This window comes from Brienomyrus brachyistius, chromosome 9 (assembly GCF_023856365.1).
Source record: "Brienomyrus brachyistius isolate T26 chromosome 9, BBRACH_0.4, whole genome shotgun sequence".
Lineage (NCBI taxonomy): Eukaryota > Metazoa > Chordata > Actinopteri > Osteoglossiformes > Mormyridae > Brienomyrus > Brienomyrus brachyistius.
The window spans coordinates 4,648,406-4,792,584 of NC_064541.1; the positions used below are offsets into that span (position 1 = coordinate 4,648,406).

General features: G+C 42.0%; 5 protein-coding genes and 2 long non-coding RNA genes across 9 annotated transcripts; 5 read left to right on the forward strand and 2 right to left on the reverse strand.

The window, feature by feature from the left end:
* Nucleotides 1-7,676: 7,676 nt before the first annotated feature.
* On the reverse strand, nt 7,677-10,109 carry LOC125748322 (uncharacterized). The gene is made up of 2 exons (XM_049024339.1): nt 8,396-10,109; nt 7,677-7,820 (listed from the first exon to the last, which is right to left on the reverse strand). Exon 1 carries the CDS (start codon nt 9,870-9,872, stop codon nt 8,715-8,717), a length of 1,158 nt encoding a protein of 385 aa, XP_048880296.1. The 5' UTR covers nt 9,873-10,109; the 3' UTR covers nt 7,677-7,820; nt 8,396-8,714.
* Nucleotides 10,110-11,593: 1,484 nt separating this feature from the next.
* LOC125748845 (uncharacterized) lies at nt 11,594-15,063 on the reverse strand. Its single transcript, XM_049025500.1, has 3 exons — nt 14,935-15,063; nt 12,120-14,349; nt 11,594-11,695 (listed from the first exon to the last, which is right to left on the reverse strand). Exons 2-3 carry the CDS (start codon nt 14,055-14,057, stop codon nt 11,594-11,596), a joined length of 2,040 nt encoding a protein of 679 aa, XP_048881457.1. The 5' UTR covers nt 14,058-14,349; nt 14,935-15,063.
* A 1,342-nt stretch (nt 15,064-16,405) lies between these two features.
* Nucleotides 16,406-81,570, forward strand: LOC125748328 (immunoglobulin superfamily member 3-like). Of its 2 annotated transcripts, none has more exons than XM_049024349.1 (6): nt 16,406-16,457; nt 16,631-16,978; nt 18,791-19,141; nt 20,662-20,781; nt 21,253-21,299; nt 81,337-81,570. In XM_049024349.1, exons 1-6 carry the CDS (start codon nt 16,424-16,426, stop codon nt 81,460-81,462), a joined length of 1,026 nt encoding a protein of 341 aa, XP_048880306.1. In that variant the 5' UTR covers nt 16,406-16,423; the 3' UTR covers nt 81,463-81,570. The 2 variants fall into 2 exon arrangements, with proteins under 2 accessions (XP_048880306.1, XP_048880305.1); XM_049024348.1 differs by lacking the exon at nt 81,337-81,570 and adding an exon at nt 21,456-22,384.
* On the forward strand, nt 70,852-72,953 carry LOC125748376 (uncharacterized). The gene is made up of 3 exons (XR_007399536.1): nt 70,852-70,890; nt 72,422-72,554; nt 72,927-72,953. It is a non-coding gene; the product is annotated as an uncharacterized LOC125748376 (long non-coding RNA).
* A 1,209-nt stretch (nt 81,571-82,779) lies between the features above and the next one.
* Nucleotides 82,780-84,205, forward strand: LOC125748366 (uncharacterized). Of its 2 annotated transcripts, none has more exons than XR_007399523.1 (3): nt 82,780-83,010; nt 83,263-83,919; nt 84,040-84,205. It is a non-coding gene; the product is annotated as an uncharacterized LOC125748366 (long non-coding RNA). The 2 variants fall into 2 exon arrangements; XR_007399522.1 differs by lacking the exon at nt 82,780-83,010 and having other exon boundaries at nt 83,066-83,515; nt 83,637-83,919.
* Nucleotides 84,206-98,293: 14,088 nt separating this feature from the next.
* LOC125748846 (uncharacterized) lies at nt 98,294-104,646 on the forward strand. The gene is made up of 12 exons (XM_049025501.1): nt 98,294-98,379; nt 98,515-98,629; nt 99,060-99,176; nt 99,484-99,564; nt 99,994-100,110; nt 100,418-100,498; nt 100,929-101,045; nt 101,464-101,580; nt 102,556-102,687; nt 102,767-102,835; nt 103,967-104,592; nt 104,628-104,646. The coding sequence occupies exons 1-12, from the start codon at nt 98,348-98,350 to the stop codon at nt 104,644-104,646; spliced, it is 1,623 nt and encodes a 540-aa protein (XP_048881458.1). The 5' UTR covers nt 98,294-98,347.
* Nucleotides 104,619-107,566, forward strand: LOC125748307 (uncharacterized). The gene is made up of 2 exons (XM_049024295.1): nt 104,619-105,944; nt 106,219-107,566. Exons 1-2 carry the CDS (start codon nt 104,672-104,674, stop codon nt 106,602-106,604), a joined length of 1,659 nt encoding a protein of 552 aa, XP_048880252.1. The 5' UTR covers nt 104,619-104,671; the 3' UTR covers nt 106,605-107,566.
* The last annotated feature ends 36,613 nt before the right edge of the window (nt 107,567-144,179 follow it).

Here is a 144,179-nt window from a genome sequence, read left to right on the forward strand (position 1 = left end):
GTCTTCATTAATCCCATGCAAGCGTACTCCCATCTGGAACAACCCTGATGTACTACTAAACAATAATTGATAAACTTCCCAGATTGGAGTTGTAAAGGTATTAAATACTTGGAACATACATTCCAAGGAAAAGACCTTATTCCCTTTGACATATTAAACAATATGGGATTAGCAAGAATAGATTTTTAGAATATCAACAAGTTAAATCTATAGTAAAAAAAAAAAAAAAAAAAAATTAGGGCCTAATCAAATCAAATTACAAATACCGCAAAGTGTGGCAGAATTCCTTAATCTGAAACCCCCCAAATTACTGTCTAAAATATACAGGACACTTTCTAAAATGGATGACTCATTGCAACATGGGTGGAAGATCTATAAGTCAGCTGGGACCACAATTTCTGGTCTAAGATACGTTTAAAAACCTGATTAGAAATTCCAGTTTACAGTTAATATAATACAAAATCCTGCATAGAGTGTGTAATATTTGTGCAGAATATATTGCATAATTTGTTAGACGCAGAATTGATTATTTAAATGATGTGTACGTTTAAATAGAAGCTTTATGTTGATTGGTTAATGCACACGTGATCTGTTTATGCATACTCGCTGAGAGTCAGTCGGAGTAGTTCTACCTGCCTGTACGGAGTACAACATAAACTCCGTGTCATTCAATAAAGATTCTGCACAGCTATCCTGCCGTAATTCTTTATAAACAAGACAAAATATGGTGTCAGAGTAAAAGTGAATCACACGGACACAATGGACGTCGCTGGTGTTCCGTCGCCCCGCATGGACAAAACAGACAAACAAGACAAAACAGCATAAACGTCAAATTCTCAAAACGAATACTGGAAGAAATAATCAAGCTTAAATTGAGTATTAAATTTGTGACCTTGAGCGAGTACCCCCCTAATCAAGCGGTATCCAAAGCGAGCACACAGGAGAGATTAAGGCTGGATCATATAAGTATTTATTGGTTTTATCAACAATCACAACAAAAAGGGGAGGGTTCAATAACTCCCGGTGACCTGGTTGATGTTTCCACTGGTGAAGTATATCCCCCAGTAGGTAGTTTAAAACCCCGGCCCGCGCCACTGGGCAGCCAGAGATATCCTCACAGCAGGCTGGGACCCTATTGCTCGATTAGCACCCCTGGTTTAAACAAATCAAAATACCATATACTCAAAACAACAAAATAGTCCTCACTACAAAACAAAATAAAAACCAATACCGACAGCGCACAGCAAATCCACTCCAATACGCACACTGGGGTCGTCAGAGCACTGGTCCCAGGCTCCAACTAATAAGCCCAGGGACAGCCTGCTAGAGGGTACGGACAGAGTCACCCGAGAACGTCCACGGTCTCAGCGGAGTTATACATGTGTATCGTTCGCAGATAATTTTACAAAGGCAGTATATACGTTGCACCCTAAAAGAGGGGAAGAGAAACAGTGGGTACAACTTTCCCCAAAGGTTTCGGTTTCCTGCAAATGCCAAAACAGAAATTATAAAACCCACACTCCATTCCTCATAATAAACATAAAACCAACATGTATCCCACACAGCAAAAGCGTTTATCTACCTCCAGAGGACCCGCACTCACACCAGCCGATCAGGTTTTCACCTCCGGTCGCTCTTTTATATATTACCATCGCGTCAGTCAATAATTAAAACTATGTCCGACTCAATAGCAATTAACTATGTTAGGAAAAAGATAAAACCCATACCTTGTCTTTGCAAACAATCTTATTCTGGATACACGACTTCACCCCCTTGTGCCTTTGGGCAAATGCGTTCGTCCCTCACCATCAATGCCCAAAAACTTCACGAAGAGTGGTCCGCCTTATCCAGAGGAAGACTAGGCTACTTGCCGCACTCCCTCTTCCCAAGAAACCTCCAAGACCAAACAGTACTTCGATTCGAATCGCGAGATTATGCGGGTATAAATCTGATGGAATACCGCGCCCCATATCATCATAAAAATCCCCTCGGGGTATCAAAATAAAGGTCCCCTTTTCAGCTATATGGTCGCTACTCGTACCGGTTACATATTAATTGTTGTTTGTATTATGATATAAAATTTAATCAAGAAATTGACTAAAACAACACCTGATGCACTGACAAATATAACACATTTTCATACCCGTAGTATCATATGATACACACATTTTCAGCACGTTTTTCTATAAAATATTTCATGATATATTAAGTTATTATTAGTTAGTTCACACTAATAAAGACTCATTTTGAAATATAATTAATTTTCGCTACATTGCGCTTACTGTAACTGTCCCCAAAATAGGACTTCTTATCCCATGAATATCCTGCCGGCTACAACGTGTTTGCAGCCGTCAGTGATTCTTGAAAAAAAAAATAAGACGTTTTCCATCTGAACTACATAGGTCATCCACCAGAGGGCAGAATACAGGTATATGACTATATACAACAGGTTTTTGAGGAAAGGGATAATCGTATTACTGACGTAGAGGTCTTAAATATGATACATGTGGCGTTATAGGGAGTTAATGTAATTTTCTATTCACTCATGCAAATAAATAATTGTTTGATAACAAAAAAATACATTTGTTTTAATTCTTTTTTCCTGCAAACATATCACTTGTCCCCCTGTGCTCCCACATTCAAAAATGAAACTTTGTCTTGCATCGCACTTTATTGCCATCGGTTCCACGGGAATGCAGACCTCTATTCTTTTCTTCTGCCTGGCAAATCCACCATTATAATAGCAATCTACCAAGGTGCAAGCGCATGTAGCTCTTAAAGAAATTGTTTGAAAAAATTAGTTTATAGCATGTTTACACCCTAAATACACCAGTGACTGAGTACAACCCTTGTGGACCAGGCGCCTGGCTTTGACTATTTTTCTGCCATTAAACTAGCAAACGTGGGTTGGCCATGACGTAAAATAACTTGTGCCTTTAAATTGTTAAAAAAAATCCTGTGTGTTGTAAAGTGAGGTATGAAACAGATACCAGGCCGCTTCAGTGAGGGTCAGCGTAAGTTTTATTCATGTGATTTTGCGGTTTCAACTGTTTCATTGGAATCAATCCAAGCAGCAGCATGAAGACTGTAAACCAAAGAAGTGGGATGATGCCTGAGAAGAACAACTCAGTCAATCCTCACGTCTCCTCTCTCCTCAGGCGATTGATGGACTCTGAGCATGAGACATGTACAAAAGATGAGGACTCTTCTCCACTATTCGAATGGAAATTGTTCTTAATCTTTTATTTATACCGTTTGCTTATACCGTAAGATTTAGGAACACACTGAAAAAGATCAACTTTAATACATTTGAAGGTTGAAGTTATTGGAATTTGTTACGGCTGATTTGGTGGAATATGTTTTTGGATCGAACTGTCAAAAAATGTGGAATGAAAATGCAGTTTAATGGTTGAATCTGTAGCTTGCCTAACTTGTTATAAATTGCACACACATGCAGGATTAAAGTAACAGGGAGTTGTTGTATTACATTAACACAGACCAGCAAAAAATATCATAACATTATTCTAACATTAATGTCATGTTGTTCTTAATAGATTTCTGTCTCAGGTCCTGATTTCAAATTGAGCCTTTAATCTAGAATATGGTCAGTTTTAAAAACACTTGACTTTGTTGCAACTCATTTTCATGTTAATGTCATCTTTCCTGTTAATGTGAGTTTGTTCTGTGTGGGTCTCTGTCTCAGGCTGTCATTTTATTCTCATTTAAACCATTTAACAATATGCATAGATTGCATAGTTGCTAATGTAAAAAATAAAAATTAACTTGTAAAGAATTCTACAACAACATACAGTATTGTGAAGTATTAATAGTATTTATTGCCAATTCCAGTTGAAAAGGTAACTTCTGTAATTTGAGTAAAATGCAAGATAATATTTTAAACCAGATTACAGTTAATTTTTATTTTTCTGTTTAAAAAGATAGTTGCTGTAATTTACATAGGACAAAACCTGTAAAAGACATTTTGTAATTATTTTCTAAATGAAATGAAGATGCTTTGTTACTCCCCTTGGGGAAATTCTCTTTTCACCTACCCCATCTTGCTCTACTTGACACACGGGCACAGACAAAGGTAACAGCAAACCTGGCAGCAAAGGGCAGCCACCTGTAGGGACACCCATGGAGCTGGGGGTTCTACAGTGATTAACAGCAATTTTGCAATAGCTTTCTGGCAGCTTTTTTTTGCTAGGTATTTACAGTAAATTCCACAGTCAATTCTACACTAAAACAGACGTCATTCCTAAGCGCAGCATGGACTGCTTCCAGACACAGTATCAAAATACAATTTCCAGAGTCACTTGAGTAAGCTGGAGATGCCTCATCCCCGGGTAAGAGAGCCTGCAGTAGGCAGCCTACCAAAAGAGGGCCTTTCCTGTTCCCTTCATGAATTATAAAACCAGTGGAGAGAGCTCTCCTGTTGCAGTTTCAAAGAGAAGACCAACATGGTGAATTTTGGACTGAGGTTTTGCAGTAAGAGGGTGCTGAAGGAAAAAGGAGTTTCAAAGACATTGGTCTGCTTGTACTGCCGATTTTGTCTCTGTCAATTTCAGATGTTCATGTAGAACGTGAATTTACTAATGTGACATTCCTTAAATCTGACCACCAAACAGAATGGTTGTAAATTTTCTGTCCAGTTTGGTAGACGTACAATTTGGACTGTAAAGAGATGGACTGATGCAGAGGCGGAGCTATAGATAGGCCTGGGTGAGCTCTGCTGGGCCCACCCATTCAGATTAATGAAATTACATTTTTTATATGTATTACCGGCTTCTAACTCTGTTCCTGCACATCACTGCTGTTACTGTGGCACGACAGAATGTGTGAGCTCCCTCTAGTGGTGCTCTTTAGGTAGAACACCACAGTCATGGCTGTATTATTGTTGCAGTCACCATGTTGTAAATATTTAAACCTATTTAAGAAAATGTAGGGTAATGAGCTTCACTCAAGCCCACCCAAATTTAATACAGGTCTATCCATCAGCCACTTTTCCATATTTAAATGCTGCAGGAGGATGCTCACATGAAAAAATAAAGTAAGACTAATTCACTTCTTTATCCAAAACTATTTCTTTCCTCATTCATTACAAAGAAAAGAGCTTTAACTTGTGCGTGCATTGCTTAATTTTAAGCAGCATTATGGAGTACTTTTGGAGATAGAAAAGTTTATGAAGGGTCTGATTTTGGGTATCTTTTACTTGTGGTTTGGGCTATAAAATTGGAAGGAGTTGCCAACCTTCACTGTGCAGGGTCTGCGCTGTTCTCATCCGTGGACAGTGTGTGGGTTTGTGGGTCAGGCATAAATGGGGGGGGGGGGGGGGCTGTATTTATTCAAAATAATACAGATAAAATTAATATATCTCATCAATTAATTTAAAGTTATTTTTCACCCCAAGCACACCTACCCTTCCTGAAAATGGTTTAGTCTACAGTCCTGCTCTGGGGTACGTTTCCTGTACCATGATGCATGTTAGCAAAACACAAAAATATGCCAGGAAAATAGCAAGAGATCAAAGAAAAAGATACATTCTGTGGGCCATGGCTGCTGCCGCATGGCAGAGGGTGTGAGCGGGAAGTGCAGGGACGATGTCAGCATCACCAAAAGGAGGGCTGCAGCTCTCTGGAGGGAGCAGGAGAGGAGGGCTGGGGGAGCACCAGTTTACCTCCTCTCACTCCTGGGGAGGACCGAGTATTGGCCATCCTAGATCTGAGAGGCACTTGAGGGAATCCCGGGGTGCACAAATCTCTGTAGTCTACCCACCTCCAAGACATCTATGCTTTCTACTCCCAAGCCACTTCCTCTTGGCCCACTAACATTTGGCCCCCTGTAGTGTGATCACCAGGGTTCCTCAATATGTGGCACCTCCACACCTGGCTCCTCTATACCAGCCATCCCTTGTCCGGGCCCCTCTACATCAGGCCCCCTCTGACATGGCCCTCAGTCCCTCAGGGCGACACTGTCCCCTGAGTCCCCAGAATCCCTTTCAGTCTGGGAGATCACCTAACCCACCCATCCTGCTGCCTAATGCCGGTGTCATGCTGTAAACTGTCCCCCTGCCACGGAATGTAATCTCTCATTTTAAAGGCAATGTCGCTTCGCTTCTCCTGCGCGGCAGCAGTGTCCGCTCGCTGTAACATCGGTTGTCTTGTTTAAGCAGACTAAAAACTCACATTACAAATCACAAAGTTAAGATAAACATCCTCCTGTAAAATATCGCAAATGTGACACTTACTACTATTTCATTTAAACACGACAGTAATGCATTTCTTTTTGACGAGGCTCGTTTGTGCAAATACAGGCGCCTATAGTCTCAAGAGGTGATTCATTTTCTTGAATAATATTTTTGATACTTCGTTGAATTAATTCTGCCCCAATATTTTTGCTATTCTGTCTTCTTTTCATACCTATAATGCGGCGATTAGCTTCATACTGGGCACCGACACACCTGGAAATGACGTAACATCGAACCAAATGCCAAAAGTAATCAGAAGTTAGCAGCCTGCCCAGAACGCACAGATAACAAGCTACACTGCAAGTCGTCCAGCCACGACGTCACCCAGCCCATCGTCTACCATCTAAAATACAGATAAATTACAAGTGCTCCGTATTTCTGCAGATGACATTATTTTGAATTGGGCCATAAAGAAAAAAACATTCTTGGCCTGGAGGGAGGGGGGCTTGAACAGGCTATTCTTATTTAATAACCCAATTTTTAATTCAGAATAATAAGATTAATAGGATGTTGGTGACTGTCAGTCAATTACAAGTTGTGGTCGAGACTAAGTAAAAGATAAAAATTAGTGATAATATAGCAAAGCAGTGGCAATACTACATTGCCAAAGCAGGTTATATGCACTAAAATACAACTGCAGCTTCACTAAGCACATCACAGTGCAGTCTGACCAGACACACAGTTCTCAGTCAATTATTTTCATTGTGGGAAGATATGAAAGGATTTACAAACTACCATTGCTAGTTACCACACTGCAAAATGCTGCTTTACGTGGAGTTATATTACGAAAGGCCGTCAAGGCCACGATGTCTTAAACTCTTTGCTTAGAGGCGGCATTATTTCATGCCTACAGTTATATTTTTACCTCAATAGACAGCCGTGTAACTTACAGGCAGCATTTTGCAACGTGTCTTGATGTCAACAAATTATCTTTCAGAATAAAAGCACCATTAATATTGAATCACAAACACCATAACAAAACCAAATTCTGCACAGTTTGCTAATTATTCTGGGTGCGGGCTGCTAACATCCTGCCTTACGGTTTGGTATGCGGGCTGCTGGTGGCCTCCTACTGCTCTGCCATAGAGAGCATCCTAACATACGGCCTTACGGTGTGGTATGCGGGCTGCTGGTGGCCTCCTACTGCTCTGCCATAGAGAGCATCCTAACATACGGCCTTACGGTGTGGTATGCGGGCTGCTGGTGGCCTCCTACTGCTCTGCCATAGAGAGCATCCTAACATACGGCCTTACGGTGTGGTATGCGGGCTGCTGGTGGCCTCCTACTGCTCTGCCATAGAGAGCATCCTAACATACGGCCTTACGGTGTGGTATGCGGGCTGCTGGTGGCCTCCTACTGCTCTGCCATAGAGAGCATCCTAACATACGGCCTTACGGTGTGTGTCAAGTGATCACAATTCTTACTGTGCTTTACCCCTCACTTGATAGGGATGTACCAAAACTGAACATATAACTGGATTTCACTCAGAATAACCAGGCCTTCTTTTTGGACTCTTTATCCCTTTTTATTTTATCTTCGCTTTCCTCAAGCCAGGCATTTACAGGTGAAAAACCTTAAACCACAAAACACCAACTTTCACCAATCTATCTTATGAGCAAACACAAAATTTTACTTTAAATGCACATATATATATATATATATACACACATACCCACAAAATATACAATAAATGACCAATCTCAGCTTCAAATTTCCACACAATTATACATAACTTGTTCTGAATAAAATTCCTCCAAACATCAAAGTTTAAGATCAAACCACTGGGGAAACACATAAATGAGTTACTCAACGCAATAAATTGCAATGAAAAGCTAACCAATTAGACAATCGAACAATAGGTTTAACACTTCTGCCCATATGAATTATTAAAAGGAAAGTTCACCCTTAATACTTTTTTTTTCTTTTTAGCAATTTAATATTTAACTTTTAGATAAACTAAAAATAGAAACCCCCCTTTTAAACCGCATTAATGCAAACATCTGAATCAATAAAACAGCATTCCACATATTGTCATTGAGACACTTACAGCACACCCTATTAAGAAATAAACCCCACTCGCAACAGGTAGTGCTTGCTACAAATAACATTTGCAACAAAATCTCCAACACGCATGGTTCATGGTCTTACCGGCTGTCCGTTCAGAGTCTACTTTTCAGTACACAATCACAGCACAGTTCCAGAAGCACTTGGTGTAGATTTGACCCTTTGCTTGTCGCGCTGCCAATGCGTTTTGCCGACTTTATCCAAAATAAAGAGCAGGTGCGTCCGTTAATGCCTTCCCCTCGGGTGCACACAGGTGAGTAAACTTTGGTTCCGCATGACCACTTGCGTGAACGACGTAACCACTTGCTGGAATGACGTTCATCGCAACACCTCCCACTCAACCTTTTTGTTCTTGAACAGAAAGGTTGGAGAACTTCAAGGCGAATATAGACCCTAAAGAGTTTTAATTTTCCTGCTCCTCCACAGGCAACAGGACTACAAGTCGCCGGACATCCCTGCGCAATACCACTCCAATAGGCTTTTCCTTCCCGTCGCCAGAGGCTAAGTGCTGGATTTCAGGCTTCTGAGGCTGGACCAACACACAGCCCCCAGGCACAACAAGAATTTCAACATCTCTCACGATGCCCTTTGAATCTGGTGCCACAGAGACGACTCGGCCAAGTCTAAATTGTCCTCGCAGGGAGTTTTGATCACAAAGCCACACGACATCCCCTACAGCAACATTTCTCTCTGTGGTATGCCATTTAGCTCTAATGAAGAGGTTTGGCCCAGCAAGCTGACACCATGCTTTCCAAAAGTCACTAACTTGGCTCTGGATCTCCCTGAGCCGCTTGTAGGGGTAGTCGTTAAAATTGAAGGACCTGGAGTCCCCACTGTGGGATGCTCGACCTAGGAGAAGCGTATTTGGTGTTACATACTGAATGCGACCCTCTCGACTTTGGACTCTTGCATCGATAGGCCTCTCATTAGCCAGGTTTGCCGCCAAATGGAGGGCCGTAAGGAACTCATTGAAGGTAAGATTTGCTGACTTGCCCAGTCCTTGAAGAGCTCTCTTGGTAATTCTTACAGCCGCTTCAGCAGCCCCATTTCGATGTGGCGAGTCAGCAGGGAGCACTCTCCAGATCCAGCTTGTCACATTCTTTACAGCGTACTCCTCCAAGCTCAATGTATCTTGGCTCTGCAAGAAGGCATACAGATCCACCAGCAAGGCTCTTGCACCAATAAAATTGGTCCCAGGATCTGACCAGACCTTAAGGGGATGGCCCCTGATGGCTGTGAATCTTTGATAGGTCATTAAGAAGCTCTCTGTAGACAAACTGCTGGCCAGATCTACATATAAAGCACGGCTTGCCATGCAGCAGAAGATAACCCCCCAGACCTTCATGGACACTCTTCTTTTCACATCATCTTTCACCAGGTACGGGCCAAACAAATCAATAGTCGTAAACTGGAAAGGAGCGGCAGGTCTTGACCTCTCTACTGGAAGATCACCCATCACTTGCTGGCACATTCGAGCTCTTACTTTCCTGCAAAGGACACACTGGTTGACGACCTTTTGGGCCAACCTTCTCCCTTGAACAACCCAAGCCTTCCGCCGCATCCTAAGCAGTGTCCCAGCGACCCCCTCATGTCCCTGCTGATGACTTTGACGTGCTAGTAGCGTCCCTAGCCAAGTATCAAAAGGCAGCAGTGGGACAGCCGAATAGTCTTCTCTAAAATGCTGAATTCTTCCCCCACACAGCAACAGTCCACTAGTTTCATTCCTATACACCACCAACCGATCCGTTGTAGTGGTAGGGAAAGTAACTCCTTCTTGAGCTGACAGACAGAGGTCTCGAAAGGCATCTTTTACAGCATCCCCTTTATGATCTAACAGCGTCAACCTTGCCTTGGACTCAACAAGCCGTACAATGACATCTCGTGGCAATTTCCACCGCAAGTACAGCACAGCCCCATACGAGCACTCACTCCCGTCAGAGAACGTAATACCACAGGGCTCGCCACATGGTGCAGGAGGTGTCAAGGCTCTGATGAATCTTAACTGGCTAAGCTCGGTATAATCTTCAAAGAGGTGAACAGCGTCTTCCCATAGACCCTCCGACAAAGGAGCATCCCATGTATTTTCTGATGGGCTGTATTTGCCCCTTACTTCCTGAAATGCTTTTCTCACCAAAATGGCTCCCTTTTGCTTGACAGGTGTCACAAGACCAAGGGGGTCATACAGCCCAGAAACTTGACTCAGGAGCTCTCTACGAGTGAGCGGGTTTGGCACCTGCGCCCTGACTTCATCTTTAGACAAGTTCTCTCCCAATCTCATCCTCTTTTTCCTTTTGGAGAAGTTTACCGCTGTCATCAAATGAAGTTTATCACTCTCCGGATCATAGCCTAGGCCCAAAGCTTTACTGTTCTCATCAGGGAGTTGATTCGGAAGGACCATCACCACAGGTTTCTTTTCCTCAGGGTCCTTGGATTCTGGTCTCCCACTTTGGCCGGAGTAAACCCATGGTTTCATATAAAATCCACCAGTCTCCAAGATTTGTTCGATATTGGCCGTTATTTGCTTGAGCTGGTTCAAATCACTATGGGATGTAAGCACATCATCTACGTAAGCGTCTTGCTCCAGCACGCGACGCTCTTCAACAAGATGATTAAACATGGGCAAATTTGCTGTCTCACGCATGGCAACTTGTGCGATACAGCCTGCTGGCTTATCACCGATATTGACTCTTGTAATTGCATACTCCTGAATATCCTCATCCTCAGAGTCTCTCCACAAAAAGCGATGAAGATGTACCTCTTGGTCCTCGAGCCATACAGAATTATACATTTTCTTTATGTCTCCAAGCGCAGCAAACACCCCTTGCCGAAACCGAATTAGAACAGCACGTATACTGTTGAGGACATCTGGACCTTTAATGAGCAAGTCATTTAGGCTTTGACCCCTGAATTTCTGGCTACTATTCCACACAAGACGGACTGGTGTAGTAACAGAGTGAGGGTTCGGTGCAATTAGGTGACTGATATACCATACTGGTCCGGTCCAGTTTTCCAACTCTTCCTTTGAAAGCTTAATAACAGCCCTCCGCTCGACCATGTCATGGACCTGTGCTTTATAGGCCATTTTCCATTCAATCTCCCTTGTCAGTTGCTTCTCGGTTCTCAGGAACGTTGCTTCAACAGCTCCCCTATTGTTAGGCAGCGTTCCCAAGTCCTCAATCCAGGGATACCTTGCATGCCAGTGTGGCTTTATGCTATGGTGATCTTCAGTCACATAAGTAAGTCCATCCTTTATTTTCTCCAGCTCTCGTTCCTCGGAAATAGTCATCTCCTTTCCCCCAGGTTGGCAATTTCCACATCTACAGCCACCACACCGAGGCTCACAAGCAGCCCCAATGCTGTCCCACCTCCACCAATCCATAAAATCTCGGTTGACAGAGGACATAGTAGCCCGAGTGAGTCGAAGAAGTTTACCTGAGTAGTCACTGGTGATCTCTTTATATCCAGCAGCCGCTGTCCGCATGGAGCGTGCAAAATGAGTTTTAGAATCGTGGACAGTGACTGTAACGTCTTCTAACAGATCTGGATGAGAACCGCCCACTGTTTTACCCAGAGGCCCATCCCACAGGACAAGGTCCCCAACAGAGCACACCTTCTGAGGGACAAGCTGCCCTTCCTTATGGCTTATGAGGAGTTTAATCTTAGTAGGGCGGACCAGTTGATGAAAGGGAACATGAGGAAATATTTTTTGCAGTCTTTCTGCTGACACATGACGGTTAACCTCTGCAATGCTATCAAGCCCATAACACACAAGCTGATGAGACTTCAGGGCTCCCATTGAGGTTTTGACCCGTATCTTCAGCAGGTAACGCTTGGTCTGAACTGTTACTTGCATTCCGCCAACTCCATGGACTATAAGGGTCACATCCTCACTCCTTAAGTCCAGCTCACCAGCAGCCTCATGGGTAATATAATTGGTATCAGATGCCAGGTCTATCAAAGTTCCAATCTTTTGCCCAGCATTGGCAGTGACCTCAAGGATCATCATTATAACTGGAAACTCCTTGAGGTCATTCTCCGCTAGCAACCCCTGCTCTGGAACGGTTAAGCTAAATGTCTTTGAGACAGAGTTGCAGAACACATTCCGACACCGCTGAGCTAAATCAGGGGGCAAGCTCGTTAGGAACTCTTCCTGGCTTTCAGTATACCTCTTCCCTTCAGCTCTTGCTGGACTGGGCCTCAACCGCCTTGGGTCTCCTTCCTTGCTTCCAACCTTGGGACAGAGGTAGTAGTGATGACCTAGGCCTTGAGCGTCCTTGCACCCCTCATTTTTACACAGGAAGGTGGTCTTACACTCTGCGTTACCATCGTGAATCTCAAGACACCTCACACAAGCGCCGAACTTCTTAACGGCCTCCCTCTTTTCCCCCACTCGAAGCGTTTTAAATTTCTTGCAGTAGTACAACTTCTTCCTGTGACCCCTCTCTCCACAGACAATGCAAGATGCTTGAAAGCCTAACGAGTTAGTGGCTTTGGTCCGGGCATGCTTTTGTGGGATTTTTCTCTCTCTCTTACTGGAATCATCGTCCCTTAATTGGTCCAACTGCTCATAAATCTTTTCCTGACTTCTCAGGAACTTAAGGAGCATGTCAAATCTACCTTCAGGTGATGCAACCTCCTCCTCTCCTGCCGAACAGACCAACCATTCCTTTTTCAAGTTTTCAGGCAGTTTACTTTCTAAGGATTTCGTGACAAGAGGATTCCTCAAAGCACCCGTATTTCCCAACTCACTAAGGTCATACAAGGCCTTTTCAACAACCTGTATCATGTCCACAACCCTCCGTGGCTGATGGCCTCTCACTGGAGGCAGAGCCTGCAGTTCCTCTACAATCTCCAAGGCAATTGCTGATTTATTTCCAAACCGATTTCCAAGAACCCGAAATATTTCATCAGCTGTTCCATAGGTTGGCAGGCGGAGTTCTCTTGCCACCCTTTCCTCGAGACTATCCAAAAGCTGAAACTTCCTCACCTCCTTGGACCCAGTGGGTTCTCCTTGCTTTTGCAATGCTTCCCATTCCTTTTTCCAGAGGTAGAAGTTCCGCCTATTTCCATCAAACCGAGGAAGTGCTGTTGGCCTCAGCTTAATAGCTGGAGACGGGGGCAGGGTTGCATCTGAGGACCCATTATGTTCCAACTTCGCCTGTAATAGGTCAGCCTTCCCCGAAATCAACTCAGGCAACAAACTCTCTATGTTCCTCATACGCTGCTGAAAGTCAGGCCGCTCTGCATCTGAGATCCAACGACTCCATCGAAAAACAGCCTCTTTCGCTGCCTTTACCAGCCCCTCAAGGTGATTAAGCATCAACTCATACACCTCCAACTTCAGGCCAGGCTGACTCATCAAAAGGCGCTTACACTCCTTTTCAGCAGCCTCCAGGGCCACAGTCAATTCAGAGTTGCCGAAATTTCCCCATAGGACCTTCTGAACGAAGTGCTCCACATCGTCAAGTTTCTGTTCACGCTCCTCCACTGTCCTTTTGATGTCATCTCTCATGCTCTCTTTCGGGGTCGACACATGCTCCAACTCCTCCAACCAGGCAATTTCCACCTCCTCATTCGCCTCCAAGACCTTATCAGCATCCAGCACAACCTTATTGAAGGCTTCCATCAATTCATCGGCCGACATTTTCTTGCAAGACTTCATTACGGAGTTTGCTAGTCGGGAAAACCGCTGTTTGGCAGTCATTCGCTCTCTCTTTAATTGCTTCAGAGACTTTGACTCGGCCATTCTAAACCTTGGTGAACTCTAAATGGGAGGTACTGGGCTTGCCTTGGCAGCTATTAGACAGGAGCTTAAGTGGGCAGGCTTAGTTGAAGCTTCATAAACCAACTTACAGCGGTTTTTCACTGTCAAGTGATCACAATTCTTACTGTGCTTTACCCCTCACTTGATAGGGATGTACCAAAACTGAACATATAACTGGATTTCACTCAGAATAACCAGGCCTTCTTTTTGGACTCTTTATCCCTTTTTATTTTATCTTCGCTTTCCTCAAGCCAGGCATTTACAGGTGAAAAACCTTAAACCACAAAACACCAACTTTCACCAATCTATCTTATGAGCAAACACAAAATTTTACTTTAAATGCACATATATATATATATATATATATATATATACACACATACCCACAAAATATACAATAAATGACCAATCTCAGCTTCAAATTTCCACACAATTATACATAACTTGTTCTGAATAAAATTCCTCCAAACATCAAAGTTTAAGATCAAACCACTGGGGAAACACATAAATGAGTTACTCAACGCAATAAATTGCAATGAAAAGCTAACCAATTAGACAATCGAACAATAGGTTTAACACTTCTGCCCATATGAATTATTAAAAGGAAAGTTCACCCTTAATACTTTTTTTTTCTTTTTAGCAATTTAATATTTAACTTTTAGATAAACTAAAAATAGAAACCCCCCTTTTAAACCGCATTAATGCAAACATCTGAATCAATAAAACAGCATTCCACATATTGTCATTGAGACACTTACAGCACACCCTATTAAGAAATAAACCCCACTCGCAACAGGTAGTGCTTGCTACAAATAACATTTGCAACAAAATCTCCAACACGCATGGTTCATGGTCTTACCGGCTGTCCGTTCAGAGTCTACTTTTCAGTACACAATCACAGCACAGTTCCAGAAGCACTTGGTGTAGATTTGACCCTTTGCTTGTCGCGCTGCCAATGCGTTTTGCCGACTTTATCCAAAATAAAGAGCAGGTGCGTCCGTTAATGCCTTCCCCTCGGGTGCACACAGGTGAGTAAACTTTGGTTCCGCATGACCACTTGCGTGAACGACGTAACCACTTGCTGGAATGACGTTCATCGCAACAGTGTGGTATGCGGGCTGCTGGTGACCTCCTACCGCTCTGCCATAGAGAGCATCCTAACATACGGCCTTACGGTGTGGTATGCGGGCTGCTGGTGGCCTCCTACCGCTCTGCCATAGAGAGCATCCTAACATACGGCCTTACGGTGTGGTATGCGGGCTGCTGGTGGCCTCCTACTGCTCTGCCATAGAGAGCATCCTAACATACGGCCTTACGGTGTGGTATGCGGGCTGCTGGTGGCCTCCTACTGCTCTGCCATAGAGAGCATCCTAACATACGGCCTTACGGTGTGGTATGCGGGCTGCTGGTGGCCTCTATTACTTTTTTGTAGACAGTCCATCTGTGTGGTGCTGTTTGCACGAATTGTTTTTGGAAATGCACTTACAGTTTTGCAGATGTTAAGGGTGATTGCAGAAAACCATCATAGCAACTGATTAACTGCAATGTTGCTGTACAGTTCCTTATAATGGGCGCCAATGTAATGTCTAGAGTGGCAAATAAACTGATTCACCATTTACTGTCATGTACACCACTTAAAATGCTTGTTCTAAATGCAAATGTGTGAATGTAAATGTAAGCAGTAAAGCTACAATTTACGTTCAGTTTGCATGGTGGAAAGAACATTTAATCTGCCTTTTAAGTGTGATTAGAAGATCTAATGCCTGTGTGCTTGTAGTCAGATGGTCGCTGGTTCAAACCCAACCACAGCACATCTCTGGGTCCTTGAGCGAGGCCCTTAACCCCCAGCTCACTGGGCATCACTACGGGTGGCTGCCCTTCGCAGACAACTTACTCTGTTTACTCTAAAAAAAAGAGCAAGTTGAGGGAGAAATTAAGACAATTTCTCCACAGGGACCAGTAAAGTATCAATTATTATTACTGTATGAGAGACTGTCTAATATCAGATTGATAACAGACTCATACTGTGCTGAGCTTGTCTAAGAGAGATGAGTAGCAAATTCTCTCCCACAGTGTCTCAGCAATCTGTACAAAGAACTTTATATGCTCAGTATCTGCTCCTGTTTATCTAATTGTTCTCATTTTAACTGGATGTTAAGGAGTAAATTAATAAACATCATGTAATCTCAATTAGGACGCTTTTTCACTGTTACTTAAGTTCCCATGTGAACAGCCAATCAGATCAGCCTGATGTGTGTCTCTCTGTTTCCTGCCCTTTCATCCCGACCACGACCATGATCTCTCACTTAGCAGCAGAGCAGTTTATTCTAAACAGTGGAACCGCAAAGATGTTCAGACTCTTTGGTCTTCTCCTTTTCATTAGTAAGGCCCTAAAATATAAATTATAAATTATTTTTGGATTTTAATATTTTCATTTCTGGTATGATGTGATCATTGGAATTTGGCCATTTAATCTTCATCACAGTTAATAGTTATTTAGATTACTATTATATGTCTTATTTGATTATGATTTTTTTGTTTTTCTGTTTTTGCAGACACTGCACTGACTACAGATGTTGTTCAGCCCAGTCACCTGATGAGGGTTCAGCTTGGAGACAGTGTGACCCTGACATGCTTCTATCCAGAAGAAACAACTTCTGTTGCTTGGTTTAAGCAAGCTGTTGGTCAGAAGCCCCAGCCCATGGCGAAAGCACTTCTCTATGTACCTGGTGAATTTTACAAGGAATATAAAAGCATAAAACGTTACTCCTTACTGAATGCAGAGGGGAGTTTTAACCTCACTATTTCTAACGTGGAGCCGTCAGATTCTGCAGTGTATTATTGTGCTACTATGTTTCTTCATGAGGTCACCTTTGGGAATGGAACCTTTGTCATAATCACAGGTAAATGAGATTCCAGCTATTTTCATATTTGCTTTATTATAATGTCAGTAAGATTATTCCCTGTAAAATATTTTTGACAATTGAGTTGTTTCTCAATATAAAATTAGCAATTGTCTGCTTTGTTCCATAAATGTTTTTCTAAACATCAAACAAAAAATATTTATTATTATTTTTGTTGTTATTATTATTATTATTATTATACAATTTGTTGCATTTTGCTTGCTGTCAGTAATCTTCAGCCAAAAGCCTAACCTTCTCTTTATAGAGATGTTAATGTTACACATTGCAGTCTCTTTAAAACAAATAACATAAAAAAAAATGTATAGGACTGTGCAAATATCTTAAGCAACAAAAGAAAATAATTTTTGACGTTATTTATCTGAGCAGTCAGTGTGTATTCACTCTGAAAAAAAATGCATGATTTAACATAAGAACTAGGGATGTGCACCATTCAGAACTGATTTGAGAATGAAATTCTCAAATATGTATCTTAAAATTCAGGATTTTGAAATATGCATATGAACTTGAATTTCAGTTCATTTTGTTAGTCTGAATTAAATTTGAATTGTGGTTGAAAACAGGTTGTGGCATTGAAATTCATATTTTAATTTAAAGAAGAAGAACGAAAAAGGGTTTGGATTCAAATTCAAGTTCATATACGTACTGTAGTTGTAGCTTTTAACTATACAGTCTATTATTTAAATATGAATTATACATAAACACATTAACATTGTTGTCATTTTGTGCACTATAATGGATCTGCTCATAGGAAGAGCTGAGTGTCTCTCCTTAAACGTCAGTGTTGGCTGCAGTGACTGCAGTTTCTAACCTAAGAAACGTCCCAAACACTTTTCCTGCATCAAAAGTCAAACTAGTGCCTATTCCTGCCATGAAAGCTTCACATAATGTCACCGATACCTGAGCCAACCATGTTTATCAGAGGATGCCAACCCTTTGGCTGCAGCTTTCTCTGCACACGCTGAGAAAGTCTTCAGTGTAGCAGGAAAAGATTTCAGGCCAGAAGATTGCAAATTAAATCCTAAATAAGGCTAAATGTAATAATAATGAAAAATTGGCCATGTGTTTTGGAATAAAGCATAATTGCATTGGCCATGACGTTTTGCTTTTCGCTGTAGTGCTATGGTTGAATGGAAAAACGTACTTTTCCACACATAAGAAAATAAATAGGAACAACTATGAAACCAAGTAATTCCTTTTGCTATGAATTCTTTTTCTTTAATGTTAAAAGATAGACAAACTAGTAATCGGCAAACAGTAAGAAGCAAAGATAATACATTCGGCTCTTGAATTAAATCATACAGGTACTACAGCAAAATGCTCAAAAATACCAAAACACATCAAGAGCTAAATATGCAAAAACAATAAATACCTTCCTGTGGAAAAGGGGCAACATAAACCAAATGTAAAGTCACGAAAATCCTGAAAATATAAAGTACAGTTTACACACTTCATTTCTTTGAATTGAAATTAATTAAATTAATCTACCTTCATACATTAATACCAGACATTATATAATTATAATGTTTGTTATTATCATATAATTTTTATTTAGGTATTATGTAGGTGCAGTTAATGTATAGTGTTACCGGATATATACTAATAAGCAGTAATACAATAATAAGAGACAAGAATGTCAACTGTTCTCCAAGAAGTTACTGATTTCTTGGATGGCTAGAAGAACATCGATTCAGTTCCCAAACCTCTCAAAAATCTGTAAGAAAAATTTTTGAGGATCTGTATTTTCCATTCTTACTCTCAAAGCGCTGTCATCATGAACATTTTGCTTTTCAGGTAAAGACTCCAACAGCAGGACTGTGGTACAGCAGCCTGTGTCTGACACAGTGCAGCCAGGAGACACTGTGAGTCTGCAGTGTACGATAGAGACTGGGAGCTGTGCAGGAGAACACAGTGTTTACTGGTTCAGACATGGATCAGGAGAATCCCTTCCTGGAGTCATTTACAGCCGCGGAAACAGCAGTGATGAGTGTGAGAAGAGCCCTGAGGCTGGATCTCCTACACGGAGCTGCGTCTACAGCCTCCCCAAGGGGAACCTCAGCCTCTCCGATGCTGGGACTTACTACTGCGCTGTGGCCATGTGTGGGGAGATGCTGTTTGGGAACGGCACACAGCTGGATATAGATGGTAACACCCAGTGAGGGGAGATGCTGTTTGGGAACGGCACACAGCTGGATATAGATGGTAACACCCAGTGTGGGGAGATGCTGTTTGGGAACGGCACACAGCTGGATATAGATGGTAACACCCAGTGTGGGGAGATGCTGTTTGGGAACGGCACACAGCTGGATATAGATGGTAACACCCAGTGAGGGGAGATGCTGTTTGGGAACGGCACACAGCTGGATATAGATGGTAGCACCCAGCGTGGGGAGATGCTGTTTGGGAACGGCACACAGCTGGATATAGATGGTAGCACCTAGCGTGGGGAGATGCTGTTTGGGAACGGCACACAGCTGGATATAGACAGTAACACCCAGTGAGGGGAGATGCTGTTTGGGAACGGCACACAGCTGGATATAGACAGTAACACCCAGTGAGGGGAGATGCTGTTTGGGAACGGCACACAGCTGGATATAGACGGTAACACCCAGCGTGGGGAGATGCTGTTTGGGAACGTCACACAGCTAGATATAGATGGTAACACCCAGTGTGGGGAGATGCTGTTTGGGAACGGCACACAGCTGGAAATAGATGGTAACACCAAGTGTGGGGAGATGCTGTTTGGGAACGTCACACAGCTAGATATAGATGGTAACACCCAGTGTGGGGAGATGCTGTTTGGGAACGACACACAGCTGGAAATAGATGGTAACACCCAGTGTGGGGAGATGCTGTTTGGGAACGACACACAGCTGGATATAGATGGTAACGCCCAGTTTGGGGAGATGCTGTTTGGGAACGGCACACAGCTGGATATAGATGGTAACACCCAGCGTGGGGAGATGCTGTTTGGGAACGGAACACAGCTGGATATAGATGGTAACACCCAGTGTGGGGAGATGCTGTTTGGGAACGAAACACAGCTGGATATAGATGGTAACACCTAGTGTGGGGAGATGCTGTTTGGGAACGGCACAGAGCTGGATATAGATGGTAACACCCAGTGTGGGGAGATGCTGTTTGGGAACGAAACACAGCTGGATATAGATGGTAACACCCAGTGAGGGGAGATGCTGTTTGGGAACGGCACACAGCTGGATATAGATGGTAACACCCAGTGTGGGGAGATGCTGTTTGGGAACGGCACACAGCTGGATATAGATGGTAACACCCAGTGTGGGGAGATGCTGTTTGGAAACGGCACACAGCTGGATATAGATGGTAACACCCAGTGTGGAGAGTATATCTGCTTCTTCAAAGTTTTATTTAGCTTATTCTGCTATTAAGACATTTATTTCTTATTTTAATGTAATGAATTTTCTAATTTAAGTGCTTAAATTTAATTACACAGATGTTAATTTAATAATTATTTCAAATATGACAATAGAAATTGTTAAAATGCAAATAAAGTTCATGTTAAAATTGGACTACTTACAAAACAACTGCTGTAATGTGTTATAGATTTGATCTTTAACTAATGTAATGTAAGCAAATGGGAAATGTGTCTCTATATCATTATGCTGAAATCTATCTCTTTGTTACAGGCTTTCAGAAGCTGCTGGATCCTCTTCACTCTGGCTTGCTGATAGTTTTAGCTTGCAGCATTATTCTGAACGTTGCTCTCATTTGTATAAGATGTAAACTGACCTGTACACACTGTGCAGGTACGCTGCCCGGCTTTATGCACTCAGAATGACAAAATGTAGATTTTAACAAATTATAGAAATATAAAATTGTTTTATGATAGATAACATTTTCATATTAAAACCACTCTTGCAGGTAACCCAGTTTAAAAACTCACATTATTTACATAAAACTTTTTGTACTGCAAGATTTACATTTTTGTATAACTTTCATATTTTGCTAAATTTATTGAAATATGAATGTTGCAATAAGTTGCATATCAATAACTTTTATTACCAAGATCTCATTTATAGCAATTTTATTATATATGATATCTGAGAACAAATAACACATATCCAAACATGCACACTTACATTGACAGAAGTCATTTTTACTTTCATTTTTGAGACAAAAAGGATGTTGATTGCTTGAAAATTCGGAATGTTATCTGACCACTGTATGATACCGCGTGAAATTAAATAATATATTGATGTGTTATATATTTTAAACAGATGAAAAGAACAGTGATATATCAAAAGTGGAATGGTCACGCAAGCAAGTATGTAATAAATATTTCAAATTACAAATCGTCAGTAAAACAAATGAACCTCAGACTGATTTCCATCCTGGGATCAGCATTTTAAGTGCTGCTTGTGAAAATAAGTAATAGCAAACCGATTTGATCCATCCAATTCTGCCATCTTTGTCTCCCCAGTGCCATGACGAGGACACACTGAATTACGCTGCCCTGAACCTTAAGAAGCCAAAACCCAGGAGACCGAAGAAAGACGGGAATAATGACACTCTGTATTCTGACCTCCGCTACAGAGATTATGAATAAAGATGCTTCTCATTCATGTCAGTCACACAGAGTGTTCAGGGTGTAGCTTTAATAATGTTCAGAAGGAGGGCAGGGGAGCCAGTGCTTCTGAGACTGAATCACAGGATTTTACGGAGTTTGGTGTCAGTGTGTTTGGGGCGCATTTTTACTGGAAGTGCAAATGTTCAAGCCAGACTGGGGGCTGAGGGAGGGGGAGAGGGGAGCCACAGAGATTATTTCTTCATGGCATGGGGGGGAATAAGCGGCTTTAATGTTGTGGAAAGGCTGAGTTGCTGCAATCAGTTCTTTGATGTGACACATGCTTACTTGTCTCCCTTGTGTACCATGCTGAATGGTTTGGGGCAAACGCACAGGGACTGATCGATTATATTAAACAGATGAAAGAAACTGAATGAAAATTCCAAGTGTTCTTAAATTACATTTTTCATTTAATTGTGTGTTCTGGATGTATTTTTGAGTATATACATGTACCTGTATATGTACCTGTATATATACCTGTGTCGTTAATAACGATGTGGATAATTAAGAAAGAGGAGTTTTGTTTCTTGCTCCCTGTCCTGTTATTTGGCTCACAAACATACACACACATAGACACACACACAAACACACACACACACACAAACATACACACACACAGATACACACAAACTCACATGCACACACACTCACACACACACTGCTAGGGCTCTGTAAAAACACTACCATGCTCTTTTGTGTGAGTGAGGTGGGGGGTGTTAAATAAGATGAAAATGACAATGGCTGTACTTTTGTTATGTCAGTTGTGTTTCTATAGTCATTGTATCATATTCCACAAGCTTTTTATTCTACAAGATGTACAAGCGAGACAGTGTATTCAGTGGGGTGTTCAGGAGTCATTAGGTTCTGAAAAATGTCTTGCATTTAAAACATAATGTGCTTTTGAATACTTAAGTATTTTTAGATGCAAATACTCCAGTACTTTAACTGAAGTAAAAAATTAACTGAAAAGCTTTTAGTATTATTTGATGAGGAGTATCTATACTTAACTCAAGTAGTGAAGTTGTGTACTTTGTCCACCTCTGTCCAAAAGTGACATACAGCTGTAAGCTGTTTTGGTTTGTTTGTCTGCTGAGTGCTTCTCTGCAGTGCTGCAGATGTTTCCACTGGTTAGATGCAGCTCAGGAAGACTGACCCACTGACTGCACTGTGCTGGGCTCACTTTGCAAAGAGTAAAAACCACACAGAGAGAACAATATCTGCTTCTTGTAAGACCCTGTTTCCTCTCTACCTCACCCAGGTCACGCTTTGAAGTATTCAGCCTAAGTTATTTTATCCAAACAAGCCACCATTATTATTCATACAGCTGGACATTTGACTGGAGCACATGATTGCTACATATCACTACCCTGTACATGGAACAGAATGTACAGTTTTCACAACAGAACTTTAGAAAAGCAAAATTCTCATCAGTCCACATCTCTAACCACCACACATCCTAGGGTTCCCATTTATAATGGTACATTTTTGTTTTATTCACATTCTTTTTCATCACACAGATAAACACCATCCATTAATCTTACAGCATGTATCCTGGTCAGGGTGATGGGGACGACACCACCTATATCGAGTGTGATTTAAGGCCAAGACCTTAAAAGGGAGAGTCAAGACTGAGGCTTGTTACAAGAGCAGTGGGGCACAAAACAACAAACATCATTATGAATGTAAAAGAAATGTATGTATTTATAAATATAGGGTAATAATAGAAACAAAAAATAAGAATATATTACATACAGAGGAATATTATAGGAATATTAAAATTAACTTATACACAATCCTTAACTTATACAGAATCCTATTGCATGTAACATTATTGCTCATGTGCCAGATATTAGCCTCCCAAAGGAAGCTGCCACACAGGGAATAATGCACTGGCTCAATGCAACACTGCACATCAGTGAATAAGGAGGAACAATATTGCAGATCAGCAGCAGATAGAAACTGTATCAGAAGACAGTGAACAGGGGAAAAGTTCAATGAGCAGAGTGCAGATTATAAAGCCTGACTGCTGTGGGGCCCAATGACCTGCGGTACCGTTCTGTCACACGCCGGGTGTCTGAGTCTCTTACTGAAGGAGCTGCCCCGAGCCTCCATAGTCTGCTGGGGGGGTGAGAGGTGTCACATAAAATTGATGACAGCCTTGTTATCAGCCTGCTCTCATCCATCTACTCTACAGTGCCAAGGGACGCTCCTTCCTGATGATGAGAGGAGTCTAAGCATGTGGACATTTGGGATAATGTGAGTTCAGAACTGGATAGTCAGCTGTACGACTTCCAGTCTGTAGGCAGACTCATCGCCTTCAGTTATGATGGCAAACGCAGTAGTATCACCTGCAAAATTCAGGATCTTCACTGGAGCAGCAGTGATTTGTGTAGAGACTGAAGAGAAGGGGGAGAGCACAGAGCCTGGAGGAGCTCAGTGCTGAGGGTCAGCGTGTCTGATGTGTGCTGTAAGCATACAGATGTCCTGCATTTGTGGAACATTTTGTTTGTGCTGCTGTTTAAATGTGTTGTTGACGCTGCAGTCAGTAATTTTCCACTAGCAGTCTCACCTCTGCATTTTACAGGAAGACTGACCGACTGAGAGCAGGGTGTTTGTGTCTCTCGTCTCAGTGAGCGAAAACCACACAACCGTCAGGTCCTCAGCTCAGGCCCTCTGCTTCACTAGAAAAACCACAAAGGGTATTTTTATCTAAAAGGGGGTGAGCAAGTGAGATGTTATTGACAGCATGAATTTGTCTACTAACATTTTAAATTCAAACCTGAAAAGCAGTATGTCCAGGATGTCAGTAATTACATTTAGTCAGTATGAACAATTTGGGTGCAATAATACAGAATAATGTAGAATTTTGCATAATTCAGTTAATACCAGTAAGATACCGATCATTAACACTATAAGGTCATGTTGCTGAATCTCATTGTTAAAGTTAAATGAATCTACGCATTTTTATACACACAAGACTGTGCTTAGTTCATCTTTCAGTCAAAATCACACAATGAGGCAAATCTGAGCATCTTAATTGTGTCTGTGTGGAATGGCATCCCATGAGGGACTGTGCTCTGTGCTTCCTGGGACAGGTCCCACCCTCTCCAGACCCCGACGAGAAGTAGTAGTCGCTGGATAAAAGAATGACAAAAGATAAAAATACAAAATTCATTCTTGCTGTCTAACCTCTGATTACTGCATGACATTTCTGATTTCTGATAACTGATAAGTAGAAAATATGTTTAGTCTTTTGCTTGGTGGTAAGAAAAAAGGAGAACCAGAAAGAGCACAGTCATTTTCAAGGTTATTTCTCACTGGTCAGTGTGAAAGGTTGCATCGTTACTATAACGCCGGGCTCAGCACAGTGACTGCACCTGCGCTGCACTGTAGACCACAAGCCAGGCTGCAGACCATCAGCCCTGAAAGTTAAAACAGGACTCGTATGTGTGTCATGTGTTGTTTAATAAAAATTTACAGGACAGAACATAGTGGATTCAGTTTCCTTTGCTCTTACACTCCCAGTCCAAAGTGTGGCCACAACTGCTGTCAATGCATCTGTCTCTTTTATCACTGTGTTATTCACCTTAATATCAAAAGGCTCCAAAGCAGTACAGTAATGCAGAACAAATATTGTAACTAACAAGGAAGTGGGGAGGTAATGGGCAGAAGTGTTGGTTTTTGGTAACTCCACTCCTCTGACCTCCACTGTAATTTTAGGTTCCTTGGAACAATATTGTAAACCAGTCATCACACACCTAGGGGTTAAAGTCGACACCAACCTTAAGTTTGACACGCAGATAATGTCAGTTGTTAAGTCAAGCTTTTTACAATTGAGGCAGTTGGCCAAAATAAAGCCAATTCTTTCTAGGCAGCACTTTGAGACAGTAATCCACTCTTTTGTCACTACTAGTTTGGACCACTGTAACGCCCTCTATGTTGGGGTTAGAGGCTCCACTATTGTTCACCTCCAGAAGGTTCAAAATGCTGCCGCACATGGAAATATGAGCATGTCTCCCCCATTTTAGCCTCACTCCACTGGCTGCCCGTACATTTTAGGATTCATTTTAAAATTCTGTTATTTGCTTTTAAAGCCCTCAAGGGTCTTGCTCCACCTGACCTCTGTGAGCTGCTTCACCCTTACACCCCCACCCGCTCTCTCAGGTCAGCTGATCAGCTGTTCCTGACGGTTCCTAAGACTCAGCGTAAGCTTAGAGGGAATCGAGCCTTTGCAGTCGCAGCTCCTAAAATGTGGAATGACTTGCCTTTTCACATTAGAGAGGCCTCTTCTCTGTCCGTTTTTAAATCTCTTCTAATCTCTTCTCCTTCACCTTTGACACGTTGTGAGATGTTAATTTTAATAGTAAATTTTATTTTAATCTTAGCTTTTTCTTTATTAATTAATTGATTTTTTTAAATTTTATTAATGGCCTTTTACTCACATTTAATGTTTTGGTTTTTATTAAATTTCTTTTACTTCGTTTTTAAGTGTGTGAATGTTTTTATTTATTCCTTTGTGCAGCACTTTGGTCCATAAGGTTGTTTAAAGTGCTTTTCAAATAAAGCTGGATTGGATTCGATTGGATTGGAAGATGGCTCAACAAATCTCTTTCACAGTATGTAAAATTTGACAGAGGGGCGCAAGGTGACATTCTGTCAGGGGCCCAGAATTTTTAGCTACACCTCTGTGTTACTGTGTTTTTTTTTGTTCTAGCCATCAATAACTCTGGAGTTGCTATATCGCCACCTGGTGGTGAAAATATCAGACAAAAATATGTACACATGTTACCAACAGTTTGAAATTAGCAGGTTTAATAAATCGTCCCCACGGATGCCAGTCATGAAATTTGAGAATTGCAAATTAAAACACAGGAAAAAATCAGGAACACTACAAGATAAAATATTTACCAAACACTCAATGTGCATCCAGGGTGACAAGGGACAACTGGAGGATGATGTGACAATCTGACAGTGACATTCACAGCACTTTATATGTTGCCAAAAACAGAAAAGGGGATTAAAATCAAAAATCTGAAATCATGTATGAGGGTGGGGCTGCTTGGTGGTGCAGTGATTAGCACTGTTACTTCCCACCTCTGGGACTCAGGTTCGAGTCTCCGCCTGGGTCACATGTGTGGGGAGTTTGCATGTTCTCTCTTGCTAAATTGGCCGTAGGAGTGCATGTGTGTGTGAATGGTGTGTGAATGTGCCTTGCGATGGGCTGGCCCCCCCGTCCTGGGTTATTCCCTGCCTCGTGCCCATATCCTTCCAGGATAGGCTCCGGACCCCCCGCGACCCAGTAGGATAAGCGGTTTGGACAATGGATGGATGGATGTATGAGGGTGAGTCACAATGACGACTGCTGCTCTGTTGACTTGGTCCCAGGAGTCGTCAGCGTTGGTCTGCCGGGGCCCCCGTCCTGTCTGTGGAAGCACCCCTCTTGTTGGCTGTTCTCTCTGCCTGGGCCCCCTCTCCTGCTGCCTCACGTTTGGGTTGAAGTGGCTCCCCAGTGCTTCTGTAAAGCGCTTTGTGTATCTTAGAAAAGGGCTGTATAAATGTAACATTCATTCATTTATTCAAGGTCCCAGCCAGAAGAGTGCAGTCCCACACTGTCCCCCACAGCCTGAATCAGCTGCATGTTATAGGATTAAGACACTTCCTGCATTAGGCCATTTACCCTCAGTGTATTTCCACATACCCTGACAGGATGGATGACAATACTGTGGCCCTAATTTTCAATACACAGTTTTCACAGGAGTCTCACCCTCATCCACATTCTCTGCATTCCTTATCTCATGCTTCTTTGCCACCCGCATCTCCTCTGCCTGCTTCGTCTCATTTTCCCACAATTGAAACACATTCCAATTTGTCTCCGTTTTAGTTCAACCACATTAATACCTGAGCAACCAGTCTGATCCCGTTCCTCTAATTTCAAACTCATCTGGCTTATCTGATTGGGACTGAAGCTGCTGTTTCTAGGAAAACCACATTCGTCCCACTGGGGCAGGTCTGACGCCGCGTCCTTCCCATATTTCTCCCATAATTGTTGTAGAGAATTTCAGCTGGAGTTCCTTCCCAGAAGCAAGTCATTTCACTTTAGCACCTGTTACCAGTAAAAGTCAAGTCAAGTAGGTCTTTAATGTTATTTTTAACTTTACACAGTTGAGTATAGTACAGTTACAAAAGAAACTGTTTGCCTCGGACCAAGGTGCTACTTAAAGTAACACAAGACTAACACATAACAGCCTAGCAACATACTGTATAGTGCATAATGAGCAAAAACTGTGCAAACATTGCTGGGCAGTGCAAAAAGAGAGGACAACTGACACCAATGAGCACAAACAGCACAGTAAACCCAATACTGATAAGGCGCAGTTTGGATGTGCAATGAGGTAGCAATAAAAATAAATAAAAGTAACTGTAAACATGGCTACAATAAGATAAAAAATAGTGGTTAAATAATAAAGTGTGTTAATGAGTGTATGCGTGTGTGGTATCAGATTAGTGCCTGAGAGTTCAGTAGTCTGACGGCATGGGGGATAAAGCTGTTTGAGTCTGGCTGTAAAGGCCCGAATGCTCCAGTACCTATTTCCAGAAGGCAGGAGGGTGAAACGATAATGTGAGGGGTGGGTGGGGTCATCCACAATGGTGGTGGCTTTGCGGATGCAGTGTGTGGTGTGAATATCTGTGATGGAGGGGAGAGATACTCCAGTGATCTTCTCAACTGTTATCACTATCTTTTATAGGGACTTGCAATCTGAGGCGACACAGTTCCCAAAGCAGACCGTGTTGCAGCTGCTCAGGGTGCTTTCAACAGTTCCCTGATAGAGTGTGAGGATGGGAGATGGGCTTTTCTGCGCTTCCGTGGAGAGTAGAGGTGCTGCTGTGCTTTCCTTACTATGGAGCTGATGTTGAAGGACCTGGTGAGATTCTCCGCCAGATGGACAACAAGGAATCTGGTACTCTCTACGATCTCCACAGATGAGCCATCAATGTGCAGCAGAGAGTGGTCACTCTGTGTTTTGTGTTTTTCTAAAGTCAACAACCATCTCTTTGGTCAACATTCAGAGACAGGTTGTTGGCTCTGCAGCAGTCCGATAGTCATCGCACTTCCTCTTTATATGCTAAGTCATCGTTTTTATTGACGAGACCCACAGTCTTGTCATCAGCCTGATGTTGATGATGTGATTCAAAATGTGCATTGCTGCTCAGTTGTGAGTCATCGGAGTTAACAGCAGTGGGGGGCTCCAGTGCCCAGTGTGCTGGTGCTGGAAGTGCTGCTCCCGATCCGCACTGACTGAGGTCTCTCTGTAAGGAAGTGCAGGATCCGATTTCAAAGAGAGGTGATCAGGCCCAGCAGGCTCAGTTTCTTAGTCAGCTGCTGTGGAATGATTGTGTTGAAAGCTGAACTGAAGTCTATGAACAGCATAGAGCATAAGTGTCTGAGTGAAGGATTTTGTTAACCTGGAGATGCGCTTCTATGGGGTCACCTGTCTGTGTGGAACCATCTTGTTCATACTGCACACAGTGAGTACATTGCACCTGCCGGTCCATGTTACATCACAGGAATGACCTGAGCAAGCTTAGGCATCTTGGGTGTGAACTGGATCATTAGCACCTAATAGCTGTGCTTTTATTATAGATGCTCTACATTTTATTTACATAAATATTTCTCCTCTTTCCATATTTAGCAGTGAGGTCTGCAATGCCACTCATTTTGTGTCACACTGTTGGGTGTCAGCAGGAGCAAACTGACTTTCTATATAGTTCTCTCACCTCGTCTCAGTGACCTCCCATCATCAGCAAGGAATAGGAGTGCTATACGTTGTCAGCTGAGCTATAGTCTACTTCTTATGTTCCTCTTCTCTTCAGGTAATGAGCAGCTCCCTTTTTGAAGCTTGAGACTTGGTTAGTCTGTTGTTTGACTAAAGTGTTGTTAACTTCCACAGAACTGGCCAGGGATGGTGAACTTCCTGTGCAGGGTCACAGGGGGTCTGGAGCCTATGCTGGATGATATGGGCACAAAGCAGGGAATAACCCAGGACCAGGTGCCAACCTGTTACAGGGCACACACACCACTCAGACATGGGCAATTTGGCAGCTCCAATTAATCTTGGCATATTTTTGGACTGTCGGGCAAAACAGAAGAAACCCCATGACACCTGGAGAACATGCAAGATCCACAGACGTGACTTGAACCCTCCTCCCAGATGTGTCAGGCAACAGGCCTAACCACTGTGCAGCTCCTACGTACAAACAGTGAAATTAAACGATGTTGCTGATGTAGTTATGAAGACTGTAAAAATTAACAATGGCAAAAGTAATCAAGCAGATATTCAGATTCCTTCATGAATGTTTTATGCATAAAAAGGAGAAACAAGAGGAATATCTCATCACAACCTTTATTTTGAACAGCTTTATTACAGGACATCATGGGGTTCACCTAAAACAGCTGAACAAAGGTCATTTTAACTGGTTCAAGATTTATTGTCATTAAGTACAGGATGTACCAAAATACAATGAAATCTGTACTTGTGTTTAATCCAAGACTGATGCCTTATTTGATAATACATACAAGTATCAGGTAGCAGAAATGAAAATGTACATAAACATGATGTCACGTCCGGCTCGTACGACCCTCGTGTGTGCCACGCCCCCCTGATTATCCACGTGTGCTTCCCCGATCGTGCCCAGCTGCACCCTGTTGTTTTGCTCTGTCTTGTCTATTTAGTCCATGTCTTGCCTTAGTTTCTTGTCCGTCATTGATGTTTGTTAATGTCACTGCCAGCGTTCCGTCCTGCCCTGCTCTTTCCCTTGAATAAATCCCCGTTTTCCCCGTACTTCGCCTGCTTGCCTGCTCCTTGCCCGCTGCTCTGCCCGCGCGCTCACCCGCATTACCAGCGCAAATCCTGACACATGACATAAATACACACATAAAATATATTCACTTAAAAGTGTCAGCAGTATGACATGTAGATGCTATTGGGTACGGAATAGGATGAAATAAATAATGATGTCAACTAGGGCTGCCACTGAAAATCTGTCAACATCAATATTTTAAATTGACATATCAGTTTACGTATTAAAATAATGTAATTTTTAATTTCAAGTTATTTTTAATTATTTTAACAAAAAGATGGTTTTACACTGTGTAAAGTTTCGATGGCAAACCACACAGCACTGGCGCTATACACGAGCACCTGAAGGGAAAACACACAGGCACTATTCTGGATGATGGACCACCAGAATAGGCAAAACTCCACCGTATGTGTTGTCTATTAATGGTTATTAAAATACCATTAATACAGAAAGCTTTGTGTTATCTTTTGCTATTATAGTTGCTAAATACACTCATTATTAAAGCCATGAAATTGTCTGCTTGTCGAACGAAATTGTCGAATGTTTTACCCAGGGGCCCACACAACCCATAATCCGTCCCTGAACCGTATAGTGTTAACACGTAGATTTTAGCAGTATTTAGAAGACCGACTCTTGGTGTTTGAAAAGAAGCATCAGCCCAGTTAACATATTTTCTTTGATGAGCCTAGAGATATCTCAAGATTGCACATTTATGGTATCATAGGAAAATTGGGTTATAAATCACTTTCCTATTCTACATGTGATTCTGTGTATTGACATTGTTGATCTGCATCTAATCTACTGTAATTACAGGTGATGCAATATCCCAGCAGTCTGATAATCACCTGCACAATGAGGCAAAAGGCTTGGATTTTATATCCTTCATTCCTTCAGCACCATCCAAAGTTGATGTCTTTTTCCATCAGAAAGTTAGTGGGCCTTATCCTGACCTCTGGATGTTCTGCAAGAACTTGCTGCTACTGTCCTATGGGCAAGCCGAAGTGGAACGAATAGAGGTGGAGACCTGCAACTTATCAGAGGAAACAGTTGTTGCACAGAGGCTTATATGCGACCATGTCAGAGTGTGTGGGGGAGCAACCAAAGCGCCTCTGACCAAAGGTGAAAGATGAGCAAAAAGCAAAAAAGAAAACTTGAGGAACTCAAGACGAAGAGAGTCTCACTGGAAAGTGTATGTGAGAGTTTACAAAAGGATGCTGAGCACATGGCAGAGGAAGCAGAGAGTGCTGCTGGAACAACAACAACAACAACAAATTTATTTTTATATAGCGCATTATCACAACATTACATTGTCTCAAAGCGCTTTACAGTATCCTCACCCAAAGCCCCCAGTGAGTAAGCCATAGGCGACAGTGGCAAGGAAAAACTCCCTAGAAGGAAGAAACCTTGAGAGGGACCAGACTCAAAGGGGAAGCCCATCCTCCAGGGGCCGACAGGGATAGTCAAATAGAGAGAGGAGAGCAAGGAAGATAAGCCAATGCCGAAGCCGAGTCTTCTTCCAATTGCCAGGCAACCAGAGGTAAGGCAGCGGGTCATACATGGAAGATCAGAACGGCGAGCTGGATGCAGGGACGTCACTGGTGGTGGTCGGGTGTGCTGGATATCTTGATAGAATAGAATTGATAGGAACCAAAAGGGCAACATTACTTACCAAGTCCAATACTCTGAGGCGACGAGCGAAGGAGGAGAAAGAGCAGTTTGTGGTCTTAAAGGCAGATACTGAAGAGTGGGCTACTGCACTGCGACTCCTAACACATCAAGAGTGAATCGGTGGAAACAAAAATATTTTGTATGTGTGTTAATGAGTGTATGCGTGTGTGGTATCAGATTAGTGCCTGAGAGTTCAGTAGTCTGACGGCATGGGGGATAAAGCTGTTTGAGTCTGGCTGTAAAGGCCCGAATGCTCCAGTACCTATTTCCAGAAGGCAGGAGGGTGAAACGATAATGTGAGGGGTGGGTGGGGTCATCCACAATGGTGGTGGCTTTGCGGATGCAGTGTGTGGTGTGAATATCTGTGATGGAGGGGAGAGATACTCCAGTGATCTTCTCAACTGTTATCACTATCTTTTATAGGGACTTGCAATCTGAGGCGACACAGTTCCCAAAGCAGACCGTGTTGCAGCTGCTCAGGGTGCTTTCAACAGTTCCCTGATAGAGTGTGAGGATGGGAGATGGGCTTTTCTGCGCTTCCGTGGAGAGTAGAGGTGCTGCTGTGCTTTCCTTACTATGGAGCTGATGTTGAAGGACCTGGTGAGATTCTCCGCCAGATGGACAACAAGGAATCTGGTACTCTCTACGATCTCCACAGATGAGCCATCAATGTGCAGCAGAGAGTGGTCACTCTGTGTTTTGTGTTTTTCTAAAGTCAACAACCATCTCTTTGGTCAACATTCAGAGACAGGTTGTTGGCTCTGCAGCAGTCCGATAGTCATCGCACTTCCTCTTTATATGCTAAGTCATCGTTTTTATTGACGAGACCCACAGTCTTGTCATCAGCCTGATGTTGATGATTTGATTCAAAATGTGCATTGCTGCTCAGTTGTGAGTCATCGGAGTTAACAGCAGTGGGGGGCTCCAGTGCCCAGTGTGCTGGTGCTGGAAGTGCTGCTCCCGATCCGCACTGACTGAGGTCTCTCTGTAAGGAAGTGCAGGATCCGATTTCAAAGAGAGGTGATCAGGCTCAGCAGGCTCAGTTTCTTAGTCAGCTGCTGTGGAATGATTGTGTTGAAAGCTGAACTGAAGTCTATGAACAGCATAGAGCATAAGTGTCTGAGTGAAGGATTTTGTTAACCTGGAGATGCGCTTCTATGGGGTCACCTGTCTGTGTGGAACCATCTTGTTCATACTGCACACAGTGAGTACATTGCACCTGCCGGTCCATGTTACATCACAGGAATGACCTGAGCAAGCTTAGGCATCTTGGGTGTGAACTGGATCATTAGCACCTAATAGCTGTGCTTTTATTATAGATGCTCTACATTTTATTTACATAAATATTTCTCCTCTTTCCATATTTAGCAGTGAGGTCTGCAATGCCACTCATTTTGTGTCACACTGTTGGGTGTCAGCAGGAGCAAACTGACTTTCTATATAGTTCTCTCACCTCGTCTCAGTGACCTCCCATCATCAGCAAGGAATAGGAGTGCTATACGTTGTCAGCTGAGCTATAGTCTACTTCTTATGTTCCTCTTCTCTTCAGGTAATGAGCAGCTCCCTTTTTGAAGCTTGAGACTTGGTTAGTCTGTTGTTTGACTAAAGTGTTGTTAACTTCCACAGAACTGGCCAGGGATGGTGAACTTCCTGTGCAGGGTCACAGGGGGTCTGGAGCCTATGCTGGATGATATGGGCACAAAGCAGGGAATAACCCAGGACCAGGTGCCAACCTGTTACAGGGCACACACACCACTCAGACATGGGCAATTTGGCAGCTCCAATTAATCTTGGCATATTTTTGGACTGTCGGGCAAAACAGAAGAAACCCCATGACACCTGGAGAACATGCAAGATCCACAGACGTGACTTGAACCCTCCTCCCAGATGTGTCAGGCAACAGGCCTAACCACTGTGCAGCTCCTACGTACAAACAGTGAAATTAAACGATGTTGCTGATGTAGTTATGAAGACTGTAAAAATTAACAATGGCAAAAAGTAATCAAGCAGATATTCAGATTCCTTCATGAATGTTTTATGCATAAAAAGGAGAAACAAGAGGAATATCTCATCACAACCTTTATTTTGAACAGCTTTATTACAGGACATCATGGGGTTCACCTAAAACAGCTGAACAAAGGTCATTTTAACTGGTTCAAGATTTATTGTCATTAAGTACAGGATGTACCAAAATACAATGAAATCTGTACTTGTGTTTAATCCAAGACTGATGCCTTATTTGATAATACATACAAGTATCAGGTAGCAGAAATGAAAATGTACATAAACATGATGTCACGTCCGGCTCGTACGACCCTCGTGTGTGCCACGCCCCCCTGATTATCCACGTGTGCTTCCCCGATCGTGCCCAGCTGCACCCTGTTGTTTTGCTCTGTCTTGTCTATTTAGTCCATGTCTTGCCTTAGTTTCTTGTCCGTCATTGATGTTTGTTAATGTCACTGCCAGCGTTCCGTCCTGCCCTGCTCTTTCCCTTGAATAAATCCCCGTTTTCCCCGTACTTCGCCTGCTTGCCTGCTCCTTGCCCGCTGCTCTGCCCGCGCGCTCACCCGCATTACCAGCGCAAATCCTGACACATGACATAAATACACACATAAAATATATTCACTTAAAAGTGTCAGCAGTATGACATGTAGATGCTATTGGGTACGGAATAGGATGAAATAAATAATGATGTCAACTAGGGCTGCCACTGAAAATCTGTCAACATCAATATTTTAAATTGACATATCAGTTTACGTATTAAAATAATGTAATTTTTAATTTCAAGTTATTTTTAATTATTTTAACAAAAAGATGGTTTTACACTGTGTAAAGTTTCGATGGCAAACCACACAGCACTGGCGCTATACACGAGCACCTGAAGGGAAAACACACAGGCACTATTCTGGATGATGGACCACCAGAATAGGCAAAACTCCACCGTATGTGTTGTCTATTAATGGTTATTAAAATACCATTAATACAGAAAGCTTTGTGTTATCTTTTGCTATTATAGTTGCTAAATACACTCATTATTAAAGCCATGAAATTGTCTGCTTGTCGAACGAAATTGTCGAATGTTTTACCCAGGGGCCCACACAACCCATAATCCGTCCCTGAACCGTATAGTGTTAACACGTAGATTTTAGCAGTATTTAGAAGACCGACTCTTGGTGTTTGAAAAGAAGCATCAGCCCAGTTAACATATTTTCTTTGATGAGCCTAGAGATATCTCAAGATTGCACATTTATGGTATCATAGGAAAATTGGGTTATAAATCACTTTCCTATTCTACATGTGATTCTGTGTATTGACATTGTTGATCTGCATCTAATCTACTGTAATTACAGGTGATGCAATATCCCAGCAGTCTGATAATCACCTGCACAATGAGGCAAAAGGCTTGGATTTTATATCCTTCATTCCTTCAGCACCATCCAAAGTTGATGTCTTTTTCCATCAGAAAGTTAGTGGGCCTTATCCTGACCTCTGGATGTTCTGCAAGAACTTGCTGCTACTGTCCTATGGGCAAGCCGAAGTGGAACGAATAGAGGTGGAGACCTGCAACTTATCAGAGGAAACAGTTGTTGCACAGAGGCTTATATGCGACCATGTCAGAGTGTGTGGGGGAGCAACCAAAGCGCCTCTGACCAAAGGTGAAAGATGAGCAAAAAGCAAAAAAGAAAACTTGAGGAACTCAAGACGAAGAGAGTCTCACTGGAAAGTGTATGTGAGAGTTTACAAAAGGATGCTGAGCACATGGCAGAGGAAGCAGAGAGTGCTGCTGGAACCAAAAGGGCAACATTACTTACCAAGTCCAATACTCTGAGGCGACGAGCGAAGGAGGAGAAAGAGCAGTTTGTGGTCTTAAAGGCAGATACTGAAGAGTGGGCTACTGCACTGCGACTCCTAACACATCAAGAGTGAATCGGTGGAAACAAAAATATTTTGGTTCTTTGCACTTTTGGAGTATTTTACTTTCTGTGCTTGTTTGTACATTGATCACAGCCACAATATTTTATAATTACAAGGTAGTTTTATGTTAGAGCTCTTGCTCCAATAAATATGTGCCTTGTAATCAAGTAAATTCTAGGCTATTCAGTTTTTTTTGCCGTCGTGATGGTCGTGGGTTGTGAAAAAAGCCTTCTTCTTAGGGGTACCGCTGGGGCAGCCGGGCGTATGTCGTGGCTTCATTGAGTACTTATGTTTGTCATGCTGCCTGTGTACTTTATAGCAGCACAACATATTTCTGCAAATTGCATGCGTCAAATTGTCCGTCTCTCTTAAAAAATATGAAGTGTCACTAGAATTTTAAACGGGGAATCAATCTCAATGAAAAATATTCGTCAAGTTTTGTTGGTAACGTTTCTAAATAATAAAGACATACTAATAATTATATATTAATAAATCGGATGAACGATGCATCCCAAATTGTATCCGCTGCGCACTTCTTAATCAGGGCAATCGCATCGTGGACGTTTATGCAGACGCCCAAAAAGACTTACTTAAGAAAACTGTTGCATGATAATTTGTACCATTTTCAAGGGTGGGGGGCGTGCAGTAGATGCCCCCTTTTTTGTGCTTCTGCCGTTCAAACCGAGCAGCACTGAGTTTGTCACGGCACCTGACGCCAAATCTCCTGCTTAGCTGCTACAGACAGAACTATCTTCAAATCACCACTAGGGGGTGTCAATGCTGCAGCTTCGTTCTATGGTTGATCTTTTTCAAATACAGTTTTTTTTCTCTCTCTCCACATAATCAACTTAACTGATTAGCGTTCTTTCATAGTAATGGTTTTTAATCCGTGTTAATCTTCTGAACAGTGACTAGTAAAGGTTCTATGAGGTTGTCCTACTTACTATGGATTTTAAGTTTTTTATCAAGGTGTTAAAACGTACCACAGTTGCCAGTCCTGTGTTTTATGTCATGGCACTGCTCAGAACAACACAGATGGTGCATCACAACACAAGGGAGTACAAGACAACATGGTGCAGAAACAGTGCGATACAAAGCAGGACAAAACTGGATGATATGTGGTCAGTGGTGGATAAAGTGCAGAAACAGCTGTACAGTGCAGCTGCCGTGGAAATGACTGTTACAGGGGATGCAAAAGCTGCAGGTTTGAATTGTTTGGCGAATGAAGCTGTTCATGAATCTGCTAGTCAGTGTTTGTGGATGGTGGTCAGAGTCCTGGATTATAGACTGAACCTTGTTACTGCGGCAGTTAAAGTACAGCTGGTCAATGGAGGGCAGTTCAGTGCGAATGATGTTCTTAACAGACTTCACAATGTACTGCCTTCCTGTCATGTGGCTCCACCATACCATAGTACTACTGTTAGAACCAGGGATGTAACGATACATTCAACTCACCATTTGATACGATTCACGATTCTGAGTTCACGATACGATTTTCTCATTTTTTGCAGAATGAGCTGCAGACAAATATATTCAAAAATATTCTTATATTTATCTTTCTGAACTGTTGACACTGTTGTGAACAGTGCAACTGAATTTGAATAAAATACTGTTGAAAAAATCCCAAATCAAAATAAGTAAATAAAAAAAAATAATAAATCAAATAAATAAGCTAAGGTTTGCATGGCAGCTTTTTAGCGGGCTTTGCCCTTTTAATAATCTTCGCTCGGCTCACGGTGGTGCCAGTGGACCTGTTTGTGTATGTTTTCAGTCTTTTACAATGTTTGCATGCAGTTTATGTCTTGTCTGTGCTTTTCTCGCCGTTTCCTCATCGTTTGTGATCACCGGAAAGCTAATATGCTGCCGGAGCCCCCGGTGAAAATGGGGAGAGCATGCGAACTCCACACAGAAAGGGCCCTGGACCGAAGCCAGGACCGAAGCCAGCACTAACCACTGTGCCGTCCTCCGTTTCAAATTCATTCGCCATCTCGCGCTTGGTCAAAACCAAAAACAGACGTACGATGTCGACGTGATACACAGTGACATCTGACGTCAAACTCACATTGTGAAATCAAATGTAATATTACACCAGTTTTTCTGTTAAAGTACTGTGAAGTACTCCTACAATAGTGATTCATTTTCCACATCAGCCGGTTTAAATCGTCATGCATTTGCACCGATTTTTAACTGATTTGTGATTCATCGTTACATGCCAGGGCCAGCAGCTCTGCATGGCTCAACCCTCATAAACATTCTCCACACATGCTGTTCAGGCAGTGGCCACAGAAATTCCCCCAGTGAACTTTATGCTTTCTGTCGGAGAGTATTCTGTGTTCTGGCCTTAAACCCTGCATACTACTTTGCAGACTTTGATCCTCTTAACAACAATTGGCATTTCTGGTGGCTGAATATCCATCCATCCGTCATCCAACTGCATGCTTAAAAGCTGTGAATAATAGTAATAATTCTTAAAATTGCAACTATCTAGAATTTCAGCCTAGTTACTCAGTTAAATCACTATTTAAACCTAAAATAATTTCTATATGTGTGATAGAATCAAAAAATATTTTGTTTTACATATAAATCTTCACAAGGTGTATTACACATGGTATTCCCCAGACACCGCCACCCCAACAGATGCTTTGTTTGTTAAGACAATAGCTGAGAAAGTGGTTGATCGATCTTTTGCAGCTTTTACCAAGGTTTGTACAAGCCAAAATTAAATTTTGAAACGGATCCCTGCCACACCCTGCCCTCCTGAACCTCCCGTTTCCTCCCTAGTGTGGTATAACGTGCCATGCCTGTTCCGCGTTTGTTTTACCTCTCCTTCCTGCCCTTGTGTTACTCATTTCAGGTGCCTCTAGTTTGCTCCCTGCTTATCCTTGTATAAATGTGCTTCTCAGTCCTGCCATTAATGTTGCTGCTGCTGTTTGCCTGTGTGTTCTTCCCTGCTTATGATTCCCCCGTGATCCAGTTGTCTTCATATAGATAATGTAACTCTACTGCCTCAGTCCAGTATTATCTCTGACCATCATCTTATTGCGTTCAATATTTCCCTTGCTCAAATATTAGCCCCCCGACTCGCTTCTATATGCCAAACATACAATCACGTCAAATACAGCGAGTAACTTTATCAATAATCTCCCTGAGCTGTCGTTTTCAGCCAAACTAATGTCGAATTCTGCTGAACTTGATAGCATTACGGATTATTTAGCATCTATGCTTAATTCCACTAGAGAAAATTGCTCAGTTAAAAATAAAAAAAACAGAGTAAATAAAACTGCTCCTTGGTATAATGATCACTTGCGTACTTTAAAACTGGAGACACGGAAATTAGAACTGTAGGGAGCCGCCCACTGGCCCAATGGCGGAATCCAATGGCGCAGCCGAAGGCTGTGAATGCGTGTTGGTCCTTCCAAGCGCTCCTAGGAATTACTTACCCTTTTTAATATGCAAAATATTCTTTTAGACACATATCTGACTCCATTTTATTAAAGACCTTATTTCAGTATATTGTAGTCATGACGTTTATGTTGTTTGGATTACTTCGAGACTTTAGATTACCAACTCTAGTTTACCCCCGACGAAGGAGTCCGCCAGATTCGCCTCGGCCGACAGGTCGATCCGTGGGCTTGTTCCACAGGGTTTGTCTTAAAGGTTCGGAAATTGCCACCATTTAAGACAATGTCAGCCTCTGATTATTCGGGTCCCTCGACCTATATAATTTCCCAAAGGCTCAGTGTCTGCCAATTACTGAGCTTGTGGGTGCCTCGGAGATTAAGCCGATGTTTACCCAAACCTCACGTACGTCCACCTCAGAGGCTCAGCCGGGGGCAGCCCATATAATAACGTGTGTCAACCTCAGCGGCTGTGAAGGCGCACCTTCTGTTGCGGTAGTTTGTACGAGGTTTACTTTTGGTTTGTCTCAGGGACTCCGCCGATGCCGCCCATTGTCTTACCATGTGAGCGTCTCAGGGACTATGCCCGGTGCCTAGGAACATAGTGTGTATGCCCCTCAGAGGGTAGACCTGTACCTTTCATCAGCATGTGTTAACCTCAGAGGTTACGCCGGCCCGTAACTGAGCGTGTGCGAACTCCAGAGGTGTAGTTTTGGTATCCACCTAACTTAACTTGGGCAGTCGAGTTTGGGACCCGGATAAAGGGGATTTAACCCAGAGGCTGCAAGATAGTATTTACCACCATAGTCCTAATAAGGATAGAAGTCCAATCTGGAAAGTTTATGAAGAAGTTAGCAAATCAGACAGTCATAAAGTAATCGAAACAACATTTATTAAACATACTACAATATACAATTATTGACATGTGGACACATACTTGTAAATACATTTGGACAAATACAATATTAAACAATCACATTCCTCAGCTGAGAGTGAACAAAGTTCTGTGGAAAGTATCTGACTACAGATGGACTTTCGCCCAGTTCTCTGCAGGAGCTCTGATTACAGAGTGACTCCTCGACTACTTCTGAAGCCCTTCCTTAAGTATCCAGACCAGGTGATGGCTTGTCTCTGAAGACTGACCAATTTCGGTCAATGGTTAATTTTAGGGGCATTGCTGACCTTGGTTCTCAAGTCCCCAGCCAATCAGATCACTTTAGGGGGTGGTCGTAATTCCCTTGTTCTACCATGTGAGAGGCTCTCTCAGTTTGGTGGGTTGAGCCGAAGTTTCTGTATTTCTCTTAGGAAAAGCTATACTGCCTTAAATCTGAGAGTATAATACTCCTCGTCTCATGCCTATTCAAATGAGACCAAACATGCGTGTATTTGTCCCTAACATCTATGTGTGCTGAGTTATCCTGTTTATAGTGGAAAAGGTGTCTGTGTCTGGAGGCTGACAGCTGTTGTTGCTGTGGATTGATTGTGGATCTCTGGTCACTCCGGGGGTGAAAGGTCTTGCTTTTTCTGTGTTGCTCCAGTTATTCCTATCCAGTCTCTCAGGAGCCGGCAGGCCTTTGCCTTCCTTAAAAGGGGTGGTTTGACGAGTTGAGTCCAGTCTTGCCTGGGCCAGCGGAGCTCTGAAATAGACTGATGCAGGCTGATCAGAGTTGGGGCCTGCAGGACCTATAAGTTTTATGTCCTTACAGAATGTAAGTGGCATCATACTAAACTAGTGGTGTTCGAACTAGCATGGAAAGAGGCTATGGGTAGCTACAAAAAGGCTCTTAGTGCCGCCAAATCATCTAGTATCTATCAGAACTAATTGAAATAAACAAAAATAATCCTAGATTCCTATTTACTATGGTGTCCAAGCTGACTAATAACCACTGACCACTGGTTATTTTCCAGTGACGACTTTATGAAATTTTTTGACCAAAAATATGCTCAATTAGACAGAACATTTTGAATATTCCAATAACTACATTCTCTGGCCTTGACACGGCATGTGCTAATGCTGCAATCACCCTATTTGAAGCATTTACCAGGGTTAACCAGTCAGAACTGATGTACTTAATTTTATCTTCAAATTCATCTACTTGTATACTAGACCCTGTTCCATCAAAATTATTCAGAGATGCTCCCAGCATTGATTGAACCGCTACTAGCAATAGTTAAACTAAAACATATAATCATATTACCCCAATTTTATCTTCACTGCACTGGCTGCCAGTTAGATTTCGTGTTGACTACAAAACACTGCTCTTAACCTATAAAGCTGTAAATAGTCTTGCACCGCAGTATGTGAGTGACCTCATTTGCGTTCCGAATCATACACTTAGATGACGAGATGGAGGTATTCTATCCATACCCAGAATAAAGAACGTTACCTTTGGGGGAAGAGCATTTGCTCATAAAGCACCACAGCTATGGAATAAACTTCCTATTAGTGTTCGGAACTCAGACACAATCTCTGCTTTTAAGTCAAGGCTTAAGAAGTACCTCTTTAGCCAGTCTTTTGGATAGTTAAATCTTCTTTTCTAAGGTGAATGGGAAGTCTGGAGGTTCATAGTTATTTGAGATTAAAGGGGAAAGGGGGGATTGGTGCTGTCGTCCTGCCACTCTCGCCGATCACTTAAGCTGTGGATGGGAGGTGGCTTGATGCCAAAACCCCTGTAAACCCTCATGCCTGTGCTTCCTTCCAGGTCTCTTTTAGCCAGGCTGTCATAGTTGCTTTAGTCCTGCCGGTTAGGTGTAGGGCAATAACTCTTCTCCATCTTCTATTTTCCGAGCTGATACCGAGCCGACTACACCGTGTGAACCCGCACCTGGACTCCTGGATATAACTACATGAAACCAACTGGGACTTTATAACTATATGAACTCTAATGAATGTCAATGTAAATGCAGTTTCATGCTCCCTGGTCGCCCAGAGGAGGATGGGGTCCCCTTCTGAGTCTAGGTTCCACTCAAGGTTTCTTCCTGCTAGAGGGAGTTTCCTTGCCACTGTCGCCTCAGGCTTGCTTGGTGGGGTTCTGGCCGGTTAAATGTAAAGTGCTTTGTGACAATGCATGTTGTTAAAAGCGCTATATAAATAAAATTGAATTGAATTGAAGAGCTTCCTCAGATTCATTTTAAAATGTTCTCCAGCTAATTTCCACTACGGCCCCAAGTTCTAGTTGGAACAATTGGCCTTTTTAATTACTTCCCCACACTGACGAGAGTGGAACATGAAAGCATCAACATACGCACCGAGGTCATTCTCATAATCAGCTAACTTTATTTCAGTGGAACCCATAAAATATCTGTACTTTATATTTCTGCTCCCTGCATGGACAGCCTTACATTTATCTACTTTAAATTTCATCTGCCATGTATCAGCCCAGTTGCTAATTAAATCCTATTGTAGTCTCTCCGCTGATAGATCAGTATCTGCTACATCACTCACCTTGGTATCATCAGCAAATTTAACCATTTTACTGTATGTACTGATGTCAATATCATTGGCGCAAATTAGGAACAATAGTGGTCCTAAAATTGAACCCTATGGTATCCCACAATGAACGCAGGTCCACTGTGACATTATGCCTCTAATAACTACCCACTGCTTCCTGTCTGTAAACCAGTTTTCAATCCAGGCTGATACAGTTTGTAAAAACCCTGTAGCTTTGAGCTTAAGGACTTCTGGAAATCTAATAATTCAATGAATCTACATGGTGCTGAGTTATTTGTGTTCTCTACTGTGAACACCCGTGTAAAATAATCATTAAATTCATTTACTATATCAATTTCATTTTCAATTATAAAGCCCTTACTATCCTGTAAATTAGTGATTTCAGCTTTTAGAGCTCTTTTGGAGATAAAACATTGGAAGAAACTTTTAATGTCATTCTTAGCTTCCAATTCAATCTTCCTTTCTACATTCCTCTTATTGAGTCTAATGTTATTTTTTAACTCAACCTGTAGACTCCTGCTTTATTTTGCCCTTCTCCTCCGGACTTTATTCTTAATTTCCTTAGTAAACCACCTTGGTTGTAGTTTCCTAGATTTAGTGTTGCTGGAAACAGGTATGAAGTCCTCTTGCACTTGCAACAATGTCCTTTTAAAAAATTCCCATGCCTCTTCAACCATTTTGCTATTTAACTTGTTTACAGTTTCTAATTTCAGTCTCATACCATTAAAGTTTGCCTTCCTCACAATATATTTTTTTCTTTTGGATTTTGCTCTTCCGACACGAAAATTAGCCTGAAATTTAACCATGTTATGCTCATTACTGTCCAGTGGTTCTAAAACCTCTAATTTTCCAATCCTAACCTGGTTATTAGAAGATCAAGAATGGCTTCTCCCCTGGTAGGGGTATTAAACTGAGTAAAAAAACAATCCTGTACCACTTCCACCATCTCGAGTTCATTTACAGAAGAGCCAGAGACTGTGTCCCACTGTATCCCTGGTAAATTAAAATCACCCATAACCACCACATCATTTTTATTACTCATAATCCTGATGTCGTCATATAACATTTTGCTTTCCTCTGCAGCTACATTAGGTGTCTATAACAAACACTGACAATTAAGCCATTTGAGTCTTTAGCATCTATTTTAGCATCTGTCATTTCCGTACTGGGCATCTTCCCAGTGGGCTGAGGGCTACGGGGACCTTCAGAATTCATTATGCCCCCCCCGCTCCCCATTATGTACTGGGGATCCCAAAGTGGAGGGGTGGGTTTGAGTCCCATCTAGGATGACTCCTTCTCTTTATCATATTGATTGTTGCGATGAACCAAGGCAGTAGAAAGTGTAACAGGAAGCTTCATCACCATACCAGGTCTGAGGCTTAGAACGGCCATGTCCTCTGCTGGGTCTCACTTTGTCTATGGCCAACAGCTTTTACCTGCTTGTCATGCATACATTAGGCATCGCTTGAGGAAGGCTCATGCTGCACCTCACGGGGGCTTTATAACCTAGGGTCTCTGAAAAGAAGCACTAAGTACCATTATGTGTGTCCAGAGCCCCTTTGCTGTTTAAAGTTTGGCGCAGAGGAAGTGAGCTGGGCCCATAACCCAGAGGTCAATGGATTGAAACCATTCTCTGCTATGTTGTTTGTCTTTTCTTATGCCAAGTTTAACTAACTTGTTTAAGTGCTTCACACCAAATTGCTGATCTTTCCTTCATTAAGGCTCTTATCCCCTAGTGTTCAGAGGTTTTCAAAGGGGGGTGTTTTCCCCCCCTTTCCTCAGCTCTTCTTTGAAACTCTGCTTCTAAGGTCAGCATCCCAGACACCTTTTCACTGATGTTGATGACACTGATAGAGATGGTGAAACATGGCACCAAGATAGAAGAATGAGTGAAGTACCAAGTACTCTAAAGTGTGTTATGATACCCTTTGCTATTTAAAGTAGAAACACTGAGGAAAGACTCAGCTGGTCATTGTTCTACTACCTGCAAGCCGATCATTAGTGCATCTCCAGCCAACCACCTCTGCTGTTTTACAAAATTCACAGCTAATCAGTTCAAAAATTTGTCAGACTTTTTCATTTTCTGTTGGCATTTAAACCCCTGACCACTAGATGGCAGTGTTGTCTTCTATCTTCAGCCATCTGACTCATCCACTCCAACGTAAACAGAGTCAAAAACCAAAATGGCAGTGCATGCAGAAACAGCGGCCCGGAGCTTTTCAATGCTACGCTGTTGTTGTGTAATATCTAACAATGTGCTAGTGATGGGAATTCCGGCTCTTTTAAGAGATCCGGCTCTTCTTGCTAGGCTCACTTAAAAGAGTCGGCTCTTTCGACTCCCAAGTGGCTCTTCAGATTTTCTTTGGTGCTTAAATGAATTTATTACCAGAAATAATGTAAGATTATTAGTGAAATGAATTACTATGGTTGGAAATCACACGCAATCATTTTAGACAATTCCTCATCAATTGTGTTCTGTTTGCAGAAACTGTCTCATAGAGCTCTAGGTTGTAGGTCTAGGTGGTTGTGGTGCTGTACTGGATGACGGTGTAGACATTGACAAACTGCAGTAGACAAACTGTCACTTTCCTTAGTAGCAGGTTCACTTGCTTGTCTTTTTTCTTCCCACTGCACTGATGGATGTACAGTTCTCATGTGCCAATGCAGGTTATTTGTAGAACCTGTTCGATATGAGATTTTAACCTTGCAAGCTCTACACTCTGCCTTTGTATTATCAATGCAATTGAAATGTATCCAAATTTTACTTTCCGTTTCCTACAGTCACTCATTTTGCACATCTCCTTCCTTCCTGTTTCTCTCTCAGTGCGTGTGATTGCTGTATTTGTCTATGGGTGCGTTCGACTTCTCACAGCCATTTGCAGTGCTTGCTTAAAGCAGTGCATTGTGGTCCCAACGCAATGCATCATGGTTAGATTTTTTTGTCCGACTTCAGCCGGCGCTGCAAAATGTTACCATCCGTGACCATGTCACATGGTACAAAAACCTCACGAGAGCAAGACGACTTAATTCTTAAATCCCAAGTCGAACGCACCCTGTAGCACCGCCCCTCCCCCTCCTGTTCAGTGCAGACACACATCGTGTAGTTGACCAATCCGTGCGGGTGGAAAAAATAGAGAAAGAAAAAAAGCGGCTCTGACTCCGGCTCACAGGCAGGAGCCGGCTCCGATCGTTCACTTCGAAGAACCAGCTCCGAGAGCCGTTTTGTTCGCAACCGACTCATCACTACAATGTGCTACTGGTTTCTTTGCTTCCAGCACCAGAATTTTTTCTTTATTTTTATTCTTTTTTATTTTTGGTGTATGTATCTTTAAGCCTTTAAATGTATTTTTTCTGTATTTATGCTCTATAAGTGTTAGTCTATAGTTTTATGCTTACTATGGCATCTACAGGCTTGCTCCAAATGACATCTCATTGTATTTTCAGTGACAATAAAAGCATCTCACTTTATCCAAGGTTGGAGGTAGGGTAAGGGCGCACCGCTAAAGTTTAGCTTTAGCAAACCTAGCAAAGAGTGCTTCGTTACAGGATGCAAGACGGCCAGGCCCACGGGCAGCCTGGCCCACTCATTTCTGATTGGTCAGAAATTACACTGTCTCTCAGATCTGATTCGTTGACTATTTGCTCTATGTATTTCTCCATGAAAATTAGCAACACTTGAGTCGCTCGGGCTGGCCGTGGCAGGGACCATGACCTGGCCGTATTGCAATCTGCAATGAGGCATCGTTGAACTCTGACGCATCTGGCGCGAGACTCAGGCTGTCAGATAATATGCAGGGGACACATAACTGGTATGAGAAATGTCTTGTAGCAGCGCAAATGCGTATTTATGTTATGTGCATTCGCGCTGTTATGACAAAGAATCACTGTGCATTCTAGCCTTCATGTCCAGAACGAAGTACAAATTAGCCACATAAATGTTAACATGCACGGTAATTTTTTTGTCGTTACGTGAATGCACATAAAACAAATACGCATTTGCGCTGCTAACAAGGAATTGCCGCGCGTGTACGGGGAATGCGTCATGCGCCCCTGACCGTATGTATAGTAGGCCTATATTGTACAATGAATTATATATTTAAGTCGGGCAATACAGGTAGCGACTCCAATGACAGGACTGGGGAAACATACTTTGATGTGGAGTTAAATACATAGGACTAATGAAAACAAGTGGAAACTGCTAATAACATCGGGATTTCACACGAGGTTAACGAGGGAGCGTGGCACACCGGAGGAGCGGACAAGCGGGGCATGATAATTGTAAGATAGTCCAACAATTCAAGGTGGTCTGTCACTCAGTACCGGAAGGCGGAACACAGTTCTGCATGCAAAGGTCGGCTTCAGTGGACCTGCAGCAGCATACCTGTAAGTTTACATAACTGCAAGCTGCCTGTAAACCCTGCTGACTTGTTTGTACAAGAGTCTATGACAGGTTACTGGTGATTTAATATGACATTACTAGGAATACAATGCATTGTATATGAAATAAAGTTACGTCAAAAAAGCAGACATACTGGAGCAAAACTAAATATACTAAAAATGTTTGTTTATGAAGGGTGTTTGAAAAATGTCATTTGATATTATTCACCAAATTTGATGTCGTTAGTGTAATTTATGTTGAACTTTAATTGTAAATTGTGACAAAACCAGACATGTGGTGGCAAATTGGAAGCCATATTCTGAAACTACAGAAAAAACTGTAGAACATGCACTTGTTTTTTGTTAAATCACCTAACAAAACATTTTAAAATGTCGCCCAGTGTATTATATCCATCCATCCATTTTCCAAACCGCTCATCCTATTGGGTCGCGGGGGGTCCGGAGCCTATCCCGGAATCAATGGGCACTAGGCAGGGAACAACCCAGGATGGGGGGCCAGCCCATCGCAGGGCACACTCACACACCATTCACTCACACATGCAGACCTATGGGCAATTCAGCAACTCCAATTAGCCTCAGCATGTTTTTGGACCGTGGGGGGAAACCGGAGTACCCGGAGGAAACCCCACGACGACACGGGGAGAACATGCAAACTCCGCACACATGTGACCCAGGCGGAGACTCGAACCCGGGTCCCAGAGGTGTGAGGCGACAGCGCTAACCACCGCACCACCATGCCGCCCCCCAGTGTATTATATGTCTATGTTATATCTTTATTTAGGCCATATGTGCTCTTGATGTGTTATTTCTCAGTGAGCTGGAGGGATTTGACAAATACATCCTTTTAGAAATGTGTGAGGAAGTAAGTTCTTTTCTTTTTGAAAAGTAGTGTATCTGTAAGGTTTGTGGCACAACAGAGAAATTAAATATTTTATTTGACTCCTTAAGGTCAAGACTCTGGTCTCCAGCTCACAGCTCTCTGTTACATTTCCATGGCCATTTTGTCCGATAGTATTATTGGATTTTTCTGTGCTATATTTGTATGTGTAGTTATTGTCTGCTGTATAAATCATTATAAATAAGTTTCTTTTCCTTGTGATGTCTCTGCTTAATAGTATTAAATAGGAGTAAAAGAAACCGCAGTTTCCTCAGTAATGTATTTCATGATATTTTCCCAACAAAACCCATGTTTGCATTCAAGTTTCTGTCACAGTTTGTACATAATATTTGCAACAACCATTATAAAAATTTTGCAGAATTTGTACTACAAGCCTCTCCAGTCCCAAATCCAAATTCATACATGATATCTTTGTATATGTGTGTATCAACATTCCTACAAAACCATGAGTTACATAATATATCCAAATGTAGGGAATTTCAGTGTGAGTCCTGACGTCCTATGCGTACTGCTGTACTTGCCCTACACAAGGTGAGTTTATATTAGTCACAGAAACATCTTAGCCAGTCATTACTGTGTAGTCGTCACATGTTGAACCCCTTGTTTTTGGTCTGTGAGGGTATAAAATGTCTCTCCTTTGTTACCTACAGTGAGGCTGACATTTTGTTAACTGAAATATACATTAATATAAATTTAAAAGGAAGACATTTTTATCCAAATCCACATTAATATGATGGGGGGAAAAATGTTCTGGTCATATAGGTGTAATGAACTTGTAATGAATGTTGCAAGGCTGTACTTCAGCTTCCCACATACAAGTGCGTAACTGATTATACATTATAAGAGGTATGAATAAAAAGACGTACATGAAGACTGTAATCTCAAGTGATCAACAGTAAACCTTCCTTAATGATATAACGGCATTTAACACAGGGAGATATCAGGGAGAGTTTCAACTCCTACCTCCAGCAGAACTTCTCCCATATCCCGGGGGAGGCGGGGGACATTGAGTCCGAATGGGCCATGTTCCGTGCCTCCATTGTGGAGGCGGCTGACCGGAGCTGCGGCCGCAAGGTGGTCGGTGCCTGTCGCGGCGGTAATCCCCGAACCCGCTGGTGGACACCGGTGGTAAGGGATGCCGTCAAGCTGAAGAAGGAGTCTTATCGGGCTTTTCTGGCCTGTGGGACTCCAGACGCAGCTGACGGCTACCGGCAGGCCAAGCGGAATGCGGCTTTGGCGGTCGCTGAGGCAAAAACTCGGGTGTGGGAGGAGTTTGGTGAGGCCATGGAGAACGACTTCCGGACGGCTTCGAGGAGATTCTGGTCCACCATCCGGCGGCTCCGGGCGGGAAAGCGGTGCAGCATCAACACTATTTATGGTGGGGATGGTGCACTGCTGACCTCAGCTCGGGACGTTTTGGGTCGGTGGAGGGAGTACTTCGAAGACCTCCTCAATCCCACCGACACGCCTTCCAATATGGAAGCAGAGTGTGGGGACTTGGGGGTGGACTCGCCTATCTCGGGGGTGGAGGTCGCTGAGGTGGTCAAAAAGCTCCTCGGTGGCCGGGCCCCGGGGGTGGACGAGATTCGCCCAGAGTTCCTCAAGGCTCTGGATGCTGCGGGGCTGTCCTGGTTGACACGCATCTGCAGCATCGCGTGGACATCGGGGGCAGTGCCTCTGGACTGGCAGACCGGGGTGGTGGTCCCCCTCTTTAAGAAGGGGGACCGGAGGGTGTGCTCCAACTACAGGGGGATCACACTCCTCAGCCTCCCTGGTAAGGTCTATTCGGGGGTCCTGGAAAGGAGGGTCCGCCGGATTGTCGAACCTCGGATTCAGGAGGAGCAGTGTGGTTTTCGCCCTGGCCGTGGAACAGTGGACCAGCTCTATACTCTCAGCAGGGTTCTGGAGGGTTCATGGGAGTTTGCCCGACCAGTCTACATGTGTTTTGTGGACTTGGAAAAGGCATTTGACCGTGTCCCTCGTGGGGTCCTGTGGGGAGTGCTCCGGGAGTATGGGGTACCGGGCTCCCTTTTAAGGGCGGTTCGGTCCCTGTATGACCGGTGCCAGAGTTTGGTCCGCATGGGCGGCAATAAGTCGGACTCGTTTCCGGTGAGGGTTGGACTCCGTCAGGGCTGCCCTTTGTCACCGATTCTGTTCATAGTTTTTATGGACAGAATTTCTAGGCGCAGCCAGGGCGTTGAGGGCGTCCGGTTCGGTGACCTCAGGATTAGGTCTCTGCTTTTTGCGGATGATGTGGTTCTGTTGGCCTCATCGAGCCGTGACCTTCAGCTCTCACTGGAGCAGTTCGCAGCCGAGTGCGAGGCGGCTGCGATGAGAATCAGCACCTCCAAATCCGAGACCATGGTTCTCAGCCGGAAAAGGGTAGAGTGCTCTCTCCGGGTTGGGGATGGGGTCCTCCCCCAAGTGGAGGAGTTTAAGTATCTCGGGATCTTGTTCACGAGTGGGGGAACGATGGAGCGGGAGATCGACAGGCGGATCGGTGCGGCGTCGGCAGTCATGCGGGCGCTGCATCGGTCTGTCATGGTGAAGAGAGAGCTGAGCCAAAAGGCGAAGCTCTCGATTTACCAGTCGATCTACGTTCCTACCCTCACCTATGGTCATGAGCTTTGGGTAGTGACCGAAAGAACGAGATCGCGGGTACAAGCGGCCGAAATGAGTTTCCTCCGCAGGGTGGCTGGGCTCTCCCTTAGAGATAGGGTGAGGAGCTCAGTCATTCGGGAGGGACTCAGAGTAGAGCCGCTGCTCCTCCGCATCGAGAGGAGCCAGATGAGGTGGCTCGGGCATCTGATCAGGATGCCTCCGGGACGCCTCCCTGGGGAGGTATTCCGGGCATGTCCCACTGGGAGGAGGCCCCGGGGAAGACCCAGGACACGCTGGAGAGACTATGTCTCTCGGCTGGCCTGGGAACGCCTCGGGGTCCCCCCAGAGGAGCTAGACGAAGTGGCCGGGGAGAGGGAAGTCTGGGTCTCCCTGCTGAGGCTGCTGCCCCCGCGACCCGACCCCGGATTAAGCGGGAGATGATGGATGGATGGATGGATGGCATTTAACACCTCTGTAAGATAAAGACAAAGTTTCAGACAAGGCTGGAGAAAGTCAGGCAAAATCTTTCACTTTTACCTTTTTATTTAGATCATTCATCCTAAAGCTCTTGACTTGATAGGTTATTCAGATTATTTTCTACAGATTAGTATGAAGTCTCTCCTGTATTTAATTTGGTACATCAGAGTGAAGAAGGATAAACCCTTGTGTTTAATGTATAGAAGTGGCGATGGTTTGTTAGATTGCATATGTGATGTATGTGTAACTGAAGGCAAGCAGAAGTGCAGCTTTCTGATTGGTGCATGCATGTATATCTCTGATTGGTGGATTACACTTCTAATCAAATATAAGTCTTAAAAAGCTTCATTGACACAGCTGTGTAATTGATAAGGTAGGGTTACTGGGTTACTGACACAGGGGCAGTTTCTGCCGAGTGTGTGTTAGGCTTTGCTAAATCTAACATGACAAGCGGAACATTCTGTCCTTCTCTTTTTCACTGTTTTCACTCTTCCAATTAACACTCTTTCCCTCTCTCACTCTGTCGCAGTGACTGCTGGGGGTGGATGGGGCGTGTGAGAGTGTGCGGTAGCCACTTGTGGCTAGTGCGAAAGCTCTGTGTGAACTTCACAGCAAATTTGCCAGTGTTAAATTAACACTGCATACTGTTTTTATAATTCTCACCTAATCAGCGTTACATTTAACACTTTGTAGAGTGCAATGCGTGTTGTTGTATAGTGTTAAATTTTATTAGCTCTTATAGTGTTCATTTGACACTATAGAGTGTTAGATCACTGAAACTCCACCTCTTCCCAGAATCCAAGCCCATATAAGTGACACACAGGTGCATAATGGGTGGCTTATGTCTGGGGCAGCTAAGTACTGTGTTTGATTAACCCACCGTCATGAAAAAGAGCAAAAAAGCAATAAGGTCTCTTGGTATGTAAACTTTAAATAATGTTAACTTAGATTTTTCTGAAGATCAGCACACTGTGTTTTGGTAAGCTGAATACATGCTTCTTCTTGATTCTTGCCTTACATGTGCTATGAAGTTGGGATTGGGTTAGAGAATGAATGTTTTAAAAATGTAATTATTAATTTCCTTTTTAAGCATGTATTAAACAATTTCCTTGCATTGGTATAAGAGTAAACTAATTAAGCTTTCTTGCAATCATCTGCAGTATGCAAGTGAATAAAATGTATGGTACCGTTCTTGGGGAAAACCAGGGAGAATCCACTGTGAAACAGCACTCTGCAAATTCTCTAAATGTGTTCCTAATGATAAGGCCAAGACTGGTAATCAAATTAGTCTCTCAGCAGGAGTGTTAGTGTAAAAGTAATGCTTATTAACACAGATTATAAAGCTTGTTAGAATGCATGACATAATTATTAGCAGGGCTCAGAGAAGGTGAGGGCTCCCCTAGTGGCTACAGGAGTGCATTTTCCCTAAAGCAGATATAATGGGTGGTGGCCTTGTTGCTTTTAGACCACAACTTTGGATAGAAGAACAAATCTAATTATTTTGCTCATTTAATATTCAGATTGTTTATTGGGCTTAAATTTTAGAACACACCATGTTTTAGGATGGTATGTCATGGATATTAGTCTCTACCACATTTTAATGTTACAAATCTAGACCTTTTCCTATGCTTGAATTGATGTGTGCCAGGTGGTCTGAATAGTATAGTACTTATGATACTATAGGTGTGTGATCCCAGAGGAATTTATGTGGATTCTGTTCAATGTGGCAAGTACATACAATACTGACATTTTTCCTGGGAGATGGTTTTACTCAGATTTATCATCCATTAGTATTTGCCTTATCATGGCATTTCTATCTAGCTCAAGAAAACTTCTTCAGAGAGCATCAATCGCTCACTAACCAACTTACCAAAGCAGACCCCAGGAAAAATAATTCTAATAACTGCCCTACAAGCTTTACTAATATTTCTTATACTTGCTTTATTGAACACCATCATGGTGGATAAAAAAAAAATACAAATCTGTTGAAGGGCTGTACCATACCATGGTATGCAAATAAACATCCAGCATCATTACAGGGAAGTGGGTGGTACCAGGAGCTGCATAGCAAAGGTGTCGCAACTCTTGTAACATGTTTCCACATATAAAGCCCGTCAACCAAGGTCAGAATGGGTGACCAAAATCGGCTTAGATCAACAAATACACCACACCTACAATTGAAAGATACAAGTACAAACTTTTTTCTGACAAAAGACTAACGTAAAAACCATACGCAATAAAAAGCAAGGTGCCGCTTAACTAATGGGTCTTTGGTTTTCAAAAACAATGCATATAACAATGCATATGTATAGCACTGAGCTATAAAGACTTTGATGCACAATAAGAAAAGGCTGAGGGGGCCTTTTTGGTCAGAGTCTTTCTCATGATGGTTGGTAAATAAGGACAGTTCTTATGATCCTCATATGAGTTCTTGTGTGCACATTAAAATGGGGCAGATAGGGGCCACCTATTATGCACCTGTGTGCCACCTATATGGGCTTAGAATCTGGGAAGAGGTGGAGTTGCAGTGATCTAACAGTCTATGGTGTCAACTGAACACTATAACAGCTAATACAATTTAACAATATACAACAACACTGGTTTGGTGAGAATTATATAAACACCATGCAGTGTTAATTTAACACTGGCAAATTTGCTGTATATGTGTGTATTGTCACGATCTAAGCCGGAGGGAACGGCGATCGTGCGGGCAGGCAAACAAGAAACAGGCTGGAAGCCGCAAATCAGGGCAAACGAGGGATTTAATGGAACCGAAGGCACGGACATTCACTAACATCAGGTAACATAGGACGCTAACTTACATCAATGACGGACAAGGGGAACAGGTCAGACCAGGACTTAAAACACACAGAGACTAATCAAAGTAACAGACAAAGCTGGAGACGATCAGGGAAGCACACGTGGGTAATCAGGGGGCGTGGCACACATGAGGAGCGGACGGGCCGGGCATGACATGTATGATCAGCAGGGTTTAAATATGAGTACAGTCGAATCTATTTCAATACATCTATATTGTACAGCACAATACGTTATACAGCACTATACACTATATACAATATCTATATAGTATCTAAGTAGTATTGCATTTGTAAAATCCAACTAGAAAACCCCTTGTCTCATGCTGTCTTGCCATGCTTCCCTGAAGATAATACTTGTCAAATTGGAACGAGTGTCTTCTAATTAATTTAGCTGTATATAGCTTGATGAAAAATGGCAGGACCACAATTCCTGTCAATTAGCATAGCACCGCGCTAACAGACCGTCGCTGCTCTGGGTAAAATTGTTCTGAAACGTGTAGGAATTATTAGCTCAGGTAAATTTTAATATCTCCACCAATATGTTTTGAAATTAATTAACTTTAATTATTATTGAATGCTGATTATTAACCCATTGTTATGCTGAATGGTCGGCTCCTCCACACTCAATTTGCGAATCCCCGTGAGTCTGTTAGTGTGCCACTTAAATGGGATTTACTAATTACCAGTGTCGCTTAGTAACCTGGGTTAGAAGGCTTGTCCAGAGAGCTGCATCACCAGGCAATGTAAACATTGCGAAGCTCCCCTGATGGTCGTAGAGAGAGAGTCTCGCGATATTTCAGGCGAATTTGAGGTTTCAGAGCTTAGTAGCCAGATCGCACACAGGCAGGGACTATTGTGAGCATTCAATGAACGGAGGCAGAAGTTGTGTAAAAGACATGCATTTATTCCTAGCTAACACTACAACTAACATAAGACAGACATTACACTTAACACAAACAACAAACACGAAATAACGGAATAGAAACAAACAGTGTAATTATGGAAATGCAATGACCGGATTTAAATGAGTAACCTTAAAAGGGAAATACTGTTCTGCAAAGCAAGCACAGTTTGTGTGAACACGACCCTAACGTCATATAGCAGGTTAAAAATAGCTTAGGTTGTTAGAATAAAAGGAAGTTGGTTTACTTGTTTGCAGAGTGGGGGGGGGGGGTCTTGGCAGTTGGTTGCGGAGGCTGATGAGCTGAGGGGTGATGGCACTCAGGGAGCCGCGGCGTTTGCAGCAGTTGTTGGAGTGGAGCCCCTTTGATCTCTGCAGATTTGCATTATTGTTTGATACATTCAATTAATGACAAGTAAATTACATTGTTTCAACCACTATGTGTAAATCAACAACACAATTATAAACTTAATTGTTAATTACTGATTAGGTAATGCATTTTGCATAACATCTATATTTCATTATAGACAGATAGGTTAACAGATCGCCATCTACAGTTTCTAAGTTCACCCGTCCCCCTGGATACGGGACTGGCATTGGTCGTCCTGTCAATATTTCATGTGGTGCCAATCCTGTCTGCTGGTGTGGGCGGCCTCTCATTGCCCCCAACACAATCGGCAGGGCTGTCACCCAATCTAGTCCCGTGTCACTACACAGTTTTGTCAATTTTAATTTCAGAGTCTGGTTTGCTCTTTCAACAATCCCTCCACTCTGCGGGTGATAAGCGCAGTAGTGTCGAAGGTCGGTTTGGAACCACTCAGAGAGCTTGTGGACCACCTGATTAGAGAAATGTGTACCATTGTCAGTGGTAATACGGGCTGGAACACCCCATCGTGGGGTTATCTCTTTTAACAGATTTTTCGCAACTATCTGGGCCGTTGCTTGCTTGGCCGGGAAGGCTTCCGCCCATCTGGAAAAGAGATCAACAACCACCAGACAATAACGATAACCTCTACAGGGTGTTAGTTCTATGAAATCCATCTGCAAATGTTGGAAAGGACCCTCAGCTGGAGGAGTTGTGGCAGTTGGTGGCTTCAATGCACGACCCATGTTGTGAGTCATACATGTGGAACACCTGGAAACGAAAGTTTGAGCATAAGCCGTGAATGAAGGGGCGGCCCAGTGTCTCTGGACCAACTGAACCATTGCATCGCGTGAGGCATGGTCCAATCCATGGGCCACCTTTGCCAGTCCTGGAAAGGCAGACTTTGGGAGGAAAGGAAGGTTAGTTGTTTGTTCCCTCCAGTCCCCATCACTCCCCAACACTCCAGCTTTCCCTTTCCAGTGTCCTTTTTCCTCCGGCGTTGCCCCTGTCTGCAGGAGAGAAAGGTCAGCAGGATTAGTAGTAATGCACATCATCAACTTCAGTTCATATGCTAACTTTTTCTATTCCATCCTATCTTACCCATTCTAATCCTACCACATCCTATTCTATCTTACAATTGGCATTTCTATCCTACCTTATCCTATTCTATTATATCTTAGCCGTTCCTATCCTATCTTATCCTATCCTACACATTCTTATCCTACCACATCCTATCCTATCTTACCTTAATCATTCCTATCCTACATTATCCTATTCTATCTTACCTTAGCCATTCCTATCCTATCTTGGACTATTCTATCATACCTTAGCCATTTTTATCCTACCTTATCTTATTCTATCTTATATTAGCCGTTCCTATACTACCTTATCCTATCATATCTTTGCCATTTTCATCCTACCACATCCTATTTTATCTTAGCATACCCGTTGCTATCCTACCAAATGCTATCTTAGCCGTTCCTATCTTATACGATTCTATCATACCTCAGCTGTTCCTATCGTACCTTATCCTATTCTATCTTATATTACTCTTTCCTAACCAGCTTATTCTATCATATCTTAGCCGTTCCTATGCTACCTTATCCTATTCTATCTTACCTTAGCCATTCCTATGCTACCTTCTCCTATTCTATCTTACCTTTATCCATTCCTATCCTACCTTATCCTATCCTATAATATCTTAGCCGTTCATATGCTACCACATCCTATTCTATCACACCTTAGCCATTCCTATCCTACCTTATCATATTCTGTCTTATATTAGCCATTCCAAACCAGCTTATTCCCTCATATCTTAACCATTCCTATACTACCTTATCCTATTTTATCAAATCTTAGCCATTCTTATCCTACCACATCCTACTCTATCTTTCCTTACCCGTTACTATCCTACCTAATGCTATCTTAGCCGTTCCTATCTTATCCGATTATATCATACCTTAGCCGTTCCTAACCTACCTTATCCTATCTTACACATTCTTATCCTACCACATCCTATTCTATCTTGCCCTAGTCATTCCAATCCTACCTTATACTATTCAATCTCATATTACTCATTCCTAACCGGCTTATTCTATCATATCTTAGCCGTTCCTATGCTACCATATCCTATTCTATCTTACCTTTAGCCATTGCTATCCTACGTTATTCTATTCTATCATAACTTAGCCGTTCATATGCTAACTTTTTCTATTCCATCCTATCTTACCCATTCTAATCGTACCACATCCTATTCTATCTCACAATTGGCATTCCTATCCTACCTTATCCTATTCTATCATATCTTAGCCGTTCCTATCCTACCTTATCCTATCTTAACCATTCTAATCCTACCACATCCTATTCTATCTTACAATTGGCATTTCTATCCTACCTTATCCTATTCTATTATATCTTAGCCGTTCCTATCCTATCTTATCCTATCCTACACATTCTTATCCTACAACATCCTATCCTATCTTACCTTAACCATTCCTATCCTACCTTATCCTATTCTATCTTACCTTAGCCATTCCTATGCTACCTTCTCCTATTCTATCTTACCTTTATCCATTCCTATCCTACCTTGTCTTATTCTGTCTCATATTAGCCGTTCCAAACCAGCTTATTCCCTCATATCTTAGCCGTTCCTATACTACCTTATCCTATTTTATCATATCTTAGCCATTCTTATCCTACCACATCCTACTCTATCTTACCTTACCCGTTGCTATCCTACCAAATGCTATCTTAGCCGTTCCTATCTTATCCGATTATATCATAACTTAGCCGTTCCTAACCTACCTTATCCTATCTTACACATTCTTATCCTACCACATCCTATTCTATCTTGCCCTAGTCATTTCAATCCTACCTTATACTATTCTATCTTAAATTACTCTTTCCTAACCAGCTTATTCTATCATATCTTAGCCGTTCCTATGCTACCTTATTCTATTCCATCCTATCTTACCCATTCTAATCCTACCACATGCTATTCTATCTTACAATTGGCATTCCTATCCTACCTTATCCTATTCTTTTATATCTTAGCCGTTCCTATCCTATCTTATCCTATCCTACACATTCTTATCCTACCACATCCTATCCTATCTTAACCATTCCTATCCTACCTTAGCCTATACTATCATATCTTACCCGTTCCTTTCCTACCTCATCCTATTCCATCCTATCTTACCCATTCTAATCCTACCACATCCTATTCTAACTTACAATTGGCATTCCTATCGTACCTTATCCTATTCTATTATATCTTAGCTGTTCCTATCCTATCTTATCCTATACTACACATTCTTATCCTACAACATCCTATCCTATCTTACCTTAACCATTCCTATCCTACCTTATCCTATTCTACCTTACCTTAGCCATTCCTATCCTATCTTGGCCTATTCTATTATACCTTAACCATTTTTATCCTATCTTATCTTATTCTATCTTATGTTAGCCATTCCTGTACTACCTTATCCTATCATATCTTTGCCATTTTCATCCTACCATATCCTATTCTTGAAATAGTTGGAAACGCCTCTTTTATGACGTTAATGTCTGACAGAATCTTCTTGTCCGAGTTGCCCCTGTGACGTAATTTCAACATGGCGGCTTACACACTCAACATTAATTTTATTTTACAAATCTTTAAACATTTTTATTTTGTTAAATTAATTATTATTATTATTTATAATTATTAGTAATTATTAATGTAATTGCATGTGTTCGATTTAAAGAGTACCATATCGTGACCGTAAACAGTATCCTAACATGCAATATCAGATTTTTACCAGACTTGTTAGTGTTTTTGGTTTGTTTGTAGTTTGTTTGCCTCTCGAAAAAAGAACATCGCTATGAATGTACTAAAATACTTTATAAAGCTTTTAATGTGGTTTGACTAGTTCCTGTTTCTTGTTTGTTTGTCTGAAATAATAATCTTACTCCATAACTGCTAAAATATAAAACAACAACACAGCAGCGTATTCATGCAGGCAGCCATGTTTGTTCCGAGTTGTGCTAGCTCGAACGGGAGATTGTCGGATGTGATGTCACCCAACTCGGAATTTCCAAATTCCGAGAGAAAAACGAATGCACCACAAAACTCTGGCTGGAAATTTCTACAATAGAGCCATTTAGTTATTTCTAGAAAAATATATAGAGCCAATGACCTGATGTCATTGTAACACAGGTCACTGTCCGTGGTGCTGAATTCTCTACTTGATGGGCTGGTGCTGAATGAATATGACAGCTGGCCAACATGTCTGTGTGCTTCCACTGACTGGCACCCAGACATATAATGACTTTTAGCAAAGAGAAGGGAAACGTCCAGACAGGAAATTAGTCAACAGTAATTAGTAATCACATATAGTTCTCATTTATCATGATGTAAAATTTAAAAACCTTTTTTTTATTATTAAGGCATAAATGTAATTGAGTTTTAATGTATCCTTTCCGCTCTTAAAATCGCAAATTATTTCTGACTACTAATCTGCACGTTTTTAATAATTTCATTAATATTACCAAATTGGTTTGTCTTTTTTATTAAATTTTAAAACTAGCTGTACAATTGTTGATGTTGTTGCTGTTCTGCCTTACGTCTGTCTAAACATGAGTGAGGGGATGGATGCACTATTCTATGGGGGCCTCTGTAGAGAATAAATGATCCTAATTTTATATTGAGAGAGATGGTTAATTCCTTTTTCATCCATACTGCGTTCAGAGCCCCTGTTCTGCCGTTGATCACTGCTGCATATCATCCCCAAACCAATGGCCTGGATGAGAAAACGAATGATGACATAAAACGGTAAGTCTGTTTTTGAGGTTGTTTTAGAACTGTGTGAGACAGGCTCTATTCTTTTAACATTACATCAGGAATTACTGATATTATTGACAATCAATCCCTTAATATACAGTATCTCACAAAAGTGAGTACACCCCACACATTTTTGTAAATATTTTATTATATCTTTTCAAGGGACAACGCTAAAGATATGAAACTCTGATAGAATGTAAAGTAATCAGTGTACAGCTTGTATAACGGTGTAAAGTTGATGTCCCCTCAAAATAACTCAACACACAGCCATTAATGTCTGAACTGCTGGCAACAAAAGTGAGATTAAAAATGATTTGTGGCAAGATCGGATCATGTGTGTTGAAGAGTTTCTTATGACTGACAAGTAGTTATTTAAAAACATATCTTGAAACAGCAAATTACATTGTTCTTAATGCTTTTAGAAAAATAACTCTTTATCATGATCTGTGAATAATAATAATTTGCTATGAATGTTTTTCCACTTCAGCTTTCCACAATTATTCTTCCCGATGAGAAAAGCTACGGCACGTTTTTTGATGAAAAAAATAAAGTAGTTGAGACAATAAGCAACAACAGCTGAAAACATCTCCTAGTCACAGGAAAAACAGAAGCAGGCATGTGGTAAACGAATACAAAAGAGGTACCAAAATACAGTTTATCATGTTGGAGATGAGGCGCTTCTGTTCAACATGAGGAAGCGGGGACGGAAAGGAGGAAGAACGGAACTGGATTTTACCGGACCTTATGTCATCCAGGCAATATGTGGCAAGCTGGTTACACTGTCTAATTCTGAAGGGGCAACTTTAAAGAACAAATACAATGTAAACCACATACAGAAGGAGCCAAACTGATGTCCCAAGTCAGGAATCACACAAGGTGCCAGAAGAGTATGAGACCAGTAAACCTCCCTCTAGCGCAGAACTTCTGACAATAGAGAAGGATTTGGCAAATGTGGCTGAAGAAATCTGCATGCCACAGAGACCTTCAGTAATTCATTTTTCCACAAGCAAAGTTGTTGAAATCCATAATGAAGCAAGAGGGGTAAGAGCAAAATCACTAAGCTAACATGAAGGAACCTGGTTCTCTCACGATTATTAACCTACTTTAACAAGCTGGATGTTTGTTGGACCACGCATCAAGCTGCTGGCAGATTTTGAAATCCTGCGCTCTGCGCGTGCGCAATCGTATCCGCGAGCGGCGTGGATATGGAAATACATAAGCAGAAAGACTCAGTGGTTGGAATTAAGAGGCTATAAAAATTCTGAATGTGATCGGACAGTTTACGCCATAAACAAGTGGAATTGTAGATGTATAGATGTGATCATGATTACATTTACTATTTCAGAAAATTATGCGAGGAAGTATATGGTATTTTTTAAAAATTCCGTTTAATTCAAAGGGGGTTGAATTCATGAACATTAAATTGAATTAACAATGTCCAAAAACATAGACGGTCAGATATTAAACTACATATCAACGTTGAAGAGAGGTAAGGTGTTGTCTATAGATATTCCGATTAGTGCAGTCCCTGGCTGTAGCAACACGATGTAAAGTTGCCGTAGTTTCCTGCTTAATCAAGAGTGGGTGGCGTAGTTGGAAGTGATAAAGGGGGTGGTGATCCCTGAGGGAGGAGAGGGCCACGTATTGTTCCCTTCTGTATTTTACAGGCATTTTTCTTTAACTGAAAATGTCTTCTATTGTTGTGACTTTTTTGACATTTTGTACATAGCCATAGTGTACTGGGCATCTTCTTTGACAAATTTGACATTTCGGTTAATTACGTTTGTATTAAATAAAATAAAACTACGACAAATTGACTGTGCACGTCTCATTTTTTGTTGAAGTGGTTTGAGTTTACGCACAACTCCTATAATGTGTAATAGTCTAACTAGTTTCTTTAGTTGTTTGCGGAAAGTTCTGGTAAGATTTCAATGTTCTCATGTCTTGGCTTTCAAAAGGCACTATAGTCACTTATTCACCTTTGCGCGTAGCATTGGTACGTAGGTGTCTTGGGACCGAAACAACGCATACTACAAAGGTAATTATTCATTTTTAGAGCGGGTGTTGGTATCTCCCATTGCAATGGTTAGTCGAACAGCCGACTGTGGCGTGGTTTCGGAATGTATGGCGTTAAATTAGTGCCAAAAGTCGTGCGCATAAAAACCACGTGCGCATGCGCTCACGAACAGAAAATCCATGCTCTCTACGCGCTCGCGATTGCACAGCACTCACTCACTCGCTCGCTCGGCGTTAAATTAGTGCCAAAAGTAGAACCACGCGCGTGTGTGTGTGTGTGCTCCAGTGCTGAAAACCCATCCCCTCTACGCGCTCGCGTCTGCACAGCACTCGCTCGCTCGAATTTCCCGCTTCGTCTTACCATATATAAAACAATGGGCCAATGTACGATAAATTGCATTGTGAATAACATTTCTTAATACGACATCACACAGCCAATTTAATAAATTCAAATCCTGGGAAGAGCGCTCGTCAGATATTAGTTCTCGGGTTAGTGTTAGCAGACTATAGGCGAAACCACCTTAAGTGCTATCTGTTAATGTTTATTAAATTAGCATTAAAATGGAGAGGTTTATAATATCTTTTGTCCTTGTAGCTGCTAAATACACTCATTATTAAAGCCATGAAGCTGTCTGCCTGCTACATTGGAATCTCCACTGAGTAAGTGTTTTTTATGGATTTTATTTAACTTTATTTGACTCTGGTCCTTAGATCTAATGTCATACTTCTTCACTTATATTATTTGTGAAAAGGTTTACCACGATCAAACAGAGCAGCCACTACATCATCATACATGAACAAGCACCTCACAAAACAAAAACATTTCATTTTCATAATTAAAACTTTTGAATGGTAGGCCTAGTGTGTGGATCAGAGACCAGATCTTGACACCTCATTAACTATAATTTGTTCTGTGAACAGCTCAGATACCATCTTCTCGAAAGTCTTCTGCATAAAATAGAAATGGGATTCAGCGCGACTCCACTAAATTTGGATTACCTGGAGTTCCTTTGTCATCAGGAGCTGTATCTTCTGCAAGCCCTGTCTAATCACATTGAAGTATCTCCTGCTATCACCCTGGCTTTGCAAGAGCTCTTTGACCTTGTGAGGGCACATTTGGAACGTCCAGCCCCATGTGTCACACAGGAAGTCGCTGCCACCAATAGATGACCCAAGATTTTGATTGAAGAACAACGTTTGAAAGAAATGCTCCATACTCAACTTCCTGTGCCTTGCATAGCCACACTGATGGGTGTTTCAAGAAGAACAATCTTAAGAAGAATGAAAGAGTATGAGCACTGTGTTAGGGACACATATAATTCCATCAGTGATGAGGAACTTGACAATTTGGTTTCTTCTGTCAAGAATGATCTACCAAATGCAGGCTACAGGACGGTCAGAGGGAGGCTGCAGTCAATGGGCTACAGGGTTCGGTGGAGAAGAGTTGCAGCCTCCATGCATAGGGTTGATTCCAAGGGCATTATATCAAGGTTGTCAAGTCTTGGCTGTGTGGTACGCAGAATGTACTCTGTACCAGGGCCTTTGTCTCTAGTACACGTGGACACAAACCACAAGTTGATCCGGTTTGTATTACCAGCAAATTTATTTGAAGTTTGTTCATCTACAGCCCTGGGTGGATTGGTGTGAGGTGGTGGTGGGGCTTTGGAGAAGATTTCCTGCTGATCAACACTGGCAACTTATATCTATGTGTCATGGAGGTCTCGGGACTCACAGATATTCAGAGACATGTGGATAGTTTACCAGTGTTTTTCAGCAGGAAATAGTTATTACTACAAATTGTCACCCTCCCCCCCCCCCCCCCCACAGAAACTGGATCTGGCTATAGTGGAAGAATCTTTTTTATTATTATTTGTGAGAACTTGAAAGCCCTTAAATTGCTTTCAGCAAAGTAAACAAATCTTGGAAAAAGTATATGCTCAGTCACCAATAGATTCCAATCTGGGGTCTAAAGGGGTCTGGGTTGCTAGTGTATTTGGTTATTTGTCTATCCTAGCCTGTTGCAATGTATATTTCCTGTATATTTTGCATGTAAAAAATGTTGTTTGTTATGTCAGTGCTTAATATTATCATGTAGTCTTCATGAACTTTCTTCATCTTGGCCAGGGACTGCATTTGAAAAGTAGCCACTTGACTAAAATTGGCACATTTTCAGAAATGCCAGCAGCAATACTGATAATGAACACCCCTCTAACTGACTCTCAGTTGGTTTAGAAAAAAGACTTTTAAGAGAAAAGAAAGCCTTCCTTTGGTTTTGCATTTCTCTCTTTTTTGTTGGCTGTGCACAACATATCAGAAGAATACATTACAATTAAATTAGTTAAGAAATAACAGATTGCTTATATACAATATTAAGGTGATAACAACAACCCTCACTGTCTCTAGGTGCTGCTTCAGACAGGGCATTCTGCAGCAGGGACACCACCCGTCGTGCAGCATCCTGCAAATCTCCCTATCACAACAGCCCACATAACAGAATAACATTAGTGTATGATTCAGTAGGGCTAGTCCAGGTCTGGAAAGTAGTTGGGCCAGATTTTCAAACCAAGAAATTTAGCTGGGCCAGACATATTCAGCGGCCCAGTAAGCGGCCCTCGCGAACGTTTTGCCCAGGGGCCCACACAACCCATAATCCGTCCCTGGCAGCAGGTAATGGCATTTTAAACAAACACAAATCAAGGTACATTATTTTAAAAAGCTACAACTGAACAGAATCTGAGAGCAATATTTTTTTTCCACTTCTGAAATAAGAAAAATATTTTGGTCGTATCTGACCTAGACACATCTAGACAGGCTATAATCATCATCCGCTTATACTGTAGTGATCCATTTCACCCACACAGGCATGATCACCATAAGCGGTTTCCACATTATTGTCGAGGTGACTATTCACTTTACCTCTGCTTTCTCCGACATCTTCCTGATTCTGCCGCAAACAAGGGGCTCATAGGGTGGATACTGAGGGTGTTAAACAGACCAATCTTACTTTTGTCACTGAATGCAACAAATAATGCATTTATCTGTCAAAAGTCCAGCACCAGGAAAAGCAACAGAGTGACAGTAGAAACTGCAATAATAATGGAAGTGCGCCGCCCTACAGGGAAGGAGGAGTGATGGGAGTCCCGGTGGTGGCTAAGCGCGCGTGGGGAGGGGCGTCGTACTGTGAGGCTTCATGAACTTCCGATGGGGCAGTGCTGTCATACAGCGGGGAGCCTGAGAGGGGCACTGTGGCCGGGTGCAAGAGCCCTGGGTAATGAGTTGTAGAGCTGCGCAGGAACTGAGAGCCCAAGCTGTTGGACATTCCACTGGACTAGGAGACTGGGGTGAGTGAGGAGGAGCTCATTGACCACAAACTGGGATACTGGCTGTGTGTGAGCAATGGGGTGGAGATTAAGGAAAGACGTTAAATCAGCATGCAGTTTTGCCTGGAAACAACAACAAATATACTACAGTGTCACTGTACTAAAACAATATTTTTTATTCATTTTACTTGTAGAGTGCAAAGTACAAAGGAAAACAAAGAGTAACTATGGCGAAATAAATCAAAGCATGTCCCAGAATGCAGTGATGGGCCTGAATGGATCAGGACAGAAGAAGGCGAAAGACCTGTTAACGAGGTGAGACGATGCAGACACAGGCCAGGATGTGGGTATAGGCGAGAACAAGAGGGAAGACAGGGGCCCGAGACTCAGCATGGGGGCAGGTGGGGGAGGGGAGGCACGGGCTCACCTGGAGCTGCTCCCGGAGGTGCCGCTATGACTCATGGGTAACATGCCGGAATGGGACGGCACCTGTAGGCTGGACCAGTTGTCATGGGACGGCAACATGGACAGACAGGTAGACGAGCTGTCTGAATAAGCAGCTGCAAGTATAAAACAATAAATGAAGCAGGTATGTGGTGGGCAGTGTTACAGCGTCCTTAATATGGTCAATACAGAAAAGGCATGTTATCATGTTATGTATATACTGCCTCCAGTTACTTAATGCCTAACTTTGTCACAACTACGTCACGTGGGCTAAACGCCACACTTAAGGCAACAGGGGCAATTATTAGCCCTATTTTAACCCAATGGTTAACCTAACCATAAAGCCCCCCAATAAACCTTATAAGCCCCGACTACGCCACCTGATGTTACCATACGGCACCAGGACCCTCCAATTTGGTTCAGACTGGTTGTGCTGGTATGGGTTGCTCCACAGACACCCAAACACCCGATGCTTTGTATTTTACCAATTTATTTTACAAAGAATAAAAACACACTTTAAAATGCCAAGGCTAGCCGATGGCATACAAAAACGTCATAAAATTTAGTCCGTTCAGGGCCCACTATCAGATCAGCGGGGTCAGGCGATGTCCGTGCAAAAGGTGATCCCCACAAGCCCGGTTCCGTCCGCCCCAGCCTATAAGGGCGACACAAAAACAAGGCGAGCAAACAGATTCTACCGAAGCACGACCCGCAATCGCCGTATAGGGATACAGAGAGTACTGCGGCAAAGGCACACTACCGCACACTTATCACCCCCACAGGGCACCGCAATAATCACACACACAAATCGAAACACCCGTACACACCCACTACAAACGACACCATATCACGGTATCCACTACAGGGAGGATTGATAACCTGATTTCAAACACCCGCCACTACATCAGCCTAAAACAGACCCCAGATCCGACGCCGACCCGATATTTGGCTCTGTCCAAGCGAACAGAGTTTTCACTTAACTCGCTGCGGGGGGAATGCCCAGTTACTCTCCCCCGCTCCGGCGTCCAAGCGATTCCTTCCCCGACAGAGCGTCTCGAGACGCGATCGCCACTCGGGGTGTTCCGCTCTCCAGTGTCGGCTCCCCTGTCCACTCTCCGGTGCGTCTTTTCCCGATGCCTCGTCCGGTGTCTCTTCTGTCCACTCCCTGGTGCGCCTTTTTCCGGTGTCTCATCCGGTTCTCCATTCCTTTCTTCCAGGGTGCCTTTTCTCTAATGCGGTCCTCCCCCTTCACTTTCCCAACCAATCCCAAACATCGTTCCAGCGCCGCAATTGTCAAAGCAATTAATTAGTCCCACGATCCCGACTGACGTACCAAAGGCACCAGGATATAAACAAAACCCCGCATGCCCATAATACCCACGTGACAACTTTAATACATTGATTGATTTGTTCACTGCTGCAGCCTGTGTCAACTTTCCTTTCAGACAGATGTAAAGTCCTTTCTGTTTTTGTTCTGTGTAGTTTTTTTATAACAGCATATGGCTGAATTCTGTTAAACCTCAGACTGAAGAAAATTGTGTTAATTGAAAAGCAAATATCAAAAACTCAGTCTGCAGGAATGTTTTTCAGAATATTATAGAATGGGACGGCACCTGTAGGCTGGACCAGTTGTCATGGGACGGCAACATGGACAGACAGGTAGACGAGCTGTCTGAATAAGCAGCTGCAAGTATAAAACAATAAATGAAGCAGGTATGTGGTGGGCAGTGTTACAGCGTCCTTAATATGGTCAATACAGAAAAGGCATGTTATCATGTTATGTATATACTGCCTCCAGTTACTTAATGCCTAACTTTAATACATTGATTGATTTGTTCACTGCTGCAGCCTGTGTCAACTTTCCTTTCAGACAGATGTAAAGTCCTTTCTGTTTTTGTTCTGTGTAGTTTTTTTATAACAGCATATGGCTGAATTCTGTTAAACCTCAGACTGAAGAAAATTGTGTTAATTGAAAAGCAAATATCAAAAACTCAGTCTGCAGGAATGTTTTTCAGAATATTATAGAATGGGACGGCACCTGTAGGCTGGACCAGTTGTCATGGGACGGCAACATGGACAGACAGGTAGACGAGCTGTCTGAATAAGCAGCTGCAAGTATAAAACAATAAATGAAGCAGGTATGTGGTGGGCAGTGTTACAGCGTCCTTAATATGGTCAATACAGAAAAGGCATGTTATCATGTTATGTATATACTGCCTCCAGTTACTTAATGCCTAACTTTAATACATTGATTGATTTGTTCACTGCTGCAGCCTGTGTCAACTTTCCTTTCAGACAGATGTAAAGTCTTTTCTGTTTTTGTTCTGTGGAGTTTTTTTTGAACAGCATATGGCTGAATTCTGTTAAACCTCAGACTGAAGAAAATTGTGTTAATTGAAAAGCAAATATCAAAAACTCAGTCTGCAGGAATGTTTTTCAGAATATTTCTGTGGACTTTTGGAAATGTCACGAAATTCCATCACTCAATTACATAAACACTGAGTGAGATTTCATTCATTTGGAAATTTGCTCTTCAATCGATAACTGAAGGAGTGCTGTGAATGCAGAGGTTATCCATCCATACATCCATTTTCCAAACCGCTTATCCTACTGGGTCGCGGGGGGTCCGGAGCCTATCCCAGAAGCAATGGGCACGAGGCAGGGAACAACCCAGGATGGGGGGCCAGCCCATCGCAGGGCACACTCACACACCATTCACTCATACATGCACACCTATGGGCAATTTAGCAGCTCCAATTAGCCTCAGCATGTTTTTGGACTGTGGGGGGAAACCGGAGTACCCGGAGGAAACCCAGAGGAAACCCCACGACGACATGGGGAGAACATGCAAACTCCACACACATGTGGCCCAGGCGGAGACTCGAACCCGGGTCAACAAGTACTTACTTACTGTACTGTACAATAAAGTATTTCACCACTGCTTCTTCCTCAGCTCCCACTGTTTGCTAGCACATGCCTCTTTTGATTTCTTAGTGCAATCTGTGCTTTATTTTTTTCGTGAAATGTAAGTGCAGTATCTGTTTATTAAGTGCTGTGGTTTAATATGTACATTATTATTTCAGTACTGTGTATACTGTCCTTAATGTCTTGCCTCTCTCGTATAACTTGAGATACGCCCAAATTGACTTGCAACAAGTGGTCCTGGTTCCAAATGCGGAAGTTGATGGATACCTGTATTTTATATGCTGTAGTGTGCTGGGTGTCAGACATTGCAATGCACCTTGCTTTGATCTTGACCCGTTAGATCAGAGGGAGGTAATCTTATCCAGAAAGGGCCACTGTGTATGATGGTTTTCACTGCAACTCTGAACAGCGAACCTAACGGTTATCCCAATACCTTGATCTTGCTAACATATTTAAATGTGTACCTATTCAGGAATAGAGTGGTGAAGGCATTCAGAGGAGGACTGATGATTATCAGAGGGAACAAAGGGGCTGGGTACTTGTCAGTATCCAGTAGAACCACCAGACTCCTACACTGAATGGTTCTGGATGTGGCACAGACGTTAATCCCTCTGTATTAGGGGATCCGTCTCCAGTTTGTACTCTTCTAGTTAATAGGTAGATTATCAGACAGATTTTCGCCCTAGTCCAGTACTCATTGACAGCCTAATACACCGTGTTTCAGTTTGTCTTGATAGTCAATACATGTCACAGGATGTACATTACTCTGATGGGCAGGCCCTCTTACATATGATGGAAACACTACAACAACTAAAGAATAAGGGTCAGAAGAGTGAAATACCTGAAGAGTAGAATACCTACTTTTGGCCACGAGATGGCAGCAAGAAAATTAAAAAAATATTTTCCCACGGTCTACTAGCAGCTTTGTGTGGTAATTGTTTGTATTAAAAATACATTGGACCTAGTCAAATTATTATAATGAAGAATTAACATCTAAAAGCTGCTAGTAGACCGTGGGAAAATATTTTTTCTATTTTCTTGCTGTCATCTCGTGGCTAAAAGTAGGTACTGCAATTTGAAAACAAATAATTTCTTACTGAAATTGCAATACCTTCTTTTGGCCACGAGATGGCAGCAAGAAAATTAAAAAAATATTTTCCCACAGTCTACTAGCAGCTTTGTGTGGTAATTGTTTGTATTAAAAATACATTGGACCTAGTCAAATTATTATAATGAAGAATTAACATCTAAAAGCTGCTAGTTGACCGTGGGAAAATAATTTTTCTATTTTCTTGCTGCCATCTCGTGGCCAAAAGTAGGTACTGCAATTTGAAAACAAATCATTTCTTACTGAAATTGCAATACCTAGTTTTGGCCACGAGATATTAGAAAGAAATATCTGTAGAATACAAACAATTACTCAACATGCCTTCAACCGTGCAGGGCAGGACCCAGTCCAGGCCAACCCTCACGGTGCTGGTGTTAATAAAAAAATGTAAGGAACATGCAGCTGCAGCTCACACACGAACACAGTCCACAGCATCCAGAAAAAGGTCAGGCCTTTTTCTTCTTTAGCTTACTCCGCCCAGACCGCGCCCCCTTTCTGGGCGCCTCGCACTATGCCTTTGAACTGGCCCTGCAGCTTGGCCCGTTTCCTGTTTCCCAATGCAAGTCATAAGATTCACCCGTAAATGATATTTTGAATCGGAACGATATTTATTACTATTCTTTAGATTAAATATATAACGGTTTAATGATTGAATATATCTTGATATTGTTGTTTGTGTTGTTTAGTTTGAGGTTCTAGTTTCTGTCTTTATCCGCTTTCGTTTCAGTAGGCAGCTGGTTCATCCCAGGCTCAGGGTCTCTCTGCACTTCATCAAACCCACACCCCCACTTTGGGAGCACCCTCTCCCTCTCCTCCCCCCACGGCTGTGACCGTTATTCCTCCTTGAGGAGTAACTGCTCCGCACCCTATCCCAGCCCCTATACCCACAGGAGTGCATCACCCAGTGACCAGCCGCCCTGCCTGTCCCCTCACACAAGCACACACTGAAATCATGGTCCTAAGCTCTCTGTGTGGGTCACCACGATAGTACAGCACACTGACGATTACCCTCTGACTGAATCAGAATCAGCTTTATTTGGCCAAGTTTGTTCACACATATTGGGAATAGTCAGACATTTAATCAAAATAATTAAGACAAGACATAAACATACAGTTCTGTTGATATGCGACGCATATAACCTCTGCATTCACAGCACTGCTTCAGTTATCGATTGAAGAGCAAATTTCCAAAACTCACTCAGTCCGATAACCTAAAGTAATAAGTCATAATCCTCTGCATAAGTTGCAGTAATGGGAATGAAAGCTCACTCAGTGTTTATGTAATCGAGTGATGGAATACATATAAAATACAAGTATCCATCAACTTCTGCATTTGGAACCAGGACCACTTGTTGCAAGTCAATTTGGGTGTATCTCAAGTTATACGAGAGAGGCAAGGCATTAAGGACAGTATACACAGTACTGAAATAATAATGTACATATTAAACCACAGCACTTAATAAACAGATACTGCACTTACATTTCACGAAAAAACTAAAGCACAGATTGCACTAAGAAATCAAAAGAGGCATGTGCTAGCAAACGGTGGGAGCTGAGGAAGAAGCAGTGGTGAAATACTTTATTGTACAGTACAGTAAGTTTCTTTTTATAGAATGAAATAGCATACAGGGGGCGGCATGGTGGTGCAGTGGTTAGCACTGTTGCCTCACACCTCTGGGACCCGGGTTCGAGTCTCCGCCTGGGCCACATGTGTGTGGAGTTTGCATGTTCTCCCCATGTCGTTGTGGGGATTCCTCTGGGTTTCCTCCGGGTACTCCGGTTTCCCCCCACAGTCCAAAAACATGCTGAGGTTAATTGGAGCTGCTAAATTGCCCATAGGTGTGCATGTGTGAGTGAATGGTGTGTGAGTGTGCCCTGCGATGGGCTGGCCCCCCATTGCTTCCGGGATAGGCTCCGGACCCCCCGCGACCCAGTTGGATAAGCGGTTTGGAAAATGGATGTATGGATGGATAACCTCTGCATTCACAGCACTCCTTCAGTTATCGATTGAAGAGCAAATTTCCAAATGAATGAAATCTCACTCAGTGTTTATGTAATTGAGTGATGGAATTTCATGAAATTTCCAAAAGTCCACAGAAATATTCTGAAAAACATTCCTGCAGACTGAGTTTTTGATATTTGCTTTTCAATTAACACAATTTTCTTCAGTCTGAGGTTTAACAGAATTCAGCCATATGCTGTTCAAAAAAAACTCCACAGAACAAAAACAGAAAGGACTTTACATCTGTCTGAAAGGAAAGTTGACACAGGCTGCAGCAGTGAACAAATCAATCAATGTATTAAAGTTAGGCATTAAGTAACAGGAGGCAGTATATACATAACATGATAACATGCCTTTTCTGTATTGACCATATTAAGGACGCTGTAACACTGCCCACCACATACCTGCTTCATTTATTGTTTTATACTTGCAGCTGCTTATTCAGACAGCTCGTCTACCTGTCTGTCCATGTTGCCGTCCCATGACAACTGGTCCAGCCTACAGGTGCCGTCCCATTCCGGCATGTTACCCATGAGTCATAGCGGCACCTCCGGGAGCAGCTCCAGGTGAGCCCGTGCCTCCCCTCCCCCACCTGTCCCCATGCTGAGTCTCGGGCCCCCGTCTTCCCTCTTGTTCTCGCCTATACCCACATCCTGGCCTGTGTCTGCATCGTCTCACCTCGTTAACAGGACTTTCGCCTTCTTCTGTCCTGATCCATTCAGGCCCATCATTCTGGGACATGCTTTGATTTATTTCGCCATAGTTACTCTTTGTTTTCCTTTGTACTTTGCACTCTACAAGTAAAATGAATAAAAAATAGGCATTATTTTGATATTGTTTTAGTACAGTGACACTAGTATATTTGTTGTTGTTTCCAGGCAACACTGCATGCTGATTTAACGTCTTTCCTTAATCTCCACCCCATTGCTCACACACAGCCAGTATCCCAGTTTGTGGTCAATGAGCTCCTCCTCACTCACCCCAGTCTCCTAGTCCAGTGGAATGTCCAACAGCTTGGGCTCTCAGTTCCTGCGTGTCATGCCCGGCTCGTCCGCTCCTCCTGTGTGCCACGCCCCCTGATTACCCACGTGTTTTCTCCCGATTTGTACCCAGCTGTATCTAGTTAATTTGCTCAGTCCTGTGTATTTCAGTCCGTGTCTTACCTGAGTCCAGTGTCTGTCATTGATGTTTGTATGCGTGAGATGTTTCCCCGTCCGCGCTTCCTAATTAAACTCCCGTTTTTGCCTGTCCGCTTGCTCCTTGCACGCCTTGCCCGCACGATCGCCTGCCTGCTTGTACCCGATCGTGACACTGCGCAGCTCTACAACTCATTACCCAGGGCTCTTGCACCCGGCCACAGTGCCCCTCTCAGGCTCCCCGCTGTATGACAGCACTGCCCCATCGGAAGTTCATGAAGCCTCACAGTACGACGCCTCTCCCCACGCGCGCTTAGCCACCACCGGGACTCCCATCACTCCTCCTTCCCTGTAGGGCGGCGCACTTCCATTATTATTGCAGTTTCTACTGTCACTCTGTTGCTTTTCCTGGTGCTGGACTTTTGACAGATAAATACATTATTTGTTGCATTCAGTGACAAAAGATTGGTCTGTTTAACACCCTCAGTCTCCACCCTATGAGCCCCTTGTTGGCGGCAGAATCTGGAAGATGTGGGAGAAAGCAGAGGTAAAGTGAATAGTCACCTCGACAAAAATGTGGAAACCGCTTATGGTGATCATGCCTGTGTGGGTGAAATGAATCACCACAGTATAAGCGGATGATGATTATAGACGATTTTTCCCTTTTTCTTTATGTCTGGCTGTTTACCATCTAATAGGCATTTTTTTTCTTTGGGATGCGTCTAGGTCAGATACGACCAAAATATTTTTGTCATTTCAGAAGTGAAAAAAAAATATTGCTCTCAGATTCTGTTCAGTTGTAGTTTTTTAAAATAATGTACCTTGATTTGTGTTTGTTTAAAATGCCATTACCTGCTGCTTACTGGGCCGCTGAAAATGTCTGGCCCAGCCAAATTTCTTGGTTTGAAAATCTGGCCCAACTACTTTCCAGACCTGGACTAGCCCTACTGAATCATACACTAATGTTATTCTGTTATGTGGGCTGTTGTGATAGGGAGATTTGCAGGATGCTGCACGACGGGTGGTGTCCCTGCTGCAGAATGCCCTGTCTGAAGCAGCACCTAGAGACAGTGAGGGTTGTTGTTATCACCTTAATATTGTATATACGCAATCTGTTATTTCTTAACTAATTTAATTGTAATGTATTCTTCTGATATGTTGTGCACAGCCAACAAAAAAGAGAAAAATGCAAAACCAAAGGAAGGCTTTCTTTTCTATTTAAAAGTCTTTTTTCTAAACCAACTGAGAGTCAGTTAGAGGGGTGTTCATTATCAGTATTGCTGCTGGCATTTCTGAAAATGTGCCAATTTTAGTCAAGTGGCTACTTTTCAAATGCAGTCCCTGGACAAGATGAAGAAAGTTCATGAAGACTACATGATAATATTAAGCACTGACATAACAAACAACATTTTTACATGCAAAATATACAGGAAATATACATTGCAACAGGCTAGGATAGACAAATAACCAAATACACTTGCAAGCCTGACCACTTTAGACCCCAGATTAGAAAACTGGTGAATGAGCATATAATTTTTTCCAAGTTTTGTTTTGCTTTCAAGTTCTCACAAATAATAATAATAAAAAAAGATTTTCCCACTATAGCCAGATCCAGTTTCTGTGGGGGGCGGGGGGGGGGGGGGTGACAATTTGTAGTAATAACTATTTCCTGCTGAAAAACACTGGTAAACTATCCACATGTCTCTGAATATCTGTGAGTCCCGAGACCTCCATGACAGATAGATATAAGTTGCTAGTGTTGATCGGCAGGAAATCTTCTCCAAACCCCACCACCACCTCACACCAATCCACCCAGGGTTTACTTCAAATAAATTTGCTGGTAATACAAACCGGATCAACTTGTGGTTTGTGTCCACGTGTACTAGAGACAAAGGCCCTGGTACAGAGTACATTCTGCGTACAACACAGCCAAGACTTGACAGCCTTGATATGATGTGCATGGAATCAACCCTATGCATGGAGGCTGCAACTCTTCTCCACCGAACCCTGTAGCCCATTGACTGCAGCCTCCCTCTGACCATCCTGTAGCCTGCATTTGGTAGATCATTCTTGACAGAAGAAACCAAATTGTCAAGTTCCTCATCACTGATGGAATTATATGTGTCCCTAACACAGAGCTCATACTCTTTCATTCTTCTTAAGATTGTTCTTCTTGAAACACCCATCAGTGTGGCTATGCAAGGCACAGGAAGTTGAGTATGGAGCATTTCTTTCAAACGTTGTTCTTCAATCAAAATCTTGGGTCATCTATTGGTGGCAGCGACTTCCTGTGTGACACATGGGGCTGGACGTTCCAGATGTGCCCTCACAAGGTCAAAGAGCTCTTGCAAAGCCAGGGTGATAGCAGGAGGTACTTCAATGTGATTAGACAGGGCTTGCAGAAGATACAGCTCCTGATGACAAAGGAACTCCAGGTAATCCAAATTTAGTGGAGTCGCGCTGAATCCCATTTCTATTTTATGCAGAAGACTTTCGAGAAGATGGTATCTGAGCTGTTCACAGAACAAATTATAGTTAATGAGGTGTCAAGATCTGGTCTCTGATCCACACACTAGGCCTACCATTCAAAAGTTTTAATTATGAAAATGAAATGTTTTTGTTTTGTGAGGTGCTTGTTCATGTATGATGATATAGTGGCTGCTCTGTTTGATCGTGGTAAACCTTTTCACAAACAATATAAGTGAAGAAGCATGACATTAGATCTAAGGTTCAGAGTCAAATAAAGTTAAATAAAATCCATCAAAAACACTTATTCAGTGCAGATTCCAATGTAGTAGGCAGACAACTTTATGGCTTTAATAATGAGTGTATTTAGCAGCTACAAGGACAAAAGATATTATAAACCTCTCCATTTTAATGCTAATTTAATAAACATTAACAGATAGCACTTAAGGTGGTTTCGCCTATAGTCTGCTAACACTAACCCGAGAACTGATATCTGACGAGCGCTCTTCCCAGGATTTGAATTTATTAAATTGGCTTTGTGATGTTGTAATAAGTAAATTTTATTCACAATGCAATTTACCGTACATTGGCCCATTCTTTTATATATGGTAAGACGAAGTGGGAAATTCGAGCGAGCGAGTGCTGTGCAGACGCGAGCGCGTAGAGGGGATGGGTTTTCAGCACTGGAGCACACACACGCGCGTGGTTCTACTTTTGGCACTAATTTAACAGCGAACGAGTGAGTGAGTGCTGTGCAATCGCGAGCGCGTAGAGAGCATGGATTTTGTGTTCGCGAGCGCATGCGCGCGTGGTTTTTATGCGCACGACTTTTGGCACTAATTTAACGCCATAGAAATGTGTGTTTAAAAGGGGAGAAGATCGGGTTGGAGCGCTGGTGTGAGCGGTTTCTCCGGGCAGTTCGCTCGAGGCTAACGTGGCTTGGGGAACGTGGTGTACCCGTCACCCATGCCAGGGAAGAAATCAAAACCGAAATGCTAGGAATATGGACTTCATCTTACGTCAAGCGTTTTCCCCTCCATTGACGGCCATAAAGAAAAGGCTTAAAGTCCATATTCGTAGCATTTCGGTTTTGATTTCTTGTCAAGTAAGTCTTTATGGCCAGATACATTCGCGAGAAATTTGGTGATTTGTGGTCGCTGTTTTGATACATTAAGTTGCGTTAATCCTAACTTAATCCTAATAAGAGCATCCTAACATACGGCCTTACGGTGTGGTATGCGGGCTGCTGGTGGCCTCCTACTGCTCTGCCATAGAGAGCATCCTAACATACGGCCTTACGGTGTGGTATGCGGGCTGCTGGTGGCCTCTATGACTTTTTTGTAGACAGTCCATCTGTGTGGTGCTGTTTGCATGAATTGTTTTGGGAAATGCAGTTACAGTTTTGCAGATGTTAAGGATGATTCCAGAAATTCATCAAAGCTACTGTGAAACTGCAATGTTGCTGTACAGTTCCTTATAATGGGCGCCAATGTAATGTCTAGAGTGGCAAATAAACTGATTCACCATTTACTGTCATGTACACCACTTAAAATGCTTGTTCTAAATGCAAATGTGTGAATATAAATGTAAGCAGTAAAGCTACAATTTAACTTCTGTTTGCATGGTGGAAAGAACATTTAATCTGCCTTTTAAGTGTGATTAGAAGATCTAATGCCTGTGTGCTTGTAATCAGATGGTCGCTGGTTCAAACCCAGCCACAGCACGTCTCTGCGTCCTTGCATGATTTAACATATGAACTAGGGATGTGCACCAATCAGAAATGATTTGAGAATGAAATTCTCAAATACGTATTCAGAATTTCAGTTCATTTTGTTAATCTGAATTAAATTTGAATTGAGGTTGAAAACAGGTTGTGGCATTGAAATTCATATTTGAATTTAAAGAAGAAGAACGAAAAAGGGTTTGGATTCAAATTCAAGTTCATATACGTACTGTAGGTGTAGCTTTTAACGATACAGTCTATTATTTAAATATGAGTTATACATAAACACATTAACATTGTTATACGTCATTGTTATAAAAATGTCGTTTTGTTCAGAATGAAATAATGCAACATTTGAAGTGTCACCTAAAATAATAATTAAACTGTCATTTTGTGCACCGTGGTGGATCTGCTCATAGGAAGATCTGAGTGTCTCTCCTTAAAAGTCAGTGTTGGCTGCAGTGACTGCAGTTTCTAACCTAAGAAACGTCCCAAACACTTTTCCTGCATCAAAAGTCAAACTAGTCCCTATTCCTGCCATGAAAGGTTCACATAATGTCACCGATACCTGAGCCAACCATGTTTATCAGAGGATGCCAACCCTTTGGCTGCAGCTTTCTCTGCACAGGCTGAGAGAGTCTTCAGTGTAGCAGGAAAAGATTTCAGGCCAGAAGATTGCAGATTAAATCATGAAACCTTTGAAGATATTATGCTGACTAAATGTAATAATAATGAAAAATTAGCAATGTGTATTGGAATAAAGCATAATTGCATTTGCCATGACGTTTTGCTTTTCGCTGTAGTGCTATGGTTGAACGGAAAAACTTACTTTTGTGCACATAATAAAATTAATAGGAGCAACTACCATCCATCCATCCATTTTCCAAACCGCTTATCCTATTGGGTCGCGGGGGGTCCGGAGCCTATCCCGGAAGCAATGGGCACGAGGCTGAGAACAACCCAGGATGGGGGGCCAGCCCATCGCAGGGCACACTCACACACCAGTCACTCTCACATGCATTCCTACGGGCAACTTGGCAAGTCCAATTAGCCTCAGCATGTTTTTGGACTGTGGGGGGAAACCGGAGTACCCGGAGGAAACCCCACGATGACATGGGGAGAACATGCAAACTCCACACACATGTGACCCAGGTGGAGATTCGAACCCAGGTCCCAGAGGTGTGAGGCAGCAGTGCTAACCACTGCACCACCATGCCACCCCTGGAGCAACTACCAAACCAAGTAATTCCTTTTACTATGTATTTTACTATTCTTTAATGTTAAAAGATAGACAAACTAGTAATGGGCAAAGAGCTCTTCGGCTCTTTAATTAAATCATGCAGGTACTACAGCAAAATGCTCAAAAATACCAAAACACATCAAGAGCTAAATATGCAAAAACAATAAATACCTTCCTGTGGAAAAGGGGCAACATAAACCAAATGTAAAGTCACGAAAATCCTGAAAATATAAAGTACACTTTACACACGTCATTTCTTTGAATTGAAATTAATTATATTCATCTACCTTCATACATTAATAGAAGACATTATATGATCATAATGTTTGTTATTATATAATTTTTATTTAGGTATTATGTAGGTGCAGTTAATGTATAGTGTTACCGGATATATACTAATAATCAGTAATACAATAAAAAGAGAAAAGAATGTCAGCTGTTCTCCAAGAAGTTACTGATTTCTTGGATGGCTAGAAGAAGATCGATTCAGTTCCCAAAAATCTGTAAGAACAATTTTTGAGGATCTGTATTTTCCATTGTTATTCTCAAAGCGCTGTCATCATGACTATTTTGCTTTTCAGGTAAAGACTCCAACAGCAGGACTGTGGTACAGCAGCCTGTGTCTGACACATTGCAGTCAGGAGACTCTGTGAGCCTGCAGTGTACGATAGAGACTGGGAGCTGTGCAGGAGAACACAGTGTTTACTGGTTCAGACATGGATCAGGAGAATCCCTTCCTGGAGTCATTTACAGCCACAGAAACAGCAGTGATGAGTGTGAGAAGCCCTGAGGCTGGATCTCCTACACGGAGCTGCGTCTACAGCCTCCCCAAGGGGAACCTCAGCCTCTCCGATGCTGGGACTTACTACTGCGCCGTGGCCATGTGTGGGGAGATGCTGTTTGGGAACGGCACACAGCTGGATATAGATGGTAACACCCAGTGAGGGGAGATGCTGTTTGGGAACGGCACACAGCTGGATATAGATGGTAACACCCAGTGAGGGGAGATGCTGTTTGGGAACGGCACACAGCTGGATATAGATGGTAACACCCAGTGTGGGGAGATGCTGTTTGGGAACGGAACACAGCTGGATATAGATGGTAACACCCAGTGAGGGGAGATGCTGTTTGGGAACGGCACACAGCTGGATATAGACGGTAACACCCAGCGTGGGGAGATGCTGTTTGGGAACGGAACACAGCTGGATATAGATGGTAACACCCAGCGTGGGGAGATGCTGTTTGGGAACGGAACACAGCTGGATATAGATGGTAACACCCAGCGTGGGGAGATGCTGTTTGGGAACGGCACACAGCTGGATATAGATGGTAACACCCAGTGTGGGGAGATGCTGTTTGGGAACGGCACACAGCTGGATATAGATGGCAACACCCAGTGTGGGGAGATGCTGTTTGGGAACGGCACACAGCTGGATATAGATGATAACACCCAGTGAGGGGAGATGCTGTTTGGGAACAGCACACAGCTGGATATAGATGGTAACACCCAGCGTGGGGAGATGCTGTTTGGGAACGGCACACAGCTGGATATAGATGGTAACACCCAGTGTGGGGAGATGCTGTTTGGGAACGGCACACAGCTGGATATAGATGGTAACACCCAGTGTGGGGAGATGCTGTTTGGGAACGGCACACAGCTGGATATAGATGGTAGCACCTAGTGTGGAGAGTATATCTGCTTCAAAGTTTTATTTAGCTTATTCTGCTATTAAGACATTTGTTTCTTATTTTAATGTAATGGATTTTCTAATTTAAGTGCTTAAATTTAATTACACAGATGTTAATTTAATAATTATTTCAAATATTAATAGAAATTGTTAAAATGCAAAATACTAGAAGTTCATGTTAAAAATGGACTATTTACAAAACAACTGCTGTAATGTGTTATAGATTTTATCTTTAACTAATGTAATGTAAGCAAATGGGAAATGTGTCATTATGCTGAAATCTATCTCTCTGTTACAGGCTTTCAGAAGCTGCTGGATCCTCTTCACTCTGGCTTGCTGATAGTTTTATCTTGCAGCATTATTCTGAACGTTGCTCTCATTTGTATAAGATGTAAACTGACCTGTACACACTGTGCAGGTACGCTGCCCGGCTTTATGCACTCAGAAGAAGGACAAAATGTAGTTTTTAACAAATTATAGAAATATAAAATTGTTTTATGATAGATAACATTTTCATATTAAAACCACTCTTGCAGGTAACCCAGTTTAAAAACTCACATTATTTACATAAAACTTTTTGTACTGCAAGATTAACATTTTTGTATATCTTTCATATTTTGCAAAATCTATTGAAATATGAATGTTGCAATAAGTTGCATATGAATAACTTTTATTACCAAGATCTCCTTTATAGCAATTTTATTATATATGATATCTGAGAACAAATAACACGTATCCAAACATGCACACTTAAATTGACAAAAGTCATTTTTACTTTAATTTTTGAGACAAAAAGGATGTTGATTGCTTGAAAATTCGGAATGTTATCTGACCACTGTATGATACCGCGTGAAATTAAATAATATATTGATGTGTTATATATTTTAAACAGATGAAAAGAACAGTGATATATTAAAAGTGGAATGGTCACGCAAGCAAGTATGTAATAAATATTTCAAATTACAAATCGTCAGTAAAACAAATGAACCTCAGACTGATTTCCATCCTGGGATCAGCATTTTAAGTGCTATTTGTGAAAATAAGTAATAGCAAACCGATTTGATCCATCCAATTCTGCCATCTTTGTCTCCCCAGTGCCATGACGAGGACACACTGAATTACGCTGCCCTGAACCTTAAGAAGCCAAAACCCAGGAGACAGAAGAAAGACGGGAATAATGACACTCTGTATTCTGACCTCCGCTACAGAGATTATGAATAAAGATGCTTCTCATTCATGTCAGTCACACAGAGTGTTCAGGGTGTAGCTTTAATAATGTTCAGAAGGAGGGCAGGGGAGCCAGTGCTTCTGAGACTGAATCACAGGATTTTACGGAGTTTGGTGTCAGTGTGTTTGGGGCGCATTTTTACTGCAAGTGCAAATGTTCAAGCCAGACTGGGGGCTGAGGGAGGGGGAGAGGGGAGCCACAGAGATTATTTCTTCATGGCATGGGGGGGAATAAGCGGCTTTAATGTTGTGGAAAGGCTGAGTTGCTGCAATCAGTTCTTTGATGTCACACATGCTTACTTGTCTCCCTTGTGTACCATGCTGCATGGTTTGGGGCAAACGCACAGGGACTGATCGATTATATTAAACAGATGAAAGAAACTGAATGAAAATTTCAAGTGTTCTTAAATTACGTTTTTCATTTAATGTTGTGTACTGTATGTATTTTTGAGTATATACATGTACCTGTATATGTACCTGTATATATACCTGTGTCGTTAATAACGATGTGGATAATTAAGAAAGAGGAGTTTTGTTTCTTGCTCCCTGTCCTGTTACTTGGCTCACAAACATACACACACATAGACACACACACACACGCACACAAACATACACACACAGATACACACAAACACACATGCACACACACACACACACACAAACATACACACACATAGACACACATACGCACAAACATACACACACACACACACACAAACACACATGCACACACACTCACACACACAAACATACACAAACACAGACACACAAACACACACATGCACACACACACAAACACACATGCACACACACGCACACACACACTGCTACGGCTCTGTAAGAACACTACCATGCTCTTTTGTGTGAGTGGGGTGGGGGGTGTTAAATAAGATGAAAATGACAATGGCTGTACTTTTGTTATGTCAGTTGTGTTTCTATCGTCATTGTATCATATTCCACAAGCTTTTTATTCTACAAGATGTACAAGCCAGTCAGTGTATGCAGTGGGGTGTTCAGGAGTCATTAGGTTCTGAAAAATGTCTTGCATTTACAGTTTTTTACGATTGTTTACACTGTAAAATAAAAATTTCCACACAATTTGCAAAAGTCTACTCCAAGGAGCAAAACACCGCCACAGATTTGCACAACATTACACACAATGTCTGCTTCACTCTTTTTGCAAAACATTACACACAGTGATTTGTAAAACTCTACACACATTTCGACAGCTTAGACACAGATAAGGATTGTGAGGTTACTTTCTTGTCATTACAAAGCCCCAGATTGCCAATGACCACACTAGTGAACTAATTGGATAAGCACATCCACAAGGTGTGGAAGCACACATGTGCTAATTAGAAAACGCAGCACTCAGGTGTGCTATAAAAGGCAGCAGGTGAGTTCACCTGTATTCATCAAAAATGGAAGGAGCTAGAAGAAGAGTGAGAATGAGAGGGGGAGCTCAAAGAGGAGAAGAAGAAGGTAGAGGAAGAGGCCTAGGTAGAGGAAGAGGAGAAGGAGGAGATAGAGGAAGAGGCCTAGGTAGAGGAAGAGGAGAAGAAGAAGGTAGAGGAAGAGGCCTAGGTAGAGGAAGAGGAGAAGGAGGAGATAGAGGAAGAGGCCTAGGTAGAGGAAGAGGAGAAGGAGGAGATAGAGGAAGAGGCCTAGGTAGAGGAAGAGGAGAAGAAGAAGGTAGAGGAAGAGGCCTAGGTAGAGGAAGAGGAGAAGGAGGAGATAGAGGAAGAGGCCTAGGTAGAGGAAGAGGAGAAGAAGAAGGTAGAGGAAGAGGCCTAGGTAGAGGAAGAGGAGAAGGAGGAGATAGAGGAAGAGGCCTAGGTAGAGGAAGAGGTAGAGAAGAACTTGAAGAGTTGACAGAACCTGAACAAAGAAGACGAGGACCAAATTTGACTCAAGAAATCCGTGCAACACTTATTGACCATGTTCTCAACCATGGACTGACACTGATGGAAGCTGGACAAAGAGTTCAACCAAATCTCAGCAGAAATACTGTTGCGTCAGTAATTCGGACATTTCATCGAGAAAACAGGTAAGCTAACCACACAGTACATTGAAACTTAAGCTTGCTGTACTTGTCATCAATATTGTTTACTGTGACATTTGAGGCTGCATGTGTATTTTTTTATATATACAGTATATTTTTCACATAGGATTGAGGGTCGAGGACACCAAGGTGGAAGGGGCCCTATGTTCACCCGTGCACAAGAGGCCGCCATAGTGAACATGATTGTGGCCAATAATTGTATCAGGCTGCGAGAAATCCAAGCCAATATCATCAACGATGACCGTATTTTCAATAACATCCACCGAGTCTCTCTGTCAACATTAGCTCGAATCCTCAAGAAAAAGCAAGTACACATGAAGCAACTATATCGGGTACCATTTGACAGAAATTCAGAGAGAGTGAAACATCTGCGCTCTGAATATGTGGAGGTATGTATTGTTCATTTTACTGCTATGGTGTGGTATTGTGCACTGCTCATAATGTTCTGGCACAAAAAAAATGTGCAATAGATATTGAATAGCATCCTATTGTCTTTTACTGTGTTTCAGAGAGTCTTGCAAATGGATGCAGAACAAATTCAGCATGAATTTATATATGTGGATGAGGCTGGATTTAACCTTGCAAAAACACGAAGACGAGGGAGAAATGTAATTGGACACAGGGCAATCACCAATGTGCCAGGGCAGCGAGGGGGTAACATCACCCTCTGCGCTGCTATCACACAAAATGTTGTCCTCCACCACCATGCAAATCTGGGACCCTATAATGAAAATCTAATACTTGCATTTCTTGACAGATTGCACGAGATTGTCACAGCATTACACAAAGTGGACCAGATGCGGTACATTGTCGTTTGGGACAATGTCTCATTCCATCGGGCTGCTCTGGTCCAGAATTGGTTCCATGGTCACCCTGATTTTGAAGTGTTATACCTTCCCCCATACTCCCCCTTCCTGAATCCAATCGAAGAGTTTTTTTCAGCGTGGCGGTGGAAGGTATACGACCTGCGGCCCTATGACCGTTTGCCCCTCATTCAGGCCATGGAGCAGGCATGTGATCAAATCGACGCAGCTTCTGTGCAGGGGTGGATTCGTCACTCAAGGCGATTCTTCTAACGGTGCCTTGCAAATGAAGACATAGCCTGTGATGTGGATGAAATCTTATGGCCTGATCCAGCCAAACGGAGAGATGAGGAATAGTTACAGTATTTGTGTTGCTTTTTTTTCCAGAGTCAAACTGTATGTACTTCAGGCAGTAATTTTTATTTGTCTACAGATTTTATTTGTTTCATTGATTTCATTGTTGGTTGATTACTGTAACTGATTATGGTAAGAAATACTGTATTTCTTGAATTGAAATAAATACCGGTACTTGAAATATTCAGTCTGCAGCATCAGTGTTGTGCAGTGCTTGGTAAGTTTATAGTAGGCCTATTTGTGTACATTCTCCCTATATCTCAAACTAATCATGAAGAATGTTGTGGGTTTGTCACTATTTTTTGTCATCGAAATGATCCCTTACATAACATCTGCCCAAAAATCTAGCACATGCTATTTCCTAAAATTAGTTTTTCTACACATGTGTTTTTTATTTATCACAGCAGTGTGAAACTGTCTGCAATAGTGTCTGATCATTGAGGACTGTGTTGGTTAAATGAAAACTAATAGCATTTTCACAAATATGTGTATATGTTTTGACTGATATGTGTATGTTTTGACTGAAGTGTGTCATTTTGCAAACAATCTAGGAATTCTGCAAATTGAGTGTGGTGTTTGGATAATTGTGATTAGATTTTGACAAAAAGAACCTGCTTTTCAAAATTGTGTGTAAACAATTGTAAAAAACTGTAAAACATAATGTACTTTTGAATACTTAAGTATGTTTAGATGCAAATACTCCAGTACTTTAACTGAAGTAAAAAAATAACTGAAAAGCTTTGAGTATTATTTGACGAGGAGTATCTATACTTAACTCAAGTAGTGAAGTTGTGTACTTTGTCCACCTCTGTCCAAAAGTGGCATACAGCTGTAAGCTGTTTTGGTTTGTTTGTCTGCTGAGTGCTTCTCTGCAGTGCTGCAGATGTTTCCACTGGTTAGATGCAGCTCAGGAAGACTGACCCACTGACTGCACTGTGCTGGGCTCACTTTGCAAAGAGTAAAAACCACACAGAGAGAACAATACCTGCTTCATGTTAGACCCTGTTTCCTCTCTACCTCACCCAGGTCACGCTTTCAAGTATTCAGCCTAAGTTATTTTATCCAAACAAGCCACCATTATTATTCATGCAGCTGGACATTTGACTGGAGCACATGATTGCTACATATCACTACCCTGTACATGGAACAGAATGTACAGTTTTCACAACAGAACTTTAGAAAAGCAAAATTCTCATCAGTCCACATCTCTAACCACCACACATCCTAGGGTTCCTATTTATAATGGTACATTTTTGTTTTATTCACATTCTTTTTCATCACACAGATAAACACCATCCATTAATCTTACAGCATGTATCCTGGTCAGGGTGATGGGGACGACACCACCTATATCGAGTGTGATTTAAGGCCAAGACCTTAAAAGGGAGAGTCAAGACTGAGGCTTGTTACAAGAGCAGTGGGGCACAAAACAACAAACAACATCATTATGAATGTAAAAGAAATGTATGAATATATAAATATAGGGTAATAATAGAAACAAAAAATAAGAATATATTACATACAGAGGAATATTATAGGAATATTAAAATTAACTTATACACAATCCTTAACTTATACACAATCCTATTGCGTGTAACATTATTGCTCATGTGCCAGATATTAGCCTCCCAAAGGAAGCTGCCACACAGGGAATAATGCACTGGCTCAATGCAACACTGCACATCAGTGAATAAGTAGGAACAATATTGCAGATCAGCAGCAGATAGAAACTGTATCAGAAGACAGTGAACAGGGGAAAAGTTCAATGAGCAGAGTGCAGATTATAAAGCCTGACTGCTGTGGGGCCCAATGACCTGCGGTACCGTTCTGTCACACGCCGGGTGTCTGAGTCTCTTACTGAAGGAGCTGCCCCGGGCCTCCATAGTCTGCTGGGGGGGTGAGAGGTGTCACATAAAATTGATGATAGCCTTGTTATCAGCCTGCTCTCATCCATCTACTCTACAGTGCCAAGGGTCATCCTCCCTGATGATGAGAGGAGTCTAAGCATGTGGACATTTGGGATAATGTGAGTTCAGAACTGGATAGTCAGCTGTACGACTTCCAGTCTGTAGGCAGACTCATCGCCTTCAGTTATGATGGCAAACGTAGTAGTATCACCTGCAAAATTCAGGATCTTCACTGGAGCAGCAGTGATTTGTGTAGAGACTGAAGAGAAGGGGGAGAGCACAGAGCCTGGAGGAGCTCAGTGCTGAGGGTCAGGGTGTCTGATGTGTGCTGTAAGCATACAGATGTCCTGCATTTGTGGAACATTTTGTTTGTGCTGCTGTCTAAATGTGTTGTTGACGCTGCAGTCAGTAATTTTCCACTAGCAGTCTCACCTCTGCATTTTACAGGAAGACTGACCGACTGAGAGCAGGGTGTTTGTGTCTCTCGTCTCAGTGAGCGAAAACCACACAACCGTCAGGTCCTCAGCTCAGACCCTCTGCTTCACTAGAAAAACCACAAAGGGTATTTTTATCTAAAAGGGGGTGAGCAAGTGAGATGTTATTGACAGCATGAATTTGTCTACTAACATTTTAAATTCAAAGCAGTATGTACAGGATGTCAGTAATTACATTTAGTCAGTATAAACAATTTGGGTGTAATAATACAGAATAATATAGAATTTTGCATAATTCAGTTAATACCAGTAAGATACCGGTCATTAACACTATAAGGTCATGTTGCTGAATCTCATTGTTAAAGTTAAATGAATCTACGCATTTTTATACACACAAGACTGTGCTTAGTTCATCTTTCAGTCAAAATCACACAGTGAGGAAAATCTGAGCATCTTAATTGTGTTTGTTTGTGTGGAATGGCATCCCATGCAGGCCTGTGCTCTGTGCTTCCTGGGACAGGTCCCACCCTCTCCAGAGCCCGACGAGAAGTAGTAGTCGCTGGATAAAAGAATGACAAAAGATAAAAATACAAAAGTCATTCTTGCTGTCTAACCTCTGATTACTGCATGACATTTCTGATTTCTGTAGAAAATATGTTTAGTCTGTTGCTTGGTGGTAAGAAAAAAAGAGAACCACAAAGAACACAGTCATTTTCAAGGTTATTTCTCACTGGTCAGTGTGAAAGGCTGCATCATTACTATAACGCCGGGCTCAGCACAGTGACTGCACCTGCGCTGCACTGTAGATCACAAGCCAGGCTGCAGACCATCAGCCCTGAAAGTTAAAACAGGACTCGTATGTGTGTCATGTGTTGTTTAATAAAAATTTACAGGACAGAACATAGTGGATTCAGTTAACCTTTGCTCTTACACTCCCAGTCCAAAGTGTGGCCACAACTGCTGTCAATGCATCTGTCCCTTTTTTCACTGTGTTATTCACCTTAATATCAAGAGGCTCCAAAGCAGTACAGTATTGCAGAACAAATATTGTAACTAACAAGAAAGTGGGGAGGTAATGGACAGAAGTGTTGGTTTTTGGTAACTCCACTCCTCTGACCTCCACTGTAATTTTAGGTTCCTTGGAACAATATTGTAAACCAGTCATCACACACCTAGGGGTTAAAGTCGACACCAACCTTAAGTTTGACACTCAGATAAGGTCAGTTGTCAAGTCAAGTTTTTTACAATTGAGGCAGTTGGCCAAAATAAAGCCAATTCTTTCTAGGCAGCACTTTGAGACAGTAATCCACTCTTTTGTCGGTACTAGTTTGGACCACTGTAACGCCCTCTATGTTGGGGTTAGAGGCTCCACTATTGTTCACCTCCAGAAGGTTCAAAATGCTGCCGCACATGGAAATATGAGCATGTCTCCCCCATTTTAGCCTCACTCCACTGGCTGCCCGTACATTTTAGGATTCATTTTAAAATTATGTTATTTGCTTTTAAAGCCCTCAAGGGTCTTGCTCCACCTGACCTCTGTGAGCTGCTTCACCCTTACACCCCCACCCGCTCTCTCAGGTCAGCTGATCAGCTGTTCCTGACGGTTCCTAAGACTCAGCGTGAGCTTAGAGGGGATCGAGCTTTTGCAGTCGCAGCTCCTAAAATGTGGAATGACTTGCCTTTTCACATTAGAGAGGCCTCTTCTCTGTCCGTTTTTAAATCTCTTCTAATCTCTTCTCCTTCACCTTTGACACGTTGTGAGATGTTAATTTTAATAGTAAATTTTGTTTTAATCTTAGCCTTTTATTTATTAATTGATTTTTTAAAATTTTATTAATGGCCTTTTACTCACATTTAATGTTTTGGTTTTCATTAAATTTCTTTTACTTCATTTTTAAGTGTACGAATGTTTTTATTTATTCCTCTGTGCAGCACTTTGGTCCATAAGGTTGTTTAAAGTGCTTTTCAAATAAAGCTGGATTGGATTTGATTGGAAGACGGCTCAACAAATCTCTCTCCCAGTATGTAAAATTCGATAGAGGGGCGCAAGGTGACCTTCTGTCAGGGGCCCAGAATTTTTAGCTACACCTCTGTGTTACTGTGTTTTTTTTTGTTCTAGCCATCAATAACTCTGGAGTTGCTATATCGCCACCTGGTGGTGAAAAGATCAGACAAAAATATGTACACATGTTACCAACAGTTTGAAATTGAAGTGCAGAGTTAGCAGGTTTAATTAATCGTCCCCACGGATGCCAGTCATGAAATTTGAGAATTGCAAATTAAAACACAGGAAAAAATCAGGAACACTACAAGAAAAAATATTTACCAAACACTCAATGTGCATCCAGGGTGACAAGGGACAACTGGAGGATGATGTGACAATTAGACAGTGACATTCACAGCACTTTATATGTTGCCAAAAAAAGAAAAGGGGATTAAAATCAAAAATCAGAAATCATGTATGAGGGTGGGGCTGCTTGGTGGTGCAGTGATTAGCACTGTTACCTCCCACCACTGGGACTCAGGTTCAAGTCTCCGCCTGGGTCACATGTGTGTGGAGTTTGCATGTTCTCTCTTGCTAAATTGGCCATAGGAGTGTATGTGTGTGTGAATGGTGTGTGAATGTGCCTTGCGATGGGCTGGCCCCTCCGTCCTGGGTTGTTCCCTGCCTCGTGCACATATCCTTCCAGGATAGGCTCCAGACCCCCCGCGACCCAGTAGGATAAGAGGTTTGGACAATGGATGGATGGATGTATGAGGGTGAGTCACAATGACAACAGCTGCTCTGTTGACTTGGTCCCAGGAGTCGTCAGCGTTGGTCTGCCGGGGCCCCCGTCCTGTCTGTGGAAGCACCCCTCTTGTTGGCTGTTCTCTCTGCCTGGGCCCCCTCTCCTGCTGCCTCACGTTTGGGTTGAAGTGGCTCCCCAGTGCTTGTGTAAAGCTCTTTGTGTATCTTAGAAAAGGGCTGTATAAATGTAACATTCATTCATTTATTCGAGGTCCCAGCCAGAAGAGTGCAGTCCCACACTGTCCCCCACAGCCTGAATCAGCTGCATGTTATAGGATTAAGACACTTCTTGCATTAGGCCATTTACCCTCAGTGTATTTCCACATACCCTGACAGGATGGATGACAATACTGTGGCCCTAATTTTCAATACACAGTTTTCACAGGAGTCTCACCCTCATCCACATTCTCTGCATTCCTTATCTCTTGCTTCTTTGCCACCCGCATCTGCTCTGCCTGCTTTGTCTCATTTTCCCACAATTGAAACACCGTAAAATTTGTCTCTGTTTTAGTTCTACCACATTAGTCCCTGAGCAACCAGTCTGATCCCGTTCATCTAATTTCAAACGCATCTGGCTTATCTGATTGGGACTGAAGCTGCCGTTTCTAGGAAAACCACATTCGTCCCACTGGGGCAGGTCTGACGCCGCGTCCTTCCCATATTTCTCCCATAATTGTTGTAGAGAATTTCAGCTGGAGTTCTTTCCCAGAAGCAAGTCATTTCACTTTAGCACCTGTTACCAGTAAATGTCAAGTCAAGTAGGTCTTTAATGTTATTTTTAACTTTACACAGTTGAGTATAATACAGTTACAAAAGAAACTGTTTCCCTCGGACCAAGGTGCTACTTAAATTAACAGAAGACTAACACATACCAACCTAGCAACATACTGTATGGTGCATAATGAGCAAAAACTGTGCAAACATTGCAGGACAGTGCAAAAAGGGAGGACAACTGACACCAACGAGCACAAACAGCACAGTAAACCCAATACTGATAAGGTGCAGTTTGGTTGTGCAATGAGGTAGCAATAAAAATAAATAAAAGTAACTGTAAACATGGCTACAATAAGATAAAAAATAGTGGTTAAATAATAAAGTGTGTTAATGAGTGTATGTGTGTGTGGTATCAGATTAGTCCCTGAGAGTTCAGTAGTCTGACGGCATTGGGGATAAAGCTGTTTGAGTCTGGCTGTGAAAGCTCGGATGCTCCGGTACCTATTTCCAGAAGGCAGGAGGGCGAAACGATGATGTGAGGGGTGGGTGGGTTCATCCACAATGGTGGTGGCTTTGCGGATGCAGTGTGTGGTGTGAATATCCGTGATGGAGGGGAGAGATACTCCAGTGATCTTCTCAACTGCCATCACTATCTGTTGTAGGGACTTGCGATCTGAGGCGACACAGTTCCCAAAGCAGACCGTGATGCAGCTGCTCAGGGTGCTTTCAACAGTTCCCCGATAGAGTGTGAGGATGGGAGATGGGCTTTTCTGAGCTTCCGTGGAGAGTAGAGGTGCTGCTGTGCTTTCCTTACTATGGAGCTGATGTTGAAGGACCTGGTGAGATTCTCCGCCAGATGGACAACAAGGAATCTGGTACTCTCTACGATCTCCACAGATGAGCCATCAATGTGCAGCAGAGAGTGGTCACTCTCTGTTTTGTGTTCTTCTAAAGTCAAAAACCATCTCTTTGGTCAACATTCAGAGACAGGTTGTTGGCTCTGCAGCAGTCCGATAGTCATCGCACTTCCTCTTTATATGCTAAGTCATCGTTTTTATTGACGAGACCCACAGTCTTGTCATCAGCCTGATGTTGATGATGTGATTCAAAATGTGCATTACTGCTCAGTTGTGAGTCATCGGAGTTAACAGCAGTGGGGGGCTCCAGTGCCCAGTGTGCTGGTGCTGGAAGTGCTGCTCCCGATCCGCACTGACTGAGGTCTCTCTGTAAGGAAGTGCAGGATCCGATTTCAAAGAGAGGTGATCAGGCCCAGCAGGCTCAGTTTCTTAGTCAGCTGCTGTGGAATGATTGTGTTGAAAGCTGAACTGAAGTCTATGAACAGCATTTGAGCATAAGTGTCTGAGTGAAGGATTTTGTTAACCTGGAGATGCGCTTCTATGGGGTCACCTGTCTGTGTGGAACCATCTTGTTCATACTGCACACAGTGAGTACATTGCACCTGCCGGTCCATGTTACATCACAGGAATGACCTGAGCAAGCTTAGGCATCTTGGGTGTGAACTGGATCATTAGCACCTAATAGCTGTGCTTTTATTATAGATGCTCTACATTTTATTTACATAAATATTTCTCCTCTTTCCATATTTAGCAGTGAGGTCTGCAATGCCACTCGTTTTGTGTCACACTGTTGGGTGTCAGCAGGAGCCAACTGACTTTCTATATAGTTCTCTCACTTCGTCTCAGTAACCTCCCATCATCAGCAAGGAATGGGAGTGATATACGTTGTCAGCTGAGCTATAGTCTACTTCTTATGTTCCTCTTCTCTTCAGGTAATGAGCAGCTCCCTTTTTGAAGCTTGAGACTTGGTTAGTCTGTTGTTTGACTAAAGTGTTGTTAACTTCCACAGAACTGGCCAGGGATGGTGAACTTCCTGTGCAGGGTCACAGGGGGTCTGGAGCCTATGCTGGATGATATGGGCACAAAGCAGGGAATAACGCAGGATGGGATGCCAACCTGTTACAGGGCACACACACCACTCAGACATGGGCAATTTGGCAGCTCCAATTAATCTTGGCATATTTTTGGACTGTTAGGGGGAAACAGAAGAAACCCCATGACACCTGGAGAACATGCAAGATCCACAGACGTGACTTGAACCTTCCTCCCAGATGTGTCAGGCAACAGGCCTAACCACTGTGCAGCTCCTACGTACAAACAGTGAAATTAAACGATGTTGCTGATGTAGTTATGAAGACTGTAAAAATTAACAATGGCAAAAGTAATCAAGCAGATATTCAGATTCCTTCCTGACTGTTTTTATGCATAAAAAGGAGAAACAAGAGGAATATCTCATCACAACCTTTATTTTGAACAGCTTTATTACAGGACATCATGGGGTTCACCTAAGACAGCTGAACAAAGGTCATTCTAACTGGTTCAAGATTTATTGTCATTAAGTACAGGATGTACCAAAATACAATGAAATCTGTACTTGTGTTTAATCCAAGACTGATGCCTTAATTGATAATACATACAAGTATCAGGTAGCAGAAATGAAAATGTACATAAACATGATGTCACGTCCGGCTCGTACGACCCTCGTGTGTGCCACGCCCCCCTGATTATCCACGTGTGCTTCCCCGATCGTACCCAGCTGCACCCTGTTGTTTTGCTCTGTCTTGGCTATTTAGTCCATGTCTTGCCTTAGTTTCTTGTCCGTCATTGATGTTTGTTAATGTCAGTACCAGTGTTCCGTCCTGCCCTGCTCTTTCCCTTGAATAAATCCCCATTTTCCCCGTACTTCGCCTGCTTGCCTGCTCCTTGCCCGCTGCTCTGCCCGCGCGTTCACCCGCATTACCAGCGCAAATCCTGTCACATGACATAAATACACACATAAAATATATTCACTTAAAAGTGTCAGCAGTATGACATGTAGATGCTATTGGGTACGGAATAGGATGAAATAAATAATGTCAACTAGGGCTGCCACTGAAAATCTGTCAACATCAATATTTTAAATCGACATATCAGTTTACGTATTAAAATAATGTAATTTTTAATTTCAAGTTATTTTTAATTATTTTAACAAAAAGATGGTTTTACACTGTGTAAAGTTTCGATGGCAAACCACACAGCACTGGCGCTATACACAAGCACCTGAAGGGAAAACACACAGGCACTATTCTGGATGATGGACCACCAGAATAGGCAAAACTCCACCGTATGTGTTGTCTATTAATGGTTATTAAAATACCATTACAGTTTTTACCAATTGCTTAAACACTATTGACAGATGCTAAAACCAAAGGAACCCAACTTGAAGTTGTTGTGGCTGTTCCTTAAACAAAGTGTAACCATACCTTAAACAAAAGTGCTGCTTTGCACTCTGGTTGCAATTCTGCAAAACACTAGCTCCTGTCTACAACACACTTGCTCCTGCTCACAACACACTATTTCATACACAAGACACTTTGTTCAAAAATGAAATCTCGCAGTACCATTGGGAAAACACATCTATTCAAAATACAAAACACAGTCTGTCATTGAAAACAATTAGACACACACCTGAAAACATATACTAACAAAACTGAACACCAATCAGTCAGCTACAAAAAGGCCTTAGCTAAGCCATTTTGGAGAACTTGCCAGCATGGAGGGAGGGAGAGCTAGAGGCAGAGGAAGAGGAGGACGTGGACGAAGAGGCAGTGCAAGGACCATCATTTCTGATGACATTAGGGCAACTTTGGTGGACCATGTCATAAACCATGGTCTGACTATGAGGGAAGCTGGACAGAGAGTCCACCCCAATCTTAGCCGTTTCACGGTCGCATCCATCATAAGGACATTCCGACAGGAAAACAGGTATGTCTTCAATTCCTCTACTACAGTAATGTAGCTTGAGTATTTACAGTACTGTCTCATCTTACATGTATATGTTACGTACATGTACTGTTACAATGTTAGTTTCCACCGGGCTGCTCTGGTCCAAGACTGGTTTACTAATCATGAAGGATTTGAAGTGGTGTACTTGCCCCCTTACTCCCCATTTTTGAATCCTATAGAGGAGTTTTTTTCAGCATGGAGATGGCGCGTATATGACCGCCAACCCCACGCCCGAATGCCACTTTTACAAGCAATGGAACAGGCCTGCGGGGATATTGAAATCAGGTCAATTCAGGGATGGATTAGACACACAAGGGGATTTTTTCCCCGATTTTTAGCCAGAGAAAATATTGCTTGCGATGTGGACGAGGTCCTGTGGCCCGACCCCGACAGACAGCAGGATCCATACATGTAACTTCTTTTGTGTGAAGTTCAGTTTGTTTTATTTTTGCTTTAACTGAATTTCCTGTCATATAAATTTCACTACTGTAATGTAATTGCAGTATTTTGATTTCAGTATTTTATTTTTGGAATTATGTGAAACATTTGGAATTGTAACTGAATAAAAACAGTAAAAGTGAAAGACTGCAGTGTTTTATATAAAGTAGACTAGTGTGTTGCCGCTGATATGAGAGTGTATTGACATGTGGAAGTGGGCATCATTTAGTCATCAAAGTGAGGTTTTGACAAAGGATTGTTCAGTTTTGATGGCAGAGTTTGTATTTGGCATAGATGTGAATGGTTTATTTCCCAGTGTTTTTCCTTACTTCCTTGTGTGTAGAGTTTTGGCACCATGAGCCAAGTTTTGCAAAATGTGTTCAAGCAATGGACAAAAACTGTAATACAGAGAGCTTTGTGATATCTTTTGCCATTATAGTTGCTAAATACACTCATTATTAAAGCCATGAAATTGTCTGTTTGCTACATTACAATCTCCACTGAATAAGCATTTGAGGAAAACATGTAGGTTAAAATCTGGGCTTATTCTACATTAATTTACAGTATCAGTGTGTGTGTGTGTTTGTGTGTGTGTGTGTGTGTGTATGTCTGTGTGTGTGTGTGTGTATGTCTGTGTGTGTGTCTGTGTGTGTGTGTGTGTGTGTGTGTGTGTATGTCTGTGTGTGTGTGTATGTGTGTCTGTGTGTGTATGTGTGTGTGTGTGTGTATATGTGTGTGTGTACTCGCATAGGTCACATTTAAGGACATTTTCCTGAATACACACCAGTTAACTGGGGACCTCTTGGCAAATGGGGACCAAAAACCACGTCCTCATTTGTTTAGCTATACTATCATGTTCAGTATGCTAAAAAACATCACTGGCCAAAAAATTTCACGTGTCCCGAAAAATGACAAAGACCTGATTTGTGTACCAAAAGTGTGTGTGCCTCCCCCCCAGAGTGTGTAAAACGCAGCGCCCCAACAGGAATTCATGTGAACTGCACTTCCTTACTCTACGCACACATTTTGATCAGGTGATCCAAACAAACCAATGAAAATCTACTTTTTTGATTGGATGATCTAAACCAATGAAATTTTACTTTTGTACTGGAGGAAGCTTTAGGCTAATATTTAGCATAACGTAAATATATACAGCATATTTACACATTGCTAGCATGCCCTGGTAATATTATTTCTATCACGCAGTAAAAGTACATCAATAAATATAACAGTTTAATATAACTGTAGCATGCCAACCATAAACATTCTGATAAAGTACAAAAATAAGGAACAGTATTAGCAAATTTACCTACGCCGATTTATACTTATTTGTAATGTTAGCAATCACTACCATGTAGTCTTCTTAGCAAACCACATTCAGATAAAACAGAAAATTAAAAGCAACATATAGCAAATATGACTCTAATAATTCCATGTAACAGGTCACCACGCATACATAGTAAGTATGCGTGGCAAATATTGTCATACATTGAAAAATAAGGAGCACTATATAACAAATACGACTATGCTAATTCCATACATCAGGTTGCTAGAACCGCTAACATGTAGCGTGCTTGGCAAACTACATTCTGATATATTATAAAATAATGAGCAATATATGGCTAATATTAATATGCTAATTCCATGTATCAAGCCACTATATATAACGCTAGCATGTATTATGCGTACTAAACATTCTGAAAGCAAAATAAATGTTTATAATACTACCTGTTTTAAGTGGAAGTCCTATAATTTTAAATAGTTCTTTCGGCCGTCATATATATTACATGTGCAATAACAAGCGCGGAGGAATATTTATGTCACACTGCGCAGTTAACAAGTGGACTAAGTGGATTTTGCGGCTATAATTTGGAAAGACGTCACTTTCGCGGGGAAACATCGGAGGAAGGATTTCGCGCCAACAGGTAAAGTTGTTCCATTTCTTATCTACATTAGAATTTTTAATTTTTTTTTACCGAAAATAATATACATTTTGGAAATAATTTCCGCATTAACTTAGTAAGTAAGTAAAATGTATGGGAATTAGAAGCGTAACAATTGTAGTTCTTTAAATGTCTTAAAAATAAGAATTTGAACAGACTATAGGCACACACCTGTTTTAAAGAGTATATCATAATTATGCTATTCTTATTAACTTATCTTTAAATTATGAAGTGTAAATGAGATACTGGATATGTAGCACATGACGTAGCCAATTTGAAACACTCGGTCCATGTACGTGAGCTGCTCGCTTATATACTGTATATATATATAAAATAATGGGAAACATAATTATATATAATCTATAACATTATGAAGGTGTTTCCCATTATTTTTAGTCTTGGAAAACGGGACTGGGCGATATATCGAATTTTTATCTTATATTCGATAACTTTTTACATACGATTTGGCTTGATAGTGTATCGTCATATCGATTTTATTTATTAATTGTAAATATACACAATATGATTTGCTCTAAAATGGCACGACAAACAGAGCAGGCAGTGCAAGAATAAGTAACGCAATGATGGCGCAGGTAGTAATTAATGTTCCGTGGTGCGCATGCGATGTTCAGCAGAGATGCATTTTTATGTTTTTCAGTTAGGAAACACTACTTTGAATAAATAAAACCATTCATCAAAAAAAAAATTCATTCTGACTTTCTATCCTAACTTTTCAAAAGTATTTTAGAGATATTTAAAAAATATTTAAATACACTGAATATCGATACAGTGACCGAAGATATCAAAATTTTGTTTTTCAACTATATTGCCCAGCCCTGGAAACCATGTCCTGCACAATATTTTGAGTTTAATTGAGTGACAATTAATGTTTCTATTAAATAATGGAATTATATTTGTTTTTTATGAATATAATTTAAGTGATAACTGTAATCTGCATTGTTACAGAATGAACTCCATTAGGAGAAAAAGATGTCATCCATTGCAGGATGTCAAGTTGCATATCAGATTAAAGTCTGATAAGGCTGTGATTGAAGAGCGTTATATTAATGTTTATAAAGGTATGTATCACAAATGTGGACTGCTTATGTAATATTCTTGGGATGTGTAATATTGTGTCTGTTTAGACTGCATTTATCGATGAATTATTGTTTTCTTGTAGGAAGAGGAGTGTTCAGCACGGTGGACATTTGCAAAGGAGATTTTGTAGTAGAATATAGGGGTGAACTGTTGTCGGAGAAAGAGAGTTTTAAACGAAAGAATGGATATAGTGAGGCTAAAAGTGTTTTTCTCTATGATTTCCAATGGAAAGGGAAGAACTGGTGGTAAGCAGGAACTTGACAATTTTAAAAGTGTTAAAATACTTTTGCTGATTTTTGGTTCAGGTGAGTCACCGTATTTTGTCTTCTACACAGTATAGACGCATCTCAAGAGGACAAGTCTTTAGGGAGGCTTGTCAATGATGAGCACAGGAATCCAAACTGTCGAATGAAAGTAGTAGATGTTGAAGGAAGTCCACATCTTTGTCTCTTTGCTGTTAGAGACATTTTGTCAGGAGAAGAGATTAATTATAATTATGGAGATTCAGATTGGCCTTGGAGAAGACAGGTATTTAGGTTTCCTCTTTTTTGCTTATTTTGGCATTTTTACAACATTTCATATATTACTGTTTGCAAGAGTTGCTCACAGTGTGATAATGGGTTGCATAGGAACAAATTCATTTTACTGTTTTGTTCTAAATAGCTCTAAATTAAAATACAGTAATGCTGCTTTAAAGGTGGCTGTATCATCCCCACCAAAAGAGAAAAGTGTCCAGAATGACAGCCAGATACCCCAGTTGGAGTCTGGCTACATAGAGGTGAATATAACATTTTGTTCAGCTGTATATTTGGAATGTTCCTTAGTATTTGGTAAAACCACTTAATAATTAATGATTAACACAAACACTTAACACATTATCCAGCATGGATAATATGAGCATCCTGTTCCATCATATTCAATAAGGTGCACACTTTAATCCTAATTTATCAGTGTCTCCTCTATACATCAGTGACCCATGTGTGTTTCTGTTGCTTGTCTCAAAGTATAATTTTATCAATCGTGGGCAGTTAATCCCTGTTTGTCATCTCTGTGTAAAATTTGTGTTTTAAAATTCTTGCTGGCTTAATTCCAGTAAAGAATATAGGCAGTATGCAGTCCTGGATTGTTGTATTGAATTGTTAACACTGGAATTTTGTATATTTCTTTCTGATATAGTCATTCTTTTACTGTTTTTTTTTCCTTTATAGGCAATGGATGACTCGCATGCCAAAAAAAATAAGTCGCTAATGGACAAACAAATGACCCAGGCTAGTGACAGTTTTGGTGAAGTTATGACTGCGGAGAGAAAACGGAAGACCTCTGTGGTAATATATCTGTTTTACTTTGGATATCTGTGAATGACAGGCAAGATTACACTGTATAGTTATATAGATTGAGTTGATATTGGTGTGACGGAATTGTTCAAAATGAGGACATAACACACAGTGATTGGTCTGGACACTCAGAGGAGACGTAGAGATTTTATATGTCCCCATTTTGGAATTTGTCAAGTGTACGAGGGTCCTTATTTTGCTCACACACAATGATTGTAGGTTGCATAGGAACAAATTTATTTTACTATGTTTTGTTCTAAATAGCTATAAATTAAAATACAGTAATGCTGCTTTAAAGGTGGCTGTATCATCCCCACCAAAAGAGAAAAGTGTCCAGAATGACAGCCAGATACCCCAGTTGGAGTCTGGCTACATAGAGGTGAATATAACATTTTGTTCAGCTGTATATTTGGAATGTTCCTTAGTATTTGGTAAAACCACTTAATAATTAATGATTAACACAAACACTTAACACATTATCCAGCATGGATAATATGAGCATCCTGTTCCATCGTATTCAATAAGGTGCACACTTTAATCCTAATTTATCAGTGTCTCCTCTATACATCAGTGACCCATGTGTGTTTCTGTTCCTTGTCTCGAAGTATAATTTTATCAATCGTGGGCAATTAATCCCTGTTTGTCATCTCTGTGTAAAATTTGTGTTTTAAAATTCTTGATGGCTTAATTCCAGTAAAGAATATAGGCAGTATGCAGTCCTGGATTGTTGTATTGAATTGTTAACACTGGAATTTTGTATATTTCTTTCTGATATAGTCATTCTTTTACTGTTTTTTTTCCTTTATAGGCAATGGATGACTCGCATGCCAAAAAAAATAAGTCGCTAATGGACAAACAAATGACCCAGGCTAGTGACAGTTTTGGTGAAGTTATGACTGCGGAGAGAAAACGGAAGACCTCTGTGGTAATATATCTGTTTTACTTTGGATATCTGTGAATGACAGGCAAGATTACACTGTATAGTTATATAGATTGAGTTGATATTGGTGTGACGGAATTGTTCAAAATGAGGACATAACACACAGTGATTGGTCTGGACACTCAGAGGAGACGTAGAGATTTTATATGTCCCCATTTTGGAATTTGTCAAGTGTACGAGGGTCCTTATTTTGCTCACACACAATGATTGTAGGTTGCATAGGAACAAATTTATTTTACTATGTTTTGTTCTAAATAGCTATAAATTAAAATACAGTAATGCTGCTTTAAAGGTGGCTGTATCATCCCCACCAAAAGAGAAAAGTGTCCAGAATGACAGCCAGATACCCCAGTTGGAGTCTGGCTACATAGAGGTGAATATAACATTTTGTTCAGCTGTATATTTGGAATGTTCCTTAGTATTTGGTAAAACCACTTAATAATTAATGATTAACACAAACACTTAACACATTATCCAGCATGGATAATATGAGCATCCTGTTCCATCATATTCAATAAGGTGCACACTTTAATCCTAATTTATCAGTGTCTCCTCTATACATCAGTGACCCATGTGTGTTTCTGTTGCTTGTCTCAAAGTATAATTTTATCAATCGTGGGCAGTTAATCCCTGTTTGTCATCTCTGTGTAAAATTTGTGTTTTACAATTCTTGCTGGCTTAATTCCAGTAAAGAATATAGGCAGTATGCAGTCCTGGATTGTTGTATTGAATTGTTAACACTGGAATTTTGTATATTTCTTTCTGATATAGTCATTCTTTTACTGTTTTTTTTTCCTTTATAGGCAATGGATGACTCGCATGCCAAAAAAAATAAGTCGCTAATGGACAAACAAATGACCCAGGCTAGTGACAGTTTTGGTGAAGTTATGACTGCGGAGAGAAAACGGAAGACCTCTGTGGTAATATATCTGTTTTACTTTGGATATCTGTGAATGACAGGCAAGACCACTTAATAATTAATGATTAACACAAACACTTAACACATTGTCCAGCATGAATAATATGAGCATCCTGTTCCATCATATTTAATAAGGTGCACAATTTAATCCTAATTTATCAGTGTCTCCTCTATACATCAGTGACCCATGTGTGTTTCTGTTCCTTGTCTCAAAGTATAATTTTATCAATCGTGGGCAATTAATCCCTGTTTGTCATCTCTGTGTAAAATTTGTGTTTTAAAATTCTTGATGGCTTAATTCCAGTAAAGAATATAGGCAGTATGCAGTCCTGGATTGTTGTATTGAATTGTTAACACTGGAATTTTGTATCTTTCTTTCTGATATAGTCATTCTTTTACTGTTTTTTTTTCCTTTATAGGCAATGGATGACTCGCATGCCAAAAAAAATAAGTCGCTAATGGACAAACAAATGACCCAGACTAGTGACAGTTTTGGTGAAGTTATGACTGCGGAGAGAAAACGGAAGTCGTCTATGGTAATATATCTGTTTTAGATCGGATATACTTCGGACTTATGTCCCCATTTTGGAATTTGTCAAGTGTGAGGGTCCTTATTTTTCACTATCTTGAGTGTGCAAATTCTCTGAACATAGTTTAATTTCTTGAATCCCAGTTTGTTTTTTGGAGAATGTACTGTATGAGTTTCTTTTATGCAATACTTGACTGTGTTCTTCTCAGAATTAGTCTTATACTGTTTACTGTACTGTATAAGCAAAGCAAAGACTTGCTAACTAGTTCTGCTTGATTAGTTGCTTGTGTGGTATCATGCTGATGATATGGATTAATATAAGCTTTTCTTTGATGTGTCAGTTATCATATAATACATTCTCCCCAACCCACACCTCTTCGCTGGGTTTGCAATAATTCTCTCTGTGTAATAATTACAGCCAAGTGCAAATATCTGCTCTATGTGCAGTATTTTACATTGCTTGTAATTCTCTGTGCAATGTTTATATTATTGGCATTTGTTGCTTAAAAATTCTGTATTGTTACCATATTAATTGTATTACCACACTTTGTTAAACATTAGTACTAAGGTCTTAGTAACAAGTTAACTTTTTTATTTAGTCGTTTCAGAAACGCATGGTGTAATGAACATGTAATCATTGTGTGTAATAACACTAAAAGGCTTCTTATTCTAATGGTTGAAGACCTGTGCAACTTGGGGTGTGTCAAATGGCACTATTGTCATCTCACACTAATTTTAATTCTTAGCATAGTTGTTTGCATATTTTAGGCAAAGAAGAGGAAAAGCTATTGTTAGGTATTACTGTTGTGTAAAATGAGTGAGAAGTTTTGAAAATAGAAGATCGAATCAGCCTACCGGAAAAATAAAAATTAGCCATGTTTTCTCATGTCCCCAGTTTTATCTTGAAATTTAGAGGTATTTGTTTTGGTATTTCCGTGTGTGAAATCTGTTTACATATTTTTTTCTGCTTTTGTCATTGTAGGCACGATTACAGAAACTGAAAAGGCACCATAACAAATGTCTAGAACACTATGTGATGGAAGACAATGAACGAAGGAGACTTGAAAAAGAACGGACCTTGCTATTGTGTAAAGTTAGTCAGATTAATGAAAAGGTAAAAAGAACACGTTTAATTTTATTTATTTTTTTGAATATTAGGTGCTGTAGGTTAATTTCTTTTCTCCTTACGTAAGCTTGAATCTGGATCTGGATTACCTTCTGCCTCTGATGAATTTGGTCACCTATCAGCTGATCAGGTGGAGGTATGTTCTAAGGACTCATTCCAGTAGACATTTTACACTGTTTTTGCATTGGTAAAAATGTCAGCCTTATATAAAGTAAATAAAAGTATATATGCATAGGTCTATAACATGAAAATTCCAAATAAATTCATTTAGGGTCTAAAAGTATGTTCATAATGTGCATTGAATATTTTCTGCTTTTAGAGTAACAGTAAAGGAAGCATCTCTGAAACGAGTTCACAGATTGAGGACTCTCCAACGATGTCAAAAGTATAAAGTGTAATCAGATTAATAATAATAATAATAATAATAATAATAATAATGGGTTTTCATTGCTAACTAATTTAGAACATAGTTTTGCTGCATGCTGGACAATTATTGTTATTGGCATTGTCAGTGTCAGGTTATACTAGTTTTTACAAATAATATACTGTATTCTTTGATTATGATTATTTGTCATTTACACACAATAGTTTTGCTCATTTTATATTTTAAAAATATCAGAGTAATGACCACAGACATAATTAGGATGGTAAATCCTTAATCTATGAAATTTTAAAAATAAATTCTCTGACATTTGCAGTTAAATTCCTAACATTATTTTGACATATTTTATCTAGTGTGTTCTATATTCTCTGTTGTATCTTTCTGGAGGCTCTACGGTAATTACTTCTTACTGTAAGGCTGAGTACCTATGCTGATTATATAGAGTGGTTACTTACACTGTATATATGAATGAGCGCTGGTTATTCCCATCCCTTCAACAGTTTTGTAATTTGAAGTGATGACATTTTAAACACTGGCTTTTGGTTCACTTTCATTTTCCTCTACCTGCAGTTTCTGAAAATCTGTAAAATTTGAAATACTTCACACTTTTTAGTTGTTTTCAGTTTACATGATAAAGTTAAGATTACAGATACTCAGTTTAAAATAGCCCAACATAAAGTTTGAAATGTTTATTTTATTTCTAGAGTATTTAAAATAAAGCCAGCTAGTTGGATTTTTTTGCATTTTAAATCAGTTTTCCCTGCTTGGAACAGTCAACAAAATACAAAATTGGTAGTTTTCTGATTTTAAGCTTAAGGTGGTGTAATTGTAATTAGCCTCATGTAATTTGAAGCATTAACCATTTAATTCTTATTTCTTTTGCAGGAGACTGTGATGAACACTTACAGTTCATCAGATGTTTCTGAATACACTGACTATAGTGATGTAGACTATGTGCCAGATAGCGACGGAAGCTCCTCTGATGAGTCCAACCAAAGTATTTCTCTATCTCCCGATGTCAAGAAAACCCAAACCAGCCAAAGATTTCCAGAATTATCAAGACGAAAACAACAGATTCACAATGAGCCTACTAAGACCAGAAAGTCTTCTCAATTGTTAACCCAGGATTTCCCACATAGTGAAGAAAGTGTTTTTGCTTGTAACTCCATCAGTGTGCCATCATCTCAAAGTGTACAGGGGAAATACACCAAGAAGCAGTACTGCTTATTTTGTGGAAAACCATATTCAAAAATAGCAAGACATTTAGAATCTGCCCATAGTGATGAGAAAGAAGTTGCAAAAGCTTTACAATTTTCGAAGAATTCCAGAGAACGTCACATCCAACTTAGCATTCTGAGGAAACGTGGAAATTTCACTCATAATGTAGATACTGTTAGAGGAGGATCAGGAAACATGGTGGCTTGTTATCGTCCCACAAAGACCAGAAAAGCTAAAGATTACATACATTGCCTTCACTGTCAAGGTCTGTACTCTAAGGGTACCGTTTGGAAGCATATTACAATCTGTCCACAAAATCCAAATCCAGATCCATCGGAAGGTGGTAAAAAATATGTACGATCATTATGTGCAATGTCTACACCAGTAGGTCTAGATGTTAGCCAGAGCTTCAAGGATGTGCTTTGCAACATGGCATATAATGAAATTTCTGCCATAGTTAGGAGTGATAGATGTATCCTTCAGTTAGGACAGCATTTCTTCAATAAAATAGGATCAGACAAGGGCAAGCATGATTACATAAGGCAGAAACTTAGAGAGATCGGTAGACTTCTGCAGGAAGCACGAAAGTGCACACCACTGCGCAACATGGAAGATTTTGTTATTCCGTCCAACTTCCCTCATGTGGTTAAAGCTGTGAAAGTAGTAGCTGGCTACAATGAAGAAACACATTCATACCAAATTCCATCACTGGCTATGAAACTTGGTCATTCTCTTAAGAAAATTGCGAGCATTGTTGAGAGCAATGCCACAATTGTTGGAGATAATGATCTAGCAAAATCTGTTCGTCGTTACCTTCAAGTACATCAAGCTAAGTGGAGTGAGTGCATATCTAGCTGTGCCTTAACTACACTAAGGGAAGCAAAGTGGAACACACCTCAGCTGCTGCCCTTTACTCAAGATGTGAAACTGTTGCACTCACACCTGGAAAAAAAGCAAGAAGAAATGCTTAGGCTACTTAAGATTTGTCCTTCACGAGACAGCTACACTGGACTAACCAAGGTTACCCTCACGCAGGTCATCCTTTTTAACCGGAGAAGAGAGGGTGAGGTCTCAAAAATGCACATGTCCATCTTTGCATCAAGAAACAAAAAAGAACTTCATGATGATCTTGCCATCTGCATGTCGGACTTTGAAAGAAAACTGTGTCAACACTTTATGCGTCTTGAGATTAGGGGCAAGCGAGGTAGGAAGGTTCCTGTTCTTTTAAAACCTTCCATGGTTCATTCCATGGAGCTCCTGATGGAGTTCAGAGAACAATGTGGTGTTCCAACAGAAAACCCTTTTTTGTTTGCTCGACCGGGGGCACTTTCTGCATACCGTGGCAGGGACTGCATACAGCAGTTTGCCAAAGAATGTGGTGCTAAACAACCGGAAGCATTGTCATCCACTAAACTTCGCAAACACATTGCCACGATGTCCAAAGTTTTAAATCTTGAAGAAAATGAAGCAGACCAGTTGGCTGACTTTTTGGGCCATGACATCCGTGTCCACAGAGAATATTACCGCTTGCCTGAAGGAACACTTCAACTGGCAAAAATGAGCAAAGTGTTAATGGCAATGGAAGAAGGAACTCTTTCAGATTTCAAAGGGAAAAAATTGGATGAAATTGAAATCAACCTAGATGGTATGCTAGTATTGTTTAATGTTTCTTTAAATGACTGTATAGTCATAAATCTTTTTAGAGATCTATTTAGAAAAGTTTATTAAATGTTTGTGTTTATAATTAGAAATATTCATCAGATAATATTTTTCTGTTATTAAATGTATCTTTAAATAAGTATATTCAGAAATCAGTTTAAATTATTAATTATTATATTATAAATTATTAATATGCTTCTGAAATGTTTGTGATTATAATTCAAAATATTCATCAGATAATATTTTCCTGTTTCCCAAAGAAAAAATCGACCCAAGAACCATTGATGACTCATCTAGTTCTGAGGAAGAGGAACCTGACAAACAGAATGATGGTCTGTCTGAAGATTATAGATCTTGTGATGTACAGAATTTGTCTGTTGACTCTACTCAGTCTCACAGTGAAGGTGTGGATGTTGGTCGTGGTGGCGGCAAAGCATCATCCAAGCGAACATGGAATGTTGAGGAAGTAAAAGCTGTTGAGAGACATATGATGAACTTTATCAGAATTTGTAGAGTTCCTGGAAAGAAAGAGTGTCTTCAGTGTCTCAATGCAGAACCTGAAGTTCTTAAAAGCAGAACATGGACTGGGGTTAAATTCTACATAAAAAATAGAATAACAGCATTAAAGAGAAAAGGTATGATGTAATTCAAAGAACAAAAGAGTTTATGTTAAGGTTGAAAAATAATAATACAGTCTTATTTTTTTTAGAACAGTAGAGTTGAGAGCTATACGAAGCTTCATATTTTCACTCAGCCCTCACGTCTTTATATTTCAAACAGCAGCTATTTTTTTAAGTTTTAAAAAAAGTTATGACTGTTTATGATTTTGAAATGTATATTCTTATGTCTTGTTTAATGAAAGATGCCAATTTATACCTGTGTGTATATATGTATACCTACATATGTACATATAGGATGGAAAAAACAATAAATAAAAGTTCTTGTTAGTCACAAGTTTTTGTCCCTATTTATCCATTTGTAAGGATGGATAATAATAGACTGCTTATTTTCTGCAATATTTCCATTGCACATTAACACTTTATTTTCCTGATCAGCTCTATAAATTCATGTTTCCCGACCGTGTTATAAATAGCAAACAACTTACAAACTGTTCCTAAAAATCATAAAACGCATTAGATGCTTTTTTCAAATTGTAAACAATGAGAATTACATTTTATTGTAAGTTCTTCTTGACAACTTCTTTTCTGTCCTCATTTGGGGAAAATGTCCTCAAATTAGTGCTGAACTGGAGTTTGTGTGTGTGTGTCGCCATGTCCTCAAAATTCACCTAAAAAATACATGACCTCATTTGCAAGGGTTTTTTTCATACTTTTAAAACAGGATTTTTTTGGAAATTTCAACTGATGGGCGTGTATACGGCATGCGTATTAGCCATGTTTAGCAATAATTTTGGTTCCAAAGCACTGGGAAAACCTTGTCCCCAAAGTGAGGGTGTTCTGACATAGGTCCCCAAAAGTGATCTATGCGCGTATGTGTGTGTGTGTGTGTGTGTGTGTGTGTATGTGTGTGTGTGTGTGTGTGTGTGTATGTGTGTGTGTGTGTGTGTGTGTGTGTGTGTGTGTGTGTGTGTGTGTGTGTGTATGTGTGTATGTGTGTGTGTGTGTTTGTGTGTGTGTGTACGCACTGGACTTGTTTGGGACCAGTTATATTACCATAATATAAAAGTGAAAGGATGATGGAAACTAACGAAAAAATGAACTGAGCTAAAAGTGAAAACTATACCAAATAAACACGTCAGACTTTAATCAATAAAGTCTTGTTACCTAGTTTAACCACAATATGTCCTCTTTTAAAAGATGTTGTAGATGCTAAGTGTCACGCCTCCCGGGCGTAGTTAATCGAAGAGCAGCCAGTTAGGCTCCGTACGGGAGCGCTATATAAGCGGAGAGTGCGCGATCTCTCATTGAGAAGTATTTGCCTATGTCCCATAGCAATACCAAGCGGTTTCTTATCTCGTGCCATCCCCTGATTCCTTACCTGGTCCGTCTGTGTACTCCTCACCCTTTCTGCTTTCCCTCCCTAGACCCAATCCCGCTCCTGAGTCTCCCGTCCTGCCTGCCCTGCCTGCCCCTGGACTTCGCCTCTCCCCTTCCTTGTGTCTCCATGTCTTATGCCTGTTTGTAGGACTGACCACCCCGGCTATCGACCCCAGCTTTCATCCACGACCACGATTCACGTCTCGCCCCTTCAAACTCCTCTGCTTGGTCCATCAAGTAAAGATCGTTCTGTCCCGCAATTCTGTGTCCGTGCTTCCCTTTGGGGGGTCGTCTGACACTAAGCTTGCCCTTTCTTCACAAGTGACTACAGTACTTACTGCTTCCATTATTTACCGAAACAGCTGCATGTGAGGCTCCGCTAACCGAATTTAAAAATCATAAAGATACACTGAGTTTATACAGATTACTAACTTTTGGGCATCACAATAAAAAAATCTCCTAAATATTTTAGGCAAGTTACTTATCTGCTTATTGAGTGGTGGGTGAAAATAATGTCTGTATAGTGTTCAAATGCCGGCACCCATTATATAAAACCCTGCAATGACGTAGAGTTTGTTGTTCTTAAAATAATCCATCCATCCATTTTATCCTACTGGGTCGCGGGGGGTCCGGAGCCTATCCCCGAATCAATGGGCACGAGGCAGGGAACAACCCAGGATGGGGGGCCAGCCCATCACAGGGCACACTCACACACCATTCACTCACACATGCATACCTACAGGCAATTTAGCAACTCTAATTAGCCTCAGCATGTTTTTGGACTGTGTGGGGAAACCAGAGTACCTGGAGGAAACCCCACGATGACATGGGGAGAACATGCAAACTTCACACATATGTGACCGAGGCGGAGACTCGAACCTGGGTCCCAGAGGTGTGAGGCAACAGTGCTAACCACTGCACCACCATGGCACCCCCAATAGGCACTATATGTGATTACTAAGTACTGTTACCTAATTTCCTGTCTGGACTTTTCCCCGCTCATTATTAAGTCATTATATGTCTGGGTGCCAGTCAGTGGAAGCACACAGACACGTTGGCCAGCTGTCATATTCATTCAGCACCAGCCCATCAAGTAGAGAATTCAGCACCACAGACAGTGACCTGTGTTACAATGACATCAGGTACCTTCATTGGCTCTAAATATTTTTCTAGAAATAACTAAATGGTTCTTTTGTAGAAATCTCCAGCCAGAGACTTGGTTCCTATATGAAGAGAACATTTTATTTTTATTCAGACAAAGAAACTAGCTCTGCATGTGATCTCCCCTTTACTCCTTAAGCAGGGCACACGCACATCAACAAGTACCAATGCAACAAATACAGAGGAACAATTTCACAGCTTCAGAAGAAGTCAGATTTCTGTGTAATTCAGAGATTGTCTAAGAATTCTGCTAGAACATTTTCTGCACTAATTTCAAGATAAATGGCACCTGGGATTAAAACAAGGTGATGCTGTCTGACCCACCAACCAAGGCTGGGGAGGAAATGGAGGAACACTAGTCAAAGAAGGAAGAAAAGCAGGCCACCCTATCTCATGGTCACAGATACAAAAGTCAGGGAGTGTTATGAAGAAGACACCACACTTAGGACCATTGGTTTTACGCAGTGAATTACACCAGAGAGAGTTTTTACATTCTAGCTGTGTTACGTAACATTCCTCAGCCTTCAGTTTTTTCCACACAATGCAGGACATGCAGGGGTGCCAAACAGAACAGCGGAACTGCAGTGTAGCCAATTATTTGTTTCAGTAGTTTTAAGAAAACTAGAACATAAAATGTTTGTTTTACTTAGGTAAAAGTCCAGCTGAAACAGATTATATTTTTAAAAAGTTAGATTGGCTTTAAGTGATGAAACATGTTGCTTGTGTTAATATTGCTTAATGAAGTGTAGGTGACATAGAAGCATGCAGTTTGATGTTTGGGGGCTGTAGTTTTTAATGGGACTATTTGAATATGGAGTACTAGTGTTGTACTTTTTAAGGGTACAGCACACGAAAAAAATACAGAGTATTAAAAGTGCCTCTCTTTAAAGGAACTGAGTTATCTTAGTGTATTTTACATCACATACACTCTCGGTCCGCTGGGGGAGTCCATCCCGCTGTAGTTGGAGAATGCTGCCATCAGTCGCTCGGTGTAGCACTCGCAGGATTTACCAGGCTCCTGTTTAAACTGATGCATCATGCCCCAGTCCATGCGCAGGAGGACCAGCCTCTGAAGGGCTGTCGCATGGTGAGGCCTGTTCTGCCTGGGATCCAACAGGTCACTGGCGATGTCCTTCAACTCCTGTATGTACAGTGTCAGATGAGCAAACCTCATCTCCCCCTTGAGGATTTGGACATACCAAAGTAGGCGCAAGAATTTCTGCTACCTCGTCCTGCTGCCTGAGTGTTTCGCCACGGCACTTCATCACAGAGAAGGAGGTAGAGTCGGGTGCTGAATGGTTATGATCCTCGTCTGCAGGGGGGAGAGGGGAAGGGGCAGGGGAACCACTGGCTACTCCTCCCTCGGCGGCATAAGGAGGAAGCTGCTGTTTGGGCAGCAATGCTTGGGCAGGAGCCACACAGTTTATTTCTGGGTATCTAATTAGCGGACACCATTAGGTCCCTTCAGGGGCTCCACAGACAAACTCATTGACAAAATAGAATTGTCACAGAAAAATTCTTTGTCACATGCTCAGTCGACATGGACTGTGTGCTGTTTACATATTTTTGGCACAAGCGGAAAGCTCATATACATATCGACGGATTTTTGGCACAAGTGGACCACCATCATTTTAAAGAGGGTAAACTCTGATCAGGAAATTTACGATGTCAGAATAAACAGATTTTTTAACAGAAGTAACTGACATGCCCTAATAAGGAAATGCATACTATATATACATAGAGTATTGTAACACTTGAAAAGAGAGGTACTGCCTTCCTTAGTGATATTTACTATTGTCTAAGTGTATTCCCACCTGTAGGAGGCAGAAATGGTTGTTATTAAAGGTGCTGAGATTACGCGGCTCAGGGCTCAAGGTGCAAAGTGAAACAGTCATTGACCGTATTTGCCGTGTGTGATGGTGTCTGCATATCGGCCCTTTCGCACCAAACAAACCAGCTCAAAGTACTGTGTGTTAAAATATCATATGAATAAATCCACTCAAGAACTAAACTCAATATCGTATCCTCATCATTCAACGCATCACACTTTTGCAACTCTTACCACAAGGTAGTGGATTACATGGGGAAATTACAAACAAGGAGAATTTAACCTGTTTTTCGACTACATTGTCGTTATTCAGAATATTACAGACTAAAAAATAGACAATGTAAGAAAATAAAAAATGTGTATGACAGAAAGCTATGGAGTATTTTTGCAATGGTGAGCTGGTTTATGAACTAGCTCAAATCTGAGAAACAGCATAAATGCTACTCATACACAGTTGGGGGGCAGGGGTCAGTCCTTGTGCCTGTAATGAGAAGGTCACCAGTTGAAACTAACCCAGCCTCAGCACGTCTGTGGGTCCTTGAGCAAGGCCCTTAACCCCCAGCTCCCTGGGCGCCCCAACAGGCAGCTGCACTTCGCGGACAACTTACTCCACAAAGAGTAAGCTGAGGGAGACATAAAAAACACAATTTCCCCACAGGGATTAATATAGTCCATCCATCCATCATCTCCCGTTTGATCCCAGGTCAGGTCGCAGGGGCAGCAGGCTCAGCAGGGAGGCCCAGACATCCCTCTCCCCAGCCACTTCATCCAGCTCCTCCGGGGGAATCCCAAGGCGTTCCCAGGCCAGCCGAGAGACATAGTCCCTCCAGCGTGTCTTCCCCAGGGTCTTCTCCCAGTGGAACATGCCGAGAACACTTTATTAACCACTGCATCACCGTGCGATTAATAAAGTATTGATTATTATTATTATTAGAAGTTGTAGACAGTGAATTCCAGATGAATGCTGTTAATTGGGACATTGTTGAATCTAAAGTGGACATATTATTAGTGGAACACCTCAACATAAATGATCTAGAAGCAGGCAGTGTGAAGGTGTCCACATGAAATGGGAATGTGGTGAAGGTGCCCCTGCAAACAACTTATGGGAAACAGAAGAAAGGAAAGAACCAGCAAAATTAGACCCCACTGCCAACCACAAGAGCCGGTGGCTGAAGCTGAACATCCTTCTCAGCCTCTTATTTGAATTTGTCAAATTGTTTTTAATCATTGTGGGATTAACCCCATTGAACCCTTCACATACATACTCACAGCACCTCTAAAATACTTCAAATTCTAAACATGTTTCTTCTCTACATCCATTTATTTCTTACCTACTATGCAATGTAAGGGGAATCTACTAATAATAACGAATGCTAATAATAATGCTAATAATAATGAGTAATAATGTAACTGTGTTTTCCTTATCTTGGAAGTCCTGGGTTAAGGACCTTTGTGCCTGCGTTTATGCCTGTGTGCTTGTCTCCCTGCGTGTGCACTTGCCAGTGTCCGTGTGTGTCTGTGTGCCTGCCTATCTGTGTGCATGCCTACTGTACCTGCATGCTTGTGTGTGTCTGGGTCTCTGTGCATGTGTGCACCTGTGAGCTTGCATGCCTGTGTGTGTACGTGCGCAAGTGCCTGCCTGTGTGCTTGTGTGCGTGTGTGTCTTTGTGTGTGCATGACTATTTGTGCCTGTGTGCTTCCGTGCCTGTGTGCATGCTTGTCAGTGTGCGTGAGTTCGTCTCTACCTGTGTCAGTCCGTTCATATGTGCATGCGTGCCTGTGTATGTGGGTGCGTTTCTGTGTCTGTGCCTGCCTGTACTCGTTGCTGCCTCTGTACATGTGTGTATGCCTGTGTACATACCTTTGTCTGTGCCTGCCTGCCTCTGTTCATGTGTGCCTGTGTCTCTGCTTGCCTGTATGTCTGCCTGCCTGCCTGTGTGCACCATTCACACCTATGGTCAGAGTGGTAACTCCAATTAACCTCAGTATGTTCCCAGAGGCAGGTGGCACGGTGATGCAGTGGTTAGCACTGTCGCATCACACCTCTGGGACCTGGGTTTGAGTTCCATGTGTGGAGTTTGCTTGTTCTCCCCATGTCATCGTGGGGTTTCCTCCCCCCCAGTCCAAAACCATGCTGAGGCTAACTCATACTACCAAATTACCTGTAGGTGTGAGTGAATGGTGAGTGTGTCCTGTGATGGGTTGGCGCCCCATCCTGGATTGTTCCTGCTTTGTGTCCGGCTCTGGAGCCCCTGCTGCCCTGAACAGGAGAAGCGTTTGCAGAAGATGGATGGCTGGATGGTTCCAGAGGTGTGAAACAACAGTGCTAACCAGTGCAGCACCGTGCCATCCCCATGTATGGGATATGTAGAAGAAAACTGTAACAGGTTCTCCAGTGTGCGAAACATGTCAAATCACATGACCCAGCCAGTTCCCAAAGGCGAATCGAGAGAGTCTGAGTTTAAAGGCCTATAAGGCACAGTTTAAGTCTCTGTAGTGTTGTTAAGGAGAAGCAACTCTGAGTATTAATGTATAATTGCTGTTAAAAATATGGCCACCAAGGCGTGGATATGAGCCAGTTTGGAGGCACATGAGAAGGGAAGTGCTCCAGCTCTCATTTCTGCTCCCTTTAAAGCCGGGGTGTCAGGGGCAGCTCCTGTTGTCTCAGTCTTTTGTGTACCATCCCCGTTTGGCCATCAGGCATCGCTGCTCATCCTGTCTCTCCTGTCAGTCTTTGTGTTTCCCCCTGTGTTGAGCATGTGGCTACCTGAAAATCCTTTTCGTTGTGTGTTTGAATGCCACCTACTCTGTTTTTGTATTTTGTTCCCTAGTGTTTCATTGTATGAGTTTTTCTAGTTCCTGTGTCTTGTGATTTGTATTTGGTTTTGGTTAAAATTCTTTGTGCCCGTGCCTGTGTTTCTACCTGTCTGTTACTCCTCTAGTGTAGATTCTGTTTCCTTCCTTCTGTCACTCTTAGTTTTTCCCCTCCCAGTTCCCTGAGTTAATCAGTTCCACCTGTTGCCTCTTCTTCTGCCTGCGCTTGTGTGTTTCCCTGGTTGCTCGTTGTCCTGCACCTTCCCCTATTGGTTAATTGTCTGTCTCACTCCTGCTGTCTCGTTACCCAGTTCAGTTTTCCTATTTAAGTTCTCGCCTGAGTTGAGTTCTCTAGTGGTTCATTGTTTGTTGTAGTTTTACTGTAAGTCCTGCCTGCTCCATTTTGTACTTAGTCTTTGTTTGTAGATCATTTGGTTTTGTTAGTTATTTTATACACTTTTAGTTTTGACCCCTCATGGTCCTTTATTTTTATAGTGTTCCCAGTTTTTTCTGTTTTGTTTAATAAACTCCTTCTGCCCCATGAGCCGCTAGTGGGTCGTCTGCATTTCTGTTCTGACCTGCACTATGCCTCGCCCGCATGCGTGACACAGGGTTATGAATCCTTGTTAAACACTTAGTCACTAACAATGCTTGGGACAGGTCTGCATGTTTATAGGACAGAAAAGTGAAGGAAATCCATCCATCCATCCATTTTCCAAACCGCTTATCCTACTGGGTCGCGGGGGGTCCGAAGCCTATTCCGGAAGCAACGGGCACGAGGCAGGTAACAACCCTGGATGGGGGGCCAGCCCATCACAGGGCACACTCACACACCATTCACTCATGCATGCACTCCTATGGGCAATTTCAGCAACTCCAATTAGCCTCAGCATGTTTTTGGACTGTGGGGGGGAAACCAGAGTACCCGAAGGAAACCCCACGACGACATGGGGAGAACATGCAAACTCCGCACACGTGTGACCCAGCCGGAGACTCGAACCCGGGTCCCAGAGGTGTGAGGCAACAGTGCTAATCACTGCACCACCATGCCGCCCCGTGAAGGAAATCTCTGATCTTAACTATGGATGCATCTGCTGTGCAAACGTTTTAATTTATGAAGTAAAGGGAATGTATTACACTTTTGCCGGTCATTATGCTTTATCAATGAATAGTTTCCCAATAATAGCAGGAAATAGCAGGATCTATTACTATGTGTTAGTTTTCTTTACCAAACCTGACTGCGTTAAATGTGTTAAGTAACAAAATTAGGCTGCATTTAGTGATCAGAGATGTAAATTCAGTAATTAAGCAGTGTGGGGGTATACTGGTGTTAAGTGTAAGTGATGAATTCATGGACACCATGAGCAGACTCTAGCATTTAACACATAAAGCGATTTTAATGAAACAGAAGAAAGTTATCCCAGCATATTAATAATAATCACGATCAGTTATTTAACAGAACAAAATCTCATGTGTAAGATTCTCAAACTTTAAATGTTTCTTTGGAATTCTATGGGCCCAGTTTCTCAAAACCTTAACGCTACATACATCGTTTATAAGCTCTATGTTAAAAGATAGAACTGACAAAGGACGTAGCATTAAGAGGGCTTCCAGAAACTCACCCATGATCTCTATAAGTAATCATTTGTTTTGTGTTCAAGATGTAATCTATAATTGACCAAAATTATCCAAATTAATAAAAATTAGCTGTGCTTTCACATATTGCAGAATAGTCAGTGATAAGTGGACATGTGCCACGAACCAGCCCTCTTTCCTTGCTTTCTCCCTCCATTTCTGCCTCTTGTTCCTCTGTCCCTTCAAGATGACATCATAGCCGCCCTGTGACCATGATGTCCACCACCTCGCCGTTATGCTGCTCCGCGTATTGATTAGTTTTGGGAGGGAGCATCAGGAGCCTGTTAGCACTGTGTTAGTTCATCAGTCGAGGTGCATTACAGGTAGACATGACACATTCCTGTCAGTGCTGCATTACTGGTAGACATGACATATCCCTGTCAGTGCTGCGTCTGAGGTGGGCATGACACATTCCTGTCAGTACTGTGTTACAGGTGGGCATGACACATCCCTGTCAGTACTGTGTTACAGGCAGGTGTGACGTATTCCCCACAGCCCTGGATTATAGATGGACATGACACATCCCTGTCAGTGCTGCATTACAGGTAGACATGACACATCCCTGTCAGTGCTGTGATATGGACAGGTGACCGTTTGTGCTGAGTTATGAGTTGACATGACTTATCCCCATCAGCACTGTCTGACTGACCAGTGTATCACATTCCCATCAGTACTGCTTTATGGGTATGATCGACACGTCCCTGACGCTGCTTATGTGGACACTGCTTATACCTCCCAGTCAGTGCTGCGTTATGCGCAAGGGTGGCATTTCCCTGTCAGGGCTCCATTGCAGGCAGGCTAAATGCATTTCTGCCAGTACTGCATTATAGGCAGGTGTGACACATCTCTGTCAGCGCTGAGATACAGACAGATGCAATACAGTGACTGAAATGACTAGTTCCTGAAATCAAAGTCCTGTGTTTCAAACAGAATGGGCTTTTACAGGGGTTGGACATGGAAACTGAAACACTAGCCAATAGCCAGTATTAGTGCCTGGCAATTAGTGCCTTAGCCACTAGTCAGATGCCTGACGTTGGTTTGCACACCTCCTAAAAAAGTTAGCGAGAGAACTTTCAGAGAACCTTACGCCTCCTGTTCCTGGTCCTGAACCCATGCAGCTCAGATGCACTCTCCTGAGTCGGGAGGAGAAGCAGCGCAGGTGACAGCAACAATTGTGAATGTATTGCAGCGAAACCTTTGAGTTCATATAAACCTCAGAACCTTTGTCTCCCCACCAGCTGTAAGCTGTCTCCTAGATTTATTAGTCCTTTCCAAGCACTCCGGCAGCCATAACTCATCAGTTACAACTCCCGACTGTATATCGCATCTCCCACACTTTCCACAATTACATGTAGTGCAGCCGATGCCACGGGTCCACAACCTCCCATCCACCTGGAAGATGGCGAAGCCTAAGCAGTCTCTGCCATGGTTGACTCCCACTGCAGTTGCCTGCAGTACTTGGATGACTGGGAGGGCTATGGCCTGGAAGGAATGGTCCTGGGTGCCTGCAGCTGCTCAATGCCTGCGCAACACCCCTCCAAACAGGGACACTGAGGCAAACAGGGCAGAGCCAGCACACCTGAGCTAAGCATGACAATGGCCTCTCCTGGACCAGAAGCCTGGGATCTGGGCATAGCAGCCCTCTCTGGGGCAGAAGTGGACATAGCCTCTCCTGCACTGGATGCCTGGAACGTGGACAAAGTGGCTCTCTCCAATAAGGTGTCCACACTGGAGGGGCGACCTGCATGCCAGGAAACTCCCTGAAGTCTCTGCCTCTTGCTAATTTTGAGGCCATCTGATGAGTCTTGGCATTCTGCTGTGAAGAGGGGCTTTTAGAATACAAACATCCTTCTGCAAGTTCCAGAGTAGGCTGGCTGTGTACAAACCAAACTAAGCATAATAGCCTTTTAATAATAATAATTTAATAATAATTAATAATAATAATTTAATAATAATTTTTATTTGGTGAAAATTTAAATGTAATTTTTTATTCACTCATGCAAATAAATAATTGTTTTATACCAAAAAAAAACTTGTTCCATTCTTTTTCCCTGCGAACATATCAGTCACTTCCCTCGTGCTCCTGCATTCAAAAATGAAAGTTTGTCCTGCACTGCACTTTATTGCCATGGGTTCCACGGGAATGCAGACCTCTACTTTGGTGGAATCCTGCTGTTGTTGTAGATGGTCTGCTCGCACGCTTTCACATTGTGCACAAGCAGATCTGTTTCTCTATCTCTGTAGAGAAGCATTCTTTTCTTCTACCTCGCAAATCCACCATTATACAGTAATAGCAATCCACCAAGGTGCAAGCACACCTAGCTCTTAAAGAAAATGGAAGATATTTGAAAAACATCGAAAGCCTCCTCTCCAGCTGCATCACTGTCTGGTACGGGAACTGCAAGACTTCGGACCAGAACTATCTGCAGCGGATAGTGACAGCAGCTGAGAAGGTTATCGGTGTGCCCCTACCTCACTTGAAAGACATTTTCAAGACCCGCTGCTACAACAAAGCCAGAAACATAGTGAAGGATCACTACCATCCATTACATGGACTTTTTTCACTCCTACCATCTGTCAAATGGTATCGTAGCTTCCGTTCAAGCGCACGTAGCTCTTAAAGAAAATGGAAGATATTTGAAAATAGGATTTGTTACGCTCCAAACACACCAGTGACTTAGTACAACCCCTGTGGACCAGGTGCCTGGCTTTGACTGTTTTTCTGCCATTAAACTAGCAAAGGTGGGTTGGCCATGATTGGATTGATTGGATTGGATTGGATTGGAAAAGCCCTTTATTGCTGATGCAATATACCATGGCACCAGTCACAAGTACCGGTGAAGAGCAGGCCACCAACCGACCTTACATATACACAGACATCACAGTAGGGGGAAGACCGGTCGGGAGACAGGGGAAGTGAGAAGAATAGAAACAGGATAACATGGTGGGAGAGGAGGAGAATAAAAAAACACCCCCCAGATTGCACTCCAGTAGGGAGTACATTGTGGGAACCGAAAAAAACACCTCAGCAACATAAGCACATGGGCACTACACCTTACATAAAAATGACACGACTTGCAACGGGTAGGGGAAAGGGGGTGTGGAGGTGACCCAGCAGAGACAGACAGCCATCCTGTCCTGCTGCCATAGAGGCGCTGGTCACAGACCCGCCTGTTCACGCTGGGGGTATGAAGCGGCGAAGGCGTGGGATGGGGGGAGGGTAAGTCCTTGGGATTGGGGGAGAGGAATGCAAGAGAGTCTCACTGCCTTGTTCTTCTGGGGGAGTTGTTAGTTTCAGCAGCAGCCTTGGCCGAGGCCGGTGCTGATATGGGGGAGCCAAATACTTGATAGAATAAGGTTGTTTGGGTTTCCATGCGAGGAGCTGAAATTTCCAGCTCCTCTAATGTCCACGCTGATCTCCGCCATCCAATAATTTTTGCAAAGCTGTTAGCTTCTCCATGATGTTATCCAGTTTGCGATCCATTTGCACAGTCTGCACAGTCTGAGTGCTAACAGCTCTGCCCACTCCATCAATCATTCCGGCCAGCCTAGTGGGGCTTTGAGAGGCTGTCACCGTCTTCTTCAATCTTTGATAAACCAGGGCAATGCCTAAGCCAATCAGCATAATACCTGTAATCATGGTTCCGAATAGGTAGATGTCTTCAATGTCCTCCACGGAAAGAGCTGCCAGGCACACGACCCTCCACCGCTCCCATCCGTCCATCGTGTAGCCAGCTGCGTACGTTCCTGCAGGACAGTCAGGTTCCCCCGACCCTAGGCTTCTCGTCGAGAAGATGGTGTCAATTGCGTTGAGAGACCAGCTGATCAAATCCATAATTTTTCGTGGTTTGGAGAGCAGGGCTGAGAGAGTCTCTTCACAGACACAGTATAAGACAGTAGACTAGACGAGACGAGAGGAGCGAAGCAGGGAAGATAAGGGGGTAAGAAGTGCGACCGCCTCCGTTGAGAGCCAAACGAGATGTAAAATATGTAAAACATGATGTAAAATAACTGGTGCCGTATGCTTCAGACTTTAGATTGTTAAAATAAAATCCTGTGTGTTGTAAAGTGAGGTATGAAACAGACACCAGACCACCTCGGTGAGGGTCAGTGTAAGTTCCCTTCATGTGATTTTGTGGTTTCAGATGCTTCAATGGAATCCATCAAACCAGCAGCACCAAGACTGCAAATCTATTCAGCCAAAGAAGTGGGACGATGCCTGAGAAGAAAAACAACTCAGTAAATCTTCACATCTCCTCTCTCCTCAGGCGATCGATGCACTTTGAATGGCTCTGAGCATAAGACGTGTATAAAAGATTCTTCACCACTATGCAAATGGAAATTGTTCTTAATATTAATTTTCTTAATCTGCCTATACTGCCGATTTTGTCTCTGCCCATTTCAAATGCTCATGTAGAACGTGAATTTTCTCATGTAACCTTCCATAAACATAAAGATGACCACTGAAACAAAACAGCTGTAAAATTGCTGTCCAGTTTGGTAGATGTATGACTTGGAATGCAAAGAGATGGACTGATGGGTTGAGCTACGGATAGGTCTGGGTGGGATTGACAGCTGGGCCCACCCATTCAGATTAATGAACTTAATTTTTTTGTATAGTACCGTCTTCTAACTCTGTTCCTATGCATTACTATTGTTACTGTGGCAAGTATGACAGAATGTGTGAGCTCCCTCTAGTGGTGCGCTTTAGGTAGAACACCACAGTCAAAAATAAATAATATTATTGTCTAAATAAATAAGACTGATTCACTTCTTTACCAAAACATTTATACTTTATAAAAGTGTCTGAAGACCTTTGACTTGCATGGCCATTGCTTCATTTTAAGCAGCTTTATGGAGCATCGTTGAAAACAGCAAAGGTTATGAAAGGTCTGATTTTGGGCATGTTTTAGTTCTGGTTTAGGCTATAAAATGGGCAGGAGTTTGCAACCCTGACTGCGCAGAGTCTGCGCTGTTCTCATCTGTGGACAGTGTGTGGCTTTGTGGGTCAGGCATAAGTTTTTTTTTTTTTTTTTTTTGGGGAGGGGGGGGGGCTCCCTCCAGCATTAAAATAGGGAGATATCCCCACAAATAATATCATTCTTCATATTCAAAAAAAGTACAGATAAAATTAATTAATCTCACCAGTTAATTGTAATTAGTTTTTTCACCCCAAGCACACCTACCCTTCGTGAGAATGGTTTAGTCTACAGTCCTGCTCTGGGGTACGTTTCCTGCACCACGATGCACGTTAGCAAAAGACAAAAATATGACAGGAAAATATATACAGTAACATTTAATGTTCATTGTGATTCGTACAGATGTTGGTTATTGTTTTCTCTTTTCAGAGAAATGCTGGCCAGGATTTATTATCCAGCCCCTGCTCACGGTTTCCTGTGCCCAGGCTCTGCTGGCTTCTGAGGAAAGCCAAGGTGCTGTCATTGCCATCAGCTTGAGCACCAGGGAGATCCGCTGGCTGCCAACAAAGTCATGTGACCTGCCCACAGTGCTGGGAAGATGATGTGAGTCTTGAGCTTTGCCTTCACTGGCTGTTTGCTGTGTTAATATGGAATGTATTTGTCGTGTTGTGTTTCTGTAATGTAATTTGTTTCAGCAATTACATGGAAGGAGAAAACTTAAGGATTCTTCCATGTCTTCATGATTACCACGTGAAGAGTATTGATCGGTGGTTAAATGTAGGCCTTTTGTTTGAACGGTGAAAATTATTCTGTCATGAGTTGGGCATATCGGTACGATGGGAAGGGTTTTGAGGCCTCATTCCTCACATCAGAAGCATTCTTGATGCCAGCTATGGGTTTGTGCACTGCTGAATTTCTTTGCAAGACTTTTTTCCCTGTTTTCCTATGGGAAAATCCCACATGTCCAATTTGCAGAGTGGACGTGTCGGAATTTATTAGTCAAATGATCCAGCATGACCACTGGAAAGCCAGCATCTACCTCACTGTGTGAGTGAACCTTACTGAGCAGTGAAATTACATGCATTATATTTATATAGATGATATTATAATATTACCCAATGTCTTTCCTTGTGTACTTTCTTTACCTTGAGCCTTTTTTGTATTTATTGAAATAAACATTTAATTTAAAAAAAATGTCTATAAACAACTTTTATTGCAAATGAGGATTTTTTTTGTACAGACACACAGCCACTAAAAGGAAAAAACCATTTTGGTACGGATTAGACAGGCGGAGCAGGTGAGGAGTTGTCCGGGGAATATAATGCTGTCGTTCCGACGGCCCCCTTTCTGGTTAAATACTTTACATTGTGCAACATAAAATCTGCTAATCTTTGTTTTAATCACTTTAAATCATCCAAGATGGTAGCATTGCGTGAAAGCTGAAGTGTACAAACTTTCCATAAAAACCCTAATATACGCTGTTAACATTATTTGAAAGATACAGCATTGATACGTCAAAAGGTTCGGCTGCGAAACAGTGGAAAATAGTTTCTCGAAGATACAAAACAGGAACTAAAACAACTTCACTGAGCCCACCGAGCAGCACGGATGCTAACATGACTAACATAGCCGAGGTACTGAACGAGCAGAGATCACTCCGGTCGGACTTTGGAACATCAATGTAGAACTGACAGGGCTGGCAAGTGCCATGACTGCACTGGAGAGTAAAGTGACGGAGATAAATCAAGACATACTGACGCATGCAGCTCAAATTCCAAGAGAAAGAGTTTGTCTACCGGGAAGCCAGGAATCAAGAAACAACACATGACGGGTCCAAGATCACATTTGCACAGGATCTATCTGCGGAGATGGTCTGGATCCGTCGGGGATTCCGCCCGGTCATAAGGCTGTTTATCCACATCAACGCCTTCCGTGGAGTTCAGCACAACCCCTGCAGACTCAGGGTCCTACACGGTGGAAAGATCCACCTCTTCTCAACACCTAAGAAGGAGGCTGAAACATTTTACAAGAACCTTCCAAAGGAAACAACAGCAGATGCCCATGATCAGCGAGTTGTTAAGGACATGTTGCTTAAACAACAGGTAAATTTATAAAGCATCTCATGGGACTGATCAGTGACAGATGACATCTGGAATATACAACGAATAGAGGTTGTATATTCTAGTATTTACAGGACACAGCTAAAATGCTGAGTTTGAGTTAATGTATGGTTTATGTAAACATACTTTGTTGCTCCCAGGGTGCCTACTGTATATGCTTCAAGTTTAGTTTGAGTTTTCAATCTACAAAAAAAAGTGAAGGTTCTGGAATGGCCATCTCAGTCTCCTGACCTCAATATCATTGAGCCACTTTGGGGAGATCTCAAACGTGCAGTTCACGCAAGACAGCCCAAGAATGTACAGGAACTGGAGACATTTTGCCAAGAAGAATGGGCAGCTTTACCATCTGAGAAGATAAAGTGTCTCATCCACAACTATCACAAAAGACTTCAAGCTGTCATTGATGCTAAAGGAGGCAATACAAGGTATTAAGAACTAGGGTATGTAAACTTTTGATCGGGGTCATTTGGATATTTTCTGTTGTCATTATGATGTAAAAAAGGCAAACACAATTGTTTGATAATAAATGGCTTCACCCAACCACTAACCACGAGTGACAGAGAGGTTATTGTGTTATCATTCATATTCTCTGAAAAATGGCCAAAACATCACAAATTCTGCCAGGGTATGTAAACTTTTGAGCACAACTGTAGGTTACCAGTTCTCTAAAAAGGGTAAGCTTTATTATGAAAATTAGTATGAGTACATGGCTAATGTACACAGATTTCTGTTATATAAGGCTTTTGGTGGGGTTAGGTTGACTAGTTGCTCCTTAGTAGTGTGGATCAACGCCCTCTAATCACTTTTGTTCAAGGGAAGGGGAAGGCATTTCAGGAAAGGAAATGCAAATATTTAGTAAGGGATCGTTCGTAACAAGTTCTGTGTTTGGTATGTGTGAGTGTATGAATGTATGAGTAAACTTGCATCTTCAGTGTTATGCTTGCTTAATTTATTTTTATGATACCATAACTTAAATAATGTGACAGTAACATATGGAGTGGACAAAACAGGAAAGCATTCTGAATGTCAATATCACAAGCTGGAATGTCAAGGGAATAAGAAAATTGGCCAAATTGAAACAGGTATTAAATCAGCTGAAATATTTCAAATCTGGAATTATTTTCCTACAAGAATCTCATCTGACTGCATCAGAGATACATTTGCTGAGTAAAAGAGGGCAAGACCAGGTATTTCACTCCTCCTTTATCAGTCATGCTAGAGGAGTTGTTATTCTTCTACTCAAATCAATACCATTCCATACCTCAAAGTTAATCAGAGATCAATGTGGGAGAAATATCATCACAGGGCCATATTTTAACACAAAAAATAAATTTGACCCTAATGATGGTAACCCATCCTTTTATGAAAAATTAGTTCTAACTCTGTCAGCTTTAGAAGGACTTTACATTACAGGAGGGGACTTTAACTGGGCCCTGGACCCAGGCCTGGATAGATCTACTGATACCACTCATATACAAACCAGGAAAATACTTATTAACTATATACAAGACCTAGGATTAAATGAGGTCTGGAGAACAAAGAATCCAAACAGCAAAGAATTTTCATGTTATTCAAGCTCACATAGAAGTCATTCCTGCATTGATTATTTTCTCAAATCTATGGAGCTACTGCCTCACGTTAAAAAATGTTGGTAGAACAGTATTGTAATTAGTGACCATGGTATCTCTGGAAATCCAACTGGGTAAGTTTGATCAGTGTTTAAGATGATGGAGACTACAAACATTTTTGTTAAAGGACTCGACATTTATTAAATCTGTAGAAGCTTGCATAGACAACTATTTTGAAACAAATAAAGGCAAAACTACAGCTAGTATTAGAGGGAAGCTTTTAAAGCTTATATTAGAGGGTAAATTATATGCTACAATAGTAAATGGCAGTCTATTCCGGAAGCTATGGGCATGAGGCAGGGAACAACCCAGAATGGGGGACCAGCCCATCGCAGGGCACACTCACCCATACACTCCTATGGGCAATTTAGTAACTCCACTTAACCTCAGCATGTCTTTGGACTGTGGCGGGAAACCTGGAGGAAACCCTACAACAACATGGGGAGAACATGCAAACTCCACACACACGTGACCCACGCGGAGACTCAAACCCGGGCCCCAGAGGTGTGAGGCAACAGTGCTAACCTCTGCACCACCAGGCCACCCCGTCTAGCAGAGCAATGATCCTACAAAATTGCACATTCTGAGAGCCAGATATGATAAATTAACAGCTGAGAAAATGGCAAAGAGCTTAATGTGGACTAAAACATTTTATGACCAGGGAGAAAAAGAAGGTGAATTATTGGCCTGGAGGACAAAAAAGATACAAAGTGAAAGAACAATTACTAGTATAAAGTCCAAGTCAAGTATAATGACAACAGACCCTTCAGTTCTATGAATTATTATATAAATCAGAATATACTGGAAACGGAGAAGCACAAGCTGCATTTCTCCATCAGCTCACATTCCAAACCCTCTCAGAGGAGGATAAAACAACATTCAACAGCCCCTTAACAATAAGGGACCTATCGGAAGCCATAGAAGATATGAATAATGGTAAAACACCTGGTCCAGATGGACTTTCAATAGAATTTTATAAAACATTTAAAATCAAATTAGTCCAGCCACTTCTCAACATGTATGAAGAATCATATAAACCTGGAACGCTGCCGGACTCGCTGAGATTAGCTACAATAACTCTTATATTAAAAGCAAATAAGCCACCAGCTGAGTGCTCCTCCTATAGGGGAATCGGCCTCATGGGGTGTGACACAAAGATACTGTGTAAAACACTCTCTAGGGGGGTGGATCAATATATGGCCAATTTGATAACAGATGGTCAACAAGGTTTTGTTAAAACGAGACAAGGTTACCAATAAATCAAATATGAAAATAGCTGGAATCTCATTTACCTGTGATTATGACAAAGGTTCCATTCCCAAAGGTGACCTCATGAAGAAACACAGCAGCACAGTAATACACTGCAGAATCTGACGGCTCCACGTTAGGAATAGTGAGGTTAAAACTCCCCTCTGCATTCAGTAAGGAGTAACGTTTTATGCTTTTATATTCCTTGTAAAATTCACCAGGTACGTAGCGAAGTGCTTTCGCCATGAGCTGGGGCTTCTGACCAACAGCTTGCTTAAACCAAGTAACAAACGTTATTTCTCCTTGACAGAAGCATGTCAGGGTCACACTGTTTCCAAGCTGAACCCTCATCAGGTGACTGGGCTGAACAACATCTGCAGTCAGTGCAGTGTCTGCAAAAACAGAAAAACAAAAAAATCATAATCAAATAAGACATATAATAGTAATCTAAATAACTATTAACTATGATGAAGATTAAATGGCCAAATTCCACTGATCACATCATATAGATAAATGAAAATATTAAAATCCAAAAATAATTTATATGTTAGGGCCTTACTAATGAAAATGAGAAGACCAAAGAGTCTGAACATCTTTGTGGTTCCACTGTTTAGAATAAACTGCTCTGCTGCTAAGTGAGAGATCATGGTCGTGGTCGGGATGAAAGGGCAGGAAACAGAGAGGAAACAGAGAGACACACATCAGGCTGATCTGATTGGCTGTTCACATGGGAATTTAAGTAATAGTGAAAAAGCATTTTAATGTGCACTTACATGACGTTTATTAATTTACTCCTTAACATCCAGGTAAAATGAGAACAATTAGATAAACAGTGCATTTCCCAAAACAAGTCGTGCAAACAGCACCACACAGATGGACTGTCTACAAAAAAGTCATAGAGGCCACCAGCAGCCCGCATACCACACCGTAAGGCCGTATGTTAGGATGCTCTCTATGGCAGAGCGGTAGGAGGCCACCAGCAGCCCGCATACCACACCGTAAGGCCGTATGTTAGCATGCTCTCTATGGCAGAGCGGTAGGAGGCCACCAGCAGCCCGCATACCACACCGTAAGGCCGTATGTTAGCATGCTCTCTATGGCAGAGCGGTAGGAGGCCACCAGCAGCCCGCATACCACACCGTAAGGCCGTATGTTAGGATGCTCTCTATGGCAGAGCGGTAGGAGGCCACCTCACAAAACAAAAACATTTCATTTTCATAATTAAAACTTTTGAATGGTAGGCCTAGTGTGTGGATCAGAGACCAGATCTTGACACCTCCATAACTATAATTTGTTCTGTGAACAGCTCAGATACCACCTTCTCGAAAGTCTTCTGCATAAAATAGAAATGGGATTCAGCGCGACTCCACTAAATTTGGATTATCTGGAGTTCCTTTGTCATCAGGAGCTGTATCTTCTGCAGGCCCTGTCTAATCACATTGAAGTACCTCCTGCTATCACCCTGGCTTTGCAAGAGCTCTTTGACCTTGTGAGGGCACATCTGGAACGTCCAGCCCCAGAAGAATACATAACAATTATATTAGTTAAGAAATAACAGATTGCGTATATACAATATTAAGGTGATAACAACAACCCTCACTGTCTCTAGGTGCTGCTTCAGACAGGGCATTCTGCAGCAGGGACACCACCCGTCGTGCAGCATCCTGCAAATCTCCCTATCACAACAGCCCACATAACAGAATAACATTAGTGTATGATTCAGTAGGGCTAGTCCAGGTCTGGAAAGTAGTTGGGCCAGATTTTCAAACCAAGAAATTTGGCTGGGCCAGACATTTTCAGCGGCCCAGTAAGCAGCAGGTAATGGCATTTTAAACAAACACAAATCAAGGTACATTATTTTAAAAAACTACAACTGAACAGAATCTGAGAGCAATATTTTTTGTTCACTTCTGAAATGAGAAAAATATTTTGGTCGTATCTGACCTAGACGCATCCCAAAGAAAAAAAATGCCTATTAGATGGTAAACAGCCAGACATAAAGAAAAAGGGAAAAATCGTCTATAATCATCATCCGCTTATACTGTAGTGATCCATTTCACCCACACAGGCATGATCACCATAAGCGGTTTCCACATTTTTGTCGAGGTGACTATTCACTTTACCTCTGCTTTCTCCGACATCTTCCTGATTCTGCCGCCAACAAGGGGCTCATACGGTGGAGACTGAGGGTGTTAAACAGACCAATCTTTTGTCACTGCAACAAATAATGTATGTATCTGTCAAAAGTCCAGCACCAGGAAAAGCAACAGAGTGACAGTAGAAACTGTAATAATAATGGAAGTGCGCCGCCCTACAGGGAAGGAGGAGTGATGGGAGTCTCGGTGGTGGCTAAGCGCGCGTGGGGAGAGGCGTCGTACTGTGAGGCTTCATGAACTTCCGATGGGGCAGTGCTGTCATACAGCGGGGAACCTGAGAGGGGCACTGTGGCCGGGTGCAAGAGCCCTGGGTAATGAGTTGTAGAGCTGCGCAGGAACTGAGAGCCCAAGCTGTTGGACATTCCACTGGACTAGGAGACTGGGGTGAGTGAGGAGGAGCTCATTGACCACAAACTGGGATACTGGCTGTGTGTGAGCAATGGGGTGGAGATTAAGGAAAGACGTTAAATCAGCATGCAGTGTTGCCTGGAAACAACAACAAATATACTAGTGTCACTGTACTAAAACAATATCAAAATAATGCCTATTTTTTATTCATTTTACTTGTAGAGTGCAAAGTACAAAGGAAAACAAAGAGTAACTATGGCGAAATAAATCAAAGCATGTCCCAGAATGATGGGCCTGAATGGATCAGGACAGAAGAAGGCGAAAGTCCTGTTAACGAGGTGAGACGATGCAGACACAGGCCAGGATGTGGGTATAGGCGAGAACAAGAGGGAAGGCGGGGGCCCGAGACTCAGCATGGGGACAGGTGGGGGAGGGGAGGCACGGGCTCACCTGGAGCTGCTCCCGGAGGTGCCGCTATGACTCATGGGTAACATGCCGGAATGGGACGGCACCTGTAGGCTGGACCAGTTGTCATGGGAGGGCAACATGGACAGACAGGTAGACGAGCTGTCTGAATAAGCAGCTGCAAGTATAAAACAATAAATGAAGCAGGTATGTGGTGGGCAGTGTTACAGCGTCCTTAATATGGTCAATACAGAAAAGGCATGTTATCATGTTATGTATATACTGCCTCCAGTTACTTAATGCCTAAGTTTAATACATTGATTGATTTGTTCACTGCTGCAGCCTGTGTCAACTTTCCTTTCAGACAGATGTAAAGTCCATTCTGTTTTTGTTCTGTGTAGTTTTTTTTGAACAGCATATGGCTGAATTCTGTTAAACCTCAGACTGAAGAAAATTGTGTTAATTGAAAAGCAAATATCAAAAACTCAGTCTGCAGGAATGTTTTTCTAAATATTTCTGTGGACTTTTGGAAATTTCACGAAATTCCATTGCTCCATTACATAAACACTGAGTGAGATTTCATTCCCATTACTGCAACGTATGAAGAGGATTATGACTTTAGGTTATCGGACTGAGTGAGTTTTGGAAATTTGCTCTTCGATAACTGAAGCAGTGCTGTGAATGCAGAGGTTATATGCGTCGCATATCAACAGAACTGTATGTTTGTGTCTTGTCTTAATTATTTTGATTAAATGTCTGACTATTCCCAATATGTGTGAACATACTTGGCCAAATAAAGCTGATTCTGATTCAGTCAGAGGGTAATCGTCGGTGTGCTGTACTATCGTGGTGACCCACACAGAGAGCTTAGGACCATGATTTCAGTGTGTGCTTGTGTGAGGGGACAGGCAGGGCGGCGGCTCACTGGGTGATGCACTCCTGTGGGTATAGGGGCTGGGATAGGGGGCGGAGCGGTTACTCCTCAAGGAGGAGTAACAGTCACAGCCGTGGGGGGAGGAGAGGGAGAGGGTGCTCCCAAACTGGGGGTGTGGGTTTGATGAAGAGCAGAGAGACCCTGAGCCTGGGATGAACCAGCTGCCTACTGAAACGAAAGCGGATAAAGACAGAAACTAGAACCTCAAACTAAACAACACAAACAACAATATCAAGTTATATTCAATCATTAAACCGTTATATATTTAATCTAAACAATAGTAATAAATATCGTTCCGATTCAAAATATCATTTACGGGTGAATCTTATGACTTGCATTGGGAAACAGGAAACGGGCCAAGCTGCAGGGCCAGTTCAAAGGCATAGTGCGAGGCGCCCAGAAAGGGGGCGAGGTCTGGGCGGAGTCAGCTAAAGAAGAAAAAGGCCTGACCTTTTTCTGGATGCTGTGGACTGTGTTTGTGTGTGAGCTGCAGCTGCATGTTCCTTACATTTTTTTTATTAACACCAGCACCGTGAGGTTTGGCCTGGACTGGGTCCTGTCCTGCACGGTTGAAGACATGTTGACTGATGGTCAGCCCGTGTTCTGTTGGATCCCACAGAAAGGAAATGGGAATCCCGTTTGGATCGGATGCTGACAGTTGAAAAAAAACTCATGTCTGTGTGTTATGAAAGAATATCAATAAATGTTTCCGAAAGGGGATGACTCATTTGGTAATTATTTACGGCTTATGTTATGGCTGAGAAATTTACAGTCTTTACTAAAGTCTGACTTCTTTCGAGTCACCTTTAATATAGATTGGACACTCTCTATGCTATGTACAATACTTATATAGATGGTACATGTTTACTTGCTTGCACAGATGGTTGATTAGGTAATTAGTGTAAGTGTGTGTGTGTGTGTGTGTGTGTCCAATCGCATGTATGTCCAAGGTCCATAGTAAGTAATATACACTGATCAAGAGATGCCTGAAAGTGGATGAAAGAGGACATTAGTGGGTGTATCACTTAGTGTAACGGGTGCAGGAAAATGAGCAGGACTGCAAGCCATATAATGACCCACTGTCCTTATCTAGCTCTTAATACAGTATGCATACAGTGATGTATCTACAATGGACAGCTACTATAAGCAGATAGCACAGTACAGGTGCTTAATCTGTATGCTATTTCCATCCATCCATTGTCCAAACCGCTTATCCTACTGGGTCACAGGGGGTCCGGAGTCTATCCCGGAATCAATGGGCACGAGGCAGGGAAGAACCCAGGATGGGGGGCCAGCCCATCACAGCTCACACTCACACACCATTCACTCACACATGCACACCTACGGTAAATTTAGCTACTCCAATTAGCCTCAGCATGTTTTTGGACTGTGGGGGGAAACCGGAGGAAACTAGCAGCTTTGTGTGGTAATTGTTTGTATTAAAAATACATTGGATCAAGTCAAATTATTTTTATGAAGAATTAACATCTAAAAGCTGCTAGTAGACCGTGGGAAAATAATTTTTCTATTTTCTTGCTGCCATCTCGTGGCCAAAAGTAGGTATTGCAATTTCCATCATATGTAAGAGGGCCTGCCCATCAGAGTAATGTACATCCTGTGACATGTATTGACTATCAAGACAAACTGAAACACGGTGTATTAGGCTGTCAATGAGTACTGGACTAGGGTGAAAAACTGCCTGATAATCTACCTATTAACTAGAAGAGTACAAACTGGAGACGGATCCCCTAATACAGAGGGATTAACGTCTGTGCCACATCCAGAACCATTCAGTGTAGGAGTCTGGTGGTTCTACTGGATACTGACAAGTACCCAGCCCCTTTGTTCCCTCTGATAATCATCAGTCCTCCTCTGAATGCCTTCACCACTCTATTCCTGAATAGGTACACATTTAAATATGCTAGCAAGATCAAGGTATTGGGATAACTGTTAGGTTCGCTGTTCAGAGAGTTGCAGTGAAAACCATCATACACAGTGGCCCTTTCTGGATAAGATTACCTCCCTCTGATCTAACAGGTCAAGATCAAAGCAAGGTGCATTGCAATGTCTGACACCCAGCACACTACAGCATATAAAATACAGGTATCCATCGCCTTCCGCATTTGGAACCAGGACCACTTGTTGCAAGTCAATTTGGGCGTATCTCAAGTTATACGAGAGAGGCAAGACATTAAGGACAGTATACACAGTACTGAAATAATAATGTACATATTAAACCACAGCACTTAATAAACAGATACTGCACTTACATTTCACAAAAAAAAAATAAAGCACAGATTGCACTAAGAAATCAAAAGATGCATGTGCTAGCAAACAGTGGGAGCTGAGGAAGAAGCAGTGGTGAAATACTTTATTGTACAGTACAGTAAGTTTCTTTTTATAGAATGAAATAGCATACAGGGGGCGGCATGGTGGTGCAGTGGTTAGCACTGTTGCCTCACACCTCTGGGACCCGGGTTCGAGTCTCTGCCTGGGTCACATGGGTGTGGAGTTTGCATGTTCTCCCCATGTCGTCGTGGGGTTTCCTCCAAGAATATGCTGAGAATATGCTGAGGCTAACTGGAGTTACTAAATTGCCCGTAGGTATGCATGTATGAGTGAATAGTGTGTGAGTGTGCCCTGTGATGGGCTGGCTCCCCATCCTGGGTTGTTCCCTGCCTCGTGCCCATTGCTTCCGGGATAGGCTCCAGACCCCCCACGACCCAGTAGGATAAGCGGTTTGGACAATGGATGGATGGATGGAAATAGCATACAGATCTTATAAGCACCTGTACTGTGCTATCTGCTCATAGTAGCTGTCCATTGTAGATACATCACTGTATGCATACTGTATTAAGAGCTAGACAAGGGTCATTATATGGCTTGCAGTCCTGCTCATTTTCCTGCACGCGTTACACTAAGTGATACACCCACTAATGTCCTCTTTTATCCACTTTCGGGCATCTCTTGATCAGTGTATATTATTTACTATGGACCTTGGACATACATGCGATTGAACACACACACACACTTACACTAATTACCTAATCATCCATCTGTGCAAGCAGGTAAACATTTACCATCTATGTAAGTATTGCACATTGCATAGAGAGTGTCCAATCTATATTAAAGGTGACTCAAAAGAAGTCAGACTTCAGTAAAGACTGTAAATTGGCAGCCATAACATAAGCCGTAAATAATTACCAAATGAGTCAGCCCCTTTCGGAAACATTTATTGATATTCTTTCATAACACACAGACATGAGTTTTTTTTCAACTGTCAGCATCCTTCTCGATTGTCAGAAGCTCTGCGCTAGAGGGAGGTTTACTGGTCTTATACTCTTCTGGCACCTTGTGTGATTCCTGACTTGGGACATCAGTTTGGCTCCTTCTGTATGTGGTTTACATTGTATTTCTTCTTTAAAGTTGCCCCTTCAGAATTAGACAGTGTAACCAGCTTGCCACATATTGCCTGGATGACATAAGGTCCGGTAAAATCCGGTTCCGTTCTTCCTCCTTTCCGTCCCCGCTTCCTCATGTTGAACAGAAGCGCCTCATCTCCAACATGATAAACTGTGTTTTGGTACCTCTTTTGTATTCGTTTACCACATGCCTGCTTCTGTTTTTCCTGTGACTAGGAGATGTTTTCAGCTGTTGTTGCTTATTGTCTCAACTACTTTATTTTTTTCATCAAAAAACGTGCCGTAGCTTTTCTCATCGGGAAGAATAATTGTGGAAAGCTGAAGTGGAAAAACATTCATAGCAAATTATTATTATTCACAGATCATTATAAAGAGTCATTTTCTAAAAGCATTAAGAACAATGTAATTTGCTGTTTCAAGATATGTTTTTAAATAACTACTTGTCAGTCATAAGAAACTCTTCAACACACATGATCCGATCTTGCCACAAATCATTTTTAATCTCACTTTTGTTGCCAGCAGTTCAGACATTAATGGCTGTGTGTTGAGTTATTTTGAGGGGACATCAAATTTACATCATTATACAAGCTGTACACTGATTACTTTACATTCTATCAGAGTTTCATATCTTTAATGTTGTCCCTTGAAAAGACATAATAAAATATTTACAAAAATGTGTGGGGTGTACTCACTTTTGTGAGATACTGTATATTAAGGGATTGATTGTCAATAATATCAGTAATTCCTGATGTAATGTTAAAAGAATAGAGCCTGTCTCACACAGTTCTAAAACAACCTCAAAAACAGACTTACCATTTTATGTCATCATTCGTTTTCTCATCCAGGCCATTGGTTTGGGGATGATATGCAGCAGTGATCAACGGCAGAACAGGGGCTCTGAACGCAGTATGGATTAAAAAGGAATTAACCATCTCTCTCAATATAAAATTAGGATCATTTATTCTCTACAGAGGCCCCCATAGAATAGTGCATCCATCCCCTCACTCATGTTTAGACAGACGAAAGGCAACAGGCCAATGACATTCAGAACAGCAACAACATCAACAATTGTACAGCTAGTTTTAAAATTTAATAAAAAAGACAAACCAATTAGGTAATATTAATGAAATTATTAAAATGTGCAGATTAATAGTCAGAAATAATTTGCGATTTTAAGAGCGGAAAGGATACATTAAAACTCAATTACATTTATCCCTTAATAATAAAAAAAAGGTTTTTGAATTTTACATCATGATAAATGAGAACTATATGTGATTACTAATTACTGTTGACTAATTTCCTGTCTGGACGTTTCCCTCCTCATTGTTAAAAGTCATTATATGTCTGGGTGCCAGTCAGTGGAAGCACACAGACATGTTGGCCAGCTGTCATATTCATTCAGCACCAGCCCATCAAGTAGAGAATTCAGCACCACGGACAGTGACCTGTGTTACAATGACATCAGGTCATTGGCTCTAAATATTTTTCTAGAAATAACTAAATGGCTCTATTGTAGAAATTTCCAGCCAGAGTCTTGTGGTGCGTTCGTTTTTCTCTCGGAACTTGGAAATTCCAAATTGGGTGACATGCAATGCAATGCAATGCAATTTTATTTATATAGCGCATTATCACAACATTACATTGTCTCAATGCGCTTTACATTTCTGCCACGTAAAGACCCCCCAGTGAGTAAGCCAAAGGCAACGGTGGCAAGGAAAAACTCCCTAAGAGGAAGAAACCTTGGGAGGAACCAGACCCAAAGGGGGGGCCCATCCTCCAGGGGCCAGCAGAAAAAAATCAAACAAAACAAGAATTATATAGTTTAAGCTAATATGCAGGGGAGGAAGGAGAGGCATCCGTGAGCCAAGGGCAGGCAGGCTGGAGGGTAGTTGCCGGAAATGGAGGTAGTGGTCTTGCAGGCAGCAGAAGCATAAATTCCTCGATGTTATGGTTCTCCGGGCAGCACACCCCAGAAGGGGTGGGGGAGGAAGTAAGAAAATAGTGTATTAGCCAGAGTTGAGGAAACTAGAGGCAGTGCAAGCAAAATGATTGAGTGCAATATTCATCTAGGCTCCGGCAGATCTGGCTATAGCAGCATCACATCCAACAATCTCCCGTTCAAGCTAGCACAACTCGGAACAAACATGGCTGCCTCCATGAATACGCTGCTGTGTTGTTGCTTTATATTTTAGCAGTTATGGAGTAAGATTATTATTTCAGACAAATAAACAAGAAACAGGAACTAGTCAAACCACATTAAAAGCTTTATAAAGTATTTTAGTACATTCATAGCGATATTCTTTTTTCGAGAGGCAAACAAACTACAAACAAACCAAAAACACTAACAAGTCTGGTAAAAATCTGATATTGCATGTTAGGATACTGTTTACGGTCACAATATGGTATTCTCTAAATCGAACACGTGCAATTACATTAATAATTACTAATAATTATAAATAATAATAATAATAAATGGGCGGTATGGTGGTGCACTGGTTAGCACTGTTGCCTCACACCTCTGGGACCCAGGTTCAAATCTCCGCCTGGGTCACATGTGTGTGGAGTTTGCATGTTCTCCCCATGTCGTCGTGGGGTTTCCTCCGGGTACTCCGGTTCCCCCCCACAGTCCAAAAACATGCTGAGGCTAATTGGACTTGCTAAATTGCCCGTAGGAATGCATGTGAGAGTGCATGGTGTGTGTGAGTGTGCCCTGCGATGGGCTGGCCCCCCATCCTGGGTTGTTCCCAGCCTCGTGCCCATTGCTTCCGGGATAGGCTCCGGACCCCCCGTGACCCAGTAGGATAAGCAGTTTGGAAAATGGATGGATGGGATAATAATAAATTTAACAAAATAAACATTTTTAAGGATTTGTAAAATAGAATTAATGTTGAGTGTGTAAGCCGCCATGTTGAAATTACGTCACAGGGGCAACTCGGACAAGAAGATTCTGTCAGACATTAACGTCATAAAAGAGGCGTTTCTAATGGGAAGTGATGTTTTTCGTGACGTTTTTGTCCGAGTTGGAGTGAAATAATCAAACGCAGCATGTGTTCCTATTTGAAGAGAATATTCTATTTTTATTCTAAGGAACTACAGAAAATCAGCTCTGCATGTGATCTCCCCTTTACTGCTCGAGCAGGGCACACGCACATCAACAAGTGTCAAGGCAGCAAGTGCATGCAAACAACTTCTCAGGACGGTTACAGTATAGGACCTTCAGAAAGAGCCAGACTGCGGCGTCATTCAGAGATTCCATTGTCTAAGGCTTGCACTAAAACATTACAGCATATTTAAACAAAGTAGCATGGCACCTGTGTCAGAATCCCTCCCTGCCTTGTTCTGTTCTCTCTTTGTTGTCCCCATTTAGCCAGCACATGTCACTGGCCATCCTGACTCCTCTTTTGATTGTGGGTTTTAAGGATATCAGTGGGTCTGTGTTTTCATAATTGTCCCCCAGGCCACCATGCTGCTCAGCCCTTGATTCCAACTACAGTTGCAATCAGGTGGTTCTCAATCTACTAGGACTGTATAACAGGATTGGCCACCTGTTCTACCTTTACTCGTTCAGCCGCATTCATGAGTCTGGCCTATAGGTTATTCAAATTTTGTCCTGCCAAATTTACCGGACAGGAGGTGGACACTGCAAATGAATGTGTGAATACTCCAATACCTACATCTTTACAAGTTACCTGAAGTGGTTTGGTAAATGATTGTGAGGTTGGAAGTCCTTCTTGATGTCTGTTTGCAGCTCATCCACCAGCAACTACACGAGTTGTCGCTCCCAGAGGGAATCCCACTCTCGGTCCGCTGGAGGGTCCATCTCACTGTAGCTGGAGTATGTTTCCATCAGTCACTTGGCGTGGGGCTCACAGAATTTACCAGGCTCCTGTTTAATCTGACGCACCTTAGTCCAGTCCATGCATCTGGGGAACTTCTCTGAAAATCTCTGGCAGATTCTTTGCAGCTATACTTGATATTGGGTACTTGCCGCAACTAAGTAATGGGTTGTTGAATCAAAGTCCCGTTCCATGTCAAAAATAACCCCATTTTAGGGTTTTGTTAAACAACTGGTCTAATTTGGATGCAGAGGTTCTGCACGGAAGGCCCAGTCTCTGAAGGGCTGTGGCATAGCGAGGCCTGTTCTGCCTGGAATCCGGCAGGTCACTGGCAACATCCCCCAACTCCTTCATCTATAAGGTCGGGAAACCAGAACGTTTACTCCCCCTTATGGATAAGGACATACCAACGTTGGGGCAACTCCTGCTGCCTGAGTCTTCAACCAAGTCCAAAACAAAAGTATACAATGTTAGGAAGGGTAATTCAATGGTATGAGACTGAAACTAGAAACTGTAAATCGGATGGAGTTAAATAGCAATACTGTGGAAGAGGCATGGGAATTTTTTAAAAGCACATTGTTGCAAGTGCAAAAGAACTTCATACCCGTTTCCAGAAAAACTAAATCTAGGAAACTGCAACCAAGCTGGTGTCATGACCTGCTTGTACGATCCTCGTGTGTGCCACGCCCCCTCATTAACCATGTGTGCTGCCCCGATTGTAACCAGCTGTTTTCTGTCAGTTTGAGTAGTCCTGTGTATTTAGTCCACATTCAAGTCTGTTTCCCCAGTCCTGTCATTGAAATCTCTCGCTGTTGGTACCTGTTTTCATCAATAAACCCTCATTCCCGACTCTCCGTTTCCCGGATCCTTGATTCCTCGCTTCCTGCCTGTTCGTCCAGCACGCGATGTCACAGGTGGTTTACTACGAAAATTAAGAATAAAGTCAGGAGCAAAAGGGCTTTCTTCCACAAATGGAAATTAACTAATGATTTCAAAATAAAGCAGGAGTATCTAAGTCTACAGGTTTAGTTAATAACAGTTATAAGGATGACGTTAAAAGTTTCTTCCAATATTTTAACTCCGAAAGAGCTCTAAAAGCTGAAAATCACTCATTTGCAGGATAGTAAGGGCCTTATAATTGAAAATGAAATTGATATAAATGAGTTTAATGATTATTTTACAATGGCTGTTCACAGTAGAATAGCTTACCACCATTTAGTACAAATACAACGATGTCTATGACCAATATATGTATAACTGAGGCTGATGTGGTACAAAGCCTAGCTAAGCTCAAAATAAATAAATCGCAAGGCCCTGATGGCATCTTATCTATAGTTTTAAAAGAGATGAGGGGTATTATTAGCCAACCTTTAACTTTACTATTCCAGAAATCATTATCTGCTGGTGTGGTATCTTCTGATTGATGTTAGATCATGTCTCATGTCCAGAGAGGCTACAACAGGATCTGGATTTAATTAGCGACTGGGCTCATACGTGGCAGATGAAATTTAACATAGATAAATATAAGGTAATCCATGCAGGGAGCAGAAATATAGTAAATATAGTAAAGTACAGATATTTTATGGGTTCCACTGAAATAAAGGTAGCTGATTACGAGAAAGATCTCGGTGTGTATGTTGATACTTCCATGTCCCACTCTTGCCAGTGTGGGGAAGCATTAAAAAAAGGCAATAGGATGTTGGATTAAACTCCACACACCTAGAGATGTAAGTCAAGAGAAGTGATGCTACGATTATATAATTCCTTGGTAAGATCCCACCTAGAATACTGTGTGCAGGTTTGGTCACCATACCTTCAGAAGGACATTGCTGCCTTGGAAAAGGTGCAACGTAGGATGACTAGAATGATTCCTGCACTTAGAGGAATGTCTTATGAGGAGAGGTTCGCTGAGCTGAATCTGTTTAGCCTCAAGCAAAGGAGACTATGGGGGGACATGATCCAGGTATATAAGATTCTAACAGGTCGGGATGCTGTTCAGCCAAATGACCATTTCAATATTAATTTAAAATACTAGAACTCGTGGCCGTAGTGGAAATTAGCTGGAGAACATTTAAAAATGAATCTGAGGAAGCACTTCAATTCAATTCAATTTTATTTATATAGCGCTTTTAACGACATGCATTGTCACAAAGCACTTTACATTTAACCGGCCAGAACCCCACCAAGCAAGCCTGAGGCGACAGTGGCAAGGAAACTCCCTCTAGCAGGAAGAAACCTTGAGTGGAACCTAGACTCAGAAGGGGACCCCATCCTCCTCTGGGCGACCAAGGAGCATGAAACTGCATTTACATTGACATTCATTAGAGTTCATATAGTTATAAAGTCCCAGTTGGTTTCATGTAGTTATATCCAGGAGTCCAGGTGCGGGTTCACACGGTGTAGTCGGCTCGGTATCAGCTCGAAAAAGAGAAGATGGAGAAGAGTTATTGCCCTACACCTAACCGGCAGGACTAAAGCAACTATGACAGCCTGCCTAAAAGAGAGACCTGGAAGGAAGCACAGGCATGAGGGTTTACAGAGGTTTTGGCGTCAAGCCACCTCCCATCCACAGCTTAAGTGATCGGCGAGAGTGGCAGGACGACAGCACCAATCCCCCCTTTCCCCTTCAATCTCAAATAACTATGAACCTCCAGATTTCCCATTCACCTTAGAAAAGAAGATTTAACTATCCAAAAGACTGGCGAAAGAGGTACATCTTAAGCCTTGACTTAAAAGCAGAGATTGTGTCTGAGTTCCGAACACTAATAGGAAGTTTATTCCATAGCTGTGGTGCTTTATGAGCAAATGCTCTTCCCCCAAAGGTAATGTTCTTTATTCTGGGTACGGATAGAATACCTCCATCTCGTCATCTAAGTGTATGATTCGGAACGCAAATGAGGTCACTCACATACTGCGGTGCAAGACCATTTACAGCTTTATAGGTTAAGAGCAGTGTTTTGTAGTCAACACGAAATCTAACTGGCAGCCAGTGCAGTGAAGATAAAATTGGGGTAATATGATTATATGTTTTAGTTTAACTATTGCTAGTAGCGGTTCAATCAATGCTGGGAGCATCGCTGAATAATTTTGATGGAACAGGGTCTAGCATACAAGTAGATGAATTTGAAGATAAAATTAAGTACATCAGTTCTGACTGGTTAACCAATATTCAATATTCAAAATGTTCTGTTTAATTGAGCATATTTTTGGTCAAAAAGTTTCATAAAGTCGTCACTGGAAAATAACCAGTGGTCTGGTTATTAGTCAGCTTGGACACCATAGTAAATAGGAATCTAGGATTATTTTTGTTTATTTCAATTAGTTCTGATAGATACTAGATGATTTGGCGGCACTAAGAGCCTTTTTGTAGCTACCCATAGCCTCTTTCCATGCTAGTTCGAACACCACTAGTTTAGTATGATGCCACTTACATTCTGTAAGGACATAAAACTTATAGGTCCTGCAGGCCCCAACTCTGATCAGCCTGCATCAGTCTATTTCAGAGCTCCGCTGGCCCAGGCAAGACTGGACTCAACTCGTCAAACCACCCCTTTTAAGGAAGGCAAAGGCCTGCCGGCTCCTGAGAGACTGGATAGGAATAACTGGAGCAGCACAGAAAAAGCAAGACCTTTCACCCCCGGAGTGACCAGAGTTCCACAATCAATCCACAGCAACAACAGCTGTCAGCCTCCAGACACAGACACCTTTTCCACTATAAACAGGATAACTCAGCACACATAGATGTTAGGGACAAATACACGCATGTTTGGTCTCGTTTGAATAGGCATGAGACGAGGAGTATTATACTCTCAGATTTAAGGCAGTATAGCTTTTCCTAAGAGAAATACAGAAACTTCGGCTCAACCCACCAAACTGAGAGAGATTCTCTCATGGTAGAACAAGGGAATTACAACCACCCCCTAAAGTGATCTGATTGGCTGGGGACTTGAGAACCAAGGTCAGCAATGCCCCTAAAATTAACCATTGACCGAAATTAGTCAGTCTTCAGAAACATGCCATCACCTGGTCTGGATACTTAAGGAAGGGCTTCAGAAGTAGTCGGGGAGTCACTCTGTAATCAGAGCTCCCGCAGAGAACTGGGTGAAAGTCTGTCTGTAGTCAGATACTTTCCACAGAACTTTGTTCACTCTCAGCTGAGGAATGTGATTGTTTAATATTGTATTTGTCCAAATGTATTTACAAGTATGTGTCCACATGTCAATAATTGTATATTGTAGTATTTTTAATAAATGTTGTTTCGATTACTTTATGACTGTCTGATTTGCTAACTTCTTCATAAACTTTCCAGATTGGACTTCTATCCTTATTAGGACTATGGTGGTAAATACTATCTTGCAGCCTCTGGGTTAAATCCCATTTATTTATCCGGGTCCCAAACTTGACTGCCCAAGTTAAGTTAGGTGGATACCAAAACTACACCTCTGGAGTTCGCACACGCTCAGTTACGGGCCGACGTAACCTCTGAGGTCAACACACGCTGATGACAGGTACCGGTCTACCCTCTGAGGGGCGTACACACTATGTTCCTAGGCACCGGGCATAGTCCCTGAGACGCTCACATGGTAAGACAATGGGTGGCATCGGCGGAGGCCCAAAGTAAACCTCGTACAAACTACCGAAACAGAAGGTGCGCCTTCACAGCCGCTGAGGTTGACACATGTTATGATATGGGCTGCCCCCGGCTGAGCCTCTGAGGTGGACGTACGTGAGGTTTGGGTAAACATCGGCTTAATCTCCGAGGCACCCACAAGCTCAGTAATTGGCAGACACTGAGCCTTTGGGAAATTAAATAGGTCGAGGGACCCGAATAATCAGAGGCTGACAATGTCTTAAATGGTGGCAATTTCCGTACCTTTAAGGCAAACCCTGTGGAACAAGCCCACGGATCGACCTGTCGGCCGAGGCGAATCTGGCGGACTCCTTCGTCAGGGGTAAACTAGAGTTGGTAATCTAAAGGAGAGTCTCGAAGTAATCCGAACAACATAAATGTCATGACTACAATATACTGAAATAAGGTCTTTAATAAAATGGAGTCAGATATGTGTCTAAAAGAATATTTTGCATATTAAAAAGGGTAAGTAATTCCTAGGAGCGCTTGGAAGGACCAACACGCATTCACAGCCTTCGGCTGCGCCATTGGATTCCGCCATTGGGCCAGTGGGCGGCTCCCTACAGTTCTAATTTCCGTGTCTCCAGTTTTAAAGTACGCAAGTGGTCATTATACCAAGGAGCAGTTTTATTTACTCTGTTTTTTTTTATTTTTAACTGAGCAATTTTCTCTAGTGGAATTAAGCATAGATGCTAAATAATCCGTAATGCTATCAAGTTCAGCAGAATTCGACATTAGTTTGGTTGAAAACGATAGCTCAGGGAGGTTATCGATAAAGTTACTTGCTGTATTTGACGTGATTGTACGTTTGGCATATAGAAGCGAGTCGGGGGGCTAATATTTTGAGCAAGGGAAATATTGAACGCAATAAGATGATGGTCAGAGATAATACTGGACTGAGGCAGTAGAGTTACATTATCTATATGAAGACAACTGGATCACGGGGGAATCATAAGCAGGGAAGAACACACAGGCAAACAGCAGCAGCGACATTAAAGGCAGGACTGAGAAGCACATTTATACAAGGCTAAGCAGGGAGCAAACTAGAGGCACCTGAAATGAGTAACACAAGGGCAGGAAGGAGAGGTAAAACAAACGCGGAACAGGCATGGCACGTTATACCACACTAGGGAGGAAACGGGAGGTTCAGGAGGGCAGGGTGTGGCAGGGATCCGTTTCAAAATTTAATTTTGGCTTGTACAAACCTTGGTAAAAGCTGCAAAAGATCGATCAACCACTTTCTGAGCTATTGTCTTAACAAACAAAGCATCTGTTGGGGTGGCGGTGTCTGGGGAATACCATGTGTAATACACCTTGTGAAGATTTATATGTAAAACAAAATATTTTTTGATTCTATCACACATATAGAAATTATCCATCCATCCATCCATTTTCCAAACCGCTTATCCTATTGGGTCGCGGGGGGTCCGGAGCCTATCCCAGAATCAATGGGCACGAGGCAGGGAACAACCCAGGATGGGGGGCCAGCCCATCGCAGGGCACATTCACACACCATCCACTCACACACACACACCTACGGGCAATTCAGCAACTCCAATTAGCCCCAGCATGTTTTTGGACTGTGGGGGGAAACCGGAGTACCCGGAGGAAACCCCACGACGACATGGGGAGAACATGCAAACTCCACACACATGTGACCCAGGCGGAGACACGAACCCGGGTCCCAGAGGTGTGAGGCGACAGTGCTAACTACTGCACCACCATGCCACCCCTTATAGAAATTATTTTAGGTTTAAATAGTAATTTAGCTGAGTAACTAGGCTGAAATTCTAGATAGTTGCAATTTTAAGAATTATTACTATTATTCACAGCTTTTAAGCATGCAGTTGGATGACGGATGGATGGATATTCAGCCACCAGAAATGCCAATTGTTGTTAAGAGGATCAAAGTCTGCAAAGTAGTATGCAGGGTTTAAGGCCAGAACACAGCATACTCTCCGACAGAAAGCATAAAGTTCACTGGGGGAATTTCTGTGGCCACTGCCTGAACAGCATGTGTGGAGAATGTTTATGAGGGTCGAGCCATGCAGAGCTGCTGGCCCTGGCATGTAATGATGAATCACAAATCAGTTAAAAATCGGTGCAAATGCATGAAGATTTAAACCGGCTGATGTGGAAAATGAATCACTATTGTAGGAGTACTTCACAGTACTTTAACAGAAAAACTGGTGTAATATTACATTTGATTTCACAATGTGAGTTTGACGTCAGATGTCACTGCGTATCACGTCGACATCGTACGTCAGTTTTTGGTTTTGAGCGAACGCGAGATGATGAATGAATTTGAAACTGAGGACGGCACAGTGGTTAGTGCTGGCTTCGGTCCAGGGCCCTTTCTGTGTGGAGTTCGCATGCTCTCCCCGTTTTCGCCGGGGACTCCAGGTTCCTCCCACGGTCCAAAAGCATGCAGGATAGGTTGACTGGTGAGTCTAAATTGGCCCTGTAGTTGTGTGAGTGTGTGCGACCTGCGGTGTGTAGGTGACTGCCTGGGCTTGGTTCCTGTCTGCGCCCCTTGTTCCCGGGATAGGCTCCAGTCTCCCCCGCGATCCCAGTTGGGATTAAGTGGTTTCAGAAAATGGATGGATGGACGCACCGCCCGATCTTCAATTGGCGGTGTGGCAGCATATTAGCTTTCCGGTAATCACAAACGAGGAGGAAACAGCGAGAAAAGCACAGACAAGACATAAACTGCATGCAAACATTGTAATAGACTGATAACATACACAAACAGGTCCACTGGCACCACCGTGAGCTGAGTGAAGATTATTAAAAGGGCAAAGCACGCTAAAAAGCTGCACATGCAAACCTTAGCTTATTTATTTGATTTATTTTTTTTATTTACTTATTTTGATTTGGGATTTTTTTCAACAGTATTTTATTCAAATTCAGTTGCACTGTTCACAACAGTGTCAACAGTTCAGAAAGATAAATATAAGAATATTTTTGAATATATTTGTCTGCAGCTCATTCTGCAAAAAATGAGAAAATTGTATCGTGAACTCAGAATCGTGAATCGTATCAAATGGTGAGTTGAATGTATCGTTACATCCCTAGTTCTTACAGTAGTACTATGGTATGGTGGAGCCACATGACAGGAAGGCAGTACATTGCGAAGTCTG

What these genes read in the sequence shown, in the direction of transcription:
- LOC125748322 (XM_049024339.1), bottom strand. Translation starts at nt 9,872, where the DNA reads ATGCGGCGGAAGGCTTGGGTTGTTCAAGGGAGAAGGTTGGCCCAAAAG.
- LOC125748845 (XM_049025500.1), bottom strand. Translation starts at nt 14,057, where the DNA reads ATGGCCGAGTCAAAGTCTCTGAAGCAATTAAAGAGAGAGCGAATGACT. An exon ending in GTTACCTGCTGAAGATACGG is followed by an intron (nt 11,696 to 12,119) that starts GTCAAAACCTCA and finishes CTGTCAACCGAG; the next exon opens with ATTTTATGGATTGGTGGAGG.
- LOC125748328 (XM_049024349.1), top strand. Translation starts at nt 16,424, where the DNA reads ATGTTCAGACTCTTTGGTCTTCTCCTTTTCATTA. An exon ending in AACCTTTGTCATAATCACAG is followed by an intron (nt 16,979 to 18,790) that starts GTAAATGAGATT and finishes TTTGCTTTTCAG; the next exon opens with GTAAAGACTCCAACAGCAGG. An exon ending in GACCTGTACACACTGTGCAG is followed by an intron (nt 20,782 to 21,252) that starts GTACGCTGCCCG and finishes TATTTTAAACAG; the next exon opens with ATGAAAAGAACAGTGATATA.
- LOC125748846 (XM_049025501.1), top strand. Translation starts at nt 98,348, where the DNA reads ATGGAGATTCAGATTGGCCTTGGAGAAGACAG. An exon ending in GAAAACGGAAGACCTCTGTG is followed by an intron (nt 100,111 to 100,417) that starts GTAATATATCTG and finishes GCTGCTTTAAAG; the next exon opens with GTGGCTGTATCATCCCCACC. An exon ending in TATCAGCTGATCAGGTGGAG is followed by an intron (nt 102,836 to 103,966) that starts GTATGTTCTAAG and finishes TTTCTTTTGCAG; the next exon opens with GAGACTGTGATGAACACTTA.
- LOC125748307 (XM_049024295.1), top strand. Translation starts at nt 104,672, where the DNA reads ATGTCTACACCAGTAGGTCTAGATGTTAGCCAGAGCTTCAAGGATGTG. An exon ending in AATTGAAATCAACCTAGATG is followed by an intron (nt 105,945 to 106,218) that starts GTATGCTAGTAT and finishes TGTTTCCCAAAG; the next exon opens with AAAAAATCGACCCAAGAACC.